Source organism: Schistocerca piceifrons, chromosome 2 (assembly GCF_021461385.2).
Source record: "Schistocerca piceifrons isolate TAMUIC-IGC-003096 chromosome 2, iqSchPice1.1, whole genome shotgun sequence".
Lineage (NCBI taxonomy): Eukaryota > Metazoa > Arthropoda > Insecta > Orthoptera > Acrididae > Schistocerca > Schistocerca piceifrons.
The window spans coordinates 529,949,365-530,093,543 of record NC_060139.1 but is presented as its reverse complement, the minus strand read 5'-3'; the positions used below and the strand labels follow the sequence as shown (position 1 = coordinate 530,093,543).

Below are 144,179 nucleotides of genomic sequence, written 5' to 3'. Positions count from 1 at the left end.
AAGTTAGGAAGGAGTTGCTTCAGAGACGGGGAGCTGGATGGAGCTGCGTCGCCCGACGCCCCCTGACACTGCCTAGCCAACGACAAGGTAATGAACGCATGCGATGCCGCATTTTTGAGCGCATAAGGCTTCACTCAGAGCTGCAGAAGTCTCATCTGTTACATCCCCTTTTTGCGTAACACTAGCGTCAACCGTCAATTGAAGCTCACAGTATTCACATTTGCTACATTAGTTAAAATCTGAAACGCGATGATTTTTCTGTTATATAATTATTGAGAATCCACATCAGCCACTGCAATTTACGACAAGTTAGATAAGTAATTAAAAATAATTGAGGGTCACTGTAGACCATTTTGATAATTTTGTCTTTTTTTAAACTTAGTTTAAAACTAGATTATAGATGTCATATGGCATAGGTCATCCTTCGATCCATTTTAGAACTTGGAAACCCATCCAGGGAATATTCGTTCACATTTTTGTTGAACACAGTTGGTTTTTATCGTCCTGTATTAAAACATTTCCTTTTATCGATAGTGCAATTTATAAACAATGTTTTATGAGTGGAATAAGATTTCCAAATGGTAAACTTAACTGATTTTTCGACGTTATTTTACCAGCTAACTAAAAATAGGGAAGCCTTGAACCCCTTCCACTAAATTTAGTTTGTATTAAGATTCTTTCCAGGGAGTGCAGTAGAGCTGACGCTGAAATCATTAAGTATTTGGTTATATCATCGCTAACCTCACTGAACTCTTCTGAACTCTACTTGTCATGTGTGGTCTGGCGTCTGCTTACCAGCAACAGGTCCCAGGTTCAAACTAGTCAATTGCCTAAAAAACACTCTCAGAGCGTCGTTGCGCGAAAGTGGTAGGGAGACATGACTTAGAACAACAGACACCATGCAGAATGTTAGAGAATGGCGACCCTGCCAGGATGGTAAAATACCATGATTGAAGGTCCACCAAATGCCTAACTAGGTGAGAAACATATCCTGTTGATAAATTTTCGTAAAAAAAATTTTTTTAAAGGCATCCATAGTTGAAAACAGTAGTTGCAGCGATAGATAGTAATAAAGTATTCAATAGATAGTGAGACGTTCTAGCAGATACAATAGCATAATTAAGTTACGAATTTTAAGATTGTTAGAATTAATTTTTCTCCTCAATGCAAGCGCACAGGTGGCGGATACATCGTTGACAAGTTGGTTCTGACCCAACAAGTAAGTGAATGGAGTGTCAGTCTTGGGTATAATTAGTGTCAAGTAGTGTGAACAAAAAGTTTAAGAAACGCGTGAGATCGTATGAGCGTATGTTGACTCGAAGTAGGGTGCGTGAATTGCCTTAAAAACAGAAAATAAGGGATTCGGAAAGATTAGCAATGGCAGATCGAGACCTTGACCGAATTGAGGTAGAGACCCAACATGAAGACGGACAGAGAATAGAGGATACTACAACAGAGGATGCAGTGTCGCGAGAAATGGGACAGATAACGCACCATGACGAGGATAATGTACGCCAAGGCACAGAAAACCTAAGTCAGCATACGACAGAGGCGCAGGAAAGTAGATAGACGATCGATGAGGATTCTAACTTGCGTCTTGAATACGTAGAAGCCATAGTACAAGTAATCAGAGCTCCCTCACTACAGAGTACAAGGAATGCGAGCAGAAACGTATCACCGCACAAATCAATGCAATGGGTTGCGAACCAACTCTTGGGCGAAAACACAGAGTGTAGGACGTCGGAAGAAAACGCCATAGGACCCACCAATTGGGCAGAATTATTACAACAAATTACGGAAACCAAGACAAGGCAAAATAAGGACATAGCGAACCAAATTCAATTTCAGAATGCAGAAAACACGAGACAAATGCGTGAGATTAAAGAGCAAAACAAAAAAATTCAGTTACACCTAAGTCATATTGAAGACGAGGCAAAAGGATCTCGAGAAGTGATTGGAAGCTTAATAACAGGTCACAATCAATTGACAACAGACATTGACAAGGTACAAGCGGACGTACAAACACTGCGTAATGACATTCAGGACGAGATCAAAACATTACGTAACAACACCCAGGGAGAAGTCAAGAAACTAGAGAAACAGATAATTAGAAATTACTAGACAAGCAGCAGGTACAGCGCGTGAAATTGTTGAAAACAGTGTGTTACACAAACGTATCACAAAAGCAGCGCTGAAAAGGTATGGTAACCGTATAGTCAAAATAGAAGCGCAAACGAAGCCACAATTTCAGAAATTGCGAACAGAGTTGTTGCAAACCATAGAAGAGCGTAGTGAACAAGATCGAACAAGCACTGAGTCTGCAACCACATCCGTATCTGTAACAGCACCGGAAAAACAAGCAATTAACGAAGATATCATGCATTTTCGATTCCAATCACAGGCAGAAAATAACATACGTGAAATCAGACAGCCTGCACCCCAACAAACACGTTTCGAAATTCTTGATGAACAAACAGCACCACAAGCACATGCAGAACCACAAATGTACGTGTCAAGACAGTTTGGATCGAGCAATGGATCGGCAAGGTTACCCAGACAAGATATCCAAGCAATACGTGACAATGGAAAGCCAGGTTGCGAAGAGTACAGTGCAATGCATTCAGCTACACGTTCACAACCGATGGAAGAAGATTATTGCGTACCACTCCAATGATACTACGCAAGGGTAATCGAAAGTTAAAGTGGATAATATCCAATGGATCTACCACAACCGGAAAGAATGAGGGGAGAAATGACCAGAAACAAAAGTGGCGAAGAATCGCGAATTTCGTATGGAACTATGACGAAGTACGACAACGATCATTTCCTCACAGTCAGAAAATTTCAACACTTTCGAGAAGGAAACTCATTACATCCACGAACTTTTATTCATCAATTCCGAGTAGGATTACCAGAACACTGGACGTTAGCACAAAAACTAGACTTTATATGTGCACACATGTCAGGAACAGTCGCACAAACCATGCAGAATGTTGCAGCGACATGCCGATCGTACGAAGATTTCAGAGAGAAGTTTCTCTCACGATATTGGTCCAGCGAAGCACAGAACAGAGTGAAGTACGAATTATTACGGAACCCATATTTTGAAAATTCAGGAGAGAAGAGTCCCGTGAAATGTTTCGAATTAATGGTAAAGAAAAATCAATGCTTACATGTACCATACAGTGACGGAGAGTTGATTAAATTATGCGCGATGAAGTTACCATTGAAATACCAGCAATCATTAGTAGGGCGCGGAGGCAATGACGTCGAAGCATTTGAAGGTATTCTAAGGGAACTAGAGTACATATTTTCGGAAGATGACGCCAGAAAACGACGAAGCGCACGTGAAAACGAAAGCAAAAAGCAGCGGAATCCACGAGACACTGTACGAAGAAACAATAATTACGAACCACGTGATAACTTCGCACCAAGAAACGACAGTAAACAATGAACCGGTTATGGATTTAGAAGAGAATATGGCAATAACTATAATTCACCCAGGAACGGCAACAACTATTACAGAGGGAATAACGACAACCGGAACGGGTACTGGAGAACCAATAGACCGACAAATTATCAACAAAGAAACCACTATCAACAAGTTGAACCAGAAAAGAGAATAGAGATAGAAGAGTTGGAGGTAAGACCACCAAACCCCGAAAAACGTTCGAATTGACAGCTAAGCGCCCATGCCAAAGAGAATGACGCACCAAACCAGGACAACTGCAGCACTTTGACAGAGAAGTAAAAGTTTTATCACGAGAAGAGAAGAAGAAAGAAACAAATCCGCAGGGACCAGATGAAAACGAAGACAGGAAAATAACAATATCGTGTTGGGACAAAGTTAATTGGGAGAATACTGACGAGGAAGATGAGTTACCAGAGGCATGCGCAATGAATGTAGGAAGAAAGGACGCAGTAATGAGTATTGCAGAGCTATTTGAGATGGAAACCAGGGAAAGCGAATTCAATGCGGATAATGTGCAGTTGACAGAAGTTGAAAATAAGTTACTAGTGGGCACACAACCCAACGTATATCATGAAGGAAGTTATGAAGCAATAATTAGAGCATTTGGATGCAATTATGTGGAAGTAGCGACGAAGAAGGAGAAGGTAGATGAAGATGAGGAAAAAGTAGAGGATGTTAAAGAAAGCGTAAATGAAGGAAGAAATAGAGAAGAGGAAATAAAAGAGAGAAAAGTAGCAGTCAAAGCTTATCCTACGGAAAGTTCGAATTCACAAGGGAAATTCCTGAAAAGACTCATGTATGATTCAGTGGAGGATTCGTTGATGCAAGAAGAAGAAGAACAGAACCAACCCTTTCAAATTCAACCAAATGTGAAGGCCATGGTAAAGCATATCCCAGTCAATATTGTAATTGATAGCGAAAGTGAACTGACTGCGACCTCAGAAAATTTATTCATGCAGTGTAATGCCAATCAGGAATTGCCAGTTCTGAAAACACCTAAGATTAAAGTAAGAGGTCCTATTAGAAACAATGCCGGGGAAGTTACGAGACAAACAGGTTAACTCTTTCGTGTCAAGGTCAAAAGATCGATGCCAAAATCGTGATTATACCTAAACTAACTGTAGATTTGATTATAGGTGCAGATTTTTTTAACGAGAAACGAGCGATAATAGATATGGGGAAAGGTAGCATAACATTCGTGTATTTCTCACTTCTCTTTGAGCAAAAGCTAAAATTAGAAGGAATACCAGTTACAAACAAACAATTAAGAATGATGCAAGATAAAGAGCATGAAGAATTAGAATGGTATGCACAATAAGGGAAATCGCCTCAACTCATGTTAGAAGTCCATAAAGAAATCGACGAAAAATTGCAAGAAGTTCAAGGTATTTCGGAACACAGTAAAAGAGAATTCGAGGGTATTTTACGAGAGAAAGCAGAGGTATTTTTACCTAAGACTGGCAGTATTAAACACTTTCAGAACAAGTTTGAAGATAAATTTTATTACTAGTAAATAATCAGCACAATATTTCAAGATTATGTTGCAGATGAGATCGTCAGGAGAAAGAAGAATGAAGAGTTAGGAAGGTGGGAAAAAGAAAGTACTTTCAATAAAACAAAAATAAAAATAACACCAATAGTACCATAGATTAAGGTGACGAGATAAAATGTAGACAGTCTAACAGCATGAAATACTAAAATGCTATACACCATGACACTACACAAAAACAAAACAAAAAAAAAAAACAATTTGAGGATTCTTGTAGAAGTTAAGGCTCAAAATTTCTTAGAATTGTAACATGGAAACGGCGCCGAAATTTGTAAAGCTTTCTAAGAAGGCTTAAAACAAAGTAGGTACTATACATTTGTTAGATGATTATAAGTAAAACATTTCGTAAGAACCATTGTAAAAACTCCGGCAAAGACCATATGCAACGACCCACAAGTTGAAACGAGAGAAGTATCAAGAAAGAAAAGGACGTAATTAGCAAGACACATTCATACAAGGCAGAATCATCGAGAGAAGGGAAAGGACAGCGTGACAAACAGAGGGCCCCTCTTGTAGCAGAAGTGGGCAGTAAATCTGTGAACCACAGGGTGGCAGAAACCTGCTGGGACAGAACATGGAATCACAGAGTGAGGGTCTTGGAATGCCCCAACTCAGCAGAGTGAGCAAAAAACGGCCTGACAAGAAGACCACTTGGGCAAGCCACACTGGCAAAAAAATATGTGTAAGAGTCACATTACTGCTAGTAAACAGCATGCTGATGCTCGAAACTGAAGAAAACTTCCACAAAGGAAAATGACATACCCAAACAATTTATCAAACTGTTACTAAGAGGAGAACTTCAAAGCGACTAGTAATCTATAAATATTTCCATATCCTGCCCAGAGAAGAATGAAGAATCAAGTAAGAAGCAGAGAAAAAGCAGGAAGAACAGAAGTTGAAGATTCGCAAGATAGAGGCCAAGAAAGAAGATGGTTGAAGAATAGACGACATACCTTCCCAAATCTCTGTCCTATTGTAAACTAGTCATCTGCGATGTATTAGAACGAAAAACGACCGCTTTCAGCGACACATAACGATGACTTTCACGCATACAAAGCCAGTAAACCACGAGATTCTGCACTCACAGCTCCATTCCATTATGGGACCTCCACAACAGCACCACACACTTGTAAAGCCGACAGGGAACAACGAACGAAGCTGTACATCAAATACTTACCCACATCCATGTCACTCAAGTTCACCACCTTAGTGCAAAAACATTCGTCAACCTCATGCTTCAACATTCATAGGATTGTGTGAATGTGTGAAATCTAATTATGTGATGTAGGAATTGTGCAAAAGAAACATGTGAAAAACTAAATAAGTTAAGCACACCAGACAGTTAATAAAGTACAAAATAACTGTTATCGACTATGGACCTAAGTAAAAAATACACTGTCGATAAAAATAAGTCATTAGTTCTGAAGTTGACAGTATATAAAGAACAAAATAAGGCATAATAACACTAAAGCTATATTCCACTTATTTTCTCCTCATAAAAATAAAAGAATAACTATATTTTACTTATTTTCTCCTTATAAAAACTAAGAATAAAAAATTATCTTGTTGGATGTTTTCCCCTTTTTAAAAATTTGTACCATTTGTTAGTATAATATCTCAATAATTCTGTACATATATTTCTTTGTCAAAGCAATTCTTGGAAATAATTCTTATTTGTTAGCGTAACAATGTTGAAATGAGTGTCTAGAAACAAAAACATTTTACTTGAACATGATATTTAGAAAATGTGTTAGGAATAGATTTTACTCAATTACTACAATTATAAAAAGAAATATTTCTAAGAAAATCGCTGTGAAAGACTCCTCACTTTCGATAACAAACTTCTTAGAAAACAAACTTCACACTTAAATAAAGAAAGAAAATAATTAAAAGTTAATAAAAATAATAATAATATAAAAATATTCTTCTCTTGTCTATACAACATATTTTTGAGAATAGTGTGGAAGAATATGAAAATATAAATTAGTAATGGAACAATAGGCAACAAAATTTAGATAAAGGAATAATTTTTGACTGACTTAGATGACGATTCAATCATGGCCTAACTTCAGTGCAAAAGTTAAGTTCGAACGGTGGCGATATTTAAAGTGTCAGGCAAATCCAACACCTTCCATGAAAACCATGACATGATAAGCAAATCCAGTAGTATGTCACATAGCTCCAAATAAGTCGTGACATTAAATTAACCAAAGTAATACTAGTAACGAGTGAGCCAATGGGATACCACAGACTAACGCAAAAATGCCTAAATGCGTGTCATACCTTCCCACCATGAGACACAGTTCTGAGGGGAGAACCGAGAATAGATGCCGAGAGCAGAACCGCGTTAAGCTAGAAGGCCCTACGTTAAGGAATGGACACCCACGTCGCCAGCTAACCGCTAGGACCTCCCCCCAACCGATGTCAAGAGCTGGAGCCTTCCAGAAGAACAGTATAGATCTTACGATAACACTAAAAGTACCACACCAGCTGCAAATTTTAGCGTGGCACTTTTTCGCGTCTCTGTTACGTTGCAAACGTTAAAAATGTTGACCCACCACTAAAAGTAACCGACAGGACCACCCCCAGCCCATGTTAAAAGATAGAGCTTTCCAGAAGAACAGTATAGATCTTACGGTAACACTAACAGGGCCACACCAGCTGCAAGTTTTAGCGTGACACTTTTCGCGTCTCTGTTACGTTGCAAACTTTAAAAACATTGCCTCACCACGAAAAGTATAACGTTTCTCATTGGATAGACAGAATTTTTGTAGGCGGAGCTTAAGGTTAACACTGAGACTCTGACTGGCCAGATGAAATCACAGCCAAATAGTTTTTTTTAAACCAACTTTGGTAAACTGTAGTTACGAGAAGTTAGGAAGGAGTTGCTTCGGAGACGGCGAGCTGGGTGGAGCTGCATCACCCCACGGCCCCTGACACTACCTAACCAACGACAAGGTAATGAACACATATGATGCCGCATTTTTGAGCGCATAAGGCTTGACTCAGAACTGCAGAAGTCTCATCTGTTACATCCCCTTTTTACGTAATACTAGAGTCGATCGTCAATTGAAGCTCATAGTATTCACATTTGCTACATAAGTTAAAATCTGAAACGCGATGATTTTTCTGTTATATAATTATTGAGAAGCCACATCAGCCACTGTAATTTACGACAAGTTAGATAAGTAATTAAAAATAATTGAGGGTCACTGTAGACCATTTTGATAGTTTTCTCTTTTGTGAAACTTAATTTAAACTTAGATTAGAGATGTGATATGTCATAGGTCATCCTTCAATCCATTGTAGAACTTGGAAACCCATTCAGGGAATATTCGTTCACATTTTTGTTGAACGCAGTTGGTTTTTATCATCCTGTATTAAAACATTTACTTTTATCAATAGTCCAATTTATAAACAATGTTTTGTGAGTGGAGAAGATTTCCAATGGTGAACTTAACTGCTTTTTCGACGTTATTTTACCAGCTAACTAAAAATAGGAAAGCCTTGAACCCCTTCCACTAAATTTAGATAGTATTAAGATTCTTTCCAGGGAGTGCAGTAGAGCTGACGCTGAAATCATTAAGTATTTGGTTATATCATCGCTAACCTCACTGAACTCTTCTGAACTCTACTTGTCATGTGTGGTCTGGCGACTCCTTAGCAGCAACAGGTCCCAGGTTCAAATTAGTCAATTCCCTAAAAAACACGCTCAGAGTGTCGTTGCGTGAAAGTGGTAGGGAGACATGACTTAGAACAACAGACACCACGCAGAATGTTAGACATACTGTACCAATTTCATGTGTGTGTGCGGTGTGTATGTTCTCATGAAGCTATTAAATTCCTTGATTCTCTGTCAGATCATTGAATATTTGTGTGACACTATTTTTAAAATCTTCCAACACCTGCTTTTGTTCTGTTTTAATGTTTGAAATATCTTGTGACAAATCGTTACATTTTGTGTTTAAGTTACTAAGCTGTTGTGTAAATCAAATGAATTTCGTGTTCATATCAAGTAATATAGAGTTCGCAATCTTTAATATTTGCTGTAACGGCGTATTGGTAGTACTATTATCGTTGCTATCAGCTGTACTTTGCTTGTTAGTATTCGAAATACTGGTAATCATTGTCCATCCTATGTTGTCTATATACATTGCTGTTTCACGTCCCTCGGCTTCGTTCAGCTGCGATATGGTGCTTCCGGAGATGCGTGAACAGTCTCATCGTTAGTCATCATGGTATCGTCACATTTTGTCTGTGCATCAGCGCTGTCATTTGTTACATCTGTGATACTTATCTCTGATTTATGTTGGTTTCCTGCTAAATGCATGGTGGGCATTTCGGTTTCATTCATCCGTTCATGGAAATCACTGCCATCTTGGCGGATTGCACCTTCTGTATTACGTCCAACAATGGGTAATTTTTGGTCAGCCATTTTGATCGTTCTAGCAGTTGCCAAATAAATAAAAAATGCACACTTTTGTAGCCAGAATTGTCACAATAAATAAAAAATCCCATTGGTCGATAAATTGGTCTTTTTAATCCTATGCCTCTCATTTTCATATATCATGGCTTTTCTTGCACTCATACCCATGCAATTATTATTATTTATTTTATGGTCTTCATTGGACCACTCTAGTCAAAAATACAAAGTTGTAAACAAGTTGTTACACAGGGATACAATTTGGCTCAACAATAGCTTAATATGATATCTAGGTATTATAATTATTAGCATCTATTCTTATATGAAAGGTGTTTCGCTCTTCTGTCTACCCAATATTTCTTCATTATTTGAGATATTTTCTTTCTTTCTTCATCTGAGACCACTCTTCCTGTACTCCTTTCATTGATTTACATTTGTAGGCTGGTTTGCGGGTCTTGCGGTATTCTGGTTTTCTCTGTCTTGTTTTTTAGGTCATCTACTGTAATTTGGAGTTCTTTTATATATTCTTACTTTCTGTGATCCATTTAATGTCGCTCTTGCTATTCCACAATTGTTGTGTTATTTTTTTACTTATTCTGTTTTCTGGAGTTCTCATCAGATGTCCAAAGAATGAGATGCATTTCTTCCTGATCGTGCTCATGACTGATTCTATTTTCTTATATACTGTTTTATTTGGTGCTATTCTCCAATGTCCATTTATTTTATACTGCTTATATAAACACGTCCTAATTATTCTTCTTGCTATTTTTAGTATTCTGTCAATTTCTGCTGTATTAGTTGTTTTGAAGATACTTTCAGCTGCGTACTTTATTTCTGGTTGTGTAACTGTTTTATAGTGTTTTATTTTTGCATCTATAGATAGGCTTGTTTTGTTGTATGTAAGTTTGCTAATGTAATTTGCATAGTTCAGGTTTTTTGTTCTATTCTGCCATGATGGCTTCTCATTTAGATTGTATGTTATTATTTCGCCTAAATATTTAAAATTATCAACAAGTTCGATTTCCTGTTCTCCTATTGTAATTTTGTTTGCAGGTGGTGGATCAGTTAGCTTAATCTCCGTTTTTTAAATGATATTCTAAGGCCTATTTTCTCTGCTATTTCTTGTAGCGATTTCACTTGTTGCCTGGCTTTTTGAACGGTGTTGGCTAGGAGAGGAAGATCATCAGCGAATCCCAAGCAGTTTAAGCTGATATCATCTTTTGCACTTCCAATTCTTATCATCTCTGGATTGTCATTGTACCATTCCCTTATTATGTATTCCAGAGCACAGCTGAACAGTAACAGTGATAGGCAGTCACCTTGTCTTAAGCCGTTTTTACGAGGAATGGTTCCGAAATTTCTCCTCTCATCTTTACTTTCCATTTGGTGTTGGTTAGAGTGAGTTGTATTATTTTAATTAGTTTTAGATGGAGTTCTAGATTTCTTAAAATTATTAAAACTGAAGGTCTTTGGAGACAGCCATGTACCTTCTTAAAATATACAAATGATATTGCCAGAGGTTTGTTCCGTTTCTTGTAGTATGCCATAATCAATTTCAAACTAATTATCTGCTCTGCACAGCTTCTCCATGGTCTGAAAACTCCCTGATATTCCGCTAACTCCTGTTGTAATTGCTGCTTGATTCTTTCATATAGGAACTTGGATAGAATTTTGTATGTGTAATCATGGAGAGAGATTCCTCTGTAGTTGTCTGGATTGCTCTTATCTCCCTTTTTGTGTAGTGGGTGTATGATAGCTGTGGGCCAATGTTCGTAGAATCGTTCTGTTACCCAAAGTTTTGTTAGAGCCATGTGTAAGGAGGTCTTGGCTTTGTCACTTGCGTATTTCTACATTTCAACTAAAACCTGATGTTCTCCACATGCCTTACAATTTTTTGTGCTTTAAGAAGTTTTCCTACTTCTTGGAAAGTTGGAGGGCCTAGTTTGTTAGGTTTGGTTTTTATTGGGCTATTAATGTTGATTTGTAAGCGTTCTTCGGGTTCCTCGCAATTCAGAAGTTTGTTAAGGGGCTCCGGAATGCCCCATACTTGCAATGTTAAAATAACGCTTATAAATTACATCTTTCCTCACAAAGTATTTGAGGTAGAAAGTTGAACTTTTTACAGATTATTTATTGGAATATGGGCTACAACTTAACATAGGGATTTTACAAAATTTTAGTTCAGTTATTAAAGATGATTTTTTCAATTGTAATGAAAATTCACAACATTTTTTGCAATTTTTTTATTTATATATTCAAAAATATACAGTTTTTTGGAAAAAGGCTGAGTTAAATTATGCAGAAGGTACTGTGTAACATTTACTGAAAGTTTGAAACAAATATGTTTGGAAGATCCTTAGAAAACATGTAATTAGTATGAGAAAATAAAAGTTTTGGGAATCGAGCGACAAAGATTGGATTAACTTTTTAGTGCATTCCAGGTCCATAGGATGGATTATCTTCATCCTCTGCAAACTCCTCCTCCAGCTTCTTCTTGTTCCTCCTCCTGTTTACTCTTGCTTGTATTTCTAGACTCTTTACAGCCCTGTCTGCAGCCCGAAGGCGTTCCTTGTCTAAAGCAAGCATCACTCGTTGTTGTGTTCGTAGATTTTGCCACCATTTTCTTCAGTTGCAGTTACTGCAACACTGTTCCAAAAGGTGGTCATGTATGAACTCTTATCACATTTCAGTTGTATTTCACTAGCAAGTCCTACGTGCTTTATTATGGAGAGTTCCAGACCAACTTCACTACAATGAATACATCTTACACAGTTTGAAAAAATTCCTTTGAGAACCGACATATCAAATATTTCATTCACATCCGATTCGCCCATAAAACATTCGTAGTTTTCACTCATTGAACCAAGCTTCTACTGTGAAGTATTTTCTTTCCCACTTTGACTGCTATGGGCAGGTGTACTTGAGAGGTTAGGTTCACTCACTTGGTTATCGTCTTTATTGTTTACAGTAATAAGACATACCTTTGGCTTTCCAACATTTCTCCATTTCTTAAAAGCCTTCAGAGTATTTCTAATAACTTTACTTTTACTCATTATTATACTTCAACAAAACAGAGAGGAATTAATTACGAATATTTTCGAGATAACGATAGGGTAAATAAACATGAAACAATCGACAATCACACCAGCGATATATATTGAACCATCACAGGTTAGCCACAACACATACTTTATCTCACATCACTAAAATGTACCTGATGAACACGGACGTTAATAATAACACCATTTGACAGCAGTTTAACAGCGCCACAGTGGGTCACGCCCATGTAGAACACATTTCAAAAAAAATTTAAAAATAGTTGTAGTCTTCGGAATTGAATAAACTATATATCTATTAAAAGGTAATAGTCTGCAGATTCAGAAAACGCAAAGAAGTAAAAATTGAACTCTTCAAGATTTTGAGCCTTTCCAGAGCACCTTAAATGCTTTTGCCATGATTTCTGCATTTTCCTTGTTACTGTGTGTCATTCTTCCATCTTCATCTTTCAGCATTAATGTAGGGGCCTCATATTGTTGTAGTTGTTTCCCAAATATTTTATAGTAGTTCCTGGAGTTGGTTTTATGATAATTACTTTCTATACAGTTTATAATATCTGTATGGAATCCTCTCTTGATTCTTCTAATATTTTGTGTGAATGTTTTTCTTTCATATGTTAGGATGATGGCATTCTCTTCACATTTATGTGTTTGAAACTTTAACCATGCTTGGTGTCTATCTTCATGGAATTTGTCACATTCTGATGTCCACCATGTATGCTTCCTTCATGGGTTCAAGGGAGCTAGATTCTCTGCTTCTTTTTTAAGATTAGGCACTAGTTGTTCTAGATCATCTGTTAATTTGATGGTTTGTGTTAATTGTTGGTATTTACTATTTTTAATTAGCTGATGTGGGTCAGGCGACCTTTTTATTTTATTAGTTTTTCCGGTCCTCTTCTTTAATGGAGTGAATTTGATTTTAATTTTAACTACATAATGGTCTGAACCTGTGTCTACTCCTCTCAGTACTTTAACGTTGTGGATTCCTTATGAAAATTATTGTCCATACAGACATGGGCTAGCTGCCACTCCCCCTTCCTCTGGTCTGGATGTTTCCTTGTTTTAAGCTTACTTGGCTTCCTCTTAAAGTAGTTGATTTGGATATAAGGTTGGGTTCTCTGCAGAGTTCTACAAGTCTTTGACCGTGTTTCATCGTAAATTTATGTGGACTCCATTTTCCAGTAATATCTTTATATATCCTTTCTTTTCCCAACTGAGCATTCAAATCTCCCAGTAAGATTTTTACATTCTTTTTATTTACTCTGTTCACAGTTTGTTCTAGAAGGTCCCAAAATTTATCTACCTCTCCCTTTTGATTTTGTTATACAATTTTTTCATGTTTTGGGGCATTAGCATTTATTATTGTATAGGTTTTATTCATTGTTTTAAAGCTTTGAGTCGCAATTCTACGTGATACTGCTTGGAAATGCGTTACTGAATCTACTATTTTTATGTTTACTAAAAACCCTGTTCCAAACTGGGGACATTGATTCATTGCCCTCAGTCCTGGTTTCCCATTATAAATTCTGTATCCTTGTGATTCGAATGGGTCCTCTGTGGTGTTTCTCGTTTCTTGGATCCCTTTTATTAAATTTTTTTGTTTATTTAGTTCATCTGTGAGCTCCTTGAGTTTTTCAGACTGAAGTGGTGAGTTTATGTTGCGTGTTGATATATAATTTATCTGCTCGTGTTTAATCTTCTTCTTGTGTTTAAGTGTGCATTTTGTTGGTTGCAAACACTCCGATTCGTTGCTGTCTGCTAGATGACTACCCACATAATCCGATGTAGCCTTTTCCTGCCTTTTTGAGCAGCACGGTGGAAATTTTTTTCCTAAAACACCTTTCCGTTTTTAACTTTCGAAGGTTGTCAACCTTAGTTAGAGCAAGCTCCGATTTACAACTACGGTTGTTAACTGCAGAGGGCGTGTTTGTTCCACGAGAGCTATTTTATTTCATTTCCCTATCCGCCACCTGGTACATGCCACGTAGGAGTATCATGTTTCCTCCTACTATGACAGCATAGCAAGTTCGTGGCATACCCTTGCAATAATAAAATAGACATAAATTAAATTTTTTAAACGGTAATGACAAAATTTCTGCGCATGTTCATTTAACATTTGCTAGAAAAAGTCTGTTCATGTTTAGATATGACTTCGTCCTGGAAAATTGGTCGCCAGTTGCGTTAGTCTGTTGGTCGCTTTTGGAATAACCGTGCTGGGGGGCAGACCAACAGCTAACGCAACTATTGGCATGAAGTTTACCTAATGAGAAATAATAACTACTTGCAGTACTTGAATTAAAGGATGGATTCTTGTTGAAACTAAATTTTTTCCATGAACAGTCTGCCTCACAACGTGGAAAAAAACAAAGTAACGTACAGATACTGAAGGTACAAAAATTTTTAGAATGTCTGATTTTGGGGCAAACTTGGTGCCTCGCAAAAAGTCAATTGTTTAAGTATTACACTATTAAGTTAAGCTGGAATCATTAATTTACCTGTAATCCTCTTTGGTTGAGGATCATACAGTCCGTCCACTAAATCTTAATGATCGCTATATACGTATTTTAAGATGTCTTGTAGGATGGAAGAAATTATTACCTTACAGTGTAAATCACAATATCATTTTAACTAAATTAGGGTATTATAGTGTAACAGGAAATGCTGCAAAATGGTTCAAATCTTATATCTCCGGCAGGAAAAAAGGGTGTTATTAGGGAAGAGACATGTATCAAGCTATCAGGCATCATCCAACTGGGAACTAATTACATATGGGGTCCCACAAGGTTCCATTTTGGGGCCCTTACTTTCCCTTGTGTATATCAACGACCTTTCATCAGTAACATTACCAGATGCCAAGTTTGTTTTGTTTGCCGATGATACAAACGCTACAATAAATAGCAAATGAAGCATAGTCTTAGAAAGATCAGCTAATAAAATATTTGTGGACATTAATCACTGGTTCCTAGCGAATTCTTTGTCACTCAACTTTGAAAAAACACACTACATGCAGTTCAGAACTTGTAAGGGGTGTCCCACTAGTATATGTCTAACATACGATGACAAGAAGATAGAAGAAGTGGACAGTGTTAAATTCTTGGGATTAGAGCTTGATAATAAATTCAACTGGGAGGAGCACACCACAGAACTGCTGAAGCATCTTAACAAATCTCTGTTTGCAATGCGAATTTTGTCAGACATAGGGGATATAAAAATGAAAAAGCTGGCATACTATGCTTACTTTCATACCATAATGTCATATAGGATTATTTTATGGGGTAATTCATCAAGCCAAGCTAAAGTTTTCCAGGTACAAAAACGTGCAGTGAGAGTTATATGTGGTGTGAGCTCAAGAACATCCTGCAGAAGCCTGTTTAGGGATCTAGGGATACAAACCACTGCTTCCCAATATATTTGTTCCTTAATGAAATTTGTCATTAAAAATGTATCACTTTTTCAAACCAGCAGCTTAATTCATGAAATCAATACTAGAAATAAGAATAATTTTCACAAGGTTTAAAGTCACTTACTCTTGTACAAAAAGGTGTGCATTATTCAGGAAAACACATTTTCAATAACTTCCCAGCAGCCATAAAAAGCTTAACAACCAATGAAATACAGTTTAAGAGAAGCCTAAAGGATTTATTGGTGGCCAACTCCTTCTACTCCATTGACGAATTTCTCAGTAAAACCAAGTGATTTGTGTATATATATCTATAAGTACAAACAACTTCTGCACAGTTTCAGTGCAGTAATGTGTTCATTGTAAATTTGTGTGTGTGTGTGTGTGTGTGTGTGTGTGTGTGTGTGTGTGTGTGTGTGTGTCAGTACAATCTAACTTCTGCACAATTTCAGTGCAGTAATGTGTTCATTGTAAATAAGTATTATAGTGGTTGTATTACATGTTTATTAACTTATAAGTAAAAAAAATTTTTTTTAATTCAGTGCATTTGTATTTGTAAAATGACTCTCATACAGTGTTCATTAAAAAATTACGATCATTCCAATTGGGACCTGTGGAATGGTACACTAGCTTATTTGTTTTTAGTTGCAAATATTTGTCATGTATTGTTGTTTTTCTGACATGTTCCACATCCTGGAGGACATCCTCACTGCGGATCAATTGGCATGAAAGTAAATCTAATCTAATCTAATCTTTTTATGATTGCAGGCAAAATTCATGCTTGTGAACGAATTTTTGTGTATTAAATAAAAATATTCTTGCGGCTATGAAAATTTTTAAAATGTATATTTACTTGAATTTACTACACATTTGTTGGTCAAGAATAAAAATTTCACGTCCTTTTTGTGTGAAATCTGAACCGTAAGTACTCTTAAACGAAATCGAAACATAAGTTCTTAAATAAATGGAAAATCTATGGAGATTGCTGTTCTGTTGCAAAGGTAATTTTAAAAGCCTATCATAGCCACCTTCTTTGGTAATGTAGAATTTTCTTATTAGTAATGAGAAAAACGAAACATTCATATCAGTTAATGATGAGAGAAATGGATAAAAAGTAAAAAGGTATCATATCACAAGCTAGTTGTTTAAGTGCTGCATAAACCCAATAGCAAACAGTGAAATAGTAAGTTTGAGTCTAGTAATAAAGGGCTGAATGATGAAATAACCTCAAAACTAGATAGTTAAACCTATAAAATTGCTACTAAGCATCGTGATTTGAAAGTCAAAGTTGTGAAACTGGTAATTAAATTGCTTCGTACTTTCAAAAGAGAAATTAGTGAAGTTCGCAAAGATTTCAAAGTTGGAGAAGAATTAATGGGAGGAAGATATTAAGAGATTAGAATGCGATTATATGAAATTATATAAGTATGTCGATATAATATATTCTGACAGAATGGAAGCAGTTGAGCTAAAAGTAGAAGAATAAAATACTACTATTACCAATATTGAAAATACAATAATTTCCGATACAGCATGTTGTTTCAGTTGAAGCCGCTTTCGTCGGATATCGTACGCTTTACGCTTTTATCCAGATCGATTACATGTTTGGATTGATTTTGAGGATGTTTTACCTGACGCATGGTAACAGCGAGAGAAAATCTCTTTCCTAAGAAGTCATTTGTCGGAAGATATTCTGCGACAGTCAGCTTACGAAATAAAAAAGCTCTTCCTTAATTTAAAACTGCATTTCTTAGTAAGCACTGGTCACACAACAAAGAACTCAATGTTTTATAATAGCTTTAGAGTGTTAATAGGTTTCTCCAGGTCATGAGTCAGTAAAGGATTTCTCTAGAACGTGGGTTTCAAGACTGTTGCATCTGACCGAAAAGATGGCATTAGAAAAGGATATCATGGTACTAGAAGAAAATCTGCCTTAGTTCTGGCAGAAAAGAATCATTTCCACATGTAGAGGTAATCAGGGTAGGTTCACTGAATATTTGGACCGAGTAGAAATTGTAGCTGCTGCTGAGGAGTAGGTGCAAAATAATAACAGGCTTTCTAACAATCACGTAACCAAGAGAAATAATGACAGTGGGAATGTGAATGTTAGAAGTTTGGAGGTACAGAATACAAGTTCTAATTATCATGTTCAAGGCCGTGATTCAAAAAGAGTGGCTAGACGGCCACCTTTCTTTTGCAATAACTATTATGACGAAAGTAGAAATGCTAATAATCCGCCGCTGAGACAAGACGGAGAGCCTAATACTATCCTATCTGGATCTGTATCGAATGAAGAGAACAGGCCGCGTGAGGGAAAATAGGTCCTGTCTATGACGAAACTGGAGCTCACCAGGCAGAAAGAGTAAATCAGCCAGTAACGACAACACAAATCATCGTCAGTCAGCACACGCAAACAGATAGCGGGGATGATGAAATAGGAACAGACAATACCAGTGATTCTCATTATATAGCTGACATCATTTAGAAAGCTTCAGCAAAATGGGTCAAGGAGGAGCGAGGAAACGCTAGAGATAACAGTAAGGAACCAGTAATATCACAAATTGAGTCCGCCTTGATGCAAAACACGGTGTTATTTGTTTATTTCTTTATTATCCCAAACTAGTTTCGGCGACAAATATCACCATCATCAGTGGGTTTTTTTAAAATCTAAAACATGCAGAAAATGGTATGGTTGCACAAACACAGTAGAACATTATTACATTTTTACAAATCGTCTTTTGAAACATAGTTTTATGTTGATACTTTTATACTACCTTATTTATTTAATGCTACTGGATGTTTTAAGCTATTATTGGCGCTGTTTGTGACATATTTTCTGTGCTCTTTTTTCTGTTGCCGTCTTTTCTCTTTGCGAACATCATGTCATCAGCAACCATGTGAGCGGCTGTTAGTAAACAAATACTCAAAGGTGAACTTCGTATGTCACCAGTATATACTGGTGGTTGTGGTAGTGTTGTGGAAACAAGTTATTTTGGTATGTATTTAGCTGTTGCTTAGCAATTCGTGTACTCACGTTCGTTGGATGGTGTGTGGCTGCTTTTAGACAGAAAAACAAAACTTTAGCACTTTTTTTCTGATCCAGAATATTACGCCATCTTGCTGTTAGCGTGTGTCGCGAGAGGAGTATCGCAAGTGGCGAGAAAGGCTATGAAAAACTGTAGCACGAATTACGACTTCTGTTCATTATTTATGTCTCTCTGTGTGATGGGAAAGTGGTTCTTTTGCGTTTGTGTGCTTTCTGTTCTGTGTCCTTGGTCAGTTATCTCAGAGCGGTAAAGAGTGTGTTGTTGCAGAGTGTCGTGTTTTCATTTATTACATTTTTCCCTTCGACTATAATCTTCTGTACGCTGTAATTTTCTTCTATTGTTAGTTGTCGGTATAGACTGTTGCAGTTTCTCGGAATGCGTAGATGGTTTTCAATATTAGTGGGGTTATGGTTTTTGTTCATTAGATGCTCTGCAAAAGTTGAATGTCTGCTCTCACTTCTTAGAGCTCTCATGTGCTCTGTGTACCACTTTCGAAAATTTCTTCTTGTTTGTCCTACGTAGTGGGCCTGAAAAAGTTACAACTGAGTTGATGTATTCCAGCGTTGCTGAATTTGTCTGAGGTTTTTCTGACTGGTCTTAGTCTTTTCTGAACTGTAGTGTTTGTTCTGAGTGTTATTAGGATCCCTTGCTTTTTTAATATGTTTCCTATTCTATGTGATACTTCGTTATTGTATGTAGTGTGTACCATATCTCTCTTTTTTCTGAAGTGGTGTGGTCTGTTGTGTTGTCTGTGTGTGCTGCGTGCTTCCGTTTTACATTGTCTTTGAATTTGTTTATGATGTCTGTTTTGTAGTCGTTTTCAACAGCAATTTGTTTGATTATGTTTAGTTCCTGGGTGTAGTTTCCTTGTTTAAGAGGTGTATGTTTATCCTGTGGAGAATGTGTGTGAAACTCAGTTTGTGATATTACTGTTTTTCTATGCAAACACGGACCAAATGGAGGAGTTCCAAGATAATATTATTGAAGGAAGCAACCAATTAATGTGTTTGAACCAGAAAAGGAAGAATGTGAGGTAGAGGCTTACATCTACGACAATGATACCAATCTACAGCCTAAAGTTTCGGCAGGAGAAATAGAATCGGTTTTACAAGATTATGAAGAGAAGGAGTTGATAGATAATGGGGGTAGAAACTATAATGAAGTCAAAGAACCTGTTTGCTGTATTGACTTATCACAAACTTTAAACGCTGACAATAGTGTTATAGACAGCATTGTTGTGCTGGGATGCAGTTGCTCAGAGTTAGAGAGTAGTTTACCTGATGTGCAGCAAACGAAAGTAGAGGGAGTCGTCAAACGCTTTGATGTAAAATTGGTGGACATGTTGGAAACAGCAGTTGAGAATGCAGAGGCGGATGACCCCATGAACATAAGTGTGAATGTACTTGAAACTGAATTAAATTACTTTAAGTGGAAACAGATTTAAAAGGGTTTATTAGAAGATGTTTGTGATTAGCCTGCTCACACTAGAATAATGCACCCTCTTATAAAAACGAACAAGGAGTAACAGTGCATTTTCTCCATGAAAGTGGTAGTGAAGCAAGCATTCTTTCATTTTGTTCCTAATAGGAGTGAATTACCTGTCATAAAAGGAAGTGGTTTAAGAATAAGTTTCTAGACCAGTACAACTTTAAGCATTGATATAAGTTGGTACAATAGATCATCGTTGTTTAATTGTTCTCAGTTTAAGTGTTGAGATATTAACAGGCAGAGGTATCTTAACAAAATACCAGGGAAGGACTGATTTTGATGAGAACCACTTACTATTATCATTATCTGATTCTCAGGTAATAAAAGATCGTTTCACAGAATTTATATAGGCCGTATTAATGAAGTATGGGATCTTCCTAATAGAGTATTGAGGAATAAGGGATACTTGAGGAGGATACTGAATAATGTGCTAGATGGTAATGCAAATGGTACCTATTTGCTAGTAGAGACAGAAGCCAAACCAACAGTCAACAAATGAAATTTCTGAATGCAGAAAGCAGAATTAAGTGAAGATAATACTTAATATTAACCATTCATCATAACGTATATATATATAAAGTAGTCCCATTTGGATTAAATATACTCCTGGTAAAGTTAGAGGTTGTGAATGCCGTTTCAGTGTAAAGCCTGGGCACGTATTTTTCAAGACATCTTATCAGGTACAAGTTTCAAGATAGCAAGCGGTGAAGAAAGAAATTCAACATATGTTGTTGGCATGGGGTGTCGTTGAACAAGCAGCTAGAGAACATAACAATCCTTTCGTTGATGTGTCTAAGGGTGACGGAAGTGTTAGATTAGTACTGGATGTGCGCTGGCTAAGTGAAACTGTAATAAGGGAGACTGGCTGCCCCGAAAATACATAGGAACTGATACTAAAATTCCGAGGATTTAGGTATCTTATATGAATGGAAAAAACTTGTTGATACTGGAACTTGCCCCTGACGAAAGAATCAGATAAATATACAGGCCTTTTGTGTGAAGGAGTGCCGTACTTATACAAAGTAGTCCCATTTGGATTAAATATTTGTGTGTCTACTATTGTAAGAGTGATGGCTCAAGAATTGGGACAGGAATTGTTAGATGATGTGATTATTTTGGTTTTACTTGCAGGACACCAGGAAAATGTCACAGATCTACTAAGGAGACTGCCAACACTACGCTTGTCTGTCCTCTTTTAGTATATTGCTTCGCGGTGTGGGATCCTTACCAGATCGGATTGATGGAGCACATGGAAAAAGTTCAAAGGAGTGCAGCACGCATTGTATAATCGCGAAGTAGTGGAGAGAGTGTCACTGATATGATACAGCATTTGGGGTGGACATAATTAAAACAAAGGCGTTTTCCGTTGCGTAGCAATCTTCTCAAGAAATTCCAATCACCAAATTTCTCCTTCGAGTAACAAAATATTTTGGTGACGCCGACCTACACAGGGAAAAACGTTCACCGTGATAAAACAAGGGAAATTGGAGCTCCTAGGGAAAAATAAATGTGTTCGATCTTTCCGCGTGATATACGAGATTGTAATAATAGAGAACTCTCAATGTGGTCCTATGAACACTCTCTCAGAGACTTAAATGTGATTTGTGGAGTATAAATGTAGATGTAGATGAGGATGTAGGTGATATACTTTTGGCAACTCGCACATGGGAAGAACCTATCAGTCTACCTACAGAAAATGGAAGTACGAAATTAAAGTTAGAAAAGACTGAGTGTGTAAGAGACAAAATAAAATTCTTTGGTCATTAAATTAGCTGGGGCAGTACATTACCTGATCTTTCCAAATTATCAGCTATTGAACCTTTTGAAGCTCCACGTAATAAAAAGTAGCTCGGGTCAGTCTTCGGTATATTCGGATTCTACCGCCGTTTTGTAAATGATCACTTGTTTCATACACCTTGTTTACACCACCTGTTGAAGAAGAATACTCCTTGGGCTTGGACGAAACAGTGAGAGCCCTCTTTTGAAGAATTAAGAAATTGTTTGATGAATAGTCCGCGTTTGCACCACCCAGATTTTTCGAATCCCTTTTGCAGGTTAGTTGACGCAAGTAGTTATAATACTGCAGTAGAAGATTTTCAGATGGAAAACAGAGGGTGCCGAAGAGAGACATAAAACAATTGCGCTTACGAGTCGTTCACTGAGCGTCATTATGGAATTTCTGAATTAGATGCACTGGCCTTCATATTTGGTACGCGGGCGTTTGAGCGTTATTTGTTACAACATAAGGCGAAAATCTGTGGTGATCACAAGCCACCTACGTTTTTAAAAAATTTGAGAACTGAGACATCCAAGACAGACCAGGTGGGCTTTGTACCTTCAGCACTTCGCAATTGAAGAAGAAGGAAAATCTGATAGCAGATGAGATATCAACAAGTGCTGGCTAACAAAGGGAATCAGAAATTGCGTTAGCAGATAGAAATGAAGTGAGCATGTTGGCCACACATGAGCTCAAGGAGGAAAGTGCCTTGAAGAAAGTGTGCAGAAACATAAGAAGGGAGCAAAATGAAGATTATCAACAAAGGTTAGTCAAAAACTGTTCAGGAGCTCCAATTATCAAAAAGTAGCGCAGTATTTTTGCCTGAACTAAGGAATTTTATCCCGAAGAAGGATGTTAGATGCAACAAATTAAAATTATATTTCCCTTCACACCATGTGGATCTGGTGACATATTACCTCCATATACGACATGGCCATTATGGGGCCAACAAATCCATTGCTAAATTAAGAGGGAAAGTCAATTTCCAAAACATGAATTGTATAGTAGCAGAAGCAACCTGTGCTGTTTGACAGAAGTTACATGCAGTAAATAGTACGGTGCAGGGACAATATGCACAATGAAGGACCAAGTGAACCTCTGGAATTACATCGACAACGATCCATATTGTGTGCTGTTAAAAACCAGACAGACTTCCGATTGCCTTCGATTGCCTTAATATATTCGTCCTCGGAAATATTCATGTGATAATATTGTTGCATGTGATAATATTGTAAATTACGCCGTCACGCAGTGCTGATGTAGGCGTAAAGATAAACACCAACCAGTACCGAATTCAATGATAATCTTATCCCCACACTCCACTATCAATAAAAGATAATTAGATATAACCTCGGAAACTAAACATAAAACTTGGTAATTTGAAAGAAAAAGAAAGAAAGCAAAACAATACTTGTAATGCAGAGAGTAGAATCACAATAGCGACAGCCTTACTTATCTGTTAAAAAAATTCTGTTAGCACATCGTATCGTGTTAAGAGGATTCACGTTGTTGTTCATCTCTGTTAATGATTGCATACGATTCCGTCAGTGTTGTGCATGCGTAGCTTCAACTCTCTGTCGTTCTTCGCCTCTACTCGCTTATTATATGATTACAAAACGAAAGTATGCTCAGTTTTAATTCCCATTTTATTTTATTTTTTCCTTTCTTTGGCTTAACGACTACACTCACCTATTACCAAGATTTTTTGTTTGACTGAGTGTTCGTGGGTTCATCAAGGCCCAAAGGAAATGGCAAGTGATAAATTGACAGTATAGTAATGAAGTAACATGAAACATTAATGGCAATTGTTCCAGCATATCGCATCATTCTAACTGCAGGCATAGTACATTCAAGGAATGAAAGGAAATTCAGACAGCGGTTGTATTGAATCCAGCGGCCCTCACTGCAAAAACTGAGGCATAAATTTCGATGTGCTGCAAATATAAAACTGAACTAAACTTGGTTGGGTGAAACTTACTCAGAGCGAGAAAGCCAAATGGTTAAGATATAATAGTCATATAATCATATTGACTTCAGTGGTACAAGGGAGGTTAATAATGTACTTTTCTCTCATTGAATAGCTGTCATTAATAACTGGAATGAAGAAGTTACTTTCTATTAATCGGTAAATCATGGCATCCAATGGAATTAACAGTTATTGTGCAAAATGCTTTTGCACGTGATAGGGCGGGGTGTACGAGGTTGTGCTAAAAACTATGCCTCTGAATTTGTTTATGTGTTCCCAATACAGGTCACAGTATTACACGTCGTGCATATTACTCTATCGATATTCTCGCTTCGATAACTAGTTGCAACCATCTGCCGACGAGGGCTACGTATTGTAGCGTGTAACATGGCCGTGTGTAACGTAACTATGACAGAGAAATAGCTTCCTGTGTCCATTCAAGAAACTGAAAATACCACCTCGAAGAGTTCTTGCACATAGGGAGCCACCTTCCCTTCATCATGACAACGACAGGGCACGCAGGAGCGCTACGATATTTGTATCAACCCGACGCCTTGTAAAGGATGTCGTAGATCATCTTCCATACGGTACCCACTTGGCCTCATCCACCCTTCATCTGATTCCAAAGCTGGAAGAAAACTTTCGAGGATTTCACATTGATAGTGATGAATCGGTAGAAGTAAGATTGTGGCCCCTTCAACAAAGTCAAATATTCTACTGCGACAGTATTAGCAAACTTTTGGGATAAACTCTTTCGTCGCCATGACTACTATGACAAGAAATAAACATATAGCCCTGAAGAATAACGTTGTAGAGAGCTGTTGTTGTTGTTATGGTCATCCATCCAGACTGATTTGATGCAGCTCTCCAGGCTGCTCTATCCTTGGCAAGCCTCTCTGAATAAATATTACAACCTACATCCTTCTGAATCTTATTATTGTATTACTCTCTTGGCCTCTCTGTACAATTTTTACCCTCCTCACTTCCACAACCCCCTACTCTCCCTCCTCTTAATACTAAACTGACGATCCTTTGTGCCTCAGAACGTGTCCTACCAGCCGATTCCTTCTTGTCGTCAAGTTGCACCACAATTTCCTCTTCTCACTATTTCTGGTCAGTACCTCCTCATTTGTTAGATGATCCATCCATCTAATGTTCAGCATTCTTCTGACGCACCGCATTTCGAAAGCTTCTGTTCTCTTCTTGTCTAAACTCGTTATCGTCCACGCTTCACTTCCGTATATGGCTACACTCCATACAAATACTTTCAGAAAGGACTTCCTGTGACTTAAATGTGTACTCGAAGTTGATAAATTTCTCTACTTCAGAAACGCTTTCCTCGTCATGGCCAGTCTACAGTTTATATCCTCCCTACCTCAACAATCATCAGTTATTTTGTTTCCTAAATAGCAGAATTCATTTACTACTTCAAGTGTCTCACTTCCTGGTCTAATTCCCTAAGCATCACCTGATTTAATTCGCCTACATTCCATTATCATTGTTTTTCTTTTGCTGACGTTCATGTAGAAAGATAATAAAATTTATTTTATTTAGAAAACTTTGAAAACCCTCACATATAAATATTCAGACGCATTATGTTTCAACAGGCCCTTGGTATTTAAGTTTCACTCAAGAAGGGCTAGTAACTCAGACGGTAAACGATCGCTTTTATTACATCGATAATGTCAACCCGCATCTTGGCGTGATATTTCTCAGTTCACTTTACATAATAACTTGAAATAAAACCATGTAGAACAGTGAGATATGACATCTTTTTCTCTGGATTATAAATGTTTCACGTATATCCCAGGCCACGTAAGGCCAAGCCATGGCGTCAGGCCTAAGTCATTGCTGTGGCCGCCGGTGTCCTCGGGGCAGTCAATGCACTACGACTGAAACAGAATATTTTGATTATACGAGGTCATCAGGATAATCGATGAAATGCATTTGATATTGTTAATAATGAGTCATTGTTTGACAGTATTTACGTGAAGCTACAGATAGAGATATATCTTCTGCAGCTTAAATGTAACAATTCAGTCATGAAACTACACTATTTTTGCGTCAGCGTACAAGTATTACAGAAACAATAGAAACATATAAAGAAGACGAATGCAATGTTTTCAAATACTAATCTTTACAGTAATGAAATTTAATGCATGTCGTGAAGTAATCAGGAACTGCGTTGGAGAAGAGGATGAGTTGATTCCGCCGGTTATTTCTGAGTAAAAGAAGTAAGTCGTGACGCTGTTGCAGTTTCTTGGCTCCTCTGGAAACGGTAGATGTCTTCAGTCAGCAGGCCAGAGATTTAATCTTCACTCACTCGCAGGCGAGTCAGTCCCTTCAAGGAGAGCCCACAGAGTTGCAATACACCTAGTTCCTGGGACAATCTGACAGGTATGGTTTACACTGACTCTTCGGTTTCACCACGTAAACTGCAACGAAAAGAAATACATTTTAATAATGATAGGAATTATGAAAATAACTCAGCAGTTTAATTTTACTGGTGATACGACAGCTGTAAGTCCTCGCCTTTTTTACAGAGCATGAATTTCAATATCAGTACTGTGACGAGATTATGTTATGGTCGTATATCAATGAGAATTTGATGTTCCGCCAGTAGGATTTCGGTGCTACATTTTACGAAGACATGCCTAATAGGCGGCGAAGTTGTTAAGAGTGCCGTAATAATGGCGCAACCATCGTAACTGGTGACAATCGTGCGGTGTTACCGGATTCATATCCTTACTGGCACGATAGCAAACAGTTGGGAGATGGACCATGCGAGTAAACATGACGTATGGCGCACATCGCAAGTTTGAGAATGTAACTAGAACCAAGCTCCTCTAGGAGGGTAACGCTCCTGGCTTGCGAAGAATTCAGTAAGTTACACGTGTGTCCTGTGACGTGACAAATGGCGATAACCTCGGGGATCTTAGGCTCCTTTCCTGGAAACTTATCTGGAGACCCCCGAGTTTGTGATTTGGGAGTGGTGAGCATTGCCGGTCCCCAGTAACCGTAAAACTTTGTCCTACGTGAGCAATCTTATGCGAATGTGGCCCGACAAGAGACCACTGTAACACTGGAACGATCCAACGTGAAGCGTTGCCTTGTGGTTACTCTGTCCTAAGTGTGCAGCGCCGCCGCCGTATTCCGCCGTCTACACGTTCGCCCAGACAGTACAGTTCGTTCAATTTGAATTAACGAAAGAGGTTTTAATTCCAAACACTTACTAAAAAAGCTGTCGATGATAAAGTTTTGAACCAAATATTATGTATTTGGAAAAATATATTTGTAGAGAATTTCTTCTTTACACGACACAACTTAAGTGTCAAAAATTACTATTCAAGACGTATGCCCAAATATTGCCTAAAATGTTTGAATATATCGTGGACACTGAAGACCAACTCTGCAATTGAATTTCACATATTTCATTGGACCCATTTCCGTTGAACAACAGCTGCTTGTGTAAGGCCTATATTATTTTCGCATTCCAGCAGTGATTAACAAGTAACAGACAGCAAAACCTAAAGCAGTATTCGTGGAGGTATGTACCATCTATGCATAAGCGGTACATATATCCACGAAATGAAAGTACCTAAGGGAAAGACGGAAAACAGAAAAAATTACGGTATTGTGTCCGAGTTATAGATCAAATCTTCGAGTGGAAATATCGCTAGGCCCATATCACATCCCTTCGAAACTGGTAGTCAAATACATGTGACTCGTGATCGAACACTAATTAACTTGGAAGGTGAACACGAAGTATGTGGCTACGAAATGTGAGCTAGCTGTCACTATAATCAGAAAACTTTGAGAGCTTTTCTGGTAGCAATGCGGGCCATCCCTAGCAATTCACTCTTGGGTGAAGCACATGCACCTCATAAGATATCTATTTTTTATGTTATTGGATGTGTTAATATTTCTAAATGAGAGTGATATATTCGAAGAATTGTGGTCAGAAGAACAGTTGCTAGACAACTGTATGTGTGTCTGCGGTGGCAGCACTGTGGGATTGTAGAACCTTCGACAGTCAGTAGTGGAAAGCTGCGGTGGGCAGCAGACGGGGTTCGTTGAGAATACAGTGTAATGCATGGACGCCCTTTTGGAATTATGTGAGATGCAGATTTATTACGAGGAGGAATAATGATCTCAGAATAGTGGTTGGATAAAATATGGACTTAGGAAATGGCTTTGAAATGAAAACATGAAATGACTTCATGAGTTAAGAAGTTACGTTTTATTTTTATTGACTTGTTGGTCCTCTTCACCTTTGTCGCAGTCGAGTTTTGATAATAATTCTGATGATGACCTTCTGAGTTAATTTACTGCACCATACCATGGAAGTTATTAGATTAAATGAAGTTTGATATTAGGGTCTGTATATTTTTTTATAAGTTCCTTGCTAACTGAAATTTCGGAACATAAACGTTGAGTCACGTGTTTCACTGGCATTCTTGAAAATTATTGGACCCAATTCCTTTGGAGCAACTAGTTTTTTTTTGTCTGCCAGTAGTTCATTTTTCAGGTGCAATTCGTAATACATGTTTGTTTCGTTTCTTTACGCAATGTAGATTCTGTCAGTTTGTTTTACAAGTGCTATACGTCAGCGCAGATATTTTTGTGCGTTTCGGATTACATTTCTATACAGGGAGATATTACAGTTTGCTTTGTTTTCTTTACATATTTGTGTATTTTCAAACAGTTCGCACTAATGAAGTCTACCGAGCGTGAAATTATTTGTTTTTTTATTTATTGGCATATGAATAACTTTGGTTTTCACTCACAGGATTCTATTCCATTTCATGCAAGTGATTTGTCTTTGAACTTGGTAGTACAATTAAGTTTCAGTTTTCATTCCCAGGTTTGTATTTACGACGACACACACAAGTAAACACTACCCACTAACAACCTCCAATCCAACTCCCCCGGTAATATCCCTGCACCAAATTTCTTCTCACAAGGATTCAAATGTCATCATACAGTGATGAACTGGACACTTCTGATTCACTGTAGTGCTTGCCCCTCTATTCCAAGCGAATTTAGATGCTCACAAGGGAACCTCCCCATCGCACCCCACTCAGATTTAGTTATAAGTTGGCACAGTTGATAGGGCTTGAAAAACTGGACACAGATCAATCGAGAAAACAGGAAGAAGTTGTGTGGAACTATGAAAAAAATAAGCAAAATATACAAACTGAGTAGTCCATGTGAAAGATAAGCAACATCAAGGACAATATCAGCTCAGCAGTGCCGTGTTCCCGTGGTTAGCGTGAGCAGCTGTGGAGCGAGAGGTCTTTGATTCAAGTATTCCTTCGAGTGAAAAGTTTAATTTTTTATTTTCAGTTTATGTCACAAACTGTTATGTTTTCATCACTTTTTGGGAGTGATTATCACATCCACAAGAAAACCTAAATAGGGCAAGGTAGAAGAATCTTTTTACCCATTCGCCAAGTGTACAAGTTAGGTGGGTCGACAACATATTCCTGTCGTGTGACGCACATGCCGTCACCAGTGTCGTATAAAATACATCACACGTGTTTTCCTGTGGAAGAGTCGGTTGACCTATGACCTTGCGATCAAATGTTTTCGGTTCCCATTGGAGAGGCACGTCCTTTCGTCTACTAATCGCACGGTTTTGCGGTGCACTTATTACAGTGAACAGAGACGTCAATAAACGAACGGACAGATCATAACTTTACGAAAATAAAGAAAATAACTTTTTCACTCGGGGGAAGACTTGAACCAAGGACCTCTCGCTCCACAGCTGCTGTCGCTAACCGCGGGACAACGGCACTGCTGAGCTTACACTTCCCTTGATGTTGCATATCTTGCGCATGACTACTCAGTTTGTATATTTTGTTTATTTTTCCATAGTTCCACACAACTTCTTCCTGTTTTCTCGATTGATCTGTGTTCAGTTTTTTAAGCCCTATCCACTGTGCCAACTTATTACTAAATCTGAGGGAGGTGCGATGGGGAGGTTCCCATGTCAGAAGATTTCAGGAATAACCATTAGAGCACGTAGGCTAAACACATTTAACGTTCCTTTCCCAATGAAACTGTGGAAGATGAACGTAATAACTGGGTATCTGTTCACAAAATATATCTACACTGACGGCTCCAAAAGCAGTGACTTTGTTGCAAGGAAGTACTGGGCTTCATGTTAGCAGAAGTCTGTTATATTCACAATTCCGGCAATGGCAAGTGATATGACCATGGAAGTTCTTAAGATACTAGAAGCATTCGTTCTGATTCAGGGTGACGGCTTCTTTATATTTCCGACTCAATGACTCTTTATCTCCTGTAACAGTACTTAAAAACTTTGAACCTGTTAACTCATAAGCCCCCCCCCCCCCCCAATGAACCTTGCCGTTGGTGGGGAGGCTTGCGTGCCTCAGCGATACAGCTAGCCGTACCGTAGGTGCAACCACAACGGAGGGGTATCTGTTGAGAGGCCAGACAAACGTATGGTTCCTGAAGAGGGGCAGCAGCCTTTTCAGTAGCTGCAGGGGCAACAGTCTGGATGATTGACTCATGTGGCCTTGTAACACTAACCAAAACGGCCTTGCTGTGCTGGCACTGCGAACGGCTGAAAGCAAGGGGAAACTACGGCCGTAATTTTTCCGGAGGGAATGCTGCTCTACTGTATGGATAAATGATGATGGCGTCCTCTTGGGTAAAATAGTCCCCCATTCGGATCTCCGCGGGGGGACTACTCAGGAGGACGTCGTTATCAGGAGGAAGAAAACTGGCGTTTTCCGGATCGGAGCGTGGAATGTCATATCGCTTAATCGGGCAGGTAGGTTAGAAAATTTAAAACGGGAGATTGATAGGTTAAAGTTAGATGTAGTAGGAATTAGTGAAGTTCGGTGGCAGGAGGAACAAGACTTTAGGTCAGGTGAATACAGGGTTATGAATACAAAATCAAATAGGGGTAATGCAGGAGTAGGTTTGATAATTTATAAAACAATAGAAATGCGGGTAAGCTACTACAAACATCACAGCGAACGCATTGTTGTGGCCAAGATCGACAAGAAACCCACGCCTACGATAGTAGTACATGTCTATATGCCAACTAACTCTGCAGATGATGAAGAAATTGAAGAAATGTATGATGAAATAAAAGAAATTATTCAGATAGTGAAGGGAGACGAAAATTTAATAGTCATGGTTGACTGGAATTCGGTAGTAGGACAAGGGAGAGAAGGAAACGTAGTAGGTGAATATGGATTGGGGGTAAGAAATGAGAGAGGAAGCCGCCTGGTGGAATTTTGCACGAGCACTACTTAATCATAGCTAACAATTGGTTCAAGAATCATAAAAGAAGGTTGTATACATGGAAGAAGCCTGGAGATACTAAAAGGTATCAGATAGATTATATAATGGTCAGACAGAGATTTAGGAACCAGATTTTTAATTGTAAGACATTTCCAGGGGCAGATGTGGACTCTGACCACAATCTATTGGTTATGAACTGTAGAGAAAAACTGAAGAAACTGCAAAAAGGTGGGAATTTAAGGAGATGGGACCTGGATAAACTGACTAAACCAGAGGTTGTAGAGAGTTTCAGGGAAAGCATAAGGGAACAATTGACAATAATGGGGGAAAGAAATACAGTAGAAGAAGAATGGGTAGCTCTGAGGGATGAAGTAGTGAAGCCAGCAGAGGATCAAGTAGGTAAAAAGATGAGGGCTAGTAGAAATCTTTGGATGACAGAAGAAATATTGAATTTAATTGATGAAAGGAGAATATATAAAAATACAGTAAACGAAGCAGGCAAAAAGGGATACAAACGTCTCAAAAATGAGATCGACGGGAAGTGCAAAATGGCTAAGCAGGCATGGCTAGAGGGCAAATGTAAGGATGTAGAGACTTATCTCACTTGGGGTAAGTTAGATACTGCCTAGAGGAAAATTAAAGAGACCTTAGGAGAAAAGAGAACCACTTGTATGAATATCAAGGGCTCAGATGGGAACCCAGTTCTAAGCAGTGAAGGGAAAGCAGAAAGGTGGAAGGAGTATATAGAGGGTCTATACAAGGGCGATGCACTTGAGGACAATGTTATAGAAATGGAAGAGGATGTAGATGAATATGGAATGGGAGATATGATACTGCCTGAAGAGTTTGATAGAGCACTAAAAGACCTAAGTCGAAACAAGGCCCCGGGAGTAGACAACATCCCATCAGAACTACTGAAAGCCTCGGGAGAGCCAGCCCTGACAAAACTTTACCATCTGGTGAGCAAAATGTATGAGACAGGCGAAATACCCTCACAACTTCAAGAAGAACATAATAATTCCAATCCCAAAGAAAGCAGGCGTTGCCAGATGTGAAACTTACCGAACTATCAGTTTAATAAGTCACGGCTGCAAATTACTAACGCGAATTCTTTACAGACGAATGGAAAAACTGGTAGAAGCCGACCTTGGGGAAGATCAGTTTGGATTCCGTAGAAATATGGGAACGCGTGAGGCAATACTGACCCTACGACTTATTTTAGAAGCTAGATTAAGAAAAGGCAAACCTACGTTTCTAGCATTTGTGGACTTAGAGAAAGCTTTTGACAATGTTGACTGGAATATTCTCTTTCAAATTCTGAAGGTGGCAGGGGTAAAATAAAGGGAGCGAAAGGCTATTTACAATTTGTACAGGAACCAGATGGCAGTTATAAGAGTCGAAGGGTATGAAAGGAAAGCAGTGGTTCTGAAGGGAGTGAGACAGGGTTGTAGCCTCTCCCCGATGTTGTTCAGTCTGTATATTGAGCAAGCAGTAAAGGAAACAAAAGAAAAATTCGGAGTAGGTATTAAAATCTATGGAGAAGAAATAAAAACTTTGAGGTTCGCCGATGACATTGTAATTCTGTCAGAGACAGCAAAGGACTTGGAAGAGCAGTTGAACGGAATGGACAGTGTTTTGAAAGGAGGATATAAGATGAACATCAACAAAAGCAAAACGAGGGTAATGGAATGTAGTCGAATTAAGTCGGGTGATGCTGAGGGAATTAGATTAGAAAATGTTACACTTAAAGTAGTAAAGGCGTTTTGCTATTTGGGGAGCAAAATAACTGATGACGGTCGGAGTAGAGAGGATATAAAATGTAGACTGGCAATTGGAAGGAAGGCGCTTCTGAAGAAGAGATATTTGTTAACATCGAGTATAGATTTAAGTGTCAGGAAGACGTTTCTGAAAGTATATGTATGGAGGTTAGCTATGTATGGAAGCGAAACATGGACGATAAATAGTTTGGACAAGAAGAGAATAGAAGCTTTCGAAATGTGGTGCTACAGAAGAATGCTGAAGATTAGATGGGTAGATCATATAACTAATGAGGTGGTATTGAATATAATTGGGAAGAAGAGATGTTTGTGGCACAACTTAACTAGAAGAAGGGATCGGCTGGTAGGACATGTTCTGAGGCATCAAGGGATCACCAATTTAGTATTGGAGGGCAGCGTGGAGGGTAAAAATCGTAGAGGGAGACCAAGGGATGAATGCACTAAGCAGATTCGGAGGGATGTAGGCTGCAGTACGTACTGGGTGAAAAAGAAGCTTGCACAGGATAGAGTAGCGTGGAGAGCTGCATCAAACCAGTTTCAGGACGGAAGAGCACAACAACAACAACCCATAAACAATTCGTATAAATGATTATCGAAGTGTTGGAATCGATGCGCTTTCGCTTGGCTGAAATAACACTGTGGGATCACTGGCAAAGAAGCTGTATGCCGCTTAACCAAGGAGACTGCGTGACGGGGTTTTGCACCTGGACTGGAATCTTCAACACGGATTACCGGCATCTCCTGCACAGTAGGTGTTGATTACATTCCGTCGTGAGCTTACTTCAAGTGAACGCCAGACTGTCGCCTAACCGCTGCCACTGATTCAACGCTGCCAGGTGATTCAACGGAACCCTTCTAAGCTACTGTACTTTTTGAAGTATAACAACAATTATGTACTTTTTGTCCAGTGCTCCTTCCATACTATTCTTATCTTTAAGCTCTCAAGTTCCATATTTGTATCTGATCACGAAGTGTCCTCAATACGTCCCAATTGTCTGTCCAGTGTTCTACGTGTGTAGCCGTGAGTGCATTACAACAGAACTTACTGAGATCGATAAGCAAATAAGCCGAAGTGCCGAAGTGTTTCGGCGTTGCAAGAAGCATCGCATTGAATATTTATACCGCTTACAAAGAAAGCAGCATCTGGTATGGTCTTGCTTATAAAAATAACTGCCTGATTCTGTCAGACGAGATTTCTCGTATCTGCAAACTTTTGAGCCTATAAGTTTCACTCGCTTTGTCTGTCACTAAAAAATGGTAGTAGTTGCTTCTCACTTACATATGTGCATTATGTTAAGGGGAAGCTACCGCACGACTACCAGATTCGTGACATCGGAGACACAAGACACATCATGAAGGGTAGATTCTTCTGCTCTGAGGGAATAGTGCCAACCCAAAGGGAGAATGGCGACCACCTACGGGAATGTAGATACTTACGGCAAAGGTAGTCACTTAGCAAATAGCAGATAAATGGTGATGCCTTATGTCCCCTGTGTGTCTGTGTGTGATTGACAAAAAACAATTCCTGAGCTGCAAGTCAAAATCCGACGCCTTTCATCGGTAGCTGAACCAGTGATATCGGGGTATGGGGATGGGGATCCCGGGGTTCACGAGGTGGGTGGGAGCCAACATCGCCAGTCACCATTTGTTGTAATATTTGTTTGTGCTTCAACCAGTATTATTGGTCTGCAGAAGGCACGTAGTATGTCGCAGAAGACAGAGATTTTCTCGTAATGGCGTGGCTTGTGCAGTAGGCACAACCTTAATTTTAAATAAAATAAGGATTCACGTTCTAAAGGTGTGGTACGTTCCTAATAGTCAGATGAATGCTGAGGCGAAAGAGTCGACCTCTGGAGATCTTGTAGCACGCCTCTTCTTCTGCACCAAATCGGGATTCTCTGATGGGTTTTATCGAACCAGCGGTACCCGTTGTAATGAAACTGTCTTCGCATCTGAATATAGCAGTTCTCCGTGCGTGTTGTGTCTGCCGGAAGGGATAAAAATACTCAAATGAAAGAGCGGAATTGGCATTTCTCATGGTCAAGTATCTCTGAGAGTTTACCATAACTTAAATGCGTTAAACGGCTAAGAAAGACACTCTTCTCGTCGACATAAAAATAGCGCACCAAGTACCAAATATAAGAAGAAGTACCAAAAATTGAGAACATCCAATACAGATCGACCTGCACTAAACTAAGCTCATGTTTATGTAAAACTCTGTTGGCATGACGAGATATAATGAACACAGACACAGAAAAAATGCAGAAAGATTGACTATAAGGCAGATTTATGCAGTGTAATGGTAGAAGTTGATGGAGATCTGAAGGAAACGGCCTCCGACCACAATAGGAAATGTGTCGCTGTGTGGTTGGGCGAATAGTTTTCCAGTAGATATTGCGCCATTAGACTGCCTCACACACACTCTCAGCTCCAAACATTGCCAGACACTCTCTTAAAAGTCGACTTGGTGTCTGTAGCACTTTGTCACTAGAAAGACATAGTCTCGTCGAAACCACAAAGACATCAATAGCGCATTTGAGCTCTTTAAAACAAGCATCATCACACTACCCATCGTGTCAATTTATACACCCACTGATATTCAGTTCAGAATATATTCGATATTAGCTGTATTATGTTGTTACATGACATGTACTAATCGAAATTTTCGCCATCTGTGTTGGCCTGTTGTTCAATTATATGCCCTCAGAATTATACGGGGTGATTTTTTCCACCATTTACAAACTCTAGGGATTGATCGATGAGAAGGTATGGAACAAAAAAAATCCAATGAATTTATCTTCGGAAATGCTTGGTTTCCATGCAAGAGACCATTTATTGAATCACACTTCGTTAAAGAGACTTGGGTCTAATACTCGCTGTACCACACAGTGGCAGTTACGGAATGCATGGTTTCCCCCGAGATTGCGCTTCAGTTCCTCATACGTCATGACCTAGCACCCTCTCCTGCCATAATAATTGGTAACTTTGTGTCCGATTCACTTCTGTTGCTGACTAACCTTGTAGTGGATGTGATACAGCGTTGTACACAATGGTCACGCATTCGAATCGAGAGCTTGCGGAGATGTTGTTTATTTACGGGAAGTTAAATGCCATTGGGTGCCGGGCGGCAAGGTTGTTTCAGGAGACCTATTCCTGCCGACAACAACCACAGTTATCAATGTTTGCAACTGTGTTTCGCCGTTTGTATGGGACAGGGACGTTTCAGGAGCCAGGAAGTCATGGAGGACGTACACAGAATTTCAGACATCAGACTTGGAGGAAAATGTGGAATGCAACACCCGCATCACTTCCAGGCAGTGGTTCCCCGAGTACAGGATAAGCCAGACGACCGTGTGGAACATTCTCCTTAACGACTGTTACTATCTTTATCGCTTTAAGCGTGTGCAATGCTTACAAGCGACAGACTTTCCACATCTGGAGCAGTTTAGTAACAGGTTTCTTCAACAGGCAACCAAGATTCCGGGATTCGTGTCATCCATCGTATTCACAGATGTAGTCAGCTTTGATACCTTCAAGTTTCACAACTCTCATCTGTCGGAAAGTATGCAGAACCCCCTTGGAATGGTGACAGCGAATCATCAGCATCGGTGCAGCCGGTGTGTGTGGGATGGGACATCTGGGGACCTCAGTTTATGACCATTCTTCCTTCTGCGTCGCCTAACATCCTGGAACTATGAGTGTTTCTTGCGGGTGATTTTGTCTCCCATGCTGGAAGAAGCGCCATTGATGATTCGAATGCTTATGTGGCTGCTACATGTTGGTGCTCCAGTTCTCTTTGCCGTTAACGTCCGGACGCATCTCAGTCGTATCTTCCCTGGTCTTTGGATCGGACGATGTGTTCCAGCTGCATGGCCTGCACGTTCACCGGATTTCAGCCAGTGTAATTTTTAGTTATTGGGCCATCTCAGAAGTATCGTTTATGCAGAGACCATTTCAGATGTGGGGACACTCGAACAGCGTATTCATGCTGCCTTTGACACTGTACAGTGCATCCTGGCAAATGTCAACATACGAGACCGAACACGCTACGGTGGGTACATCCATTAGTTGATGGCACATAGAAACCAGTTTCAGCACATACTGTTCATATGCCTGCATGGTACAGTGTGTATTACACCGCAGTCTCTGTAACAATGAATGTATGTTTTTTAGCATGGAAACCATTTCCGGACAAAAGTCCCTTAGACATTTTTGTTCCGTATCCACTCAGCGAGCAATCCCTAGAGTTCGCAAACGGTTGAAAAAAATCACCCAGTAGAAACACAGGATGAATCTGGTACCTTTATACATGAATGAGAATACCAAGTGTGAAGGTGACCAAAATGTTAATTCTTTTGAGACCGAGCAAAGATTTGTTGTGGTGTTTCCTTTCATTTCCACCTGCTCTAGAAGATTCTTATTTTATTAGAGTTTGAAGCATTATTTTCTTCAAATTGCGCCAGTGGTACTCTGTAAGATCGCTGTCGAAGTTAACCGACTTCAGCACTGTGCGAGATGCGATACACACTTCCGTTCATTAAACACCCACAATATTATTGCACCTGTAACTATGTGGATTCGGTCGGCTCATCTTGAGTTTTCATGGTGATATTTCGCGAGGACACGATGATCAACTTGACAGTATACGCATAGCTGACCTGAAAGCTTCGACAGAAGATGCGTTTTGCTCAGTCAACACCTTCCTTGTTGATTGCAGTGTCTAGCCTGCTTCAAACAGCGGCCACTGGAGGCCAAACGCAATAATATCGTGGTTCTGTAGTAACAAACTTACTACACATATTTGCTTTACCGCTTTTTGTACACATGTCCGTTTTTAGATTCATATTACCGCAACAACTACATCATGAAAGTGAAGACGATGTTAAGGCTCCACAAGTATTCGTACTTGTTTGGGTGCATGTTAATTCAATAGTATCTGTTTTACGACGCGTTTCCAGAAATGTTTTGGAATTATTTACGAACGTTGCTGGTATTCTTAAGGCTGCTTGAACAGTTGAATGCATGACACAATTTTTAAAGCGCATATACCTCAGCTAAAGCTTTCTTCTTAAGTTACGGGTGAATTTGAAAGCCATTAGAAGGATATACTTATTATTTTTTGCCTTTTATATAACTCTTAATCTCACGCTAGAATACAGATACAATTTCTGACGCAGTGTAAATCTTACCTAGTACTACAACTGCGGTACGACCTTCTCCTTTCTCGATATTTTGATCTGGCCTAAGTAACGCACTTTTACCAGATTCTTTTTTCAACCTTCACTGGCTCCTAGTGAAAACGAGAGACAAGCTCTTTTTTATAAACTCCTGAAATTTGGGATAATTTTTGCAATGCTTATACAGTTGCTTACTGTTACAGTGTATCATCGTCCGTAGGTAGCATAAATTTCTGTCTGATAGTAGATTGTAGATGTTTCTCACTAGACTTTGAATGAGTGCATGCATTAATTTCATGCCAAGATGATCTTTCCGACAAGGCGAAGTCCAGTACGTTCACATAGCATTGCCGAGTTTACCTAACTCACCGTCTCTACGTCGACGGGTCGCTAAATTGTAAACTTTTCTGCATGTAAATAAGCATCTCAGGGGTACTGTTTATATACACCAATCCCATTGTGGTCCTTCAACAGGGTACAACGGAACGTATTTCCTGACTATCGCTTCATACTTTTTAACGTACCATAGGTGTATGTACAATGCTGCCAACACATTCACTGTGAAAATTTACCACACGCTATGGACCACGACACTCGTGGCAATTTCCGTCGCCTGTTAAAACATCTCTTCGTAAAATGTTGAAACTTCGGCCCGTTGCGAATTTGATGTCGCCCTATACAACATAATCCTCATAAAAGAATTCAAGACTGTAGAAGAATAAAAAGTGCAGCAGAGTTAAGGGGAACGCAAATTACTGTAAAAAGCAGATTAAATATGAGCAATAGGTTGCTCTCTATAGTTATGGTGAAGAATCTTGAATAGAGGCAGTTTCGTGAAGTGGATAGTCCTGCATTAAGCACGGTGTGGTAGAGGTACCACTCTTCCCTTTTGTTTGATTTCACTAATATTTTATGTTCCTTGTGGAATGCTTCGGGATTTGTTTCACCAAACAATCTTTTATCTTCTCAATTTTGAACAGAAAACAGCTTTGCTTAAAGAAGCTTACGTTTAGGTAGCTGGTGGTAGCAAGAATACAGCTTCAACGAATTAGCATACAAGTAGAACTTGTTGTCTGCCTCGACACAAATGGTATCATCATCTTCCGTGTCTGACGATCTCGCCAAAGATGTTCTCACAGCCGGGATGTTGCCGGTGGTTAGTTTCCCACTCGAGATGGTGGTCGACTCTTCTGGTTGCCCAAGGACGTCCGCCACTGCTACCAGTGCTGTAAATATCGATGAACATAATTGCATACCGCTTTTTCGTCTAATGGCTAATAGAGCTATTCTATCATTTTGCACTGCAACACTACTCTAAGCTATTGTGACAGTACCAACTGCTAGAGTGACAGTACTGAGGCATAGAGCAACTCTACTGAGACGTAGCACGAATGCTGTCACTTGCTAACATATCTCCACTGTATGGTAATGATACTGATGTTGTCTGGTAGTGTGATTCTGAGACTGATATTCTTATGACTTATGTGAAAACCATGTGACTACAATCATGGAAAGTGCAGTAAGAGATACCGGATATTTGTGACATTTATGTACAAAACCTAAAGTCGTACTGTACCGCAACGCGAGAGCATGCACTCTTTGGTGCTAATACAACAGATAGGACGGAAGCAGCTAGCAAAAGGATTACAGATGCAGCGTAAATTAAGTGGTGAATAATACAATCACTGGAAAGATTTGTTTGGACTTCTTTGGCCCAGAGAACTGATGTCAAGCAGCTGGAAATGAGTGAAAGTACATGTAAGAATGTCTATTACCTCCTTCATCTCTAGTACATTCGTTCGTCTAATTCATTCATGGTGTAACTATGCCGCCTGCAGTTATTTTAACCTTGTGGTTGAACGTTTTGACTTGGCTGAAAGGCGACACTGGTGGAGGCGACAGAGCCAGCTTCGGTAGCCACATGGCTGCCGGCGAGCAATCGGCAAGTGACAGGATGTCGGAGGTTTACTTCCACGCGTGGAAGGGGTGAAGGCCGGCCGATATGGCCTAGCGGTTCTAGGCGCTTCTGTCTGGAACATCGTGACCGCTACAGTCGCAGGTTTGAATCCTGCCACGGGCGTGGATGTGTGTGATGTTCTTAGGTTATTTAGGTTTAAGTAGTTCTACGTTCTAGGGGAATGATGACGTCAGATGATAAGTCCCACAGTGCTCAGAGCCATTTTGAAGGGGTGAGCTGCGCGCTAAATTATGCAGAATGCCATAGCTATTATCACGAACAGCAACACCTCTATGTATCTTTCTTGTATTGAATTTTGATGTATTGGATATCTTTATCTCTGTGAACGTGCCAGATCACTATACTCTCCCACAACATTATTGCAGGATGACATACTTCGTATCTTAACTTCGGTAAACAGGTGTCATATATATACACATATATATATATATATATATATATATATATATATATATATATATATATATATATATATATATAAGATAGAACTGGATTTCTAGTTAACATCTAATTTATTTGCCATAGTTAATTAAACATTAAATGTGGCCTATTTGAAAGATCTCTCACATGGAAGTGATAGATTAAATGTAATACTCCATACCAGCACTAAACAGAAAGCAGAAAGGTGCTTTTATTCAACAGGCTACCTTCATTTTTAGCAAGTTTATGAACCATTCCTTGAACATTTGTCGTATGTGCATGTTGTAATGGTTCTTTATTTACGTGACCAATACGGCACTCCAACCCCAGTTCTAGATACCAGTAATATCGTACTACTTTCCTGCTAAGTAACACACATATGTTTGTGACAATATTCACATTTGGTTTTATTAATGTATAGGTACTCCGATGTATCGATATGTTACAGTGATATGGTTCTTGTGTGTATTCATTTCTGTCTCATAATCTTTGACTTATTTGTAACCGTTTTGGCGCGAATGCGCACAGAGCAGTCCTTGTTTCACTTTGCAGAAATTAAGTTGTTATTTCGCTTTGTAAAACAACAGTCAAGTCTTGTGTTTGGTTTAAGTGGAAATCAAATATATGAAGATTGATACAAAACTGTTTTCTTGATGATGTGACAATTAAGAAGAAGTATATGTGAATTTACAAGAAGTTAAAAAAAGTATGGATCGTGAACACCAAGTCAAAAATTATTTGTTCCATACCAATGTTCTGATTTATGATTGTTTGATCATTATGAATTTCCTGAAAAACGCATTTTAGATATTGCTGAAATACAGATCTGGATCTTCTAGCAGTCAAAGTGGAGTCACCCTAGAATCAACAGGACGAGCCATAATAACCTCAGAAATCTACATGGGAATCCATTCAAGATAAGTGCTAAAATTAATGACATTTTTACTGTGACTTCATCATTTCCATTCTGACGATACCATCCACAGTTAATAACTTTGTTGTTGCCCGATAAAGCGAATATATGCTGGGTGAGCAACATTATTAATCTGATTTGTAACCTACTTTGCAATTGGTGGTATTGTTAGAATGTGCACAATTTTCAGACTTTATATAATTACGTGTAAAGTACCGAGAATTTGGACGTTTGAAAATGTATATCGTATGAGGGGAAAGAAAAGTGAGAGCACTTTTATTTGACAGAGATATTGAATTTACAACTTGTATACATTTTCTTTTGTTGTTGCATAAGTTCGTAAAATTTTTGTATTATATTTTGCTATTCCGGTTGGTATGGGTTTATTTATGGAGTGTAACTTTTATTTGAAGTTCACTGTCGCCATTTTAATGTACACTTTGTCTTTTTGTCGTTTGTAGTGAGTGGGGCAGTGGACACTAGAAAATGAAGTGCCAAGTGGACGAATCTGAACATTCCAACAAATTCTTTTATATGGATTCAATGAAAGGATGACAGAAGCAGAGGCAGCCAGAAACACTTGCGCCGGTAATGGAGATAATGCCGTTGCTCATAGCAAGAAAACGACTTCCGTTTTAAGGATGATCATTTTGAGATTAGTGACTCTACACGTTATGGAGGAGCTTTGCGGTTTGAAGAAGGTTCTTTAAAGGCATTATGCCACAAATAAACATGTTAGTGTATCCCAAAACTGGTAAATGTGATAAAAGATCTTAAAGCATAAAACTGATGTGCTGTACATTCTTTATGCAGTACAAATGCTACGAAAATAAAATTAATTGTGCATAATTGGTCTTGTTAACCATCCCACATCTCTCACAGCTGTACTATGTAAGAAGAGATCAGGTGCAGAATTTGTTTCAGGGAGAAAGGTAGGAGGTTCTGACATTACAGATGACACCATCATTTCACCAGTCGTTATCTTGTCCACGAGATTTGATTGCGAAAACAAGAGGCAACATCATCTGACCAGCTACGTATCTTAGACGTACTGTAATCTTGTTGACCACGACGGTTAGTTCCACCGGACTTGGAATGTGAATAAGTTCGTCATATTGTATCTACAAGGTTAAGTGATGGTGTCATAGTGATATCCATACTGGACGCTACATATCTGAGGAAACCAAAAGGATAACTGCTCTTTAACTCCATTATCATAAAATTATCATATCTACTTACGATTCATGAATTCTGATACGTTAAACTCTGTAATGAACTGTTATTATCTATGATCTGGGGAATATTTTGTTTTTAATTACGGTTTAATTACCGTAGCGTTGTTATTAATTTTTGCCTGGAATTGTCTGCTATTTTGTTACACGAGCTTAGAGTGAGTGCATGGTAATCCTATTTTCTTTGCCCTTTCGTTCTTGTGGATTTATATAAAGCACTCGGTTGTGTACATTCTCACAAATATTTAAACTTATCAACTCTTTTGATGTTTCCGTGTTTTGTTTGTATTTATTTTTCTATGTTGTGTTCAACCTTTTCGTTTTCTCATATGATTTTAGTTATCAGGTTTTATCTGTAAGTTTGTGAAATGTTTCTATGATTATCTTTGCATCTGTTTTCTCGATGCATCTGTTTTCTCGAAGCTCGCTATGAATCCTAGTTTGCTTCTTATAGGTATATAAGAACTATTTAGCGAGGCTGTACATTGGCAGTTGCTTGGTTCTCACTCTCAAACCATTGAATCATTTCATACAGACAACAAGAACACCTTTCGTCAACTTTCTATGAACTACCATTGTTCGCGAGCGAAGGAAATGAAAAAATCTTTTTGGAACACTCCCGACACTCCAAGCTGTTTTCCGTTCCAAACTTTACGTCGCCAATAGTTTCTCACGCGGATTAATACATAAGAGATTATGTAAATGGAGGTAAGACAGAAAGTTTTCCGTGAATGAAAGTTTATAAATTCTGCCAATACTTACCAGCAACAAGCAACAGAGCTGCCTTCATTTGTACTCGACAAAAACTACTACTGCTCTTTGCGTTATATTATCATTTATATATGTTTAGACACCCGATGGCATCATCGAATATTTCCGTTAAGTTCTCTTCGGATTTTCCGTTCCGTGAACTGTGGTTGCAGCAACTAGCAGCAGATTGACTTTCCTTGTACTTCAAAGGACCTGTTATCGTTAGCTCTGTCCTACTTATTATTAACGACGTTGATCATATGGGCCTGTTATTAAGTGGATTACTCCTACTACCTTTCTTGAATATTGGTGTGACCTGAGCAACTTTCCAGTCCTTGGGTACGGATCATTCGTAGCTACTGCATCACCATACTCTGAAAGGACCCTAACTGGTATACAGTCCGGAGTATGCACTTCTTCTTTTTCATTTTCTCGTTCATTACAGTATTGTGGATGAGCCATGCATTTAATGACGCCATATCGAAAATGTTGTAGAAGAAAGCATAGGGCATCTCCTACATGCAATAATTGTAGCGAATTTATGGGTTACTTGATGAAACACGTTCACCCGATACTTTTTTGCAGTGTAGAATGCTATGGTTCCAGGTTTCTTACTTCATTCCTTGCTCTTTGCTACTTCAGTATGCAGTATACTCAGAAGGCTGAGATTTCCATTCTTCTTTACTTGGTAGACAGTCATTGTGCTGTCTGCGTGGCCACAATGGCGCATGATGGAGGTGGAACGTATTTCAGCATCAGACATCCTTACATCATCCGGCTTTTCACGACTGATCTTGTTCATTGTACCACTTAACAAAGTTGTCCTTTCCTTTCAGTTTCTTGTAAACTGGAAGAGACGTAAAGAAGAAGAATGTCGTTATATTTCTTCTTTGATTTAGAAATGGCTCCATCAGAAGGCAGAGAGATGTCCCCTCCAAGCTATTCCTTCTCACTGCGTGCGTCCTCTTCGCTAACGTGTGGGAAAGCATTAAGTGTATACTTCGTCATTACATCGACAACCAACCACAATCTGAGACCATATACGTGTGGTTTGTTGGACATGAACTGAGTCAACCTGTATCTTCTATTGCCTGGTAAAAGTTGCATGCCAATGGTCACATTTTCTCCAGGGCAGTAAGAGTGATTACCAGTTTCAATCAACTATCCAAAAAATAAGATACAAGAAAGAATATATATACTCCCCGGCATTTATCTCGGATTTATTTCTTAATCAAAACGGAGAAATCTGAGAATCTGCTGAAATCTGCCCCTTGGCATAATGTCCTCGATAAAAGTACTCCCCCAAGATTGCAACCAGAGATCATCCACAGACATAACTTTTATATAAATGAGGCCCCGAGCTCATATTATGGCTGTCAGCTTCTCCAGTTTCTCTGGCAGCACAGTCCATTCATTGTTCCTTAGTACTTTTCGAGCATTTGATTCCATGTATTTCTTCATTAGACGTAGCGATCCTTCATCAAAAATAAGACGGAAGACATTCGTTGGCAGGCGTAAGCAGTTGGGCCTCCTCTCTCCTTCAGAACGTTCACAGCGGGCCTTCTTTGAGAAGCTGAAAAACTGGCGATCTCCAACACAGTTCCATCCCAAGCAACCATCTGTATAGACGCTTGCTACTGTGCCTGGTGTGGTGAAAGATGTGACGACTGACATAGATCAACATATGAATCCTCTTCCACTAACCGCTCCTCGATCACAGTGCATTGACTGTAACTTGTCTCAGATACATGATCATCATCTTCATCAATGACGTCAGTTACCTACTCAACTTCTGAATCCTCTAACAGAAATAACTCTCCTTCATCAGAAAGATCACGCTGACGATACATGTTGGAAACTGTGTTTTGCAGACAAAGACTATCCCCTGAATGACACAATATAAAATACAGAAGATTAGAATTTACGTGTACCAAGTTGCTCTGGGTGACCGCTGACTGTTGCTGCTTCATTGTTGGATAATTCACATATATTCTGAAGAGAATTTGCAGTGGGGTCAAATTGACTTCTTCCGCTGTTCTATGTATATCGAATGAAATGTTAAAAAAAATTGTAAATTACATCATCGTGAAGAGGAGAAAAATTTGGGAAGAGTCATATGATTTCTCTCATAAAGTAAATAAAACTAGATATGACAGTGATGGAAAATTTATAACAGGGGTCATTTTGCCCACTTCTGCCATTCTAGTGTTAACTCACTGTCTCAAGAAAGGAGTGAACAGGATAGCAAAGTGGTCAATGTAGAATCCTCTTCTAAAGATAAGATCAGTTTAAGGTAAATCGAGAGAAATTACGCAAGAGGTAGAAGATCTTAGTAAGACATTTGATGTAACTAACTGGGTACATAAAACTGAAGGTGATAATTCACCAAAATATCTTAATGCATACAGAATCCATAACATCTCTAATAAAGTGCAAATACACTCAATAATTATACACTCCTGGAAATGGAAAAAAGAACACATTGACACCGGTGAGTCAGACCCACCATACTTGCTCCAGACACTGCGAGAGGGCTGTACAAGCAATGATCACACGCACGGCACAGCGGACACACCAGGAACCGCGGTGTTGGCCGTCGAATGGCGCTAGCTGCGCAGCATTTGTGCACCGCCGCCGTCAGTGTCAGCCAGTTTGCCGTGGCATACGGAGCTCCATCGCAGTCTTTAACACTGGTAGCATGCCGCGACAGCGTGGACGTGAACCGTATGTGCAGTTGACGGACTTTGAGCGAGGGCGTATAGTGAGCATGCGGGAGGCTGGGTGGACGTACCGCCGATTTGCTCAACACGTGGGGCCTGAGGTCTCCACAGTACATCGGTGTTGTCGCCAGTGGTCGGCGGAAGGTGCACGTGCCCGTCGACCTGGGACCGGACCGCAGGGACGCACGGATGCACGCCAAGACCGTAGGATCCTACGTAGTGCCGTAGGGGACCGCACCGCCACTTCCCAACAAATTAGGGACACTGTTGGTCCTGGGGTATCGGCGAGGACCATTCGCAACCGTCTCCATGAAGCTGGGCTACGGTCCCGCACACTGTTAGGCCGTCTTCCGCTCACGCCCCAACATCGTGCAGCCCGCCTCCAGTTGTGTCGCGACAGGCGTGAATGGAGGGACGAATGGAGACGTGTCGTCATCAGCGATGAGAGTCGCTTCTGCCTTGGTGCCAATGATGGTCGTATGCGTGTTAGGCGCCGTGCATGTGAGCGCCACATTCAGGACTGCATACGACCGAGGCACACAGGGCCGACACCCGGCATCATGGTGTGGGGAGCGATCTCCTACACTGGCCGTACACAACTGGTGATCGTCGAGGAGACACTGAATAGTGCACGGTACATCCAAACCGTCATCGAACCCATCGTTCTACCATTCCTAGACCGGCAAGGGAACTTGCTGTTCCAACAGGACAATGCACGTCCGCATGTATCCCGTGCCACCCAACGTGCTCTAGAAGGTGTACGTCAACTACCCTGGCCAGCAAGATCTCCGGATCTGTCCCCCATTGAGCATGTTTGGGATTGGATGAAGCGTCGTCTCACGCGGTCTGCACGTCCAGCACGAACGCTGGTCCAACTGAGGCGCCAGGTGGAAATGGCATGGCAAGCCGTTCCACAGGACTACATCTAGCATCTCTACGATCGTCTCCATGGTAGAATAGCAGCCTGCATTGCTGCGAAAGGTATATATACACTGTACTAGTGCCGACATTGTGCATGCTCTGTTGCCTGTGTCTGTGTGCCTGTGGTTCTGTCAGTGTGATCATGTGATGTATCTGACCCCAGAAATGTGTCAATAAAGTTTCCCCTTCCTGGGACAATGAATTCACGGTGTTCTTATTTCAATTTCCAGGAGTGTAGTTCGACAAAACGTACCAGCCAGCTTCCTCCTGACCAAGGAAGCAATACAGCCATGCGTTTCCATATCCATCATGAGGTGAATATTCGGGGGTGGATTGAATTTATGTGTTCTGAAATTTCGTTGAAATTCTCACTACCTTGAGGGTAAACAACAAAAGAAACCTGCTTCTTTTTAGACTTGTAAATGATACGTTTGTTGTTCGACCTCATGGAAGTGAGAGTTTCAACGACTTTTTAGAGAACATGAATTCAATCCACCCGAATATTCGTCTCACAATCGAGATGGGAAAAGATGGCTGTCTTCCCTTCCTTGATATCTTGGTCAGGATGAAGTTGGGTGGTACGTTGGGACATGTTGTTGATAGGAAGTCTACTCACACCGACTTCTATCTGCAGACTGATAGTTATCACAATCAGGCTCAAGGTGAAGGGATACATCTTACTTTGGTTCGTAGGACCCACGTTACCTCGGACTCTGACAACCTGTGGGGTGAGGTAGCCCATCTCGAAATCGCCTTTCATCAGAGTGGTTATAGTGAAAGATCAGACCTGCGTTGCGCTATCGGCCAATTGTGCACCGCTTGACTGGTGATAAAATTGAGGAAGTACGAACGTTTATGGCCTTTTTGTCTTAAGCAGTGACCATTTCTAAGAGGCCTGGCCGTGTTTTGCGGAGATATGATGTGACGTGTGTTTTCCTACCGTAATTTAAGGTCAGTGTACTTTTACTTTCCGTAAAGCATGATCTGTTAAAGTAAGGTGTCTCTCGTATTACTGCAGTTGTGGCATTTCGTATATTGGCCAGACTATTGGCTCTGTGAAGGCCAAGACAGAATTTATACTCATCACCCGATGATTATTTCACTATCGATAACTTCTGACATTGGCCATATTTAGTCAGTGTTGATAGCGTGTGTGTTATTTTTACGGACTTTCTGTGAAAATCGAGCTATTGAATTCGCTTCAACAGCGCTTACTTGTTGCAGCTTTGCCTAGAAAATGCCACCGTGTGCACCTGTCGAAATATTGGCGGTTGGCCACGGTGTCACTCGCTTGTATTTCTGTAAGTTATTTGAAGGCTGGGAAACAATAAGGTCTGATACTGAACCATTTGACGATAGGATAAGATATAAAAACGCAGCAAATGAAACAGATGAAAGGGAACACAGATGCTTATAAAATTATGTTGTCCGTGTTAGAAAGAATGTGAGATGTAGACCGGCCATGGCAAGGGAAGTGTTTTCGGAGGAGAGAAATATGTTACCATCAATTATAGATAAAATGTAGGACTCCTTATCTGAAAGTATTTGTTCAGAGTGTAGCCGTGCATGGAAGTGAAATGCGAACAATAAACAGTTTTGACTAGAAGAGGAGAAGGCCTTTGAAATGTGGTGCAAGAGAATAATGCTGAAGATTAGATTGTTATATCATGTAACTAATGGGAAGACACTGAACAGCACTTTGGAGAAACGAAAATTGTGGACTCAACCTGGCTAGAAGAATGGATCCGTTAGTAGAAAACATTATGAGATATCAGTATCGGAGGGAAGAGGTAGTGAGGGTGGGGTGTGGGGGGGGGGGGAGGGGGGGGGGTGCGGGAAGGGTAAAAGTTGTGGAGCGAGATCTATTGATGAATACATTAAGAAGTTTCAGAAGGATGTAAATTGCAATAGTTACTCGGAGGTGAAGAATCTGACACAGGGAAGAGTACCTTGGAGAGATGATTCAAAGCTTAACATAAACAACAACAACAACTTCCACTGAGCAACACACTTGCTTTGTAGGAGTTTGCAATTTACAGTTATAGTTATTACAGACTTTCCATCGGCAAATTAATTAATGAATATACAGGGTGACGAATAAATGCTAGCATGCGAGTCTTTAATCAAAAATTTATCTATCAAATAAAATCGGGTTCATTTGGAAAACACATGCGTGAAAACGAGGAGCTGTGAACACTGTCACATCGTGTACAGAATCGGAATGTAAAGAGAAGCGTGTGTCACCATACATAAAAGTGCCAGGCGTTGTAACTGATTGAGTAGACTGCTGAAACATCAAACCTACACCCACCATAGAGCGATTGTTCGAATCCTCGTCAGGTTCCTTTCTCATTGTTTGGGTGCCCGTTCCCTAGCTCTCGTCATTTATCAGCAGGGCATCATTTCATCACAGGACAGTGGCCCATAACATGACAGTGACCTATGACTTTAAAGTCGGATCCATTAACCTGCATGTAAGTGCCTACTAAGAGCATAGTGGACAACCAGAACTGCTGCTGTCAAGTTTATATCGGGGAGCTTACCGATGGAATGTACAAAAGACTAATACCTCAATATGTTTCTAATGCTGAGTGTTTCCGATCAACGGGCTACCGCTGTTGCTCGTCCATATGCTACACAGTACCCTCAAAGACGTCATATTGGTGGGAATGGTTTTCGTCACCTGAAGTACAGCCTTCCGGGAATCGGGTAACCTTCGGCCACAAGTAATGCACAGCGGTCATCCAAGAACAAAAACCAACTCCACAAACAGAACATGGAATTCCTGAAACCATTCACCAAATACGTCAACAAAGGCAGTTCCAGGTATATGAAAGATGGGTTTTTGAAGTGATGCACAGTTATCTGTTTCTGTATCATAACACGCAAATTCAGCATCAGTGGCCGCAAGACGGACATGGACGAGTACAGTTATGTGAATGGATTTTGCACCAAGTTGAAGATGATGAACATTATAAAAGTAACATGCGAAGAACTGACGAATCTACTTTACATGTGGAGCTATTTTCAACCCACGACAAATATTATTGATTGGAACACAACCCACATGTTACCTGTCAATGTGACATTTTAAACCCCCGCCCTCGCTGAAGGGTTGTAATATGTCTGAACGACCGAGATGTATGGTTTGGGAGAGAGGGCTGACGTACGCTGAAGCGTGGAGAGAAACACCGCCAAGTGTTTCTTTGACTTCATTGCATCAAAGTCTTCCAATGATACCAGTGATGGCATCACTTAGCGTGCGCGCGTGGATCACCCACCAATGCCAATGGCGCAAGCTACTGCATAGGCATCCAGTCACACAGTGTTGCAGACGTAGCGCTCCTACTCACGCCAAGGCTAAGGGGCCGCCGCGAGTGTTCGCTGCCTAGTCAGTCTGGGACGTGCCTAGCTGCTCACTCAAGCGCAACTTGTGGATCCCACGTACAGCGCCGAAGGGAAACAGCAGGCCGCCATCGTCGTAGAAAGCTTTAGCCGCCAGGGCATCTTCGTGAGTGACTGCAGACTGCTTTGCATAGGTCGGCAGTTGGCGCCTCCGCCCCGCTTCTGCGAATGGCAGCTTGGAGTCCGCCGGACGACGTCACCCAAAGAGCGGAGGCTAACAGTACTCTTGCTCGTCGCGCCGGTGCAGCTCCAAGGTGCGGCTCGCCGCGCCAAAGATATTGCGCGTCCGCTGCGGAGGTTGGTAGAAGTTTCAGGGGGCGGTTGGTCGCCGAACTGCATCACCAGAAGGTCCTCGGGGTTGGCCTGCAATTTAAACAGTTGTCATTCTGTCGGATTCTAAACATGCACATATTAGCGACACGACTACTCCCCAGTTGAGACTTTGGGCTCACTTATACGCCTTTTACCGACACCTCTGATTTATTTCCGCTGGAAGGGACAAGTGGAGTGCTCTTTAATAATTTCCATGTCAGGTTCCCTCAGCCCTCTTCGGTCCCTGCGCGCAGGTCATTCTTCGCTCTTGTATCTGCAATTCATCGGTTCTTCACAGCACATCCGTTCCCTGTGCTGCTCTGATTTCATCACACTTGTTTACAGATCCGCCGTGCCGTGCCTTCCCTACGTCGTAAACCTGCGTCTCAGAATCGTTTGCTAAATATCGACGTCGCCGTGCCGCCATGCGATGTGACAGCTTAACTGCTACTGTCCGCGAAATTTACAAGAATTCTCAATAATTATGCCTGCACGTGGCCCGTATTCGTGGCGCAGCAGCATAAATCTACGGGCTCGAATCGTGGGAGAAGTGATTTTTACCTCTTACAAATTTCTGAACAATTTTCATGTGCCCTTTTGTCGTTAGTTCCTCTGCAACATATTCCATGACGAGGTTGAAAAGTTTCTCTTGGTGTAGAGTGACAGCTACTGTTTCAGCATGATGGTGCGCTGCTACATTTTGGAATAGAAGCATCCGGCCATGGATTTTCGATGTCCTGGAATCCACAATCCTCGGACATTATCCACTACACTTTTATTTTGTTTTTGCGGGGACACTTAAAGGAATAAGTTGACGCAGACGCGTTTCGTGTTGTCCAGCAAAGTATGATCCAGTTAGTGGGAAATGTTTGCAAATACAAGGTAGTTTAACAGCTTTCCTAAAGCGGAATTTGCTCGTATGTCTACATACCGGCACTGGGGAGATAAGCCTGGACAATAAATGTGTGAAGGGAATTACAGTGTGTAACCCAATGTGCAATTTAGTGAGCCCTGCATATTTTGTTTTTTGTGCCTCATTAGATACAGAAGATGTTATTGTGTACACCATTTTTTTCAGTTGACTTTCCTTGTGTCAAGGACGAAGCAAAGCAGTCGTTATGGCTGCAAGAAGTTTATGTGACGTCATAGTGTTTAACTAAAGACAGAAACAAATACACTTCATATCACAACTGGGGGTGTAAACCGGATACTGTTTGATGATTTAACAGAAAAACAATGTTTGGCGCAGACGCATCTTGAACATCATTGAGTGTGAATCTCCGATTCCCACGGCATTTTCTCGTCACACTCGATTAATGAAACAGCTCCAGCACAGCGCAGAGTTAGTGCTGCTTGTTCTTAGCCATGCGCCATGCATTAACAGCATTATCAGAGCCTCATTTTCTAAATCGCATTCCTTCTGAGTCGCACTAAGATAAGGTACAGTCATACTCAAAAGTATCCGGACGACCTGAATTGCATTTTGCCTGATTCGCATGCAACCGGCATAACGCATGTGTCTAGCAGGTCCTCTAATCGCTCCTTGGTATAGTCATTTGACTATTGAAAATGGTTCCAACAAGTCACCACTAGAAAACACCGCTCTGTATTGCAGTAACTTATGATGTAAAGTAATACCACGGTGATACAAATATCAGGGAATACCTTATCACAGATAAGACGGTCCTTAAGCCTTGTAAGCTCACATTTATTACAATAAATGAGATACCTGAAATGTTACCACTCTCATTATTACGACAGTTAGGTAATGAACGTAGTAAGTTCGTTGTATTCATGATTTCCTCTTCAAAGTAACATACAGTACTTACTATTTAACGCAAAATGATATTGAAAATTTAAATTATCCACGAGCAGCTAGTTGAGAATATGTATGAACTTCAAATGACACGACGAACCGTCTCGTTCTGCATATGGATTCAAACCCAGGTCAGGCAGACTAAGCAAAGATTTCGTGACTGACGCAAACTAACAGTCATTTCTTGATTAGGCATACAGAGAGTGAAATACCTCGATTTTAGACAGTTTCAGTAAGCATATATCAACTTTAAATTACATAACACAAACATTTTTAACGGACGCGAATTCCTCCCCAGCATCTCTTGTCCCTGTTAACGAACTACGAGAGATGTTAAATATTGCTTCTTCACAAGTAACTTGCTTGAAATGCCATGAGGTAAAGCTTTGTGTTGGACAGGGATTCGAACCCAGAACCTAATCGGCATGATATCGAAACACAACCAACTGTGACATATCGGATTTCCTTGCCAGTAGCTAGATGTTTTAACTGAAATGACGAGAAGAAACATTAATTGTTTCCTTCCCAGGACTCCAACCCGGAACCTATCGCTGTTATATTCTAGATAAAACGAACGTTAAATATAGGTTTGTTGCACCAGCAGCGACATGTGAGCATGTTTGAACTAGAAATAATATGACGAAGAGTTCAGTGCTTACTGGGAATAGAGCCCCACACATATCGTTGTTGACTAACACAAAGAGACGTCAGCTACCGAATTTTTCTCCACCAGCAGCTCGGAATAACGTCTTCAACTTACAGTGATCTCGCAAATAGTTCTGTGTCCCACTTGGAGTCAAAAACGTCAGATATCGTTAGTGTCGACAACGAATGAAAAAACATTAAAAATCAAAATTATTATCCACCAGCAGATAGGTGTTCTCATGCTAGAGCTTGATAATACATAATGAAATCTTTTGTGCCGGGCCAGGATTCGAACCCATTCACACGTAATATGTGGAGTTGTTGAGGAATCTGCAGTTTTGAACAAACAACAAATTGTAGCCAAGCTGTAGTGCCACGGAGGGATCAAATTCCGCGTTAAGGGCGGTCTGAGTTGCATTCTCAGTTCAGAACCAATTTTATCGACATATAGAATCTCAGATAAAAGAAGGAATAAGTGCCCTGTGACTGTACATAGCGTTTGCTTCGTCACTAGAAATAAATAACTAGTATAAGAATGGTTACTGGTGATAGAGTTTCTACATGTCGCCACTCCAGACTTTATTGTGGTTCAGCCTAACGTCTACTTGTCAGAGAAGGAATATCATCTTTAATGTGAATTTCAGACCACACTGCCATTATATGTTCTTCACTTGGTGTAGGCAGAAGAGAATGGAATCTTTCTCTCCGTATCCAAAAGTCATAGACAGAAATGGGAATTGAACCCAGACCATAGGTATAAGAACCTACGATCAGTCCAACAGACCACCAAACACTCTTTTCTTTCACTCATTTTTTCTATTTTAACGACGTTGCGCCACTCTGGATGAGAATTCTGACACACAGGCTCCCTGTAGTAAATCGCAGCATGTTCAGTAAATTCATTTTCTTGGTTGACCGAATCACCATGAACTAGCTGCCTCGGCTACCCAGTGCATACATTCGACTCTATTTTGTAATCACCGAAATAAAATCACATAACTGCCACCTACACAGAACTGCCAACAGTGTAGGATGCAGAAATTGAAATAGGAAGTGTTCCTTTCCACTTGAGCTATTCTAATGCGCTATCTGTTTGTAAGAAACGTCGTACAGCGCAAAAGAAACGCTGTAACTGTTTCTCTCACTGTCAGAAGTCTAGACCCAGCCATTTGCATTATCTCGCAGCGCTGTGGTATGCAGAAGTTCTGAAGGACTTGTTGTTCAGCTGTTGGAGCTACGTGTCAGCTAGTAGCGTAATGGTAAGTGTCGTGCACCATAGCTAAGATGTCGCGAGTTCGAATACGTTTACTACAAAACTTTTTTTAAACCCAATTCTGCTGTCTGCTGAAGTTACCAATCTAACAGAACTATGGACATAATTCCCTTCACTTCTCAACCCAAAATAGTCGCACGTGGAAAAAGGGCTAACTTCTGTGACAGTTTGTTCTTTTCAGGTTTAATAGACAGCCAGGCAGCAGTTGCATCTCGAAGCTTTTGTATTATGTATGGGGAGAGCTCATCGTGCCCAAATACGTCAGAAAAGTATTTTCTACATTAGCTGTCGTGTGGTAGTGGCATTTTGTTCTTCTTCAAACATTGTTTGACAGATTTAACTCAGAATAAGTTTTCTACATGCATGTAATCAATAAACTGCATGTGCAGCGTCAGACTGTTATAGATAACATCAGAGAATTCGCATATATCGTTGATGATTAATTTCGCTCTCATGTTTACTATTGTTTCAACAATACTAAAGGAAACTTTACGAAAACTGTGCACTGTATTATAAGAAATGAAATAAAACTACCCACGATAACCTTACGACGAAAGTCTGTTTTAATAAAACTTCGTATCTGTACACAAGCATGCCTCTATCGACACGAATTAGTAAAATACTACTCACTTAGATTTTGATTGGGTCTGTGTTTAATTTGTATGCTGTGTCATACTCAAGAGGTGGGCAAATGTGGCATTTCATAAATATAGTTATGTATTTCTAGAAACCCAAAATTTGCTTGTCAGCAGCGGAAAGAGGCGTTACCTGTTGTGCAGCATTGTTAGTTTTTCACCGTTGCACTATGAGCCGAAAGCATTTTATTGCGATTTACTTATTGATGTTTGATCTGACTGCTTGTAGCTCTTCCACAGAAGGGGTAAAATCGTTGAAGTCACTGAGATTGGAACTGCGAACCGTAACAGACCTCTTTCACACGTCAGCACGTTATCGCACAGCTGGCGAACACGTTATTGTGTGAGTTTCCTCTTACGAGGCCAATATTGGCTAGAACTCACAAACCGCTATTTAAAGAACGAGATTAGTTGCGATTTCCACCTGCAACGACTTTCCTGGGCTGAAAACCGTAAGCTTACAATCTTTTGTTACACCTCAAGCGATAATAACTGAGATTATTCAATGGAATTGACAGGTAAAATCAAGTGAACTTTGAGGCTTAATTCCGTGCACACGAGGAAGTAACTCGTCGATCACAGAGTTGCCAAACATACGTTGCCTTGTTGCCAAATCTCAGTTACAGTACCAGCAGGAAGAAGACGAACCGATGTGATCCTGTAGCGGGCTGGGAAGTGACCATAGCTGGTGTCTCCAAGTCGCAGCTGCTACAGCCTGGAATGCGTAATGCGACTGATTCGCATTTCTGTAACTGGGTTTAGGGACTGGAGCGTAGTTACTGTAGTTACTAAAAATACTCAGAATTGACATAAAACTAAGCATCATAAATCAGTAACTCTCATAGTTGTTTTTATATTTCTTTCGCAAGTGTACTCAAAACTAAGAAACTCATTCACAGGCGTTTTCGTGCCTCGTCGATAGTCGAGCACAACAAACAAATAAAAAAAAAATGTGTGTGTGTGTGACAGAGAGAGAGAGAGAGAGAGGGAGAGAGGGAGAGAGAGAGAGAGAGAGAGAGAGAGAGAGAGAGAGAGGGAGAGAGGGAGAGAGGGAGAGAAATAAAAAAGAATGAGAGAGAGAGAGAGAGTGTGTAAAAAATTGTTGTAAAGAAATTGAATCATGATATGTAAAGAAATCTTTCATTCAAATTACACGTTCCACATCATTACGAAATGTCGTATTCATGATCTATGGAACAAGAATTAATCTAATCTAATCTAATCACGTCATATTGATGACTAGCCATGAAGAGTCATGAATTACCGAGATATTTGCCATTACCAGTAACCAAATCTAAACTTGGAAATAAAAGACGACAATTTTTGTAATAAACCGAGACCCCTATCAAGACTCTTTCGTCCCTGTTAACTAACCACGAAAGGTGTCTGATATACCTCCATTCTGAAGTAACAAAGTGTGCATGCATTTAAAGATGAAGTGCAAGATGTGAAGTTCTGTGACGGAGGTACGAACCCAACACGTAGTCGGATTGTTAACTAAGAAAAACCAAATGTTACGTATCTGTTTTTCTTCCGAGCTGCTAGATGTTTGAGTAAAAAAAAAGGATACAAAGTTCTGCGCCTAAGCGACAATCGAACTGCACACCTACGGTGCATCCACGAATATAGCTTACATATCAGTTGCTTACTCACCAACAATAAGATGTGTGCATGTCTGACCAGAAATAACGACACCTATTTCGATTGTTGGCAACACATGAACAGACATTAAAAATGCACGTTCATTTTCACTAGCAGGTGGGTGTGCACTTGATAGGGCTTGAAATGAAATTATGAATATTTTTGTACTGAATGCTTTGGAGGAGACCTTGAGAAGATTGCAGTCTTGGGAAAAGGAACGAAATGAGTGAACTATACTGTTCTGAGAGATTCGGATCCTCGAAAGAGGATATACGAATTCGAATCACAGTCCAGCACCAAATTTTTCAACGTCTCTAGTTCCATCAAGTATAAGTAAAGTAAGAGACCCGTTCCTTTAAATGGGTATCGGTTCATCAAATAGTAGACATGGAAACCATATGACTACAATGAGGAAAGTTGCAGTATGAGAAGACCGGATATTTGTGTCATTTATGCAGAATATCTGAAAAAGTACAGTACCGCAACACGAAAGCATGCATCCTTTGGTGAAAATACAACAGATAGGACGGAAATTACTTTTCCTAATTAGCTAGGAAAAGAATTATAGATGTAGAGCAAATGAAGTTGTGAATAATAAAATCAGTTGCCAGATGTGGTTACTCTTGTTTAGTTCAGAGAACTGTTGTCACTTAAAGTTATTTTAACTTGGGAGCCGAACGTTATGACTTGGCCGACGCTGGTGCATGCGGGTGAGCCACCTTCAGTAGCCACATGGCTGACGGCGAGCAAGCAGGTAGTCACAGGATGAATAAAACGTTCTCGGTTTTCAAGCTGCGTCAATTCGAATAAAATCCTCGGGTTTTCGATGACCATCGTCGTCAGGAGTTCACTGATTGCCCGTGCTGTTTTTTTTTTCTTTATTGTGATTTCATTACCCTGCCCCATAGGGGCAGGAGAGGGCTGTCAGCAGCACAATCCGCTGCACTTCAGCCGAGTGACACTACAACTAAAACAAGAATAAAATCATACATACATTAGGAGATAAAAAAGGGAAACATAAAACAGAGTAAGGGGAGAAAATAGAGCTAAAATATACACTGACATGGAGACGTTCATGGGGGACAGTTAAAAAAGTCAACAGAAAGTTAAAAAAACACAGTTGGTGATTCTCAAACACAAAGAAGACACTGAATGCACAGGCACAGGTTAAAAGTCGGCCACAGTAGTAAAAACACTCCGGAACAACACACTTAAAACCCACTTGGAGCACACACGACGAAGAATAAAACTGCCAGGTGGGACCTGCCGAGGGAAAGGTCAGAGAGGATGGAAAAGGAGGGGAGATGATGGGGCAGCTGGGGAAGCGGCGGGATGAAGAGAGGAGGGGCAACAGTGGGTTCACGAAGAGGCAGGAGACACGTGGGACGGGAGAGGAAGAGGGAAGACAGGGCAGGAGGGAGCGCAGAGACACTGAAAGGAGGCACAAGAGATGGAGGGGGAGTAGGAGGGGGAAGCCGCTCAGGAGGAGGGAGGGAGAGGAGAGCCCGTGCTGTTATGGTTTCTCGCTTATATAGGCATGATGACATGTGCAGCAGCCAATCAGTTAGAACCAATGTGGCGCAAGCGCGTAAGGCGACCCGGACAGCTAGTGGAGCTATTGCCGTGGCAGCACCGGTGACGTCAGGTGGCGCCAGGGGCAGGCGATGGTGGAGATGGTCATCGAAAGCTCGAGGATTTTTTTCGAATTGACGCAGTTTGAAAACCAAGAACTTTTTATTCATGCATGTCGTCGCAAAGACTCGGAGGGCACATAGTCACAGGATATCAGTGGTTTCCCACCAGCAGTGGAAGGGATGAAGTAAGCGCTATATAATGCGGAAGACAAGAGCTATTATCAGTAAAATGACTAGCTCTATGTACCTTGTATGTATTGTATTGTAAAGATTTACATATTTTTATTTGCGTAAACGTGCCAGATCCGCACTTACACAGAACATGCCTGTTGCATGACATTCTTCATACCTTACCTCTGGTAAAATGGTGACATATATATAACATAGAACAGGATTTCTAGTTAACTTCCAATTTATTTTTAGTATTAATTAAATATTAAATGTGTCCTATACGGAAGACTACTCACTTGAAAGTGGTAATTTAAATGTAAATTCCATAACAGCATTGAACAGAAAGCAGAGAGGCGCTTTTGTTGAACAGGCTACTTTTAATTTTACTGTATGTTTATGAACGATTAGTTGATCGTTTATCATGTGCCCTTATGCACAAATGTTGTGTTTTATGTAATGATGTGTAAAGGATTGTATCTTTGATTTGTAGTTCACTATTGCCATTAGAATTTACATACTACCATCCTGTTGCTTGGAGGTAGTGATTGGGGTTGTAGACGCTAGAAACTGGAATCCCAAGTGCATAAATCCCAACATTCCACCACAATCTTTTATTTGAGTTAAGTAAAGGTGAGAACCAAAGGGAGCAGTGAAAAGCACTTGCGCCGGTTATGGGGATAATACCACTGATCATGGCAAGAAAATGACTTTTGTTTCAAGGAGGAATGTTTTTACTTTAGTGACTCCCCACGTTCGTAAGGCCTTTGGGGTTTGATGACGGTCGTTTAAAGGCATTAGGCCAAAATTACGCACGTCAATGTACCTGAAAACTGGCAAATGCGATGAATGACCTTAAGTTTAAAACTAGTGTACTGTACTTGCTTTATGCAGTGCAAGTGCTATGCAAATAAAATGAATTGCACAGTGTTCGTGCATAAATGGTCTTGTAAATCAGCCCACATCTCTCAGAACTGTATTAAGTAAGAGTACATCAGATACAGGATTTGTTTCAGGCAGAGGGTAAGTTGTTGTGACATCACATATGACAAAATCATTTTACCAGTCGCCATTTTTGAATGTGAAATCAAGATGCAGCTTCGTTTGACCAACTACGCTGCTTAGACCTACTGTGATTTTGTTGACTTTGACAGTTAGTTCCACTGTGCTCGCGATGTCAATGATTTCGTCTTATTACATCTACAGTTAGGTAATGATGTCGTAGTGTTGGCCATCCTGGACGCTATATATCTGAGGGAACCAGGAGGATAACTACTCTTGAATTTCATTTACTACATAGGGGCAGGAAAGGGGAATGCAATCATAGGATCGTAAATTATCCGATAAGAATCAAATAATTCTTGACTCCAGCCGCAGCCCGGTTTGTCTCAAAGAAGAGGGTGAGAAGGTCATTAAGCATCTAGTGATCAGGTGACAAGTAATCAAGGGGGGCTCACAAATAATCCCTGTCTTCTGGGTGACAGTTGGTGGAGAGGGTCTGAAAGTGGGATAGAACTGGTACTGTTTCACAATTAACATGTAATTATTAGTAATTATCTTTAAATTATCACAGCTACTCATTATTATGTGAATTCTGATATGTAGAACTCTATAGTGAACTATAACTATTTATGAACTGAGGAATATTTTGTGTTTAGTAGATGACAGGGGACTATATTTGTCACTGACCATCGCCCTTTAATAAATGTGTTGGAAACTGCTAACTCTAAAATACAGAATCACGCAAACTTCGCTGCATTTGATAATTTTTGTAACTTGTTTTGATGCTTAAGCAATATTTATAGGATAACCATGTGAGTTATTAATCTGACCACTTGCCCGCATCTCGTGGTCGTGCGGTAGCGTTCTCGCTTCCCACGCCCGGGTTCCCGGGTTCGATTCCCGGCGGGGTCAGGGATTTTCTCTGCCTCGTGATGGCTGGGTGTTGTCTGATGTCGTTAGGTTAGTTGGGTTTAAGTAGTTCTACGTTCTGGGGGACTGATGACCATAGATGTTACGTCCCATAGTGCTCAGAGCCATTTGAACCATTTTGAATCTGACCACTTCCCGTGTATCCATTTTCAATCCAAGGTGCTATTTCTTAAACAAAGTGAATTTTTTTATGTCGAAAGAATATTGTCTACAGGTATTCTTTGGTACAAACAACTAACTCCTCAGCTTACAATAAGAGATTACTACTCACATTACCTGCTTATCGTCGTTATGTTCCATATCAACAGCTCAGTCATTCCATTGGTTTGGCATTCCTCGTCTCTCCCGAACTTGTGTTACCCACTTTGTTTTGCGAACTTGCAAAATCCACCATCCTTTGTAATCTATTTCGCATTATTTTCATCTGCAAGTGTGTCTACAAATCTTCCCCTCGATTGCACACTATAACACCGAGTAGGCTTCTCATGGGTAAGTAAGAACAAGTCAGCGAAACTTTATGTTTGTATTTGCTTGGGCCTTACTCTCAAAAAATTGAAACTTTTCCTATAGGCAACACGAACACCTTTCGTCAAGTATCCATGAAATAACATTGTTCGTGAGCAAACGAAATGAAAAAAATCTTGCTAGAACGCTCTCGACACTCTAAGCTGTCTTCCATTCCGAGCTTAACGTCGCCAATTGCGGAAATTGACTATTCTAGTTCAACAGTAGAAATTGATCTTCACGAGGATTAATACATGAGAAATTAAGTAAAATGGGGCTAAGAAAAATTTCGTTTATCGTGAATGAAAGTTTCTAAATTCTGTCAAAACTTACCAGCATCAAACAACAGAGCAGTCTTCATTATACTCGAGAAGAACTATAACTCCTCTCTACGTTATATTTTCATTTGTATATGTTTAAACGCCCGATGACATCATCGACTGTTATCGCAAGATTCCTCCTGATTTTCCGTTCCATGAACTGTGGCTGCAGTAATTAGCAGCAGATTGACTTTCCTTGTACTTGAAAGAATCTGTTATCGTTCGCTATGTCACACTTATTATCAACATAACAACTGCAGCATTCAATAAAACTGGTTACCATAATGCGTGTTTTGTTTGCTTCTTTCTTCCTTTCCTTTTTTTTTGCGTTGTGTGTCACTGTAGTACAGGCGAGGAAACGAAACCACCCGTGTTCGCGGAAATTAACAGCCACGGCTCAGCAACACAATTGAGTTGATATTTCATACCCGTCTTAGGGGCAGTACTTGTCAAATTCGCAATGAGAAGGGACATTTCTACTAAAGAGAGTTTCGGGAAACTGCTAATAATACTTTTGAACATTAGTACAACTCAACTTAGGCACAGGCTCGAAAGGAGAATTCCTTTTCCGTCAAAAAAACCTACCTTTTAATGCAGTAAGGTTTAAATCCTGAAGAAAGGAGGTGAACAGAAGTCACTGATCGTTTACACCATTCGCCTTGCAGTCTAAAGAGGTTTCCATTTGGAAGAGGTAAATCTTGTGCCTAGGGGATTGTATACCTAGGAGCTACAGTCAAGGTACCGATCTTAGAATCACATGAAAAAATGAACTCTAGAGACTACCTAAGAAATTTGCACCATCTTCTGAATTTTTAATTACTATTAGCGTAAGGTGGTGTTTTGTGTGGCATTTTTAATTATTTCGTCTTCTACACGTTTAAGTCGTGTATGATATATTAAAACTATTTGAAATATATGGTTAATTATTTGGTTACATAAAATCATTGCAAGTTACACACATACACGGTGGTCCATTGATAGAGACCTGGCCATATATCTCACGAAATAAGCATCAAACGAAAAAACTACGAAGAACGAAACTCGTCTAGCTTGAAGGAGGAAACCAGGTGGCGCTATTGTTGGCCCGCTAGATGGCGCTGCCATATGTCAAACGGATATCAACTGCGTTTTTTTAAATAGGAACCCCCATTTTTTATTACATGTTCGTGTAGTACGTAAAGAAATATGAATAATTTAGTTGGACCACTTTTTGTTTCGCTTTGTGATAGATGTCACTGTAATAGTCACAAACGTATAACTACATGGTATCACGTAACATTCCGCCCGTGTGGACGGTATTTGCTTCGTGATACTCGTGCGTTACCCGTGTTAAAATGGACCATTTACCAATTGCGGTAAAGGTCGATATCGTGTAGATGTATGGCTATTGTGACCAAAATGCCCAACGGGCGTGTGCTATGTACGCTGCTCGGTATCCAGGACGACATCATCCAAGTGTACGGACCGTTCGCCGGATAGTTACGTTATTTAAGGAAACAGGAAGTGTTCAGCCAGATGTGAAACGTGAACCACGACCTGCAACAGATGATGGTGCCCAAGTAGGTGTTTTAGCTGCTGTCGCGGCTAATCCGCACATCAGTGGCAGACAAATTGCGCGAGAATCGGGAATCTCAAAAACGTCGTTCTTTTCACGTCTTTCGTTTGACGCTTATTTCGTTATATATTTGACCCGGTCGCGATCAATGGACCACCCTGTATATTGGAGGGAGGTGGTAGTGTGTATTGCTCGGGTGGGGGGGGGGGGGGGAATAAGGGAAAAGGTTGTGGAGGGAGACCTATAGATGAGTACATTAAGCAGTTTGAGAAGGATGTAAGTAGCAGTAGTTACTCTAAGGTGAAGAGGCTGACGCTGGTTTGAGTGGCTCGGAGCACTTCTTCAGACTATAGCCTCAACAACAACTACTCCCACTGAGCAACTGTCATTCTTTGTACCAATTTGTAAAGTGCAAGTACTGTTATTACATACTCTCTATGTTTAACTTCGATAATCGCTATACAGGGTGACGAACGAATGTTAGCATGCGAATCTTTAACCAGATTTCAATCAAAAATTTGTCTATCAAAATAAGATCGGCCGCATTTAGGAAACACATGTGTGAAAACGAGGAGCTGTCGACACTGTCACATCATGTAGGGCATCGGAATGTAAATAGCACTGTGTATCACTCCAATAACCGTGAAAGGCGTAGTAGGTCACGGAGTGGTCTGCTGAAACATCAAACCTACCCCCACCATTGAGCCATTGTTCGAATCCTGGTCAGGTTTCTTTTTCATTGTTTGGATGCCCGTTCGCTATCTCTCGTCGCTTATAGGCGGGACATAATTTCAACACAAGATAGTGGCCAATAGGATGACAGTGGCCTATGACATTTGGGTGGGATCCATTAAACTGCATTTATGAGTCTTCAAACCGCATAGTGGACAACCATAGACGCTACTGTCAAGTCTATGTAGGACAAATTCCCGAGGGAGTGCACAAACGAAGAATATCTCAATACCTTTTTGATCCCGAGTATTTCCGATCAGGAAGCTGCTGCTGTTGGTCGTGTATGTGTCACACTGTGCCCCCACAGTCGTCATCTTAAAGAGAATACCAGAATGAGATTGTCACTCTGCAGCGGAGTGTGCTCTGATACAAAACTTCCTGGCAGTTTAAACCAGGTGCTGGACCGAGACTCCAACTCGGGACCTTTGCCTTGCGCGAGTGAGTGCTCTACCCAAGCACCCATTCTCTCAGGTTTACTTCTGCCATTTCCTCGTCTCCTACCTTCCAAACTTTGCAGAAGCTCTCCTGCGAATCTTCCAGAACTAGCACTCCTGAAAGAGAGGACATTGCGGAGACATGGCTTAGGCACAGCCTGGAGGGTATTTACAGAATGAGATTTTCGCTCTGTAGCGGACTGTGTGCTGATATGAAACTTCCCGGCAGATTAAAACCGTGTGCCGTGTGGGGCATGACTCGTGCTTGGGTAGAGCACTTGCCCGTGAAAGGCAAAGGTCCCAAGCTCGAGTCTCGATCAGGCACACAGTTTTAATCTGCCAGGAAGTTTTTAAAGAGAATGATTTTCGTCAACTGAAGCACAGCTTTCTGCTATATGGGTAATCTTCGTTCACAAGTAATGCACACCTGTTGTCCAAGTATAAAACACACTGTTTTGTGATGCACAAAGGTCTGTTTCTGTATCATAGCACGCTAATTCAGCACCAGTGGCTAGAAGACCGAAAGGGACGAGTATAGGTTTGAGAGTGTATTTTACACTAAATGGAAGATAACTTTGGATGGGCTGAGTGATCCATCTTCTATTGTGAAGTTACTTTCAATCGACAACAATCATTATTGATTGGAAAACAACCCACATATAACCTGTGAACTAGACACTTTCTAACCTCCCGCTTTCCGCACTCAGGGGCTGTAATATGTCCGAACGATCTGAGAGGTATGGTTCGGAGGAGCGGGGTGACTAACTCTGAAGCATGCACAGAAACACCGACAAGAGTTTCACTGACTTTATTGAATCGAAGGTACACAGCAGGCCTTCCTGTGGTCCCAGTGGTGGCGCCTCATGGAGTGAGTGCGTGGATCACCCACAAATGCCAATGGTGAAACCTGCTGCATGGGGGTCCAGTCACCCAGCGTTTTAGACGTAGCGCTCCAACTCAAGTCACGGCTAAGGGGCAGCCGCCTGTGTTGGCTGCAGAGGTACCCTGGGACGTGGCTGGCTGCTCCCTAAAGGGCAATTTGTGGATCCCACGTACAGTACCGTAAGGAAACAGCTGGCCGCCATTGTTGTAGTATTCTTTAGCAGCCAACACGTCTTGGTAAGTGAGCGCAGACTACTCTGCAACCGGGATGTCGCTAGTTGGCGCCTCCGCCTTGCCTCTGCGAATGGCAACTTGCCATCGGCCGGACGATGCCGCGCCGGTGCATCTTCAGGGTGCGGCCCACCCGGCCACACTTGTTGCGTGTCCTTGCTGCGGGCCGGTTTGCCGGCGTAATCCATCGCCCAAAGGTCGTCCAGGTTGGCCTCCAACTTAAATAACCGTCCTTCTCTGGCGTTCTAAACATGGACATAATAGAGACACGACGGCTTCCAACTTTCGCTTCCGGGCTCGCTTATTTATACGTCTTTTACCTACAAAAATGGCTCTGAGCCCTATGGGACTTAACTTCTAAGGTTATCAGTCCCCTAGAACTTAGAACGACTCAAATCTAACCAGCCTAAGGACATCACACACATCCATGCCCGCGGCAGAATTCGGACCTGCGACCGTTTTTCCTACACCTTTGACGTATTTCCTCTGGAGGGGGCTAGTAGAGTGATGTTTAATTAATACAACGTCAGCTTCCCTCAGCCCTCTTCGGCCTCTACACACAGATTTTTAGGCGCTCCTCTATCTGCAGTGTATCGGAACTTCAAAGCCCGTCAGTTCCCTGAGCTACTCTGTTTTCACCACTGCACATGGCTTGTGTTCGTGACGCAGGAACATAAATCCACAGGCTAGAATCGTGGGAGAATTACCTATTGCTAGACAATTTGCATGTGCCCTTGCATCGTTAGTTCCTTTGCAACAAATTCCATGATGCGTTTGAAAAGTTTCTCTTGGTGCTCAGCGACAGCTACGGTTTCCGCATGATGGTGCACTGCCACTCTTTGGAATAGAATCGTTTCCAGGGAACTGAGTTGGTCATAGATAACAGGTGTTGTCACCATCCAGCTCAGGGTGAAGGAGTACTTCGCACCTTGGTTCACAGGGCCCACGTTATCTCAGACCCTGAAAGTTTGGAAGCTGAACTATCACATCTCAAGGTCACCTTTCGTCAGAGTGGTTATAGTGCGAGGCAGATCAAAAGTGCGTTGCGCTATAAGCCTTCTGTGCAACGGGTGAGTGACGATAGCAACGAAGTGCCACCTAAGTCTACGGCCTTTTTGCCTATCGTATTCCTTGCAGTTGTGGGATGTCATATATTGGTCAGACAATCAGGACTGTGGAGGACCGGTGTATTGAACATAAGCGTCACACACCCTTACAACAGCCGAGCAAATCCGCTATTGCAGAACATTGCCTTGACACCTGTCATCCTATGGAATACAACAACACGGAGATTCTGGCTTGCACGTCCAGCTATTGGGACAGTGTTATTAAGGAAGCTGTTGAAATCAAACTATCAAACAACCTTATAAGCAGAGATGGTGGATTTTGTTTAAATGCTACTGGGAATCCGGCTCTGTCTCTCATCAAAAATCAGAGGGACAGAATTAGTGCTACTTCACCTGTTGATTAATAGTCACATACGATATTTCTGATGTTGGTTATCTTTGGTTCTGTTCACACTTGTTCTGTGTGTGGTAACTTCCTTGTTTCTCCTCTGTTAACCGAGGTATAAAATTTCCTTGCACATTGCTTCCTCCTTGGATTTGCGACTTGAGAATGGCAGGGTGTGCTCCTGTCAAAATATCGGCGGTGGTCGACGACGTCACCCGGCAGCAAACACTTAAGTTAATTGAACAGGTTATAGATTATTTTCATTTCGCGAATGGCCATTGTGGAGCAAAAAAGTGCTCGGAAAAGATGCTGGAGTGCTTGGCTTTTAATAACTTAATGAGAAGGGTGGCAATGAGGATACAGTCGTGTCATTTATGTCAGAAGCTGAAGGTGACAAATGTCATAAACAGGGGTACAATGCAGACTATTAAACCAAACGATGTGTTGGATATAGCAGCGGTGGACATTTTGGCCTGTTGCCAAAAACCACAGGAAATTTTGCGTATATCTCTGTGGTGGTCGAACTTTTCTCGAAATTTATGAAATTGTACCCACTGAGAAAAGCGACGGCAAGAGCTGTATACAATTTGATGATTTTGTATTATTTCCCAAAGTTAGGAAAGCCGAAGCGTCTGTTGCCAGACAACGGCGCTCAGATTTGTTCAAAATTATGGGAAGAAGGTATGGAGTGTAACTAGGTATATGTGGCGCATATAGCCGCATATCAACCGTCCAGTAATCCGGCGGAATGGTATATGCGCGAAATTTGGAGGATTATGTAGAACATACTGCCATTAGAATCACCGAGCATGAGGAAAATACATTTCAGATTTTGAAGAAATCATGAACTCGCTGAAACAAGAGAGTACAGCATGTACTCCAGACGATAATCTAAAGCAAAAGGCACACCAAGAGTTTGGTAGGAAAATTATTAGCGTCCCCACATGGCAAGGAAATGGCTGCGGATGAAAAGAAAGACACATTGAGAAACAAAATGGCTAAGCAAGCTGAGAGCAGGATTCGTCGGCATGACGAAAAATAGAAACTTCCAAAACCTGTCGTTGGTGACTTGGTTCTCGTGAAAGCTTACGAGAAGTCAAGCGAAATTGAGCACGAAATATAGAAATTTAAATTTGTTTATAACGGGCCATACCGAATAGTAAACATACCGCATACCAGTGCGTACTATTTTGAATACCCAGTGTCAAAAAATGGTTTTGGGATTAGATAAATTCTAGACTTAAAGAAGTATGAACCACGGGTTCAACCGACAGATAATCAGACTTAAACGCTGTCTGAAAAAACCTAAATGAGTAAAGTAAAATAAGAATATAGTACCTGTTAAAGCATGACATTGATAATAATGTATAAATATATATAGATGAGATTGTAACATAGTTTTCTAAGTTACAGGGAAACCGAAATGTAAATATAGGTAGGAAGGCCTGTGGTTCTAGAAAGCCGTGAAATTCAAGTGACGGTGAAAACGGGGTGAGCAAGGACTCACCGGGGAAATGAAAGTGGTGGGGAGTGACAAATGGTGCACTAATAGCTCCACAAACGTAAGCAACGAAATGAGCAAGTGACGCTCTTGGGCGCATTGCCCTTATCTCTATTGTTTCCTTTCGTGTGACGTAGAGACTTTCTCTGTTTTCAGGAGAATTTTGTTCTTTAACTGTGTATTTGGTATACTGTATGTGTTAATGTTTTGGGATAATCTTATAAGAGTAATACAGAAAAATCTATAATATGAAAAAAAGCAACTAAAGAGTAATGTGTAATTTAACGAAATGTGGACCAAATATTCAAAGATAAGAGGAGGAGATGGAATAGTAGTTTATGTAATTATTGATGTAATCTAGATTTTTGATTTTTGATGAGATGTTATATTGATGGAAGGTATAACAAAAATTTTGATCATAGAGGAAATGAGTTTTACCAAAGAAACATTCCGTTAAGCTCATCCCTTCAGGAAGATTTAACGAAATGTGGGGAATACGTGATGCCACCGTTAAAAATTAAATAATTTTTTAAATATTTTTTTACTTTGCTTTAGGGTACTTGTATGTTGAAAGATCGATATGAAGTGTTACAGAAAGACGTAAAAGGAGTCAGCAAATAAATGTGTAAAATTGTTATGTTTGTATGCAAAGCTCTTTGACATATAATAATTACTTCATTCCCAATTGTTAATTAACGATAAGGAAAATGTTATTGCCATTCAATGAAAAAATTTTAGTGACTGTAACCACCTCAGGGCAAATTTTCGTGTTTAATATGTTAATCAATGTACAGAATAGGATGAGGGGAAGTACAGAGGGTTTTACGTGACCAGTTGTGGAGGTGACCTAGGTGAGAGGAGCGTTAAGGGAAAAGACGATGGAGAGAAAGGCTGTTGCGTGGGAGCCTTCACCGCATTTGCATCGGGCTGTAATAGGTCCGCTAAGGTGAGGCTTATTTGGTGCTAAAGTTGTGAAAAAGTGCAACCAAATATTCGGATGGCAGCGGCTTTTATGCCTCAAAGTCGTCTAGAGTATGTATCAAATTGGAAAGCAAGATTATCGGACTAATTTTATAAGGGAATTCGGCCGACCCTCCGACGAGTAAAGATGGCTGCTGCTTGTGACGTGGCTATCAATAAGGAAGTCCATCACTGGGGACGTGAAGAGCCGACCGAAATTGTTGTACCAACAGTACTATGAGCCCTCCAGCACACAACTCAAGGCAAGCACTAATTTTACAGACTCGTTTGTTTGATCTCAGAACATGTAAGGGGTTACAGTTAACTTACTTTTAAACGAAAAAATAGAAGATGTGCAAACTTATTCTTCGAAATCATACAATACAGGCTTTCACGGCCGGTATTGTCTTCACTTAAAACTTCCGGGATGATAGGCCGTGGTCAAAGTATAAAACTCTCCGCTGACGTTTCGTCTCCGACTGCGGGAGACATCCTCGGAGTTACAGCGGCGAACTGCGAAGAGAACTCGAGGAAGTGCTGATTATATAGGCAGTACAGATGGCGCCACTGTCGATTACGTGGCGTCGGCTATGAGATTGTCTCTGGTAATGCCAACATTCACGATTGGAAGTAATCGATCGTCAAGATTGCGGTGCAACGCTGACATCCAAATTTTAACCAGTTTAACACCTTCGTCTTTCCTGTCAAAATTATTACGCTGTTTATCAATCTCTATAGCCTCTCTATACATGCGTGCATAATAACGCGAGGTTTTTTATATGACGCTCGTACGCTGAATTTTATTTCATGATCAACTTCCTAGTAAACATGTTCCGCTACGGCCGATTTATCTGTGGCGGCAATTCCTCTTACGTTCAACAAGACGGGTATTCACACTTCTCTTTGTGGTACCGGTATAAACCTGTCCACAACTACAAGGGATTTTATATACCCCCGGTGTAGCCAAAAGCTGTCGTGCATCTTTTGCCGATCTTAAATATTCTTTTATTTTCCTGGTGGGTCTGTAAATAGTTTGCACCCCATACTTGCTTAAAACTTTCCCAACGCGATCTGTGACCTTACTAATGAACGGAAGAAAAACTTTGCCCTTGGGCGACTATTGTTCGTCGTTGCTCCTGATTCTCTGCCTAGAGCGAAGTGCTCGACCTATATCCTTGCTAGAATAGCCATTCTTCACGAAAGTTGACCGTATATGCTCAATCTCATCTTTTAAATAAACAGCTTCGCAAATTTGGTACGCTCTGTCTACCAAGATTTTCATTACACCTCTTCTTTGTCTAGTGTGGTGGTTTGAATCTTTATGCAGATAACGATCAGTATGTGCGACCTTTCTATACACCTTATGGCCCAACGTTCCGTCCCGTCGTTTAATTACAGACACATCCAGGAAATTCAATTGCCCCTTCCTTTCCGTCTCCATAGCAAATTGGATTTTCGAATTAGTGCTATTTAAATGTGTCAGGAAGGCATCCAGCTCCTCTGCCCCGTGTGTCCGTACTACGAACGTGTCATCGACACAGCGATAGCATCTGGCTGGTCTCTTACTGGCAGTCTACAACTCTCGTTCTTCAAAAGTCTCCACAAATAAGTTTACCACAGCAGGACTAAGACGAACTGCCCATAGCCACCCCGTCAATCAGTTCATAAAAGTTATTATTGTATTGAAAATAGGTTGTGGTGAGTCAGTGTCGGAATAATGCCACAATATCGGTAGGAAAAATATTCGCTATTTATAAGTTAGTTTCGCTTACCAGAATCATGTTAAATAACGACACAATATCGAAACTGACGACGATATCATCCGGGCCCACACTCGATCCCTCTTCTTGTCAATGAAATGAGCTGAATTTTTAATATGACTATCCGTCCTACCAACATAAGGTTGCAGCAATTAGGCAGGGTGCCTAGCTAAATCAAAGTGTTGGTCCGCCTGTAGCGCTGACAATTGGCCTCAACGGAATCTCAGGTTCATGCACTTTGGGTAAGCAATAAAGTCTAGGTTGGTACGCTTCTGTTTAACAAAGCAGCTTCTTATCCTCGGAGGCGAATGAAGACGCTATCACCTGTCGATTAGTCATTCTTAAAATCTTGAAACATGGACGAAAAATAGTTTGGACAAGTAGAGAGTAGAAGCTTTTGATTAGATGGGTAGGTCACATAACTAATGAGGAAGTATTGAATAGGATTGGGGAGAAGAGAAGTCTGTGGCACAACTTGACTAGAAGAAGGGATCGGTTGGTAGGACATGTTCTGAGGCATCAAGGGATCACCAATTTGGTTCTGGAGGGCAGCGTGGAGGGTAAAAATCGTAGAGTGAGACCAAGAGATGAATACACTAAGCAGATTCGGAAGGATGTATGTTGCAGTATGTACTGGGAGATGAGGAGGCTTGCACAGGATAGACTACCGTGGAGAGCTGCATCAAACCAGTCTCAGAACTGAAGACCACAACAACAACAAAATCTTGATAGTCGGATCCTTTTGGAATTTCTTGATTTATCAAATGGCTCTGAGCACTATGGGACTTGACATCTGTGGTCATCAGTCCCATAGAACTTAGAACTTCTTAAGCCTAACCAACCTAAGGACATCGCACACATCCATGCCCGAGGCAGGATTCGAGCCTGCGACCGTAGCAGTCGCGCGGTTCCGGACTGCTCGCCTAGAGCCGCTAGAGAGCCGCTGTCCCATAGAACTTAGAGCTTCTTAAGCCGAACTAACCTAAGGGCATCGCACGCATCCATGCCCGAGGCAGGATTGGAGCCTGCGACCGTAGCAGTCGCGCGGTTCCGGACTGCTCGCCTAGAGCCGATGGAGAGCCGCTGTCCCATAGAACTTAGAGCTTCTTAAGCCTAACTAACCTAAGGGCATCGCACGCATCCACGCCCGAGGCAGGGTTGGAGCCTGCGACCGTAGCAGTCGCGCGGTTCTGGACTACGCGCCTAGAGCCGCTGGAGGGCCGCTAGACTACCGCGGCCGGCCTTGCTTTGTCAATGATAGTGCACACTGTTCTGAATTACTGTGTCATTTAATACCCTTAACTGCATTAACAACAATAATGTTTTTATCTGCATTTATATCCATCAACGCCTTCCTTTGTGCCTGCGAGAAATTACTGTTGGTGGCTTACATGTACGTAAAATTCTAGCCGTTTCCATCCTAACTTCGTCAGCAGACTTCTGTGGAAGCTGATGAATACCTGCCTCAATATTTGCTACAATATCCTCTGTGGGTACGTTTTGGGGCGTCACAGCAAAATTGCCTCCTTTCGCTAGTACACAAATTTCAACTTTTGACAAATCTTTATCAGGCAGATTATTCTTCGAAAATTTCTGCCCAAAGACATCACCAGTCCTCTTTGCTGGTCATGTTTGTTGTGTAATGACGGTTTGAAAGTTAAATTGCTTGTTTGTTTAATAATTGAGTAAAAGGTACAATAAATAAATTCATTATTATTATGAACTGCTTCATAGTAGAAAGAGGGGGACTTTCAAGCGAAGAAATTGCTTTGGTTGATAACACCATATTTAAATGTGGTCGCTTTGTTCAACAAAATAAACTACATTCCATTGAATAACATTAATTTTGCTACAAATTTAAATTTGCTTTGCCTGCTAATTCAAAATTAGAGTAATAACTTTTTCAAAAGTAAAGATAGCTCGAGTTTGCTTCCATGTTGTTGCGAAGTGAATTCAAATAAAAAAAATTACAGCCACTCAAAGGCAGTGTCATCACTAAAAGTAAATAAAGGAAAAGCGTTAAAAGATTTCAAAATTGCTCCATCAGAGCTGACGACCGAAAATAAAATTTTAGGAATAGTTTTTCTTACAGTGGGCCTAACTAAGGTAAGGTTTCGAGTCTGCTGTGGTGTACTACTGCAGTGTGGATGGATCTTCTAGCAGGTAGGTCAGACATTGTACAATCCTGTGTTCCGCAACGAATTTGCACAGCGAGCCCCTTCATCCACATTGTGCTTTGGCTAGAAGCCCACGTTCAATGACAGCCTTGCGGTGTAACGTCCATTAGGTTACACCGGTCATACGTTTTGTTGAACATAGAAGGTTTATAAACAGTAAGTGTAGTATCATTTTACAGTGTAAAGTTTAAGTTAGCGGGGGTGAGCTAATGGCTGTTTGTGGCTTGAGAAAAGCAGCGGAACGCGGCCACAGAGACACGGATAAGTTTTTTTGTGCCAGTGTCCATAGGTGTCAGAGGAGGTGTGGTCGCTTCCCGCTTCCTAAGGGCGTTCGCTTTCGTCGGGACGGCTTGCGCTGGAGTTTCACTTATCAGCAATCAACAAACGTTATTATGTGCACTGAAAATGTATTTATTTAAACAAAATTAGTAGAAAGAAAGACATAAGGAAAGACGCACGTAGTTAACAGTTTGTTTCTTCCAACTACGTTTCGTAAAGACAGTACGATACCGCGCCATGTCGTACGAGAATTATTTAATACTACGAATCGGTCACACTTGGCATCGGCGGGTTCGGTCACATGACGACGGCCATCTTAGTGTTGGCGCTAGTACTGACAGTGTGTGTGTTATCTTGACTGACTTTCAGCGAAAGCCAAACTATTACATTCGTTTCCATTGCGCTTACTTATTGCAGTTTTGTCTTGAAAGTGGCAAGGTGTGCTTCTGCAGAAATATTAGAGGTTGTCAACGATGTCTCCCGCCTGTATTTCTGTAAGTATTTAGAAGATTGTATACGCCGGGATACACTCGGTCTGATACTGCTTTCATTTGACGAATGGAGAAGATACAAAAATTGCAGGGAATGAAACAGGCGAAAGGGAACGCAGATGTCTATGGTGGCCGAGTTAGAATGGATGTAAAATATAAACTGGCAATGGCAAGACAGGTGTCTTCGAACGAGAGAAATATGTTAACACCGAATATAAATTAAAGTGTAGGACATATTACCTTGAAGTATTTGTTGGGACTGTAGTCGTGTATGGAAGTGAAACATGGACAATAAACAGTTTCGATAAGCAGTTAACAGAAACCTTTAAAATGAGGTGCAACAGAATAATCCTAAAGATTAGATTGCTACATGACGTAATTAATAAGAAGACACTGAACAGAAATTCGGGGAAAAGGAAATTGTGGGCTGAATCTGACTAGATAAAGGGATCAGTTAAAGCCACACATTCTGAGACATAAAGAGACTTGGAGAGCTCCTTCCAACCATAACGTAAACAACAACAAATCCCACTGAGCAACACACTTGTTTTGTAGACGTTTGTAATTTCAGTAATTGTTAATACATACTCTTGTCGGCTAACTTCCTTAATCAATATACAGGGTGATGAAAAAATGCCAGCATGGGAATTTTTAACCAGAGCCGAATCAAAAATTTATCTCTCAAATTAAGATCAGGTGCGTTTAGGAAACACTTATTGGGTGAAAACGAGGGCATCGGAATATACAGATTACTGTGTGTCATCCGACATAACCGTGCCAGGCCTTGCAGGTCATTGAGTGGTCCGATGACACATCAAACCTACAGCCTCATGCAGCCGTTGTTCAAATCCTCGTCAGGTTTCTTTCTCATTTTTTGGATTCACGATCCCTAGCTCTTGCCGTTAGCATGTTGGGAATCATTTCAACACAGGACAATGGCCTATAAAGTGATCGTGACATATGGCATAAGAGCTGGATCCATTAACCTGAGTGTATGAGTCTACTGATTGCATAGTAGGCAACCACGGCCACTCCTGTCAAGTTTATATACGGCAGCTTCCCGATGAGACGGACAAAGATAAATATCTTAATATGTTTTGGATGCTGAGTGTTTCCGATCAATGGGCTGCTCGTACATATGCTACACAGTACCACAGAAGACGCCATCTTGATGGGAATGGTTTTCCTCACCTGAAGCACAGTCTTCTGGGAAACCGGTAAACTTCGTATACAAGTAATGCACAAAAGTCGACCAAGGACAAAACCTAATACACAAACAGATAACGCAATTCCTTAAATCATTCTACTACATCACCAAAAGCAGTTTCAGATATGTGAAAAACTAGTTTTTGAAGGGATGTACAATGATCTGTTTCTGTATCATAGCAAGCTAATTCAGCACGATGGACCGACAGCCCGAAATGGAAGAGTATAGCTATGTGACTGTGTTCTGCACCAAGTAAAGATACTGAACATTTTAAAAGTAACGTGGGATACACTGACGAAACTACCTTCACTCATGAAGCTATTTTCAACTCACATCAATCATTATTGATTGAAACACAACTTGCATGTAACCTGTAAACGTGACATTTCACAACCGCCATGTAACGCTCAAGGGTTGCAATAAGTCGGAAAGGCAGGGAGGTATTGTTTGGCGGAGAGGGGTGACATTCGCGCAAGCGTGCAGAGAAAAACCGGCAACTCTTTCGTTGAGTTTCCAGCACCAAAGTTAAACAGCAGGCCTCCCGCTGATCCCAGTGATGGCGCCATGTTGCGTCCATGCGTGGATCAGCACCAATACCAGTGGTGGAACCTGCTGCAACGGCGTCCGCCAACCTGCTGTTGCAGACATAGCGCTCCTGCTCACCTCACGGCTAAGTGGTCGCCGCGCCTTCTGGCTGCATAGGTAGCCCGGGACGTGGGTGGCTGCTAGCTCAAACGCAACTTGTGGACCCCCCTTACAGCGCCGAAGGGAAAACACCTTTCAGCCATTGTTGTAGTTAGCCTTAGCAGCCAGGGCATATTCGTGAGTGACCGCAGACTGCTCTTCACCCGGGGGGTCGGTAGTTGGTGCCTCCGACCCGCCCCAGCCAATAGCAGCCTGCAGTCCGCCAGACGATGTCACCCACAGAGCGGAGGAGGCCATCTCGCTGCTCGCGAAGGTGCAGCTTCAGCCCGCCCCGCCACAGCTATAGCGCGTCCGTGCAGCAGAGGTTGGTAGTAGTTACAGCGGTCCGGTTGGCCGACGGGATTCATCACCAGAATGTCGTCTAGGTTTTCGTGCAATTTGATCAATCGTTATTCACTCGCCTTCATGCTACACCCCTGACGTATTTCCTCTGGAGGAAACAAGTTCAAAAAATGGTTCAAATGGCTCTGAGCACTATGGTACTTAACATCTGAGGTCATTAGTCCCCTAGAACTTAGAACTAGTTAAACCTAACTAACCTAAGGACATCACAAACATCCATGCCCGAGGCAGGATTCGAACCTGCGACCGTAGCGGCCTTGCGGTTCCAGACTGCAGCGCCTTTAACCGCACGGCCACTTCGGCCGGCAGGAAACAAGTGGAGCGCTCTTTAATAGCGCCCTCTTCGGTCACTATATACAGTTCATTGGCTGCACTTCTATCTGCAATATATCGGTTATTCACAGCATGTCAGTTCCCTGTGCAGCCCTGATTTCATCACACTTGTGTACAGTGCCCGCCGTGCCTTGCCTTCACTCCTATGTGCGGCGTCGTAAACCTACGTGACCGAATCGTTTGCTAAATATCAACGTCACCCGCGAAAGGAATATGATGTGACATTCTGCTAGCAACTATTACCTTCCAGCCAAAGGTGCGAGAAATTTGGAAGAATTCAGAAAATACCACCCAGTACATGGCTTGTGTTCGTGGCGCAACAACATAAATCTACAGGCTAGAATCATGAAAGAAGTGATTTGATCCCTTACCTATTACTGGACAATTTTCATGTGCCCTTGCATCGTTCGTTCCTTTGCAATACATTACATGATGCGTTTGAAAAGTTTCTCTTGGTATTCAGTAACACTTTAGGTTTCGGAACGATGGTACACTGCCACACTTTGGAATAGAAGCATCTCCAAGCAAATGAATCGGTCATGGATTTTCGATGTTCTCGACTCTACAATCTCCCGACATTAATCCCCTGGAGCCTAATTTGGTGTGTGAGTGGGGGGGGGGGGGGGAGGGAAACTTGACAAAAGTTGATGCAGACGTGTTGTGTACGTTTCGGCAACGTATGATAGTTGCGAAATTTGCAAATGCAAGGTAGTTGAATGCCATTCCGAAAGTGAAATTTGCTCGTGTGTCTACGTACCAGCACTGTGAAGATAAGCTTGGACGATGGATGTCTAGAACCGAATTATAATGTGTAACGTAATGTGCGATTTAGTGTCCCCTACGTATTGCGTCTTTTGTACCTCATTCGATACCGACGATGTTTTTGTGTGCACTATTATTTTCAACTGTTTTTAATTAAATCATGGACAGAGTAAAACAGACGTTTTATACGTAAGAAGTTTATGTTATGTCTTAATGTTTAAATAAAGACAGATAGAAAAAGATAACATACCACAATTGGAGGTGTCAACTAGATACTGTTTGAAGCTTTAACTGAAAAAGAATGTTTGGAGCAAACTCAACTTGAACATCATTCAGTCTGAGTCTCCGATTTCCACGGCATTTTCTCGTCTCACCGAGCTAGTGGGAGAGCTCCACGTCAGCCCAGAATTAGTGCTACTTGTTCTTAGCCCCGCTGCATGTAGTAACAGCGTTACCAGAGCCTCATTTTCTGAAAAGCATTTCTGTTAACCAGTGAGTCGGACTAAGGTTAGGTAGATACACATTTGTCTTGAACTGGGATGAGCAATCAAATGTCTACCGTGACATGCGGCATTTTTTCTTAATCGTGTGCGCTGTTGTGTACCCCTATCAAGCAAATTACGTGTATTATGGCCATTTGGGATTTACTTTTAATTTTAGTACTGAGCAGAATTAATTTATGATTAATGTATGGTTTCCTTAATCTAAGCCGGCCGCGGTGGCCGTGCGGTTCTGGCGCTGCAGTCCGGAGCCGCAAGGCTGCTACGGTCGCAGGTTCGAATCCTGCCTCGGGCATGAGTGTGTGTGATGTCCTTAGGTTAGTTAGGTTTAAGTAGTTCTAGGTTCTAGGGGACTTATGACCTAAGATGTTGAGTCCCATAGTGCTCAGAGCCATTTGAACCATTTGAACCTTAATCTAACTGATAACGATTTTCTTACCTGTCTCGGTTTAGCTTTCTGTTTATTGGTATAACACTATTTTGTAGCATTTGTTTTGCATCATGCTTTTTTTTATATCTGATGTTACCCAAGAAAAAATGAAAGAAAGTATTCATAAGACGGGATGTATGCCTCCGAGTTTTTCATTGTATTAACAATGCACGTTACCCTCTTACGCGTCGTGCATATTACTCGGTCGACTCTCACGATTCCATAACGCAATTGCAACCCTCTGTCGATCGAGGGCTACGTACTGTAGCGGTGTGTTACGTAACTGTGACAGACCCCGAGATACTGCTTGTTGTATTCTTTAAATAAACTGAAAAGACGAATCGAAGAGTTCTTGCACACATGGAGCTACCTTTCCTTCATCATGGCAACGACACAGCATGTACTTGCGACATGTGTAACAACCCGACACCTTGTATACGAGGTAACAGATCATCTACCATACACCCCGACTATGCGCCATCCTCCCGTCATCTTTTTCCAACACTCGATGAAGACTTTTAGAGGGTTTCACTTTGATAGTGATGAAGCGGAGCAAGTAGAAGTAATGTTGTGGCCCCTTCAACAAGGTCAAACATTCTACAGTGGGGGTATCAAGAATCTGTTCTCTGGTTTGGATAAAGATAGTGACTGGAAGAATGAGGATGTAGAGTGTTAATAAGGTTTATTTTATTAAAAAAGCTTTATAAGTTTTCACATATAACAATTCGGAGGCATTACTTTTCGGCACGCACCTTTACTTACGCTTCAATCGACAAGATCTAGTAATTGAGACGGTACACGGTCACTTTTACTACTTCGATAATGCGAACACGCATCTTGTCGTGATATTTCAAATAGCTTGCAATAAATTTATATAGAACCGTGAGATATGACACCATTTCCTCTGGATTACAAATTTTTCACTTCTTTCCAAGGCCAGGTAGGGCCCAGCCGAGGCGTCAATCGTAAGTCTTTGCTGTGGCCGCCGGTGTCCTCGTGGCAGTCAGTGTGTTAAGGTTGGAAGTGGACATTGGGAATGTAGGAGGTCAGCGCGGATAACGTATGAAATGCATTTGATGTTATTAATAACACTCCGTAGTTTGTCAGTATTAACGTGAACCTGTAGGTTGAGAAATATCTTGTACCGTTTAATATAACAGTTGACGTCATTAAACTACACTTTTATTGCGTCGGCATACAACTGTTATAGAAACAACAGAAACATAAAAAGAACACAAATGCAATGTTTTTAATACTAATCTTTGCAGTAATTATATTTACGGCATGTCGTGAAGTAATCAGAAACTGACACAGAATTGGATGTATAGATTCGACCGGTTATTTTTAAGTATATGAGTCAAGTTCTGACACTCTTCCAGTTTCTTGGCTCCTCTGGAAACAGCAGATGTCTTCAGTCAGCAGTCCAGCTATTTATTCTCCACTCCCACGCAGACGATTCAATCTGTGCCAACGTATATGCAATACTTCTAGTTCCTGGGACAATCTGACAGGTATGGTTTGCACTGACTCTTTGGTTTCACCACGTAAACTGCAACGAAGAGAAATGCGCTTTTCTAAAGGTAGGAAGTACAAAAATAACATAGCAGTAAATTTTACTAGTGATAAGACAACGGTAAGGCTTCACCTTTTTCACATAGTGCGAATTTCACTATCAGCGTTGTGACAAGATTATGTTATGTTCGTGTATCAGAGATAATGTGGGGTCACACGGTGTGCTATGTTACAGGGTTCCTATCCTTACTGGTACTATAGCAGAAAGTTGGAAGATTGACGACGCGAATAAACCTGACTTATAGCGTATTTCGAAAGTTTAAGGATGTCACTAGAACCACGTTCCTCTAGGAGGGTAATGCTCCCGGCGTGCGAAGCATTCAGTAAGCAACACATGTACCCTGTGACGAGGCAAATGACAATAATCTGAGGGACCTCGGTTTCATTAGCTTGGAACTGATCTGGCGATCCCTGAGTTTGTAATTTGGGAATGGTCAGCATCTCTGGTCCCCAGTGACCGCAAAACTTTGTCGTACGTGAGACCATCTAAACAGTAGAACGATCCAATGTGACTGGATGAAATGCGTTTACTCTGTCCTTCGTGTACAGGTCAGCAACGGAATTCCGCCGTCCGAACGTTCCCCCAACCCATAACGAACACCCTTTTGTAGCAAAAAGAAATAGAAAAATCAGTCATCTTGACAGTGATGACAGCCACTGACAACAAAATTTACACTCTTAACTGTTTAATAAACAACAGTGTTACGTAAATACTAATGCTTATCATAAAGAACGGACTGAATGAAAGAATACCATATGATACGAAACAGAATAATTCAAGAAATTATTATTTACGAAGGTTAAACCCCAGACCATAAATTGACCAAAAATAACATTTTTCTTAGAAGAGGGTTGTAGCCCCATCGAGCTGTAAGTTTGCGGTGACTACACTGTAACTCGGCAATGGAGATGTTAACGTCATTTCTCTCTTGCACTCTTGCAATAGTAGTACGCATGTTAAGCGCTACTAGGTTATTTTAAAGACGATCTGAATTTTAAAAGTTTTACGGTTGGAATTATTAGTCAGAAGTCGGACTGTAGTAAAATCATCTTTACCGTTTAGACAGATAACGGGATAGTTGATTGCTGATTTGTGATGGGACTTAGCCCTCGTGATACTTAATAGTCACGGACATCAAAGGACACAGATACAGACTCATCGCTGACATACATTCAATTATTAGACTTGAATAGACAACATATAAACGCAATCACAAAGAATTTACAATTGCGCCGTGCTGTCAGAAGCTATCGTCAAAGTCAGAACTGCGGATGCTAAACGCAATCACCCTGTAGAAACACTGAATGAATTAGGTACCTTTCTCCATCACTCAGAATGCCATGTTTGGAGAGCGCAAGGTCACTAAATGTTAATTGTTTTGAGGAGACCAAAAGTTTGTAGTGGTGAGATCTTCAGTTTTCCCCAACTCTAGAAGATACACATTTTGTTAGAGTTTGAAAAATTATTCTCTTGAAATTGTGCCAGTGTTTCTTTGCACGATCCCTGTGAAATTATGGACCTCAGCTTAGTGCGAGATGCGAGGCCACCTTCTGTTTATTAATCGTCCGCTAATTTGTTGCACCTGGGGCTGGGGCATTTCGGTCGGCTCATCATGAGTTTCAATCGTGATATTTTGCTAGAACACGACGAGCAATTTCACAGTATAAGCACAGCTCTTCTGAAAGCTTCGATAGATGTTGCATTTTCCTTAACCACTGTTCTTGGTGAGTGCAATGTATCAGCCTGCTTACAGCAGTGGCCACGAAAAGCCAAGCTAAATAATGTCGTGGTTGTATAGTAACAAACTTACTATACATGTAGATTTTGCCACTTGTTTTCTAGACTTTTGCATTTAAAGATTCATTATTTAACTTTCATGTACTCTTGTGCTATCCAACAGGCGTGCAGGCACAACTTCTAACGTAGTGGAAATCTTAACCAGTTATACGACAACCCCACATCTTCGTCTTTCGCGATATTTTGGTCTGGCCTAAGTAACGTGCTTTTATCAGGTTCTTTTTTCAACCTTCATTGACTCCTAACTAAAATATGTGGCATGTTTCTATTTACCATATGAATTCCCGATGTTTGGGAAAGTTTTTGCAATGGTTGTACGGTTGATTGCTAATACAGTGTGTCATCGCCTATAAGTAGCATATATTTCGGTCCGATATTACATTGTAGATGTTTCACTAAGACAATGAATGAGTCTGTGCCCTAATTTAATGCCAACATGATGTTTCCGAAAAGATGTAGTCCAGTACGTTCATTTATCATTGCCCTGTTCACCTAATTCTTCGTCACTATGTCAACGCGTCGTTAAATTTTAACTTCTTTAAAATTGCAAGCCTGTTTCTACTTGCTCCTAAGGGTATGACGGGTATTGTTTATACACATTAATCCAGTTGTCGGCCTTCTACAGGGTATGAAGAGAAGTGTACGTTGCCTATTGGTTTATAGTGTTAAGCTTAGTAATGGTGTGTGTACTTCACTGCCAACACATGCACTGTGAAAATTAACCACACGCTACGGACCACGGCACTCGTGGCAACTTCCGCCGCCTGTTAAAATATTTTTCGTAAAATGTTGAAACTATGGCCCATTGCGTACTTCATGTCACGTTTTACGACATAATCCTCCTACAAGAATTCAAGGGTGTGTAGTGAAAAACATGCAGCATATTTAAGGGGCAAGAAAATTACTATAAAAGGTGGACTAAATATGTGCAGCAAATTGCTCTGAATGGTTTTGGTGGAGAATCATGAAGAGTTGCAATTTCGTAATTTCGGCGAGGCAAGGGTAGCCACTGTTAATTGATGTTTTTATTTCACTCATATTTTCACTTTCTCCATAGAAACCTACGCGAATTTTTATGCTAAAAAAAACTGGTTTTATCTTGTCAATTTTGAACAGAAAACAGTTTTGTTCAAAGTAACTTACCTTTCGGTAATTGGTTGTAGCAAGAATACAGCTTCAATGAATTAGCATACAAGTAGAACTTGTTGTCTGCTGCGACACAAATGGTATCACCGTCATCTTCCGTGTAGGACGACCTCCCCAGAAATATATTCTCAGCCGTGATATTTCCCGTGCTTAGATTCTCATTCCCGATGTTGGCGGTGGTCGACTCTTCTGGTTGTCCGTGGACCTCCGCCACTGCTACCAGTGCTGTAAAAGTCAGTGACCGTAATTAAAGATCTTTATTTTGTCTAATGGCTGCTAGTGCAAATCTCCCACTTAGCACTGCATCGCTACTGTATGCTATATATGTGTTACTTGAACAGTCCACTGGTAGCAGAAAATAAAAAACAACGAATCAACAGCGCCATGCACGATATGCTCATGTCGGACAGGTGTTCCAATTTACAATTACAGTGGTCTTTCAAGTTCTTGTTGGATTGTTATTATCTCATAATTAAATTGACAATATTAGTTCTTTCCTCATATTTGGGAAGGTTTGCCTTTTTAGTAAGGCTCTGCCACACTAAAAGCTAGCCAGATATTTGGCTGATTAAGTTAGGTTCTTCATCGGTTTTGACATCAGACAGCCCGCTCCGACGTTAGTAGTAAAGAATAAAAAGGTAATGCGGAAGCTGGAAGCCTTCCTCGTTACGATCATGTAGCTGGGGTTTCACTGAAAAGCACACATATCTCCAAGTGGACGGCTCTGTAAAGTCTTTTGCTCCTCATCAAGATAATGAACGTAACCTATTAAAATATTGTCCCTGTTCCGTCCTCTGAAAATCACGTGATAGAGAAGATTAATATGTACCATTAGTATTTGTTTGTTTTTCTGTTACATTCAAATTAAATTTAGAGGCAAAGAAGTGACAGCCTTGCATGGAACGTCTCCCATAACTTCTTGTGATGTTCCGCATATTGTACGACAGGAGACATCAGAGTCATTTCACTATCTACGTTAAGTCCAAGATACTAGTACATACACGGTTCCGTCACAGTAATGTGACCATCGCCTTTGTTCGACATCAACGCGAGATAACCACTCAACGAAGATATGGTGTAGCATTATCAGTGGAGGCTATATAAAGATCATCAGGGAGCCGCGGGGGACAGTGCAATCATTGTCATAATGCGGAAACGAAGCTATTTATCTGACGTCCAAAACGGTATGATTATTGCCTTTCTGGTAAAGAGTAGATGTACGCCTCAGTTTGTTAACTGTTCAAGTGTCACCCTGCTTAAAGTGATTTGTGCATGGTAAAACTGCACTATCGAAAACTGACAGCATGACCAGTGGGGCAGCATTGACCATAGATGACAGAAGTGAAAGACAGCTGCGGAGATGTGTACGGATGAACAGACATGCAACAGTTGAGGGAAAGGCGCCCCAGATGAACAACGGGGCTACCGGCAATGTCTGCTCAACGATTATCCCGCGAAAGTCGCTGTTTTCCGCTGTCCACAGTAGGTTCCAGATTCATTCGCTCACGTCGACTGCTGTTCACCGGCGACGAAGGCTTCAATTTTCACTCCAATATCCGAACCGGACCTGCTTTGAGCAGGGTATGAGGCGAGTGGCGGGTAGGGCGTGAAACGTCTCAAGGCAAACATCCTGCAATGAGTGAGGGAGCGTTAAGGTCTGAGGAATGTATTCGTGTCGGTGATTCTTCATAAAGGAAGCCATAATCGATCTAAACTCCTATACGTTTGTGCTTGAGGAGCGTGTCCACCCCTCCATGCAGTTAAATGTTCTTCGGTACGATGACATCTACCAAGAAGACAATGCATCCTCTCACTGTTGGATCTGTAGTTTGCTCTTAACATGACTGGATATGTTTCCTTCTGTTCTTTGAGATCTCAATATGGTAACTTTAGGGCTCTTGTACTTCTCTTTATACTCTGTGATCAAGAAATGTGTTTCCAGTAATTGCAGTTTTATTTTATTATGCAACTGTTTTGTTGGATACTTGTTGTCAGTTTCACTACGTAGTTTTCTGTAAAGAATATAAGAGTTTTTTCACTGCACTCGCTTTCTTCAGCAGCGTCAATTATGTGGTCTCTATTTGGCTTTCTAATTTTTACATGGTTCTCCACCAGTTTTTGTTTTGTTTATGCTACTTATTGTTTAACATTGTCTTTTATTTGCCTGTTCGTAGTTATGTTCACTTCTCTTTAATCACTTTGTTCGTAGTTTGTTTAGTTAGTGACTTGTAGCGCATTTTTCGTTGCTGTTCATTATTGCACTACTAATTACGTTTGTAAGACCCTCTCATAGTTTTTACAGAAACATTTGAAATGTAACGCATGAGAAAATTTTTCAGCCAGCACACCGAAACATTACATAGAGGCAACGAAGAACGTGACATCATACGTTACAGTTCAAAGTGCACAAACAAACTTTGTGAATTGACTCAGTCTCTGTATTTTGAACGCGGTAAGAAATGCGTAATAAGATATTCCAAAAATATTATCCTTGAATAGCTGAAATTATGTTCTATGATTTACATTTGCTGGCTTTTTAATTGCGGTGAGGACTAAACAGACGACCGCAATTGAAAAATCGTTGAGTTACACACACGCAGACAAATGATCGAAAATTTATGTTGCTTCCAACAACACTAAGGGGAAATAAAATTGCGAAAACTATAGACAGGAAAACGTAACTGGTGCAGTAACTGTTTTTGTTACATAAATAAAGCTGGCGTCCTCTTTTCACCATTCCTACATGAGGTGTTGCGTGCGCATTCCAGTATGTGTCACAGCTTATCGTCATGGTTCTTTACTTCTCAAGTGTAAAAGGATTCCAAAACCAGTCACTAACTCTCAAAATACATATAGCTATTAAATAGTAGAGCAATGTGATTAAACCTGGTGCCACAGGCAGGATTTGTGTGAGACTGTTCTGGGCAATTTCTCTGACAAATGCCATATGCTCATTTTAATTCATATCTGACAAGTACCTCTAGCATTTTAGTTACAGAAGCCACTCTCTTACATCTAACAGACTCAGAGTTCCCGTATCAGTTGCTATGAAAGAGCAGCTCAGTGATCATAGGGAAGTTACAAATTGAACGTCTTTTAGTGTCAATAGAATGTTACTGGATATAGGAAAGAATTCCCCCTCAGAAGAAATATCAGGAATTTAACTACAGTATATTGCAGCTGTCAAGATCGAATATTCAGCTCCATTAGTGACGAGGGTGTGAAACACAAAATGGTCAACTCTACGAGTATTTGCAAACTGCATTTTAGACCTGTATGTGCCCAGCAAGTTTTTAGTGAAATGCAAAGACCCGTCACAGTTCTAGTGATACGTTACTAAGTTTCTGTCAAAACATTAAGAGCTTCAATACACGTTTCAAGACGTCTTAGCCCTGTTAAAAGCGAAACCTGAAAGCAGCTATGATATTTAAATTAATCACTCAATAGCCGATATGACCAAAAATCTTAACGTATATGGGTACAATATACACATCTACTTCACTTATTAAGTCACTCTTTGACCGTACTGACACCCTCTCGACAAATCTAGGAGAGAAGGTCGAAGTACTGATTTCGCTTTTCCGAATCTGATTCACCACAGAATTAGGTTTCGTTGAATTGTATCAAAAGACCCAGCTAGTAGACATTGGCGTAACTTATCGAACAAGTAGAAACTAATACCGCTCAGTAGTGGAAATGTATCTGGATCTAAGAAGATGTCTTCAAGGTCCTTTTACACAACTTTCTGCCGTTCCAGCAGAAGTAATCAGTAGGTCGAAAGAGCGACAAAGCATGCCGAGCGACTCGAAAAAAGCACACATAATTGGATGCCTAACTCGTTGTACTTACAGAATAGATGAACCCCCATTTTATACCCACGGTTGATGACCGTTCTGGTGGACGGAAGTCCCCTCCATAAGAAACCATACTGATTCAGCAAACACTAGTCTTGTGATACTCATCAACTAGGAATCACACTATGGGCAATGTCGCCCACATCGAAGCCTCGTTCCTTGAAATATTCCGAACAATATTCGATACAGTTCCGAAATGTCATTTAGTGGACAACGTACGAGAATACCGGATATCGGACCTGATTTATGATTTTATTCGGTAACTCACTGCAGAAATAGTACAACACAACAGTCTTAATGGAACCAAAGTGATAGTCGGAAAGATATTTTCAAAGGTACGGCAGCGAGCTGTGATATGGCTATAAATGTTCACAAATTACACAATATAAAAGAAGTATCCAATAGTTTGGGAGGTGGCAGGTTAGACGAAAACATAAGCAAAATGTCCCGAAGACACGAGGTCCAAGATACATTCTTTTAGAGCTACTTGTACTTGGTGATACTGTAAACCGCCTTCACAGTTCATTTCAAGTGCAGCATATACGTTAATTCTAAGAAAACAGTTATGTATTTTGAACAGTTTATTAAAAACATTTACGTTGTCGTTTTTTCTCTGAAATCGCCAGAACATTGATGCCTGCTGTTTCACAAAGAAAATACCAAACTCCATTTTGATCCCCTCCTTTACAGATGGCTCACAAATGCAGGTCTTATGTAATAGCTTGTAAAACTACGACACCGTGCAGCACGTGTTTTCCAGCTATTTGGTTTCATAAATTTAAAACCATTTTTGGAACTGTATGTACTCGTGAAGTTAATCATAAATGATATTTTATGAGACTGTAATATATGCTGAAAGAATAAATAACAAATAATTATGTCAAGACGTTGTAGTAAGTAGTCTGGAAATGACAGGGATGTTATATTTGTATGACATGGGTCATACTTTTCATGTAACAATAATATCGTTGGCGTAAGAACGCACGGAGGGATGAGTTGCGAACAATCTGCGTTGTGGGTCAGACATGTGATTAGGGGCAGAAATGACGAAGTGTGCTGGAATTGATGTTATAATAAGGGGGAAGCTAAGATATAAGTGAGGGAGCACGTGTATGTGCGTAGTACCTGATCGCAAGAAGGTTTTTAGAGTTAATGAAAAAAGCAGTGTGGCCCAAGTTTATCCAAGTTCATCGCTAATCAAACGAGCCTACTGTCTGTACTGAATTTCATAAATAGCATTACAGCGTACTGCAAGCAACTAATCGCAAAGTAAGATACATCCAGTAGTTTTATAGTTGTGTTATACGCATGCCAGTATAATAGAAGCTTTCTTGGTTCAAAAAATAGCTCTGAGCACTATGGGACTCAACATCTGAGGTCATCAGTCCCCTAGAACTTAGAACTGCTTAATCCTTACTAACCTAAGGACATCACACACATCCATGCCCAAGGCAGGATACGAACCTGCGACCGTAGCGGTCGCGCGGTTCCGGCCTGAAGTGCCTAGAACCGCTCGGCCATCCCGGCCGGCAGCTTCCTTGGGACATTAGATTGGTGTAGTCAAACCACCAACGTAGTCCTGTCCTCTCATCATAACTTCGGAGAAGGTCATAAAGGAAAAATATAGATAATAGAGATACGTTAAATTGAGAACTAATTTTCAATCAAGTAGTCATTGTTATAGAAAGCTGTAGTAAGTATGGTTCTTCATATGGTGCAGCACTGCTATGCTAACACAGACAATCAGTTGAAACAAAAAGTGATATAAGTGCAATACATGTTTGAGTGACAAAACTATACTAGCTATCTTGAAGCAAAAGTAATTTTATGATTTTATGTTGTGTTCTGTAAATAACATATCTCTACATAACATTAGTACTGGCAGTAGGTTGTTGACTTGAGGGAAAGTTTCTACGGCACTATTCGAATAATATCTGCTAAGGATAAGGAATTAATTACTTCAGGTCACGACTAAAGATATTTTCAAAGACACAGCTTTATCGTTATTTGCTTGACGCAATATAGTACCTATGAAGTGATACTAGCCGCAATTAAAGCTTTTATTAAAATTATTTCATCACAGATTAACGTCTTTAGTGTTCATTTTACTCGTGTTTTTTTTTTTTTTTTTTTTTTTTTTTTACATCCAAGATCGCGCAAGCGCATTTCGTTTATTTACCGCATTACCTTTGTTGAAGTATTTGCGTGAATTCAGTGTAATTAGCTATTTACCAAATGCAGCTTTCAATCGTTTTGGAGATGGATAACATTTTATTCAGATCTCTAAATTCATTCATACAACTTTGTGATACATAATCACGGTTTCCTACAGTAAGGCCGCCACTCGTAGCGTTTCTTTTTTTTACATTTATAAAGATTTGTACACTGCAAATACTCGTACAATAACGATTGGGTTGTAACTGTCTAAATAGTATCGGTAAGCATCGATCTCCATATTAGACGCTTTGTTTCTATTTATTGTGCAACAGTTTTATGCACAGGAGAGTATATGTGAGTATAACGTTACGATACAATAAGAATAGGATGTGGTCCAAGTGGTTTAACAGTTGCTTACTGCACTCTGCTGATGATTCGATATAGCAAACAGCTTACACTGGACGAGATAAGCTTCACAATAGCGAAGATTAACAAGTGCTCGTTCGAAATAAGATATGCATTTTAAAGTCTCCTGGATTGTATTTCATTTTTTTTTTCGGCCGATCAACCATCTATCTATACATGGAAATAGCTTTGGCACGGATTAATACATGAGAAATTATGTAAAATTGGGTTAAGAAAAAAATGTTTATCGTGAATGACAGATAATAAATTCTACCAATACTTACCAGCAACAAGCAACAAAGCAGCCTTCATTGTACTCGACAAAAACAACTACTGCTCTCTGCGTTATATTTTCATTTATATATGTTTAGATACCCGATGGTATCATCGAATGTTATCGTTAAGTTCCCTCCTCATTTTCCGTTCCGTGAACTCTGGTTGCAGCAACTAGCAGCAGATTGACTTTCCTTGTACTTGAAAGGACCTGTGATCGTTCGCTGTGTCATACGTATTATCAGCATTACAACTACAGCATTCAATAAAACTGGTTACCATACTTTAGGCACAGACTGGAAAGGAATATTTTTTTCTCTCAATAAAGCCTATCTTTTAATGTCGTACGGCTCGAATGCTGATGAAAGGAGGTGAACAAATGTCAGTGACGTTTATATCATTCACCGTCCGGTGTAAAGAGCATTCTCTTGTGCATAGAGGAACTTTAGTACTTAGATACTACAGTCTAGTTCCCAATCTTAGAATCATACGAGGGAGTGTACTCCAGAGACTACGTAAGCTGTTTCCACCATCTTCTAAATTTTTTTATTATTCTTAGACGTAATGTTTTGTTTTTTGCAGCATTTGTAATTTTATGGAGACCTACACCTCTACGTCCTGTATAATACATTAAATCTATTTGAAATATGTGGTTAATTCTTTAGCTACAGACTGTTATCCAAAGTTATACATCTAACTTACCGTGGATTAAATTTGGGACCGCCATATCGTATGGGCACGTAGATTTCCCCTCCTTAAAAAATCGTTTTGCGTGTAAAGCAGTCAAATTAAAGGCTAGACGAGCATTGTTTGTTAGGATTGAGTCTATCAACACAATTCGAAACGGAAATGGCATATATCTGTTATAACTCCAGAGAAAGGGCACTTAACGACTCTCAGGAAAGACATCCTACATAAAGTACTGACGATTTTGTGATACTGCGTTGGTCGTGCGCCATAGTAAGTAATAATTTAACACAAGACAATGTTGTGATTTGGAAAATGGGAAAAAGCTTCAATTCAGCAGAGTAAACTTTGTAATGCAGAAAAAGACTGGAGCACATAAAAAGTGGATAAGAAATAAGGAAATATTTTAAAGATAAAATACCCAGCTGCTTAGAAGCGAAGATGTGTAGATTGTTTCGAATTACAACCTTGTCCCCCACCCTTCTGTTAGAGGGAAAGTCACACAAGGAACGACTTAGAGAGAAAGAGCCGATGTTTCACACATCACTAACAGCTCCACACACGGAACAATATTATTATTTACTTAACATGATAAGTGTTTAATTGTTTAAGGTTTTAGTGTAAATGGCATATCAGTTATGTATGTGGCAAATTCTGCCACGTCGAAGTTAATTATGTCACATTATCCATAGAAAAATGAAGTGAAATAATTTTCTTTTTGATGCCTTTAACCTCGCATTTTGGAAAAACGGACAAAATGTCTGGTGGGATACTGCAATCACTGGTTATACAATGTTACTTATAATCCGTCATGATTGCAAAAATGTTTATTCACGTAGCTGGTTACTGTCCCTCTAGAACCATCTTCAAATATGCAAATTTCGGTTACAGGAGTAACCCGTCGTCACACAGCAACATTCACATGCTGCATCCAGCTGAAAATTCCGGTATGATCTCGAGGGCTCTGGACAGTCTGTCGCACCACACTGGCGCTTCTCTTCTGGACTTTCCTCGTACTGTGTAACAAATGAGTGGACAGATGTGTCAACAAAGATGAATTCTCTGAAAACGTCTGTAGTGGTCTTATTATTTACTGTTGGTACTGCAAATGACAGACACTCCCTTTCCTACAGAGCACACGTACTTCTATTCCTGCAGCCCCTGCAGAACATGAACAGGAAGTCACGAACGTAGACTTCCTTTGATTACATCCCTATTAACAGTATAGTATCCATTTTGTTGATGAGCTTTTAACTGCTTCATCTTCGCCTTGTTGGCAACCAAAGTGACGGGCTACTTTTGTACTTTTTACAAACAAGGGACAGCTTTGACAATGAACTTTCGGAACCGGGCAAAACCATGAATAAAGTATCACCCGATCATAGAAAAACCAGTGGTCTGTATAAATTCCATTCAAAACGTTGCATTCTACCACAAGCAGCATTTTAATAGAGAGAAATAAAGTAACAAGATGTAATTGAAAGGTGAATAGGGAACTTTAAGAATATTAATATGTAATTCAGTGACGTCAGTGTAGCATGCACTTTCAGTCAAAAGTGCAAAAATACTCTGCCTAAAGTAATCATATAGCTCAAAACACACATATCCTACACACCTGATAGTGCTTATACGAATTCTCAATCTGCAGATAAGGAAGTGGTTAAAACAATCCAGACGAGAACAAAGTCAGCACCTCATTAGATCCACGTTTCTATATCCACAATCACTTCCATATTTTATCAGTCCAACAAACAACGGGACATTAATTACATTTTTTAATGATATTGTGAGTATGTCAGTGTCATTACAGGCCTTCCACCAAGTATAGTGCAAAATATGCATATACTCAGTTGCCAAAACTTGATTGTACATCCCAGAGTGAAGTGTATAATGACAAACTTATGTGAATCTTCTCTTGTGTTTTGGAACATTGAAGTCTTACATAATCAGCAATCCTTGTGATGTAGAGTTTATATGGGCGAAAGACGTAACCACCAAGAGATGGTAATGTTTTGTGGCTTTTAGTGGAATATCTTCAGCAAATATCTTTGCTTGGAAAATTTGCACTTAGACGAGTACGATGCGTATACCGTCATCATAAATTACGCAGCAACACGTTCTTTTCACTTGCTGCGTGTTCGCCAAGGAATGAAGTAAGATATCGTTTCATGTTGATCTTTCGTCATTGTTCTACTTGTGCTTGCCTCCGCATGAATGTTTCGTGGCAGGTTGATTCAAGTTCCTTTGAAATATTTGTCGCAATAGTGTCTTTTGACCCTTGAAAACAGTAAGTAAGGTTTTGCAGCTGCAGGAACAGAAGTACGTGTGCTCTGTAGGAAACAGCGTGTCTGTCATTTGCAGTACCAACAGTAAATAACAAGACCTCTACAGACGTTTTCAGAGAATTCATCTTTGTTGACACATCTGTCCACTCATTTGTTACAGAGTACGAGGAAGTTCCAGAAGAGACGCGCCAGTGTGGTGCGACAGACTGTCCAGAGCCCTCGAGATCATACCGGAATTTTCAGCTGGACGCAGCATGTGAATGTTGCTGTGTGAGGACGGGTTACTCCCGTAACCGAAATTTGCATATCTGAAGATGATTCTAGAGGGACAGAAACCAGCTACGTGAATAAACATTTTTGCAATCATGACGGATTATAGGTAACATTGTATAACCAGTGATTGCAGTATCCCACCAGACATTTTGTCCGATTTTCCAAAATGCGAGGTTAAAGGCATCAAAAAGAAAATTACTTCACTTCATTTTTCTAAGGAGAATGTGACATAAATAACTTCCACGTGGCAGAATGTACTACATACATAACTGATGTGCCATTTACACTAAAATCTAAAGCAATTAAACACTTATCATGTTAAGTACGTATGTGTTCCGTGTGTGGAGCTGTTAGTGATGTGTCAAGCATCGGCTCTTTCTCTCTAAGTCGTTCCTTGTGTGACTTTCCCTCAAACAGAAGGGTGGGGGAAAAGGTTGTAATTCGAAACAATTTACACATCTTCGCTTCTAGCCAGCTGAATATTTGATCTTTAAAATATTTCCTGATTTCTTATCCACTTTTTATGTGCTCCAGTCTTTTTCTGCATCACAAAGTTTATTCTACTGAATTGAAGCTTTTTCCCATTTTCCAAGTCACAACATTGTCTTGCGTTAAATTATTACTTACTATGGCGCACGACCAACGCAGTATCACAAAACCGTCGATACTTCATGTACAATGTCTTTCCTAAGAGTCGATAAGTGTCCTTTCTCTGGAGTTATAACAGATATATGCCATTTCCGTTTCGAATTGTGTTGCTAGACTCAATCCCAACAAACAATGCTCGTCTAGCCTTTCATTTGACTGCTAGTGTCTACAGATGGCGTCGATTTCTTGCTCTTTACTCGCAAATAGATTTTTTAAGGAGGGGAATTTTACGTGCCCATACGATATAGCGCTCCCAAATTTAATCCACGGTAAGTTAGATGTATAACTTTGGATAACAGTCTGTAGCTAAAGAATTAACCACATATTTCAAATAGATTTAATGTATTATAAAGGACATAGAGGTGTAGGTCTCGAAACAATTACAAGTGCTGCAAAAAGCAAAACATTACGTCTAAGAATAATAAAAAAAATTATAAGATGTAGGAAACTGCTTATGTTGTCTCTAGAGTACACTCCCTCGTATGATTCTAAGATTGGTAACTAGACTGTAGTATCTAAGTACTAAACTTCCTCTATGCACAGGAGTTTCCTCTTTATACCGGACGGTGAATGATATAAACGTCACTGACATTTGTTCACCTCCTTTCATCAGCATTCGAACCGTACGACATTAAAAGATAGGCTTTATTGAGAGAAAAAAATATTCCTTTCCAGTTTGTGCCTAATGTATGGTAACCAGTTTTATTAAATGCTGTAGTTGTAATGCTGATAATACGTATGACACAGCGAACGATCACAGATGCTTTCAAGTACAAGGAAAGTCAATCTGCTGCTAGTTGCTGCAACCAGAGTTCACGGAACGGAAAATGAGGAGGGAACTTAACGATAACATTCGATGATGCCATCGAGTATCTAAACATATATAAATGAAAATATAACGCAGAGAGCAGTAGTAGTTTTTGTCGAGTACAATGAAGCCTGCTTTGTTGCTTGTTGCTGGTAAGTATTGGCAGAATTTATTATGTGTCATTCACGATAAACATTTTTTTCTTAACCCAATTTTACATAATTTCTCATGTATTAATCCGTGCGAAAAGGTATTTCCATGTATAGAAAGATGGTTGATTGGCCGAAAAGAAAAAGTGAAATGCATTCCATGACTCTTTGAAATGCACATCTTATTTCGAACGGGCACTTCTTAATCTTTACTATTGTGAAGCTTATCTCGTCCAGTGCAAGCTGTTTGCTATATCGAATCATCAGCAGAGTGCAGTAAGCAACTGTTAAACCACTTGGACCACATCCTATTCTTATTGTATCGTAACGTTATTCTCACATATACTCTCCTGTGCATAAAACTGTTGCACAATAAGTAGAAACAAAGCATCTAATATGGAGATCGATGCTTACCGATACTATTTAGACAGTTACAACCCAATCGTCATTGCTCGAGTATTTGCTGTGTACAAAACTTTATAAATGTAAAAAAAAGAAACGCTACGAGTGGTTGTCTTAACGTAGGAAACCGTGATTATGTATCACAAAGTTGTATGAATGAATTTAGAAATCAGAATAAAATGTTATACATCTCCAAAACGATTGAAAGCTCCATTTGGTAAATAGCTAATTACACTGAATTCACGCAAATACTTTAACAAAGGTAATGCGGTAAATAAACAAAATGCGCTTGCGCGATCTTCGATGTTAAAAAAAAAAAAACACGCGTAAAATGAACACTAAAGACGTTAATCTGTGATGATATAATTTTAATAAAAATTTTAATTGCGACTAGCAACACTTTTAGATACTATATTGCGTCACGCAAATAACGATAAAGCTGTGTCTGAAAATATCTTTAGTCGTGGCCGGAAGTAATTAATTCCTGATCCTTAGCTGATACTATTCGAATAGTGCCGTAGAAACTTTCCCTCAAGTCAACAACCTACTGCCAGTACTAATGTTATGTAGAGATAGGTTATTTACAGAACACAACATAAAATCATAAAATTACTTTTGCTTCTAGATAGCTAGTATAGTTTTGTCACTCAAACATGAATTGCACTTATATCACTTTTTGTTTCAACTGATTGTCTGTGTTAGCATAGCAATTAGTTCACATACACGTGCTCCTTCACCTATATCTTAGCTTCCCCCTTATTATAACATCAATTCCAGCACAATTCGTCATTTCTGCCCAAAGCCACATGTCTGTACCACAACGCAGATTGTTCGCAACTCATCCCTCCGTGCGTTCTTCCACCAACGATATTATTGTTACATGAAATGTATGACCCGTGTCATACAAATATAACATCCCTGTCATTTCCAGACTACTTACTACAACGACTTGACATAATTATTTTTTATTTATTCTTTCAGCATATATTACAGGCTCATAAAATATCATTTATGATTAATTTCACAAGTACATACAGTTCCAAAAATGGTTTTAAATTTATGAAACCAAATAGCTGGAAAACACGTGCTGCACGGTGTCGTAGTTTTACAAGCTATTACATAAGACCTGCATTTGTGAGCCATCTGTAAAGGAGGGGATCAAAATGGAGTTTGGTATTTTCTTTGTGAAACAGCAGGCATCAATGTTCTGGTGATTTCAGAAAAAAACGACAACGGAAATGTTTTTTATAAACTGTTCAAAATACATAACTGTTTTATTAGAATTAACGTATATGCTGCACTTGAAATGAACTGTGAAGACGGTTTAGAGTATCACCAAGTACACGTAGCTCTAAAAGTATGTATCTTAGACTTCATGTCTTCGGGACATTTTGCTTATGTTTTCGTCTAACCTGCCACCTCCCAAACTATTGCATACTCCTTTTACACTGTGTAAAGTGTGAACAGTTATAGTCATATCATAGCTTGCTGTCGTACCTTTGAAAATATCTTTCCGACTATCACTTTGGTTCCATTAAGACTGTTGTGTTGTACTATTTCTGCAGTGAGTTACCGAATAAAATCATAAATCAGGTCCGATATCCGGTATTCTCGTACGTTGTCCTCTAAATGACATTTCGGAACTGTATCGAATATTGATCGGAATATTTCAAGGAACGAGGCTTCGATGTGGGCGACATTGCCCATAGTGTGATTCCTTGTTGATGAGTATCACAAGACTAGTGTTTGCTGAATCAGTATGGTTTCTTATGGAGGGGACTTCCGTCCACCAAATCGGTCATCAACCGTGGGTATAAAAGGGGTTCATCTATTCTGCAACTACAACGAGATAGGCATCCAATCATGTGTGCTTTTTTCGAGTCGCTCGGCATGCTTTGTCGCTCTTTCGACCTACGGATAACTTCTGCTGGAACGGGAGAAAGTTGTGTATAGGACCTTAAAGACATGTTCTTAGATCCAGATACATTTCCACTACTGAGCGGTATTAGTTTCTGCCCCCAGGGGCTTAGCATTCATTTGCTGAGTACGGGCTTGGCGACCCCGGGGTCCTGAGGTGGGGACTGATCAGCGCAGCCAGTCTCCTGTCACCGTAACCCCGGACATGCTTCAGCGACCACCGTATGGCGCGGTGGTGGAATGTTGTGTGCTGCAGGGAATGGTAATCTTGGCTTGATCTCCTGGATTGCGAGGAAGGCCAGCCTCTATAAGAACCCCTCAAACTTACGGTGTGCTCCGCGCCTATAAAGTGTATGGCTGTTGGGGTGGGACAGTCGCAAGCGGGCAACCTCTGGGGCACCTGCCGCACCCCAGTTGTATAAGGCTTACTCAGGCACGCGGGGCTCTGTCTGCGCGGACCTTTAGTTCCCTAGCTGCTCGTGGGACTGCAATGGACCCTTCGACCTCTACATTTTCCCCTACGCTTGGATTGGGTGGGCCACTGGTAGGAAAACACACCCCATCGAAAATGCGACTTCGAGCTACGAGCCCTCCAGCGCCTGGTGTTGCTAGAGATTTATCAGACTGTCGTAACAGAGCACATGCTGATAATCAGAATGTGTTTTTGATTTGAAACGGAAGGAGGGTCGCTTTGAGAGCGTTTCTCCCTTTTACATCCACAAGGGTCTTGAGGGAATTGCAGGAACACTGAAATTTGTGAAGCGACTGTGCAATGGGACTCTGTTAGTTGAGACTTCTAGTTACCGTCAAGTCGCTTCTCTTCGGAAAGCAACCTGTCTCGGAGAGTACGCTATCGAGACCGAGCTCCACTCCACTTTGAATTATAGTAAGGGTGTTGTGACATGTAGGGACTTGGTGGATATCCCCACAGACGAGTTAAAATCTGAGTGGACGAAGGTATAGTTGACGTGCAGCATATTATGAAACGAGTCGATGGGGACCTCATCAAATCCGACTCGTTTATTCTCACGTTCAGTTGCCCGAGACTCCCAGGGCACGTTAAAGCGGGGTTCTTACGTTTGCCAGTACTGCCATATTTCCCTAACCCAATGCGCTGTTTTAATGTCAGCGCTTTGGGCGTACTACGTTGGGGTGCAATGGGTTGGCCACTTGTGGTAAAAGTGGTCAGCCTGCCCATGAAGGGGGCGATTGTTCATCGCCTGTGAAGTGCGTGAATTGCTCTGGGAGTCACACTGTCTGGAGCCAAGTCTGGCCCATCTATCTCGAAGAACGGAAGATACAGGAGTTTAAAACATCTAAGCGCATCCCCTATGGTGAGGCTAAGAAGCTCTTTAAGGCCTTGCTACATCATTCGCTTCTGCTCTGAAAAAACCGGTACAAATGGCCACTGTTGCTACGCAAACGGAGGCTGCTAGTGTTAGCACTAATACCTTCATTTGCCAGTGCACTTGTGCTGCTGCGGTTGTTTTGCAACCTGCAGCTCTCCCCGCAACGTCGGACAAGGCCGTGGTTGCTGACATTGGGGTACTTCCTGCCTCTCCCCATATGGAGGCTTCTGCCCCGGCAAGTACAGCTCCAGCTATTGACAAGGCTCTGCATTCAAAGCCCCCCAAGACAAAGACGCCGAAGGTGAAGGTTTTGCCACCTCAAGAGACTAGTCAGGGTCGGTCAGATGACGAGACCATCGTACTGTCTGACAACTCCCGTGAGTCGTCATTGGAGCTGATGGACATTGGTGTCGACCGGGGGCGATCTTCTCGCCCCAGGAATAAATCTCTGGCCCGTACGGGCTCTCTTCCAAAGCACAGAGGCAGGGTGAAAGTTCAGCCACCCTGATCACTGGCTCCCATATTAGATTGGAACCTGAATGGGTTCAGGACGCATGTGGCCGAATTACAACTCCTTGTACGAGAGTGCCCTTTGTGCTTATGTCTCCAAGAGACACATTTTCGGGCCACTGACGCTCCTCCTTTATGGGGCTATACCGTGTATCGAAAAGATGATCTGATGGGGGAAAGAGCAAAGGGTGGTGTTGAGGTTTTTGTCCGTGGCATGCCCCCCTGATCTGAGCTCCCTCTCGTTACAGACTTGCAAACGGTCGCAGTTGACCTTCTTGTGGGTCGGGGGCTCACAGTCTGTTCAGTTTACTTACCACCCCAGGATGCGATAGACTCTGCGGCTCTCACAGACCTTATTAGCCAACTCCCCCGCCCATTTCTTCTTCTGGGGGACTTCAATGCTCATAATGTCTTATGGGGCTCTCCGACTACTTGCCCCAGGGGTCGCATTCTGGAAAGCCTCATGATGTCTGAAGAACTGTGCATCCTCAACTCTGGTGCTCCCACTCATTTCTGTACTGCTTCCGGGTCATCATTGGCTACTGACCTTTCCTTTTTCTCTCCAGCACTCACGGATTCTGCTCTGTGGGAGGTTGCTGCTGACCTCCATTCTAGTGACCACTTCCCCCTTTGGATTCGCCTCCTGTATGAGGCTGTGGCATTACCAGTGCCGCCCTGGTGGCACCTCTGCAGAGCTGACTGGACACTTTTCAGCCAACTGGCTGTTTTGGAACACCGTGCCAGCGTCCACGAATGGGTAGACCATGTTACAGCCGTGATCTCCCATGCTGCTGAATTGTCAATCCCACGGTCATCCGGTCATCCCGAGAGGCGTCCTGTCCCTTGGTGGACCACTCAGTACCGTTCAGCTATCCGAGCCCGCCGTGCAGCTCTGCGCCGCTTCAAGTACCGTCCTTCAGCTGACAATCTTGCGGCCTTTCGGGTGGCAAGGGCAAAAGGCGGCGAGTGATTAAAGAGAGCAAACGACGGTCATGGCAATCGTTCTTGAACTCCATCTCCCGCTCCACTAGTTCTACGAAAGTATGGGAAGCCATCAGGAGGATTTCCGGGAAACTCAGCCAACTACCTGTCACGGCATTGCTGCATCAAGGATGTCTCCTCACGGCGCCGAGAGACGTTGCCCAGACACTGGCCATGCATTTTGCGGAATCTACCGCCACTATCAACTGTGATCCAGATTTCTGCCGCTACCGCACTGCCATCGAGAGGGGTCACTTGGACTTCCGGTCTCCAAATTCTGAACCCTACAACTGCCCTTCACAATGTGGGAACTGAATTCGGCGCTGTCTGTGGCTCATGATTTTGCGCCTGGTCATGATCAAATCCGGTACAGCATGCTGCAGCACTTGTTGCTGTCATCCAAGGAAGTTCTCCTGAATTGTTTTAATATGATATGGTTATCCGGCATGTACCCTGACTCGTGGAAGGAGGCGCTTTTGATTCCCCTCCTCAATCTGGGGAAGGACCGAACGCATCCCAGTAGCTATCGAAGTATTGCTTTGACGAGCTGTGTCGGGAAGACGTTGGTACGCATAGTCAACCGTCGCCTGGTTTGGCTCCTCGAGACCAGGCAGCTCCTTAGGCCCTCTCAGTGTGGCTTTCGGAGATGTCGCTCCACTATAGACAACTTGACCCTGCTTGAGGCGGCCATACAGCAGGCCTTGCTACGTAACCAGCATGGTCTGGGTGTATTCTTTGACATTAATAAGGCGTATGACACTACTTGGCGCCGCCTTATCCTCAATCAACTCCATGAGTGGGGCTTTCGTGGCTGTCTCCCCATCTTCATTCGGTCCTTTCTTTCCCACCGCCTCTTTCGATATCGGGTTGGTAATGCGCTATCTGATTTGTACGTGCAGGAGAATGGTGTGCCTCAGGGAAGCGTTTTAAGTGTCATCGTCTTTGCCGTCGCCATTAACAGTATCACGTCCACTATCCGGAGTCCTGCCCAGTGCTCCTTGTTTGTGGACGATTTTGCTGTTTTCTGTTCTTCCTCCAGTCTTGTCACTGCTAGTCGGCAGTTGCAGCTTACGATAAAGCGCTTAGAGGCATGGACTGCGAAGACAGGTTTTACCTTTTCTGCAGAGAAATGTGTGTGTGTTCATTTTAATCGTTCTCGACGTCTTTTTACCTCCCCTGAATTGCGTCTGAGGGACACCGTTCTTCCTTTTAGAGACACTGTGAGGTTCCTGGGCCTCACTTTTGATTCCAAGTTGTCGTGGTTGCCTCACCTTAACGACCTAAGGTGCGGGCCCTGAAGGCACTGAATATTTTGAAGCGTCTGAGCAATCGGTCCTGGGGAGCAGATCGGGCGTAGCTGCTGCAGTTTTATAGGGCTTTCGTCCGATCGCGTCTTGACTATGGTTGCACCGTGTATGGGTCAGCAAGGCCTTCGTATCTGAAGATTCTTGACGCATTACACCATGAGGGTATCCGGCTGGCCACTGGTGCCTTCCGTACCAGTCCCATACCCAGCCTGTGCGCTGAGGCAGGAGAACCGCCGCTCGCCATCCGGCGGAAACTCCTCATGGTGCGACGGTTGTGTCAATTCCTTGCCTGTCCTGCCTCCCCTGCGTAACCTACCGTTGCCCGACCGCCAATGGAACGTCTCTTTTCCAGTTGTCCCAGGGCAACAAGACCATTTGGGATTCGTGCCAAGAATTTGCTTGAGTCCCTTGGTGTGGAGCGTGTGACCCCCCAACGACGAGGTTTTACTCGCCTGCCTCCCTGGTTGCTCCAGAGGCCCAGCGTCCTTTTAGACTTGTGGAAGTACCGGAGGAGCTGCACTCCTACGTTTGTTTTTACCTCCTTATTTTCCGATAGTTTACACCAGCATCACGACCATGTACCAGTATTTACGGATGGCTCTAAACAGGGGGACTCTGTTGGTTCCCTGATCGAGTCGTCAAGTTACGGCTTCCTGCGGCGTTTACCATCTTTGATGCCGAATTCTTTGCGATCTTGCGGGCATTGGAGCAGATGAGATGTGTTCCCAGCCTTATGTTCCTCAACTGTTCTGACTCACTGAGTGCACTTCAGACCATGCAACACTTGTACCCAGCGGATACAGTCGCCCAGAACATCCATGATGCCCTACTCCACCTGCAACGGCAGGGGGAGGAGGTTTCTTTCTGCTGGGTGCCGGGGCACGTGGGTATTAGGGGAAACTAACTGGCGGATGTGGCTGCCAAAGATGCATGTTCCCTCCCTCACGTTGTTGAATGTGCCGTCCCCCTCCATGCTGTTACCTCCCTCCTGCGTTTTCGTGTTATGCGTCAATGGGAAGAGGATTGGCTGGCAGTCGGTGACAATAAGCTGCGTCTGGTCAAGGCCACCACGCGGCCATGGCGTACGTCCTACCAGTCATTCAGGCGGGATGAGGTTCTCCTCACTCGCCTCCGAATCGGGCACAGTCTCTTAACACACGGTTTTTTACTCCGGCGGGAGGACCCCCCAATCTGCAGTGCTCGTGGGGTCCAGATTACTGTCCACCACATTTTACTTGACTGTCTTTTATTCTCTGACCAGGGGTTTCATTGCCACCGGATTTGCCCTCTATTTTGCAAGACGACGCAACGACTGTGGTTAAAGTCTTAAGGTTTTGTGTCCTGTCCAGTTTGTTGCCTCGGATTTTGGGAAGGGGGTTTTAATGTGATGCTGGGTGATTGGCTCACCAAGGTTTTAGGTAAGAGGTCCGCCGGTCACGAATACCTCCTTGTTTCCCTTCGGTTTCTGTCCTCCTTTCGTTGTGTTCCCTTTCCTTTTTTAGTGCGTTTCTTCTCCTCTTGTTTTGCCACTGTACGTGAGGATTTGGAACTGCATCAGGTTTGTGTGTTTTAGCCGTTCTCCTTGTTCGCTGTCCGTCTTAGTCCCTTCACTGCATGTGTTCCTGTTTTTATGCGTTTGGGCGCTGATGACCACGCTGTTTAGCCCCCGTAAACCACAGACACACACACACGGTATTAGTTTCTACTTGTTCGATCAGTTACGTCAATGTCTACTAGCTGGGTCTTTTGAGACAATTCAACGAAACCCAATTCTGTGGTGAATCAGATTCGGAAAAGCGAAATCAGTACTTCGTCCTTTTCTCCTAGATTTGTCGAGAGGGTGTCAGTACGGTCAAAGAGTGACTTAATAAGTGAAGATGTCTATGTTGTACCAATACATGTTAAGTTTTTTGGTCAGATCGGCTAGTGAGTGATTAACTTAAATATCATAGCTGCTTTCAGGTTTTGCTTTTAACAAGGCTCCGAAATCTTTAAACGAGTATTGAAGCTCTTAATGTTTTGACAGAAACTTAGTAACGTATCACTAGAACTGTGACGGGTCTTTGCATTTCACTGAAAACTTGCTGGGCTCATACAGGTCTAAAACGCAGTTTGCAAATACTCGTAGAGTTGACCATTTTGTGTTTCACACCCTCGTCACTAATGGAGCTGAATATTCGATCTTGACAGCTGCAATACACTGTAGTCAAATTCCTGATATTTCTTCTGAGGGGGAATTCTTTCCTATATCCAGTAACATTCTATTGACACTAAAAGACGTTCAATTTGTAACTTCCCTATGATCACTGAGCTTCTCTTTCATAACAACTGATACGGGAACTCTGAGTCTGTTAGATGTAAGAGAGTGGCTTCTGTAACTAAAATGTTAGAGGTACTTGTCAGATATGAATTAAAATGAGCGTATGGCATTTGTCAGAGAAATTGCCCAGAACAGTCTCACACAAATCCTGCCTGTGGCACCAGGTTTAATCACATTGCTCTACTATTTAATAGCTATATGTATTTTGAGAGTTAGTGACTGGTTTTGGAATCCTTTTACACTTGAGAAGTAAAGAACCATGACGCTAAGCTGTGATACATACTGGAATGCGCATGCAACACCTCTTGTAGGAATGGTGAAAAGAGGACGCCAGCTTTATTTAAGCAACAAAAAAAGTTACTGCACCAGTTACGTTTTCCTGACAATTGTTTTCGCTATTTTATTTGACCTTAGTGTTGTTGGAAGCAACATAAGTTTTCGATCATTTGTCTGCGTGTGTGTAATTCAACGATTTTTTCCCATGCGGTCGTCTGTTTAGTCCTCACTGCAATTAAAAAACCAGAAAATATAAATCATAGAACATAATTTCAGCTATTCAAGGATAATATTTTTGGAATACCTTATTACGCATTCCTTACAGCGTTCAAAATACAGAGATTGAGTCAATTCACAATGTTTGTTTGTGCACTTTGAACTGTAACGTATGATGGCACGTTCTTCGTTGCCTCTATGAAATGTTTCGGTGTGCTGGCTGAAAAATTTTCTCATGCGTTAGATTTCAAATAATTCTGTAAAAACTATAAGAGGGTCTTACAAACGTAAGACGTACTGCAATAATGAACAGCAACGAAAAATGCGCTACAAGTCTCTAACTAAACAAACTACTAACAAAGGGAATAAAGAAAGGTAAAGATAAGTACGGACAGGCACATAAAAAACAATGTTAAACAATAAGTAGCATAAAGAAAACAAAAACTGCTGGAGAATCATGTAAGTATTAGAAAGCCAAATAGAGGCCACATAATAAACGCTACTGAAGAAAGCGAATGCAGTGAAAAAACTCTTATATTCTTTACAGAAAACTACGTAGTGAAACTGACAACAAGTATCCAACACAACAGTTGCATAATAAAGAAAAACTGCAATTACTGGAAACACATTACTAGATCACAGAGTATAAAGAGAAGTACAAGAGCCCTATAGTTACCATATTGAGATCTCATTCCAAAGAACAGAAGGAAACATGTCCAGTCGTATTAAGAGCAAACTACAGATCCAACAGCGAGAGGATGCATTGTCTTCTTGGCAGATGCCATCGTGCCTAAGAACATTAAACAGTATGGAGGGGTGGACACGGTCCTCAAGCACAAACGCATAGTAGTTTAGATCGATTATGCCTTCCATTATGGAGAATCACCCACACGAATACATTCCTCAGACCATAACGCTCCCTCACTCATCGCAGATTGTCTGCCTTGAGACGTTTCACGCCCTACCCGCCACCCGCCTTGTACCCGATCGAGCATGAAAAGTCTTTCGCCTAAAACGGCCGCTCAAAGCAGGTCCGGTTCAGGTATTGGAGTGAAAATTGAAGCCTTCGTCGCCGGTGAACAGCAGTCGACGTGAGCGTATGAATGTGGTACCTACTGTGAACAGCGGACTTTCGCGGGATAATCGTTGAACAGATACTGCTGGTAGCCCTGTGGTTCATCTGGGGCGTCTTTCCCTCAACTGTTGCATGCCTGTTCATCCGTACACATCTCCGCAACTGTCTTTCACTTCTGTCATCTATGATCAATGCTGCCCCACTGGTCATGCTGTCAGTTTTCGATAGTGCAGTTTTACCATGCACAGTTCACTTTAAGCAGGGTGACACTTGAACAGTTTACAAACTGAGGCGTGCATCCACTCTTTGCCAGAAAGGCAATAATCGTTCCGTTTTGGACGTCAGATAAATAGCTTCGTTTCCGCATTATGACAACGATTGCACTCCCTGATGATCTTTATATAGCCTCCACTGATAATGCTACACCCTACCTTTGATGAGTGGTTATCTCGCGTTGATGTCGAACAAAGGCGGTGGTCACATTACTGTGACGGAACCGTGTATGTACTAGTGTCTTGGACTTGACGTAGATAGTGAAATGACTCTGATGTCTCCTGTCGTACAATATGCGGATTATCACAAGAAGTTACGGGAGACGTTCCATGCAAGGCTGTCACTTCTTTGCCTCTAAATTTAGTTTGAATGTAACAGAAAAACAAACAAATACTAATGGTACCTATTAATCTTCTCTATCACGTGATTTTCAGAGGACGGAACAGGGACAATATTTTAATAGGTTACGTTCATTATCTTGGTGAGGAGCAAAAGACTTTACAGAGCCGTCCACTTGGAGATATGTGTGCTTTTCAGTGAAACCCCAGCTACATGATCGTAACGAGAAAGGCTTCCAGCTTCTGCAATTCCTTTTTATTCTTTACTACTAAGGGTAGAGCGGGCTGTCTGATGTCAAAACCAATCAAGAACATAATTTTATCAGGCAAATATCTGGCTAGCTTTTAGTGAGGCAGAGACTTACTAAAAAGGCTAACCTTCCCAAATATAAGTGAGGAAAGATCTAATATTGTCAATTTAATTATGAGATAATCGCAATCCACCAAGAACTTGAAAGACCACTGTAATTGTATATTGGAATACTTGTCCGACATGAGCATATCGTGCATGGCGCTGTTGATTCGTTGTTTTTTATTTTCTGCTACCAGCGGACTGTTCAAGTAACACATATATAGCATACTGAAGCGATGCAGTGCTAAGTGGGAGGGTTGCACTAGCAGCCATTAGACGAAATAAAGATCTTTAATTACGGTCACTGACCTTTACAGCACTGGTAGCAGTGGCGGAGGTCCACGGACAACCAGAAGAGTCGACCACCGCCAACATCGGGAATGAGAATCTAAGCACCGGAAATATCACGGCTGAGAATATATTTCTGGGGAGGTCGTCCTACACGGAAGATGACGGTGATACCATTTGTGTCGCAGCAGACAACAAGTTCTACTTGTATGCTAATTCGTTGAAGCTGTATTCTTGCTACAACCAACTACCGAAAGGTAAGTTACTCTGAAGAAAACTGTTTTCTGTTCATAATTGACAAGATAAAACCAGTTTGTTCAGCATAAAATTTCGCGAATGGTCTCACAGCGAAAGTGAAAATATGAGTGAAATCAAATCATCACGGAACAGTGGCTACCCTTGCCTCACCGAAATTACGAAATTGCAACTCTTCATGATTCTCCTCCAAAACAATTCAGAGCAATTTGCTGCGCATATTTAGTCCACCTTTTATAGTAATTTTCTTGCCCCTTAAAACTAAACACCCTTGAATTCCTTTAGGAGGATTATGTCGTGTAACGTGACATGAAGTACGCAATGGGCCATAGTTTCAACATTTTACGAAAAGATATGTTAACAGGCGACGGAAGTTGCTACGAGTGCCGTGGTCCGTAGTGTGTGGTTAATTTTCACAGTGCATGTGTTGGCAGTGAAGTACACACACCTATACTAAGCTTAACACTATAAACCGATAGGCAACGTACACTTTTCTTCATACGCTGTAGAAGGCCGACAACTGGATTAGTGTGTATAAACAATACCCGCCATACGCTGAGGAGCAAGTAGAAATAGGCTTGCAAGTTTAAAGAAGTTAAATATTAAACGACGCGGTGACATAGAGACGAAGAATTAGGTGAACTGGGCAATGATAAGTGAACGTACTGGACTACATCTTATCGGAAACATAATGTTGGCATTAAATTAGGGCACAGACTCATTCATTGTTTTAGTGAGACACCTACAATGTAATATCGGACCGAAATATATGCTACTTATAGGCGATGACACACTGTACTAGCAATCAACCGTATAAACATTGCAAAAAATTTCCCAAATATCGGGCATTTATATGGCAAATAGCAGCATGCCACATATGTTAATTAGGAGTCAGTGAAGGTTGAAAAAAGAACCTGATAAAAGCACGTTACTTAGGCCAGACTAAAATGTCGCGAAAGAAGAAGATGTGGGGTTGTCGTATTACTGGTTAAGTTTTCCACTGCGTTGGAAGTTGTGCCTGCACGCGTGTTGGTTAGCACAAGAGTACATGAAAGTTAAATAATGAAACTTTAGATGAAAATGTCTAGAAAACAAGCGGCAAAAACTACATGTATAGTAAGTTTGTTACTATACAACCACGACATTATTTAGCTTGGCTTTTCGTGGCCACTGCTGTAAGCAGGCTGATACATTGCAGTCATCAAGAACAGTGGTTAAGAAAAACGCACCATCTATCGAAGCTTTCAGAAAAGCTGTGCTTATACTGTGAAATTGCTCGTCGTGTTCTAGCAAAATATCACGATTAAAACTCATGATGTGCCGACCGAAATGCCCCAGCCCCAGGTGCAATAAAATAGTGGACGATTAATAAACAGAAGGTGGCCTCGCATCTCGCACAAAGCTGAGGTCCATAACTTCACAGGGATCATGCAAAGAAACACTGGCACAATTTCAAGAGAATAATTCTTCAAACTCTAACAAAATGTGTATCTTCTAGAGTTGGGGAAAACTGAAGATCTCACCACTACAAACTTTTGGTCTCTCTCAAAACAATTAACATTTTGGTGACCTTGCGCTCTCCAAACTTGGCATTCTGAGTGATGGAGAAAGGTACCTAATTCATTCAGTGTTTCTAAAGGGTGATTCCGTCGTTTAGCATCCGCAGTTCTGACTTTGACGATAGCTTCTGACAGTACGGCGCAATTGTAAATTCTTTGTGATTGCGTTTAGCTGTTGTCTATTCAAGTCTAATAATTGAATGTATGTCAGCGATGAGTCTCTATCTGTGTCCTTTGATGTTCGTGACTATTAAGTATCACGAGGGCTAAGTCCCATCACAAATCAGCAATCAACTATCCCGTTATCTGTCTAAACGGTAAAGATGATTTTACTACAGTCCGACTTCTGACTAATAATTCCAACCGTAAAACTTTTAAAATTCAGATCGTCTTTAAAATAACCTAGCAGCGCTTAACATGCGTACTACTATTGCAAGAGTACAAGAGAGAAATGAAGTTAACATCTCCATTGCCGAGTTACATTGTAGTCACCGCAAACTTACAGCTCAATGGGGCTACAACCCTCTTCTAGGAAAAATGTTATCTTTGGTCAATTTATGGTCTGGGGTTTAACCTTTGTAAATAATAATTTCTTGAATTCTTTCTGTTTCGTATCATATGGTATTCTTTCATCCAGTCCTTTCTATATGATAAGCTTTAGTACTTACATAACACAGTTGTTAATTAAACAGTAAAGAGTGTAAATTTTGTTGTCAGTAGCTGTCGTCACTGTCAATATGACTGATTTTTCTATTTCTTTACGCAACAAAAGGGTGTTCGTTATGGTTTGGGAGAACGTTTGGACGGCGGAATACTGTTGCTGACCTGTACATGAAGGACAGAGTAAACGCATTTCATCCAGTCACGTTGGGTCGTTCTACTGTTAAGATGGTCTCACGTACGACAAAGTTTTACGGTTACTGGGGACCGGCGGCGCTGACCATTCCCTAAACACAAACTCAGGGATCGCCAGATCAGTTCCCAGCGAACGAAACCGAGGTCCCTCAGGTTATCGTCATTTGCCTCGTTACAGGGTACATGTGTTGCCTACTGAATGCTTCGCACGTCAGGAGCATTACCCTCCTAGAGAAACGTGGTTCTAGTGATATCCGTAAACTTTCCAAATACGCTATAAGTCAGGTTTATTCGCGTCGCCAATCTTCCAACTGTCTGCTATAGTACCAGTAGGAATAGGAACACTGTAACATAGCACACTGTGTGACCCCACATTATCTCTGATACACGACCGTAACATAATCTTGTCACAATGCTGACAGTGAAATTCGTGCTATGTAAAATAGGTGAAGACTTACCGTTGTCTTATCACTAGTAAAATTAAACTGCTACGTTATTTTTGTACTTCCTATCATTACTAATGCGCATTTCTCTTCATTTCAGTTTACGTCGTGAAACCAAAGAGTCAATGCAAACCATACCTGTCAGATTGTCCCAGGAACTAGGTGTATTGCAAATCAGTTGGCTCAGATTGAATCGTCTGCGAGGGAGTGGAGAATAAATAGCTGGACTGCTGACTGAAGACATCTGCTGTTTCCAGAGGAGCCAAGAAACTGGAAGAGTGTCAGAACTTGACTCATATACTTAAAAATAACCGGTCGAATCTACACATCCTATTCTGTGTCAGATTACTTCACGACATGCAGTAAATATCATTACTGTAAAGATTAGTATTAAAAACATTGCATTTGTATTCTTTTTATGTTTCTGTTGTTTCCATAATAGTTGTATGCCGACGCAATAAAAGTGTAGTTTCATGACGTCAACTGTTATATTAAACGGTACAAGATATTACTCTACCTACAGGTTCACGTAAATACTGACAAACTACGGAGTGTTATTAATAACATCAAATGCATTTCATACGTTATCCGCGCTGACCTCCTATATTCCCAATGTCCACTTCCAACCTTAACACACTGACTGCCACGAGGACACCGGCGGCCACCGCAAAGTCTCACGACTTACGCCACTGCTAAGCCTTACCTAGCCTGGGAAATAAGTGAAAAATTTGTAATCCAGAGGAAATGGTGCCGTATCTCACTTTTCTATATAAATTTATTGCAAGCAATTTGAAATATCGCTCCAAGATGCGTGTTCGTATTGTCGAAGTAGTAAAAGCGACCGTGAACCGTCTCAATTACTAAATCTTGTGATGTGGATCTTAAGCACAAGTACGTGCTCAAAAGTAATGACTCCGAAGTTTTATATATGAAAACTTATAAAGCTTTTTAAGTATAATAAACTTTATTAACACTCTATCCTCATTCTTCCTGTCACTATGTTTATCCAAACAAGGCAACAGTTTCTTGATACCCCCACTGTAGAATGTTTGACTTTGTTGAAGGGGCCACAACATTACTTCTACTTGCTCCGCTTCATCACTATCAAAGTGAAACCCTCTAAAAGTTTTCATCGAGTTTTGGAAAAAGATGACGGGCGGATGGGGCATAGTCGGGTGTATGGAAGATGATCTGTTACCTCGTATACAAGGTGTCGGGTTGTTACACATGTCGCAAGTACATGCTGTGTCGTTGCCATGATGAAGGAAAGGTAGCTCCATGTGTGCAAGAACTCTTCGATTCGTCTTTTCAGTTTCTTGAAGGAATACAACAAGCAGTATCTCGGGGTCTGTCACAGTTACGTAACACACCGCCATGTCACACGCTACAGTACGTAGCCCTCGATCGGCAGAGGGTTGCAATTGCGTTATGGAATCGTGAGAGTCGACCGAGTAATATGCACGACGCGTAATAGGGTAACCTGCATTGTTAACAGAATGAAAAACTCGGAGGCATACATCCCGTCTTATCAATACTTTCTTTCATTTTTTCGTGGGTAACATCAGAGATAAAAAAAAGAATGATGGAAAACGAATTCTACAAAATAGTGTTATACCAATAAACAGAAAGATAAACCGAGACAGGTAAGAAAATCGTTATCAGTTAGATTAAGGAAACCATACATTAATCATAAATTTATTCTTCTCAGTACTAAAATTAAATGTAAATCCCAAATGGCCACAAAACACATAATTTGCTTGATAGGAGTAGACAACAGCGCCCACGATTAAGAAAAAATGCCGCACGTCATGGTAGACATTTGATTGCTCATCCCAGTTCAAGATAAAAGTGTGTCTACCTAACCTTAGTCCGACTCACTGGTTAACAGAAACGCTTTTCAGAAAATGAGGCTCTGGTAATGCTGTCACTGCATGCAGCGGGGCTAAGAACAAGTAGCACTAATTCTGGGCTGACGTGGAGCTCTCCCATTAGCTCGGTGAGACGAGAAAATGCCCTGGGATTCGGAGACTCAGACTCGATGATGTTCAAGTTGAGTTTGCTCCAAACGTTCATTTTCAGTTAAAGCATCAAACAGTATCCAGTTGACTCCAATTGTGGTATGTTATCTTTTTCTATCTGTCTTTATTTAAACATTAAGACATAACATAAACTTCTTACATATTAAACATATCTTTCACTCTGTCCATGAGTTAATTAAAAACAGTTAAAAATAATAGTGCACACAATAACATCGTCGGTATCCAATGAGATACAAAAGACGCAATACGTAGGGGACACTTAATTTCACATTACGTTACACATTATAATTCCATTCTAGACATCCAACGTCCAAGCTTATCTTCCCAGTGCTCGTACGTAAACACACGAACAAATTTCACTTTCGGAAAGGCGTTCAACTACCTTGCATTTGCAAATTTCGCAACTAACTGTATCATACGTTGCTGGAACCTACACAATACGTCTGCATCAACTTTTGTCAAGTTTCCCTCCCCCCTCCACTCACACACCAAATTAGGCTCCAGTGGATTAATGTCGGGAGATTGTAGAGTCGAGAACATCGAAAATCCATGACCGATTCATTTGCTCGGAGATGCTTTTGTTCCAAAGTGTGGCAGTGTACCATCGTTCCGAAACCTAAAGTGTTACTGAATACCAAGAGAAACTTTTCAAACGCATCAAATAATGTATTGCAAAGGAACGAAAGTTGCAAGGGCATTAGTCTGCTGCATCACGTAGCTAATTAGAAGGCACTGAACAGATTTTCGGAGAAAAGAAATTTGTGATCCGAACCTGACTAGATAAAGGGATCAGTTAAATCGACACCTTCTGAGACATAAAGAGGATTGGATAATTCCTACAAAGAGTAACGTAAACAACAACAACTCCCACTGAGCAACACTCTTGTTTTGTAGCCGTTTGCGATTTCAGTAATTGTTATTACGTAGTCTTGTTGGCTAACGTTCTTAATCAATACACAGGTCGACAAATAAATGCCAGCATGCGAATCTTTAACCAGATTCCAATCAAAAATTTATCTCTCTAAACAATATTGAGTGCTTTAGAAAACACATATCGTGTAAATACGAGGAGATATCAACAATGTCACATTTTTGTAGGGCATTGGAATGTAAAGAGGACTGTGTCATCCCACATAACCTTGCCGGGTCTAGCAGGTCACTGAGTGGTCCGATGAAACATCAAACCTACACGCCCATAGAGCCGTTGATCAAATCCTCGTCAGGTTTCTTTTACATTTTTTGGCTTCCCCTTCCCTAGCTCTCGTAGTTTGTAAGTTGTGCATCATTTCAACACAGGACAATGACCTATAAAATGATAGTGGCCTATGGCGTGATAGTGGGAACCATTAACCTGGGTGTATGTGTCTACTGACTGCAGAGTGGACAACCATGGCTATTCCTGTCAAGTTTATGTAGGACAGCTTCCCGATGAAACGCACAAAAGATAAATATCTTAATATGTTTTTGATGCTGAGTGTTTCCGATCAAAAGGCTGGTGTTGCACGAGAATATGCTACATAGTGCCACAGAAGACGCCATGTTGATGAGAGTGGTTATCGTCACCTGAAGCACAGCCTTCTGGGAAACGGGTAAACTTCGTATACAAGTAACACACAGTGGTCGTCCAAGGACAAAACCTACTCCTACAGATAACGCAATCTTTGAATTCATGCTACTACATCACCAACAGCGTGAAAAATTGGTTTTTGAAGTGATGCACAATGACCTGTTTCTGTATCACAGCAAACTAATTCAGCACCAGTGGACAGAAGACCGAAATGAAAGATTATAGTTATTTGAATGGATTCAGCACCAAGTGAAATATATTGGCCATTTTAAAAGTAACGTGGGATGGACTGACGAATATAGCTTCACTCGTGAATTTATTTTCAACTCACAACATTCATTACTTATTGGAACACAACGTCCATGTGAACATCACACTTCACAGCCCCCCAGTAGCGCTCAGGGGTTGTAATAAGTCGGAACGACAGAGAGGTATGGTTCGGTAAAGAGGGGTGGCTTACGCGTAAGAATGCAGAAAAAAACCGGCAAGTGTTTCGTGGACTTTAATGCAGAGAAGATAAACAGCAGCCCTCCAACTGATTGCAGTGATGGCGCCACGTGGCGTCCATCCATGGATCAGCGCCAATACAAGCGGTGGAACCTGCTGCATCGGCGTCCAACCACCCACCGTTGCATAAGTAGCACTCCTACTCTCATGACGGCTAAGGTGTCGCCGCGGTAAATCAACTTGCGTGTATGTGCATAGGTAGCCTGGGACGTGGCTGTCTGCTCCCTCAAGCACAGATTGTTAACCCCCCGTACAGCGCCCAAGGGGAAATAACTAGCCGCCATCGTTGTAGTAAGCCTTAGCAGCCAGGGCATATTCGTGAGAGACCGCAGATTGCTATTCATCCGGGAGGTCGCTAGTTGGGGCCTCCGACCCGCCCCAGCGAATAGCAGCTTGCAGTCGGGCGGACGACGTCACCCACAGAGCTGAGGCTAGCGGCCATCTCGCTCCTCGCGTCGGTGCAGCTCCAAGGTGCGGCCCCTGCCCGCCACAGATAATGCGCGTCTGTGCAGCGGGTCGGTTGTCCGTCGAAAGTCATCCCACAATGTCGTCCAGGTTCGCGTGCAATTTAAACAATCGTTATTCACTCGGATTATAAACATGGACATAGTGGCGGTACAACTACCCCCCATTTGAGCCTGCGGGCTACACCCCTGACGTATTTCCTCTGGAAGAGACAAGTGGAGTGCTCTTTGATTTTTACAACTTCAGGTTCCCTCAGCCCTCTTTGGTCCCTACACACAGTTCATCTGCAATGTATCGGTTCATCACAGCAGGTCAGTTACCTATGCTGCCCTGACTTCATGACACTTGTATACAGTGCCCGCCGTGCCTTGCATTCCCTCCCAAGTGCTACGTCGTATACATGCGTCCTAGAGCAGCTTGCTAAATATCAACGTCACCCGCGAAAGCCATCCGATATGACACTCGGTTCCTTAACTACTACCTTCCAACCATTGCTGCATGCAATTTAGAAAAGTTATCCCTAAACCACGCATGCACATGGCTTGTGTTCGTGACGCAGCAACATAAATCTAGAGGCTAGAATGGTCAGAGAAGTGCTGTTGATTCCTTACCTATTACTGGACAATTTGCATGTGCCTTGCGTCGTTAGTTCCTTTGCAATAAATTCCACGATGCATTTTAAAGGTTTCTCTTTGTGTTCAGTTACGCATTAGCTTTCGGAACGAAGATACACTGCCACACTTTGGAATACAAGCACTTCCAGGGAAATGAATCGGTCATGGATTTTCGATGTTCTGGACTCCACAATCTCCGGACATTAATCCACTGGAGTCTGATTTGGTGTATGAGTGTCTGACTGGAGGGGGGAGGTAAACTTAACAAAAGTTGATGCAGACGTGTTGTGAAGGGTCCAGCAACGTATGATCCCGCTAGATGCGAAGTCTTTGCAAATACAAGGTAGTTGAATACCTTTCCCAAAAATGAAATTTGTTTGATTGTCTACGTTCCAGCACTGTGAAGACACGCCTGGGCGATGGATGTCTAGAATGGAATTATAATGTGTAACATAATGTGCAATTTAGTGTCCCCTACGTATTCCTGTTTTTGGACCTCATTGGACCCACGATGTTATTGTGTGCACTATTATTTTCAAAGGTTTTTAATTATCTCATGGACAGAGCAAAGCAGACGTTTTAAATGTAAGAGGTTAGGTTAGGTTAGTGTTGTTTAACGTCCCGTCGACAACGAGGTCATTAGAGACGGAGCGTGAGCTCGGGTTAGGGAAGGATGGGGAAGGAAATCGGCCGTGCCCTTTGTAAGGAACCATCCCGGCCTTTGCCTGAAACGATTTAGGGAAATCACGGAAAACCTAAATCAGGATGGCTGGAGACGGGATTGAAACGTCGTCCTGCCGAATGCGAGTCCAGTGTGCTAACCACTGCGCCACATCGCTAGGTATATATGTAAGAAGTGTATGTTATGTCTAAGTAAAGACAGAAAGATAAACACAACAACCCCAATTGGAGCTGTCAACTGGATACTGTTTGATGATTTAACACAAAAAGAACGTTTGGCGCAAACTGAACTTGAATATCATAGAGTCTGAGCCCCGATTCTCACGGCATTTTCTCGTCTCACTGAGCTAATGGGAGAGCTCCACCTCAGCGCAGAGTGCTACTTGTTCTTAGCCTCGCTGCATGCAGTAACAGCATTACTAGAGCCTCATTTTCTGAATAGCATTTCTGTTAACCAGTGAGTCGCCCAAGGTTAAGTAGATACACTTTTGTATTGAACTGGGTTGAGCAATGAAATGCCGACCGTGGCGTACAGCAATTTTTCGTCATTGTGTTTGCTGTTGGCTACTGATACCAAGCAAATTATGTTTTTAGTGGCCATTTGGGATTTAATTTTAATTTTAGTACTGAACAGAATAAATGATAATGTATGGTTTCCTTAATTTAACTGATAACTATTTTCTTACCTGCCTAGATATATCTTTCTTTTTATTGATATAACACTGTTTTGTAGCATTCCTTTTGCATCATGTTTTTTTTCTTGGATATCTGATGTTATCCAAGAAAAAAAGAAAGCAAATATTGATAAGACGAAATGTGTGCCTCTGAGTTTTTCATCGTGTTAACAATGCAGGTTACCCTATTACGCGTCATGCATATTACTCGATCGACTTTCACAATTCCATAACTCAGCTGCAACCCTCTGCCGAACGAGGGCTACGTACTGTATCGTGTGACACAGCTCGCGAAACAGCTTGTTGTTTTCCTTCACGAAACTGGAAAGACGAATCGAAGAGTTCTTGCACAGATGGAGCTGCCTTTCCTTCATCATGACAACTATAGAGCATGCACAAGCGCAGCGACATGTGTAACAACCCGACACCTTGTACACGAGGCCACAGGGCATTTTCCATACACCCCGTCTAGGCCTCATCTGCCCGTCATCTGGTTCCAAATCTCGAAGAAAACTTTTATAGGGTTTCACTTTGGCAGTGATGAAACGGTGCAAGTAGAAGTAATGTAGTGGCCCCTTCAACTAAGTCAAACATATTACAGCGACGGTAACAAGAAACTGTTCTCTCGTTTGGAAAAACGTTGTCGCACGACGAATAAGGGTATAGAATGTTAGTAAAGTTTATTTTATTTAAAAAGCTTTATAAGTTTTCACATATAAGACTTCGGAGTCATTAGTTTTGAGCACGCACTTATGCTTAAGCTACAATCGAGAAAATCTAGTAATCGAGGCGGTACACGGTCACTTTCACTACATCGATAATTTGAACCCGCATCTTGGCGTGATATTTCAAGGTTTTCTTTGCATAATAGCTTGCAATAAGTCCAGGTAGAACCGTGAGATATGACACTATTTCCTCTAAATTACAAATGTTTCACGTATTTTCCGGGCCATGTAAGTCTTTGCTGTGGCCGCCGGTGTCCTCGTGGCAGTGTGTTAAGTTTGGAACTGGATATTGGGATTATAGAAGGTCAGAGTGAATAATGGATGAAATGCATTGATGTTATTAATAATAAGCCTTTGTTTTTCAGTATTTACGTGAACCTGTAGATAGAGAAATATCTTGTGCTTTTTAAATATAACAGTTGACGTTATGAAACTACATTTATATTGCGTCAGCATACAACTATTAACGAAACAACACAAAGATGAAAAGAATACAAATGCGATGTTTTAATAATAATCTTTACAGCAATGAAATATACAGCATGTCGTAAAGTAATCAGAAAGTTCTGACGCTCTTGCAGTTTCTTGGCTCTTCTGTAAACAGCAGATGTCTTCAGTGAGCAGGCCAGCCATTTTTGTCTTCACTCCCTCGCAGACGATTCAAGCTGAGCCAACGGACTTGCAATACTCCTAGTTCCTGGGACAATCTGACAGGTATGGTTTGCACTGACTCTTTGGTTTCACCACGTAAACTGCAAGGAATAGAAATATGTTTTAATAGAGGTAGGAAGTATAAAAATAACATACCAGTTTAAATTTACTAGTGATAAAACAACTGAAACTCTTCGCCTTTTACAAACAGCATGAATCTCATTCCTAGCATTGTGACAACATTATGTTATGGTCGTGCATCAGAGATAATGTGGGGTTCCGCCAGTATTTATTTCCGTCCTACATTTTACGAAGACATGCTTAATAGGCGGGGAATTTTATTATAACTGCCGTAATTATGCCGCAACCGTCGTAACTGCTGCCAAGTGTGCTGTGTCACTGGGCTCCTATCATTATTGGTACTATAGCAGACCGTTGGAAGATTGAAAACGCGAGTAAACCTAACTTATAGCGTATTTCGAAAGTTGAGGATGTCACTAGAACCAAGTTCCTCTAGGGGGGTAACCTCCGGGCGTGTGAAGCATTCAGTAAGCAACACATGTATCCTGTGACGTGCCAGATGACTTTAACCTCAGGGACCTCGGTTTCGTTTGGTGGGATCTCATCTGGCGATCCCTGAGTTTGTGATTTGGGAATGGTCAGAACTGCCCGTCTCCAGTAACCGTAAAATTAGTCTTCTTAACAGCGATGACAGCTACTGCAACAAAATTTACACTCTTGTCAGTTTGTTTAACAAGAATGTTATGTAAGTACTTATGCTTATCATAAAGAAAGGACTGAATTAATGAATTCTATATGATACTAAACAGAAACTTTAAGGAAAGAATTCAAGAAATTATTATTTACGAAGTTAAAATCCAGACTATAAACTGACCAAAGATAAGATTTATCCTAGGAGAAAGCTGTAGCCACATCAAGCTGTCAGTTAGGTGTGTAAACAATGTAATTCGGCAATGGAAATGTTAATTTCACTTCTCTCTTGAACTGTTGCAATAGTAGTATGCATGTTTACGGTTGGAAGTATTAGTCAGACGTCGGACTGAAGTAAAATCATGTTTACCGTTTGGGCAGATAACGGGATAGTTGATTGCTGATTTGTGATGGGACTTAGCCTCAATGATACTTAATAGTCACGAACATCAAAGGACACAGAATGAGACTGATACCGACATAAACTCAATTATTCGACTTGAGTAGGCAACAGACAAACGCAATCACGGAAAACTTAGAATTGAGCCGTGTTGTCAGAAGCTATCGTCAAAGTCAGAATTGCCGATGCTAACAGACCCAGTTCTCTGAATGAAAAATCGGTGAGTGTGTTCAGTGTAGGGACAGATGATTATGAAGAACAATATATTTTAATCCAACATTAATTCTTCGAGTAGCGTACATCATTTAATGGATATTTGAAGTGTGTTTTTGGCAATGACTGATACTTCGGATATCATAAAAGTGAGAAGTGATTTAGTGGCATTTTAACTGTAAACAGCAATAAGTTTACACGGAAGCACGACTCATTCTTAATATTGCTCAACGGTATGTTATCTCTATAATTACATCGTGTATGGGTGCTGATGACCACGCTGTTTAGCGCCCGGAATCCTCAAACCACACACCCATCGTGTAGTTGTTGAATACGTGACCTAGCGTCGCCTTCTCGACGGAATGACAATTAACAACGCAATTTCCTCGCAAAAATCATGATGTGACATCGGCTTCGGTGATGGATTGGTGATTCATGGCATTATATTTTCATCGTTTGAATACCCATTCTCAAACCGGGCATAGCTACTACAGTCAGCACTTTCGCATGAACTGGAAGTCTGTCGCGAATACCCAAAGGACCATGTCGTGAACGAGCTACACCGTCCCACGTCATCTCGGCTGGGAAAACCATCACCATCGAGTCGAGACAAAGCGAGACGTCACAGAGTACAGTTCATTCGCTGTGAACTAACGAAAGAGATTTTGAATTCAAAACACTTACTGAGAATACATTCTCGATGACAAAGTACTATGTATTTGGAAAAAATTATTTGTAGTGAATTTCGTCTTTGTACGAAACCTCTGAAGTGTCAAACCTTGCTGCTCAAGATGTATGTCCGAATATTGCCTGTTATGTTTGATAGTATCACGGCCGCTGTAAGACCTAGTCACCAATCGAATATCACTTATTTCTTACAAAACATTCATGTAATTCTTTTTTTTTTGGGGGGGGGGGGTGGGGGGGGAGGGGCATTTCGTGTTCCATTGTTGTATTTAATCACGAATGGTACTTGTTCCATGCCCTCAATACGTTGCAACTGTCTGTCCAGTGTTCTATGTGTTTAGCTGTGAGTGCTTTACGATGGAGGTTACTGAGATCAATAAGAAAATGAACTTGTGTTATTTGCATCGTACTGAAGATCAATCCCTCTTGGAGGTAAAGCATCATCGGCTAGGATCTTGCTTATGAACATAAATTTCTCCTATCAGTCGAGAGTTCTCATATTGTTGTCCGCATACTACTGATCAAATATTTTTACTCGCATTGCATCTCGCTAAAATGGTAGTAGTTTTTCCCTCAGCTACGTAGCTGCAGAACGTTAAGGGGACGCTGGCGCATGACACCCAGATTCGTGACATCAATAGACATATCTTCTACTCTGAAGGAATAGTGTCAACCGTAATGGAGAATGGTGACCACCTAGGGGAATGGTAGCTACTTTCAGCAAAGGTAGTCAGTTAGCAGTTAGTGATTGACGAAAAACAAGAGACTGGGAAGAGTTAAACTTTTTTGTAAAATCATGCGTCAGACGACAGTTAATGACGAGATGAGTGTGAACAAATACATGTGTGGGGTGAGATGTTATGAGAAAAATTAAATGACGAGACAGTACAGAGGGAAATTTAATGAAAAACTTGTTACAATTTTTGGAAAAATTGGTTACTAAACACGTGAGTGCTTAATGAGTATTATTAACAATTGACAGTTGAAATACAGAGGTGTTTGTTTCTTTGCTTCTCTCTCTCTTTGTATGTGTGTGTGTGTGTGTGTGTGTGTGTGTGTGTGTGCGTGTGTGTGTGTGTTCGTTTTGATGTTCAATCATATTTGGTTTAAAGTAATTATGTGTGTCGAAAATAAGCCCATGTGTTTGTCACGGTATATGTCCATTCTCTTCCTTTGGTCCAAGTGAAAACCCGATTCCTTTCACCGTCAGGGGGTTCACGAGGTGGGTGCTAGCCAAGATCGCCAGTCATCAGTTGCTGTAACTTCAGTGTGTGCTTAAACCAGTATTACTGGGCTACCAGTGAGGCATATTGTATGACACACAAGTCGGCGGGGTAAGCTCAACCATAATTTTAAACAAAATAAGGGAAAACATGTCAATTCTTACACGATGCTAATAGATGAGTGCTGAAGTGAAGCAGTCGACCTCTGGAAAACCAGCAGTACGCCAGTTCTACAGCAGCAAATCGGGATTGCCTCTTGGTGCATTTTATCGAACCAGCGGTTCCCATGATAATAAAACTGTCTTCGTTTCTGAAAATAGCAGTTTTCTCTGCTTTTTGTGTATGCGGGAAGGGAAAAAAATACTCAAACGAAAGAGCGGAGGCAGACAGTTCTCCCGTTTAAGCATCTCTGAGAGAATAAAGCAGGAAACATTAGACAATTTTTGTAGTAATATAAGATTCGTTTGATAACGAGTCAGTGTTCTATATATCTAAAGGTCTTAATAGCTCTGATGGTACACTTAAATGCGTTAAACGAGTATGAAATACACTCTTTACGTCTACATGAAAATAACACACCAAGTATGAAACATATGAAGAAGTATGAAAAATTGAGGACGTCGAATACAAGTCGACCTGCACTAAACTAAATACATGATTCATGTTAAAATGTGGTGGCATGGTGTAATATAACGAACATACACAGAGAAAAATTGCAGAAAGAATGACTATAAGGCGGGACATAAGTTCCTGGAGTTGAAGAGAAAACAGCCTGAGACCGCACTAATTAATGCGTAGCTGCGTGTTTTTTGATAGTCAGTTCTCCAGTAGATGTTGCGCCAATAGAAGGCCTCACATACCCTCCTAGCTGCTAAATTGACAGCCATTCTCTTAAAAGCCACCTCCGTTTTCGTAGTACTCAGTCACTAAAAAGACGTCGTCTCCTTAAAGCCACAAAGACATGGTTCTGAAGGCTACTAACAGCGCATTTGGGCTCTTTAAAACAGATGTCATCACTTCGCCTGAAGGTGATGGAGACTCATCCCATCGAAACGTTGCTATGGGACGACGAAGCTACTCGGCTGACAACTCGTGAAGACTTCATATATAGATGTCATCACACTCCTCATCCTATCAATTTATGCACCGACTGGTATTCAGGGAGACCAGCTGTATCATGCTGTTACATGACATGTACTAAACGAAAGTCTTTGGATCTCCGTTAGCCTATTGTTCAATTACACGTGTTCGGAATTATAATGAGTGATTTTTTCCATCGTGTATAAACTCTAAGGATTCATCGAATAGAAGATTAGGGAACAGAAAATTCCAATGAATTTATTTTCGGATATGCATGGTTTCCAAGCTAGAGCCCTTTTATTGAATCGTACACTGTTGCAGAGACTGCGATCTAGTAATAGCTGTACCACGCAGCCACAGTTACCATATGCATGGTTTCCTCCTAAAGGGCGGTACTGTTCTTCATACGTCATGAGATAGCACCCTCTCATGCAACAGTAATTAGTAATTTTGTGTCCGATTCACTTCCACCTTATAGTGGACGTGATACGGCGTTGTACACAATGGTTCCGTATTCGAATCGAGAGCATGCGGACATGGTATTTACTTACGGAGAGGCAAATGGCAACGGGCGGCGGGCAACGACGTTGTATCAGGGGACCTATTCCTGCCGACAACAATCACAGAAATCTATGTTTGCAAAGGGTGTTTCGCCGTTAGTGTGACACACATTCGTTTCAGGTAGCAGGAAATCAAGAAGGACGTACCCGAAATTTTCGAACATCAGACTTTTAGGAAAATGTGATTAATACTGTGGAAGGCGACCGCTGTGTCAGTACCAGGCAGTGTCCCCCCCCCCCCCCCCCCCTTCCTCCTCCAGCACTGTAAACGATAAGCCATACGACCTTGTGGAACACTATCCATAACAACTATTACAATCCTGATCACTTACGGCGTGTGCACGGCTTACAAGCTACAAACTTTCCACATCGGTGGCAGTTTAGTAATTGGTTCCTTCAGCAGGCCACAACGACTGCGGGATTTGTGTCATCCATCCAATTCATAGATGAGGCCACTTTCACGGCGAGTGGTATCTTCAACTTTCAAAACAATCATCTGTCGGACAGTATACATAACCTTCATGGAATGGTGATAGCGAATCGTCACCATCGATTCAGCTGGGATGTGTTTGCTGGGATAACTGGCGACCGTATTTTTGGACCAGTCTTCCTTCCATATCACCTAATAGGCCGTAACTCTCGAAGGATCTTGTGGATGACTTTCCACCCGTGCTGGAAGATGAGCCTTTGATGATTCAAAGCGTTATGTGGTTCCCACATGATGGTGTTTCAGCTCACTTAACTGTTAACATCCGGACGCGTCTCAGTCGTGTGTTCCCTGGTCGATGGGTCGATCGAGGAGTTCCAGCTGCAGGCCCTGCTCGTTGATTGGATTACAACCTGTGCGATTTCGGGTTATCGGACCATCTCAAAAGTATAATGCATACACAGCCCATTCCAGACATGGAGACACTGGACCAGCGTATTCATGCTGCCTTTGACACTGTTCGGATGCGACCTGGCCGATGACAACTTGTGAGACAGAACATGCTACGGCGCGTACATGCATGCGTTGATGGCACATGTAAACAATGTTCAGCACATACTGTAACAGTGGCCGCCTGGTACAGCGCGTATTAGTTCGCATTCTCTGTAACAACGTATAATTGAAAAACGATCATTTGGAAGGAAACAACGGAAAGCACTTCCGGACAAAAGTTCTCTAGACCTTATTTGTTCGTCATCGTCACATAGATCCAACACGTTGGAAAATATCACCCTGTAGAAACACTGAATGAATCCGGTACCGTTATCCATCACTCAGGATGAAGAGTGTGGAGAGCGTAAGATGACCAAATTGTTAATTGTTTTGAGAGAGACCAAAAGTTTGTAGAGGTGAGACCTTTCATTTTCCACAACTCTAGAAGATCCATATTTTGTTAGAGTTTGAAAAATCATTGTCTTGAAATTGCGCCAATGTTACTCTGCACGATCTCTGTGAAGTTATGGACTTCAGCTTTGTGCGAGATGCGAAGCAACCTTCTGTTTATTAATCGTCCGCAATAGTATTGCACCTGGGACTGGGGTGTTTCGATCGGTTCAACGTGAGTTTTAATCGTGATATTTTGCTAGGACACGATGAATAATTTCACAGTATAAGTACAGCTCTCCTGAAAGCTTCGATAGAAGGTGCATTATCCTTAACCACTGTTCTTGATGACTGCAATGTATCAGCCTGCTTACAACAGTGGCCACGAATGGCCAAGCTAAAAAATGTCGTGGTTGTATAGTAACAAACTTACTATACATTTAGAATTTCCCGCTTGTTTTCTGGACATTTCCGTCTACAAATTCATTAATTAATTTTCATGTAACCGCTACTCTCGTGGTAACCAACACGAATGCAGGCACAATTTCTAACTCAGTGGAAATCTTAAGTAGTACTACGACAACGCCACTTCCCTATCCTTTTTTCGAGATACGTTGGTGTGGCCTAAGTAACGAGCTTTTACCTGGTTCTTGTTTCAGCCTTTACTGACTCCTAATTGAAATGTGATGTATGCTGCTATTTATAAATGCCTGAAATTTCGGACATTTTTTGCAATGGTTATTCGGTTAATAACTAGTACATTTGTCGTCGTCCATAAGTAACATATTTCGATGTGATATTACATTGTAGATGTGTAATTAGCTGAATAAGTGTGTGGCCTAATTTAATGCTAGCATGATGTTTCCGATAAGATGTAATCCAGAACGTTCACTTATCATTGCCCAATTCACCTAATTCTTCGTCACTACGTCAACGCGTCGCTAAATTTTAAACTTTTCTAAACTTAGAAGCCTATTTCTACTTGTTCCTGAGCGTATTGCGGATATTGTTTATGCACACTAACCCACTTTTCGGCCTTCTACAGAAAACGATGAAAAGTGTACGTTGCCTATCGATTTATAGTGTTTAACTTAGTATATGTGTGTACAACGCTGCCAATACATTCACTGTGAAAATTAACTACACGCTATGGACCGCGGCACTTGTGGCAGCTTACGTCACCTGTTCAAATATCTTTCCGTAAAATTTTGAAATTGTAGCCCATTTCGAACTTGATGTCGTGTTACATGACATAATCCCCGTAAAATAATTCAAAGGTGTGTAGAAGTTAAAAACATGCAGCAGTCTTACCGGGAAAGAAAGTTAGTGTAAAAGGTAGACTAAATATGCGCAGCCAATTGCTCTGAATGGTTTTGGTGCAGAATCATGAAAAGTTGCAATTTCGTAATTTCGGTGAGGTAAGGGTAGTCACTGATCCTTGATAATTAGGTTTCATTCATGTGTTCACATTAACGGAAGAATCGTTGGCAAAATATAATGCAAAACAGTCTGATGTTATCTTGTCAAAAATGCACAGAAAATAGTGGTATTTGAATTAACTTACCTTTCGGTAGCTGGTTGTAGCAAGAATACAGCTTCAGCGAATTAGCATACAAGTAGAACTTGTTGTCTGCTGCGACACAAATGGTATCGTCGTCATCTTCCGTGTGAGACGACCTCCCCAGAAATCTACTCTCAGCCGTGATATTGCCGATGCTTAGTTCCTCATTTCCGATGCTGGCGGTGGTCGACTCTTCTGGTTGTCCGTGGACCCCCGCCAGTGCTAGCAGTGCTGTAAAAATCGATGAACGTAATTACAGATCGCTATTTCGTCTAATGGCTGTTAGTGCAGCTCTCCCACTTACGACTTCGACACTACTGTATGCTGTATGTGCACCGTCTGCTAGCGTAACAATACTGAGGTATAGTGAAACTCTACTGACCCTTACCACGAACTCTTCCACGTGCTAACATATCTCCACCGTTTGGAAATGATACTGATTTTCTCTCATAGTGTGAGTCTGAGTTTGACAGTCTGTTCGACGTACTGAAACCCATGTGACTACATTCAGTGAAGCTACAGTAAGAGAATACCGGATATTTGTGACATTTATGAAGAATATATGAAGACGTACTGCATCGCGATACGAGAGCATGCGCACTTGGGTGAAAATGCAACAGGTAGGACGGAAATTTCACCACTAATTTGTAATTATTACTAATTATCACTAAATTATAATATCTACTCATGTTTACGTGAATTCTGATACGTTGAACTCTATAGTGAACTGTAATTATTTACGAACTGGGGAATATTTTGTGTTTAACGATGACAGGGGACGTTTTTACTGACTGTCCCAGCTTAATAAATAAATTGGAAATTTCTAACACTAAAATACACAATCACGCAAACTTTATTGCATTTGATAATCTTTGTTACTTCGTTTCATTCTCAAGCAATAATCGTAGGATGACCATGTGAGTTATTTCACTGTCCGAAAAAATATCAGTTTATTGTAAAATTAGCATCTTGACGTTTGCTACATCAATTCTTCAGGACAATAACATTTTTTACCACTTTTAAATACTTATGTTAATGCGGATTGTATTTGCTTACATTCGCTTTACTCGGTGATGCTTCGCTAAAATTTGGGCAAAGATAATTTTTCGCCGTGGTAAGAAAGCAGGCATGTACCGCTCGACCCTACAATATCAGCCCAGTAATCCAAAGAGCGCTCAAATGTGGTAAGTGCCTAACATCATCCCATGGATTATTTGAACTACATAAGAGTAGTACCAATACATCGCAGCATATACGTCAGGCTAATCGTTAGTAACTTCAACCATCATACGATAATTGCGTTTGGCACAGGAGACACGTGGCCTAGGAAAAATCTGGCAGTTGAAATCCGTTCGACGAAAGCAGAATACTCTTGCCACTCCAGCTGGGAGCAACAATGGCGTAAGTGCAGCACTACGATTGCCCCGAGTAATTTATCCCTTGTACTGAGTGTACCCTACTAAAATTACATACTTTCATTGAATAATGCTAAATGCTCTCCTGGCTATAAGCTAAATGCTGTAACTGGAAATCGCTACCCATAAGGTTGGTAATGGAATCCAATCTGTCCGCCTAACACCCCACACGGTAATTGGCTATGATGTATATAACAGAAAGATTGGTCATTTCTTGAACAGTCCGCTCGTCCCAGAAAATAAAAAAGAAAGAATCAACAGTGACATAGACGCTACGTTCATGTCGGACAAGTTCTCGCAGTTAATTTCTAGCTCCAATATACAAATGCAGTTGTCTTTCAAGGTCTTGTTGGATTGTTATTATCTCACAATTAAATTGACAATATTAGTACTTTCCTCACTTATGTTTGGAAATGTTTCCCTTTCTAGTAAGGTTCTGCCCCACTAAAAGTTAGCCAGATATTTGACTGAAAAAGCTGGGCTCTTCATTGGTTCTGACATCAAACAGCCCGCATATTGTACGATGGAGGCATCAGAGATCTTTCACTATCTACGTTAAGTCCAAGATACTAGTACATACACGGATCCTTCACAGAAATGTGACCACCGCCTTTGTTCGGCATCAGCACGAGATAACCACTCAATGACTGTAGGGTGCAACATTAACAATGGAAGCTGTATAAAGCGCGTCAGAGAGCCGCGGGGGACAGTAGAATCGTTGTCATAAAGCAAAAACGAAGCTATTTATCTGACGTCCAAACGGGTATGATTATTGCCTTTCGGACCAAGGGTGGATGCACGCCTCACTTTGTTCACGTGTCGGCCTGCTGAAAGTGTACTGTGCATGGCAAAACTGCACGATCCAAAATCGACGCCATGACCAGTGGGGCAGCATGGCCCATAGATGACATGTGTGAAAGACAGCTGCGCAGATGTGTACAGATGAAGAGGCATGCAACAGTTGAGGAAAAGACGCCCCAGGTGAACCAAGGGGTTACCAACAGTGTCTGCTCAACAATCACTAAGCGAAGATTGCTGTTTACCGGCGTCCTCAGCAGGTCCCAGATTCGAACGCTCACGTTGACTGCTGTTCATCGGCGACGAAGTCTTCAATTTTCACCCCAATACCAGAACTGGACCTGATTTGAGTGGCCGTTTTAGGCGAAAAACGTTTTATGCTCGATCGGGTATAAGGCGGGTGGCGTGTACGGTGTGAAACGTCTCAATGAAAAGAACCTGCAATGGCTGAGGGAGTGCTATGGTCTGGGAATGAATTCGTGTCGGTGATTCTTCATAATAGATGTCATAATTGATCTAAACTAGTATGCGTTTGTGCTTTGGGACCCTTCCATAGAGTTTAATGTTCTTCGGCACAATGGTATCTACCAAGAAGACAATGCATCCTCTCGCTGTTGGATCAGTAGTTTGCTCTTAACATGACTGGATATGTTTCCGTCTGTTCTTTGGAATGAGATCTCAATGTGTGTTTCCAGTAATTGCAGTTTGGTTTTATTATGCAATTGGTTTGTTGGATACTTGTTGCCAGTTTCACTACGTAGTTATCTGTAAAGAATATAAGAGTTTTTTCATTGTACTCGCTTTCTTCCATAGCGTTTATTATGTGGCCCCTATTTTTTGCTTTGTAATTGTTACATGATTCTCCATCTGTTTTATTTGTTCATGTTACGTATTGTTTAACATTGTTTTTTATTTGCATGCTCGTACTTATCTTTTACCTTCCTTTAATCCCTTTGATAGTCGTTTGTATAGTTAGTGACTTGTAGCGCATTTTAGGTTGCTGTTCATTATTGCAGTACGTCTTACGTTTGTAAGCCCCTCTTATAGTTTTTAATGAAACGTTTGAAATGTGACGCTTGAGAAAATTTATCTATCAGTACACCTAACATTTCATAGAGGCAACGAAGACCGTGACATCTTATGTTACAATTCAATATACACAAACAAACACTGTGAATGAAGTGTTAAGCACGAGTCAGGCTCTATATTGTGGAGGCGGAATGATATGCGTAAGAAGATATTCCAAAAATATTTTCCTAGAATAGCAGAACATACATCGCAAGATTTATATTTTCCGGTTTCTTAGTTGCAATGAGGACATAAACAGGGGACCACATGGGAAAAATCGTTGAATAACACACACGCACGCAAATGATCTAAAACTTTTGTTGCTTCCTACAACACAGAAGAGTGAAAAAATGCGTAAACTATTGTCCTAAGTTAGCAAAACGTAATTAATGCAGTATCTTTTTTGTTCCATAAATAAAGCTGCAGTCCTCTTTTCACCATTCCTACAAGAGGTGTTGTGTGCGCATTGCAGTATGTATCACATCTTAGCCTTATGCTTCTTTACTTCTCGAGTGTAAAAGGATTGCAACACCAGTCACTAACTTTCAAAATGCATATAGCTATTAAATGAAAGAGCTATTCGATTAAAAATGGTGCCATAGGCTGGTTTTGTATGAGACCGTTCTGGACTATATTTCTGACAAATTCCATAAGCTCATTTCATTCCATTTCTGACAAGTACCTCCAGCATTTTAGTTACAGAAGCGACTAATAGGGAAATCTCTTACATGATCTGCGAACAGACCCAAAGTTCACGAATCATTTATTATCATTGGGCTGATACAAATTCAACGGTTTCTGGTGTCAAAAGAATGTTAATGGAGATATGAAAGCATTCGAGCTCAGCGGAAATATCAGCAATTTAGCTGCAGTGTATTTTAGCTGTCAAGATCGAATGTTCAGCTCCTTTGATGATGGGGGTGTGATGCACAAAATGGTCAATTCTACGAGTATTTGCAAACGGCATCTTAGACCTGTATGTGCCGAAAAAGGTTCCATAGAAATGCAAAGGCCCGCCACAGTTAGAGTGATACGTTACTGAGATTCTGTCAAAACAATAAGAGCTTCATACACGTTTAAAAGGCTTCGGAGCCTTGTTAAAAGCAAAACCCGGAAGCAGCCATGACATTTAAATTAAACAGTCACTAACCGATCTGACAAAAAATCTTAACATGTATTGGTACAGTATATACATCTACTTCACTTATTAAGTCACTCTTTGACCGTACTGTCGCCCTCGCCACAAATCAAGGAGAGGAGGTCGAAGTACTGACTTCGCTTTTGTGAAACTGATTCACCACAGAATTAGGTTTCGTTGAATTGTCTCAAAAGACCCACCTAGTCGACATTGACGTACTTGATCGAGCAATATAAACTAATATCACTCAGTAGTGGAAAGGTATCTGGATGTGAGAAAATGTCTTCAAGATCCTATACACAACTTTATCCCCTTCCAGCAGAAGTTAATCGTAGGTCGAAAGAGCGGTAAAGCATTCCAAGCGACTCGAAAAAAGCAGACATGATTGAATGCCTAACTCGTTGTCGTTGCAGAACCCCTTTTATACCCACGGATAATGATCGTTTTGGAGGAAGGAAGTGTCCTCCGTAAGAAACCAGATTGGTTCAGCAAACTAAAGTCTTATGGTACTCATCAACTCGGAATCACAGTATGGGCAATGTCGCCCACATCTAAGCCTCGCCGGCCGAAGTGGCCGTGCGGTTAAAGGCGCTGCAGTCTGGAACCGCAACACCGCTACGGTCGCAGGTTCGAATCCTGCCTCGGGCATGGATGTTTGTGATGTCCTTAGGTTAGTTAGGTTTAAGTAGTTCTAAGTTCTAGGGGACTGATGACCTCAGATGTTAAGTACCTTAGTGCTCAGAGCCATTTTAACCATTTTGAATTCCGGATATTGGACCTGATTTATGATTTTATTCGGTAATTCACTGCAGAAATAATTCAACTGAACTCTTTTAATGGGTCAAAAGTGATAGTTGGAAAGAAGCTGTGATATGTCTATAATTGTTCACAATATACACAGTGTAGAAGATGTATTCCATAGTCTGGGAGGTGGTAGTTTGGATGAAAACACATGCAAAATATCCGGAAGACATGAGCTCCAAGATCCATACTTTCAGAGCTATGTGTACTTGGTGATGCTGTAAACCGTATTCACAGTTCATTGCAAGTGCAGCGGATACCTTAATTCTAACAGAACCGGTGCGTATTTTGAACAGCTTACAAAAAACATTGTCGTTTTTTCCCTGTAATTGCCAGATAAATGAAGCCTGCTGTTTCACAAGGAAAACACCAAACTCCATTTTGATAACAAATGCAGGCCGTATGTAATAGCTTGTAAAACTACGACTCAGTGCCACACGTATTTTCCAGATACTTAATTTCATAAGTTTAAAACAATTTTTGAAACTGTATGTACTTGTCAATTCCATCGTAAATGAGATTGTAGTATATGCTGGAAGAATAAATAACAAATAATTATGTCAAGTTGTAGTAAATACTCTGACAATGTCATGGATGTTATATTTGTAAGAAACATGACATACATTTCATGTCACGATAATATCGTAGGCGTAAGAATGCGCGGAGGGGTGCGTTTCGTACAATGTGCGTTGTTGTACAGACGTGTGTCTTGGAGCAGAAATGACAAATTGAGCGGGAAATGGTGTTATAATAAGTGGGACGGTAAGACATAAGTGAGGGAGCACGTGGTTGTGCGTAGCACATGTCCAAGAAAGTATTTAGCGTTAACGAAAAAACCAGTATGGGTCAAGTTTATTCAAGCTTATCGGTAATCAAAAAGAGGCTACTGTCTATACTGAATATCATAATAAGCATTACATCGTACTGCAAGCAACTCATCGCAAAGTAAGATTTATATAATAGTTTTATAATAGTGGTATACGCGTGCCAGTGTAATAGTAGCTTTCTTGGAAAACTGGAATAGTCTTGTCAAACCAATCTTTACTGACCCAACCCGTTAACCATCAACGTAATCGTATCCTCTCATCATAACTTCCGAAAAAGTCTCAAGTGAAGAATATGGTTAAAAGAAAAAAGGATCCGTTAAACTGAACACTCATTTTCAATCAAGAGGTTATTGTAATAGAAAGCTGTAGTAGCTACGGTTCTTTATATCGTGCAGCACTGCTATGCTAACGCAGCAATCCGTTGAAACGAAAAGTGATATAAGTGCAATACACGTTTCAGTGACAAACGTAAACTGGCTATCTTGTAGCCAAATTAATTTTTCTGATTTTATGGTGTGTTCTGTAAATGATATATCTCTACACAACATTAGTATTGGTAAGAGGTTTTTGCCCTGAAGGAAAGATTCTACGGCACTATTCGAATAGTATCAGATAAAGAATTAATTACTTCTGGTCACGACTAAATATTTTCTAAGAGACAGCATTATCGTGATTTGTGTGACGCATTACAGTTTCTATGCAGTGTTGCTAGTCGCAGTTAAATTTTTTATTAAAAATATTTGATCACTAATTAACATCTTCAGTGTTTATTTTACTCGTGTTTTTTACATCTAACTTTGCGCAGTAGCATTCTGTTTATTTACCGCATTACCTTTGTTGTCCAGCTTTTGCGTGAATTCAGTGTCATTAGCTATTTACCAAATGTAGCTTTTAATCGTTTTGGAGATGGGAAACCTTTTATTCTGATTTCTAAATTCATCCAGACAACTTCTTACAGGAAGGCTGCCGCTCGTTGCCAACCTTTTTTTTTACATTTCTATCGTTGTTGTACACTGCAAAACACTAGTGTAGTAGTGATCGGTTTGTAACTGTCTAAGTTCTGTCGGTAAACATCGATCTTCGTATTAGATGCTTTGTTCCTATTGACTGTGCAGTTTTATACTCGGGAGAGTATCTGTGAGTAATATGTTATGATACAACAAGAATGTAATGTGGTCCCACTGGTTTTCTCAGTTGCTTACTGCACTCTGTTGATGATTCGATTCGCAAACAGCTTACAGTAGACGAGATAAGCTTCATAATTGCGAAGATTAAGAAGTGTTCATTCGAAATAAGCAATGCATTTTAAAGTCTACTGGACTCCTTTTTTTTGTTTTTTTTTTTTTTTGTTTCGACCATTACAATCATCTTTCAGTGCATGAAATACTTTTTTTTAACACCCTCTACGTAAATGATCCTTTGGTACCGACGGAAATTCCATAAGATATTTCGCGGACGACATTGATGTCTGTAGCGAGGTTGTTACGTTAAAAGACTGCAGGGAAATGGAAATTTGCAGGGGTTCGATTGTTGAACCTGAAGCTAATTAAGACTAAAGCACTGCGCATAAACACGTGAAAAAACCCACAAAACTTCATTTACACTGTTGGCGAAAATTCACTAAAACCAGGAAATACCTAGGAGTAATTGCCCGAAGTGACCTAAAGTGGAACGACCACATAAAACTGGCTGCAGAAAAAGCAGTTGCGAGTGTGAGAATTATTGGAAACTTCTTAATGAAATGAAATTCATCCACGAAAGAGATGATTCTCAAAGCACATTGTCTGTAGGTTGCTGTGTCCGTCTCGTCCGTCTTGAATCGATAGGACTGAAATGGCAGAGAAGACGAAGAATGATTCTTTTGTTTAGTGAGTTCGAGGGCTTTACGAATATGCTGAACAAGCTCAATCTCCTCATCGTCAAACTGATATTCCACGACTCTAACAAGATTACTATGGGTGTACCTATAAGATTAATAAGGCTGTACCTACAATATATATATTTGTAATTGCTTGAGTCTTACTCTCAAACCATTCATACTTTTCATATAGGCAACACAAATACCTTTCGTCAACTATCTATGAACTACCATTGTTCGCGAGCAAAGGATATGAAAAAATCGCCCTAGAACACTCCCGACCCTCTAAGGTGTTTTCCATTCCGAAATTTACGTCGCCAATTGCGGCAATAAACTGTACATCCTCGATTGTACAAATAGCTTTTCAAACGGACTAATACATGAGAAATTATGTAAAATGGATGTAAGAAAAAATTTTTTATCGTGAATGAAAGTTTATAAATTCTGTCGATACTTACCAGCAACAAGCAACAGAGAAGCCTTCATTGTACTCGACAGGACTATAACAGATGTCTGCGTTATATTTTCATTTATATATGTTTAGACACCCGATGGCATCACCGAATGTTATCGTCAAGTTCCCTTCTGATTTTCCGTTCCGTGAACTCTGGTTGCAGCAACTAGCAGCAGATTGACTTTCCTTGTACTTGAAAGGACGTCTTATCGTTCGCAGTGTCTAATTATAATCAACATTACAACTACAGCATTTAATAACACTTTTTACCATTCTGGGTCATTTGGTTTGCCACTTTTTTCCTTTCCTTCTTTTTGCGTTGTGTGTCACTTTAGTAGAGGCGAGGAAACGAAACGACAGTGTCTACGGAAATTAACTGCCACGGCAGTTTGGCAGTTTGGCAGTTTGGCAATACTTGTCAAATCCGCAATGCGAAGACACATATCCTACATACCTGACAGTGCTTATTCTAATCGACATTCTGCAGAAGCTGGAGTGGTTAAAACAATACGGACGAGAACAAAGACAACACCTCAATAAATCCACGTTTCTATGTTCGATATCACTTACGTATTCAATCAGTCCAATAACAAACGTGAGATTAATTACATTTTTAAATGGTGATGTGGGTATGTCAGTGTCAAACAGGCCTTTCACCAAGTTTAGTGCAAAATATGCATATACCCTGTTGCAGAAAGTTGATTGTACATAACAGAGCGAAGTGTATAATGATAAACTTATGTGAATCTTCGCTTGTATTTTGGAGTATTGAAGTCTTACATAATCAGCAATCCTTCTGATGTAGAGCTTATTTTGGCGAAAGATGTAACCACCAAGAGATGGTAGTGTTTTGTGGATTGTAGTGGAATATCTTCAGCATAACATCTTTGCTTGGACAAATTGCACCTCGACGAGGACGATGCATATACCCTCACCATCAATTATGCAACAACACGTTCTTTTCACCTGCTGTGTGTTCGCAAAGGACTAAAGTTAGAAATCGTTTCATGCTGATCTTTGGGTCTTGTTCTAGATTTGCTTGCCTCCGCATGAATGTTTCGTGGACAGGTTGTTTCAAGTTCCTTCGAAACATATGGGGCAACAGTTACTTTTGTGACTTCAAAACAGATGTACAACTAGTTTACTAATCAGTCTGTCATTGATAATACCACATCAATTGTGTATCTGTGGGTAGAGCATGACAGTGTTGAGGGTGAAGACATTTCGTAGTGGAATTGGCTCTGGTCACTGTTCCAAATATTTTCTCTCTCCACACTCTGCTCACTCATAAACACGTTCACTTCATCCACATACTGTTGTGTCATCTGACGTATACTATTAAGGGCTTGTTTCTATTTCTGTGTGACAAATATAGTAACATGCGATATTTAGCTTTAAGACTGTCGATAAAGGAATTCGAAGCTTTGAAATTGTCCAAGTCATCCATTTTATACCCTTCTAGTGCCCAGATCTGCAGATGCCAACAGTGAACAGTAGATCCACACGACCTCCCTCTATCTAATTGTGATACCACATGCTCAATCAGAGCTTGTACTGTTTTCTTTCAAATGATCTCCTGCTGCCTTTCACTAGACGCTCAATTTACAATTAATCGGTAATTTGATTTACTTTTAATGTCCTTATAGTGTCTCACTAGTATGCTACAGGAATTGAAGCCAAGACTGCCACAGCCTTCATCAGTGTTTTCTAGTCGGCTGTCGTCAGTATCTTCCAGTACACTGGATTTCGACGGTTTGCATGTAGATAGGTCGTACTCACTTTGACTGGACTGTTGCTGCTGCCCTAGAGATGAACGTCGTGTACTGATTGGACAATCACCTTCAGCTTCAGGTTATGCCTGTTCTTCCAAATCAGTATCCCTATCTTCATACTTTAACGTTTAACATCTTTAAATCACACCCAGTAGATCTATACAGGTGTGGAACCGTTAAATTCCTAAGCTTTCCCTGATTCTTTTAGATTTAATCAATTCTAGTGACTCTCGCAGGGTACCCTCGTAAGCAAGGAAACGACCTCAAAACTAACCATGATTTGTCAGAAGTTTAACGAGAAGACCACTGAACATTTTAGGCTTGTCTTGATTTCCACGTATTTTCCTTTTAATGAAGAATACTACGAACAAACGGAGGGAGTCGCCATGGGTAGCCCACTGTCACCGGTGGTAGCGAATTTGTACATGGAGAACTTCGAGGAGGAAGCCCTGTCGTCATCCTAATGGAAACCTACTTGCTTTTTCCCTTGCGTGGACGACACGTTCGTGATCTGGCCACATGGTATGGATAAACTCCTTGACTTCCTTACACATCTAAACTCCTTACACCCCAACATCAAATTCACTATGGAGACTGAAACGGAGGGTATATTACCTTTCCTTGACGTCTGGGTCAAGAGAAGGGCTAACGGCACCCTAGGTCATGGAATGTTTCGGAAGGCAACGCACACTGATCTTTATTTGCATGCAGACAGCTGCCACCACGCTTCACAGAGGAATGGGGTACTTAAAGCTCTAGTACATAGGGCGCGCACTATCTCTGACGCAGAGAGTCTACCCCAGGAATTGGAACATCTGAGAACTGTATTTCGAAAAAGCGTGTACTCAGAGTGGCAGATTCAACGTGCTCTCCGCCCAACCACTACAGCAAAACCTGTGGAGATGGAAGAAATCACGAGGGAGGAGGTAGGCACTGCGTTTATTCCATATACAGGCGCACTCTCGGGGAAAATCACCCGCATTTTGAAGAAACACCGGGTCAGATATGTGTTTTGTCCTCGGAATAAGACTCGTGCACCGGTGGGGAGCGCCAAAGATGACCTATCACGCTATGGAGTATGAACGCACGAGTTTTCTGGTACAGACGTCGAGATACTCGGACAGCGTTGTTAGACAGGCCATCGAAATTCGCGCCAATGATGACCTCATAAACCGTGATTGTGGCTATAATCTTAGCAAGGCTTAGGAAACAACGATTGGTTTAATCAAGAATAAATCGAGCAAACGTGTAGTTGTGACGACTACGGCGGACAGAGCCATCACACCGACGTCATCTCAGACGCCGTCGCAATCTGTTCCACCGCGTGACCGTGGCGCGGGGCGCGGACGGCGGAGGGAGTGCGCCACGGGCGGAGGGAATTTAAATCGGCCGCCGCCGCAACCGAACCCAGCTGCCCTGAGCAGCCATAGCGTACGGATGTCCGTATCGGCACGTTCACAGGAGCTAAGTCCGTCAGTTCACCTGATGATGGCGACGTGTATGATCGCAAAAATATTTTTCCCGTTGGACACTGTAGACCCTTGGATATTTTGATCACTTATTGTTCTTTCAAGGCATTATATGCAACTGCCATGTGCATTATGTAAAAAAGTGAAATACAGGAAGACGTAACAGATGTGTTATGTTACGAACTTATGACTGGAGCAACCTTGCATGCTACATCCAGATCTAAATTTTCTTCTCCCAGCGAAAATCTCTCGCAAATGGAACGCATTCCTAAATCTTTCGCATGCTCGTAGAATGGCTTGTAGTGGTTTACCGTTCTTCTATTTGCATCTTTCCCTGTCGTGCGACGTATTTGGGTCGATGGGCTCCAGTAGCACCTCCAGAATTTCTGAATCTATCAAACCTAGGAACCAAGCACACTTACGTCGGCATTCTCTAACTACCTGCATAATGGATTTGACAAATGAAAATATTGTCTTATTAATTTTTCCATTTCCGCTGTTATTATGAAACATACATCGCTCACGTATGAGACGGAACACCTAATTGAAGTATCGCAACGCACCTTGAAAAAGTTAATGGGACCCCCTCATACTTGAGCGATGTATGTTTCACAATAACAGCCGAACAGCTGAGACTAATAAGACAAGATTTTCACTTGTCAGGCTTGATACGCAAATAGTTAGACAACGGCGATCCTAATCCAACAAATCTGAGGTTAAGATGTAAATGTTCGCTGTAGATAAAAGCTACACAGTGATGTTACGTCACCATCAATTTTTGTTTCTGGCGACATGATAGATTTACTATGTGTAAACAAACAATGTTTGTTAGTCATGTTTTCGATCAGTGGATATTTGTGTTAGTTATCAATTGATTTTGTCTTGTATTGTGTGTTCTTGTGAGTGTAGTTGTGTGTGACACTTGGTAAATTTTTGAGTCACTGCAGACTAGATTTACAGCTTGAAGTGCATCGTTCATCAAATATGGGAGTTCCAAAGATTGTGTTTTTCTTTTAAAGTACATTGGAAAATTAGAATACATTGTTTAAATAGTTGCAGTACAGAAAACTTTCTTGTTCTATGGTGTTAGAGGTGTTTCTACCTGCCAAATATGCATTGTTGCTATAAGGATTGTGTCAATTGGAGAAGGCCACTTTATTCATACAGAGTTCTATTTGAGAGCAGTCTTTTTCGATGTCTGATTGCACACCACCGAGAACTATTCCATAGTTGCACTGTCGCTGGCTCCAGAAGCCAGGAATCACATATATTGATAGGTTAACTTAATCTCTGTTAAAAATTTTAAATGAAAGAGACATTCTGCTGAGCTTACTACCCGACAGCCACATCCTGCCCTCCACTCACCAAACACGTTACAAGTCATATAGTAAGTTGACAGACCCTCTGTCACTGGAGAATACAAAGAAGTATCGAGATGCAAAGATTAAATGTAGGAGGCAGAGACCTTATCAGTAATCACACAAAATCCTGTCTCGTGAATAGAAAGGACAAAAACTGGCAAACATTATATACTGGTCCATTTGAAATAGGTAATGTTCAAAATGTTGGTGCTTCCTTGCTAGTATATCCTTGATAACCAAGATTAAAGGCTATAAACACCCCACTACTTAATGAGCAACTTCTAAAATGTTTTTGAATGTTGGTGTCCACATAATGATGTATGTATGAATTTAGTTTCCACCTTTTGTAGATGAAAGTCCATGTAACTCGACATTTTAAATTTAGTAGCAAGCACATGTGTACTTTGTACAAGTGTATGTATAAGTAGAATAGTGCGTGAACATATGCATTATTAACCAGTTGCCATATTGTGGCATAATCTGTAATGAGCTGTAAATACTTGGGGTAGTTGTCCTTTTATGTCACTAATTGAACTGTGTACATGTTGTTTAAACGTGACCTTGGAATGGTTCCAGTCAAAAGGAGTCACCACACTTATTACGATGTTTATACCATTGTGACAGCAGATGAACAGTTCCTGCTTCGTAAAATGTGGTCGGCCGCTGACGGGTTCACAAGCGCATTGGCAACATCACCTCCTTGACCGGCAGCAACAGACGTCCACACATGTCTATCTTCAGGTCACCAAAGAAGTGAAAACCACGCAGAGAGAGGTTCTGGCTGAACGGAGCATGTTGCAGTGTTTCTCAACCGAATTGTTGTAGATCAGGCTTAGTCCGAATGGCAGTGTGGGGGCTTGCGGTACCGTGCAAGAAGAACATTCGGACCGACTGCCCGAGGTCAAATGGGAAATCCATGACTAGAAACATCCCACACCTTGTGATATCATACCAACATTATACTTGCCTCCAAGAGTCTTTCCTGGGAGCAATGGAGGCTGCAGCTTTATGCATAAGACATAATTAGTGGAGTGATGTACCAGTTGTAGAAAAAGACCTTTTGCGGTAAATATGGCAAGAAAATGCGGTCTCTCAATGTGACTGGCTCATGCATTCGAAGGCTGTGCCCTAAACCACCACTTATCTTCCACCAACACTTTTGGAAAGGTGCATTATACTCACCTAACATTCTGGAATAAGTTTCTTTAAATAGAAGCTATCGCCAACTTCATTCGAAGTTCATAATTACAAGCGTAACTGAAAACGAATGCTAAACGGAAAGACAAACAACGCTCTTCGGGCACTCAAGCGAGGTAATGGCCCCGTCTAAACAAATCAAATGTGCAGTCATGATACAATGACGTGCTGTTGGATGCGGACAATTATATTTCATTTTCATGCACAATTCAGTAAATTGTTAAGGAAATTTAGGGGTTAGTCATGGGACACGGACATGTTGCCTCGTGCGGTCATTTAAATCTTATTTCTGTGCACTAAAAATGAGTCTAAAACAGTTTCAGAATACATAACATGTAATCGGTTTATTGGGTCGCAAGATAAATTTCGTAAATACGACAATAACTTGCGAATTGGTAAAACGAAGAGAATAATGTTTGTGACTTGTAGATTATACCATCCCGCAAAAGCAAATACGAGTAGCATTCCTGTAAAAGAAGTGAACGAACTACTTAATCACATGACACCAGCTCCTCGATTATGGTTGATAACAGTCTCAGGACAACTAATCAGCGACCTGCGACAGTATTAGAAGTCTGTATGTTGGTTAAATCATTAGAGCTCTAGAGAAAGCAGTTAGGTACCTCACGCGTAATTCGCTCTCTGAGTGAATGGGATAGTTAGCATATCATCTTCAGTATCACCGAGGAAGTTAAGGGGATCAAACTTGAGGACAATGATTAATATACATTTACAAGGGCAAAAACATTTCCCGGAGGATATACATATATTATTTCTGAGGGTAAGGGAAACTAAAGATTAATCTGAAATACTTAATTCCCTAACCAGTGATTTCAGGGAAGTTCAGAAGTAGCCAAAAATGAGTGCAACGATCATGTTGAGACAACTATGGATGGTAAGAGCAGAAAAGATGATTTAATGGAAATTATGAGAATAAAAATGTGGAATATGTCGCTCCTGATGAGAGTAGCGCAGTCGATTAAAATGGAAACGCCGTAGACAGCGTATCTGACCTGCACCTTTCAAATGAAGCGACAGAAGACTGAATAAAAATATGATATTGCGCCAGATGAGATTTCGCCAAATGAAACCAATAGTGCGAAATATAAAGTTGTAGTGAAGCTAAACTAAAATTTTTCACCAGAAACAAAAGTGTTGGGCGGGAATTTCACTAAATATCATAGTAAAGTGAACGGTGGCATAAGTGAAGAAGCTGACACTTGTGACGGCGTGAACAGCTGTAATGAACAACGAGAAGCGAATGCATGGTACAGTGAACAGTCAGTTCATGAAATTAGTGAACCTAATTATAAGCTAAGTGAGTTATTTAACATACGTCATGCCATAGTACACGGAAGTTAATAATGCCAGTGAAGTAGAAAGTAATGCGAATAAAACTAGTAGTGCAAATAATAGACTTCAGTTCTCGTGTATTTACTCTGTGCCTGACGGGCAGAATAAGATTAGCAACGAAACAGTGCATGTTGAATCAGACAATGAACGTAAAACTAATGCAGTTTAAACTATTATTGAGACCCTATACTATCAGGATAGTCGTACTGTTGATACAAAATGTGCAGTCAATGATCTGTGTATTGAGAGTAGCTTTGTGAAATGAAATAGCGAAAGCAGCTGAGGAGCTAATAGGTAAAACGACAAAGTCTATTAGAAACACTTGCACAACACAGGACATACTGGATTTACTGGAATACAGCCGGGTGACGTCGTCGAAAAACGACAATATTTCGAAAGGAGCACAACCTGCCGTTTTCAGTCCAAAACTGCAGCAAGTAAACGCTAAGCAACTTAACGTAATGCCTTGACTTTCACAGAAACGTCATAATGATAACACACACACATACAAACAAAAGCGTAGAGACACTGTAATCACTAGGGCTATCTCGTACAAACCAAAAGTTACCGACGTCAGAAGTTATCTATAGCGATTATTAAAAACCAACGGTGAGAAGCGTAAGCTCTGTCACGTTGTTTTATGAAAAGTTACAGAGCCGGATTCCATACAAAATTTAAACAAAAATCAGCATGCCTATTGATGATGTGTCTTGATACTTCAATTTCAACAGCTTCCTTAAGAACATACAACAGCTGGAAGTGCATTCCAGAATCTTCGTACTGTTACGCTTCATAGGATAACAGTTCCCAAGACAAAGTTCTCCAATGGCGGGTTTGCTCTCCTCTTGTAAGCGTGTGCGACTTATGCTCAGTACGCTGGCCCTCAATTGTCCTCATCGACTTACCAATACAAGATGACTTCAACTACATGGAATACGGAAGACACCCGCCTTACGCAAACCATGATCATCCTCTGCAGATACTAAACGCACACTGGTTTAAGATGGCGATCCAATGACGAACTTCACACCAGATCTCCGCAAAATACGACCAATACTGTTAGAAATGTTTCCTACGTAAGGCAAAAATGCCGTTGACTTTGGTACTAACTCGGTGTCATAACTCACCTGATGCATAGTTGGCCGAAAACGCAATGCACGTTTGATATGTCTTACACTACAACCATTCTGACAAAAGGTGACCTCGAGATGCGTTAACTCAGCTGACATACTCTCAGAGTCTGGGATACAAGAGCCCTATGAACCAAGGTAAGAAGTGTCGCCTACATCTACAGATACAAGTCAACGCTAGTCGGCTGCCTACCTTCAGCATGACCCATCGCACCACCCACTTTACTTGTGACTAACACATCAAGTAAGGGTACAAAGCCACCGTTTCCCATCTCCATCATGAGCGGAATATTCGGGTGGATTGAATTCATGCTCTCTAGAACATCGCTGAAATTTCTCACTACCATGACGGTTAACAACAAAGAAAACCTGCCTTTCTTTTCAGACATTTAGACGACATTTTTGTAATTTGACCTCGTGGAAGTGAAAATTTCAGCAACTTTTTAGAGCACTTCAATTCACTCAACCCGATTATTCGCCCTATGATGTTTATGGAGAAGGATGGCGGTCTTCTCTTTCTTGAGGTGTTAGTCAGAGGAAGGTGGATGGTACGTTGGGTCATTCTGATGATAGGAAGCGTACTAGCTTTGTCTTGTATCTGTTGGCTGACAGCTGTCACCATCTGCCTCAACCAGAAGGGATACTTCACACCTTGATTCACTGGACCCATGCCATCACAGACACGAGAGTTTTTCAGCTGAGCTAATCAATCTCGAAATCACTCTTCGTCAGGTTGGTTACAGTGAAAGACAGATCAGACCTGCATAGCGCTCTTGGCCATGTGCGCTCCCGGTGATTGGTGATAATACCGAGGTAGCACCAAATTATATGGCCTTTTTGACCTACATTGGGACCATTTCTATGTGTATTGGTCGTAGTTTGCGGAGATATAATGTGACACGAGTTTTTCGACAGTCATCTAAGGTCAGTGTACTTTCGGTTTCCGTAAAGGATCATCTGGGTGGGGAGCATGACGCTTGCTCTCCTTGCATTTGTGGCATATTGGTGAGACAATCAGGTCTGTGGAGGCCTGGACAGAGTTCTTGCTTAACACCTGGTGATTATTATTTCACTATCGATAACTTCTGTGATGTCACCGTTAAAAATTACATATTTTTCTGAAATACCTCTTAACATTGTTTTAGCGTACTGGTACGCTGAAATATCGATATTAGATTTTACAGAGAGATGTAAGGGGAGTCAGCAAATGAATGTGTAAAAGAGTTATGTTTGTATGCAAAGCTCTTTGATGTAAATGTATTGATAAATAACGATAAGGAAAATGTTACTGCCACTTAATGAAAAAATTCGAATGACTGTAACCACCTTAGGGCAAAATTTCATGGTTAACATAATAAACAAATGTATAGAATAAGATGAGGGGAAGTACAAAGGGTTTTACGTGACCAATTGTGGAGGTGACTTTGGCGAAAGGAGCGCCAAGTGAGAAGACGATGGAAAGAAAGGCAGTTGCGTGGGAGCCTTCACAGCGTGTGTATCGGGCTGCGATAGGTCCGCTAAGGTGAGGCTTATTTGGTGCTAAAGTTGTGAAAAAGTGCAACCAAATATTCGGATGGCAGCGGCTTTTATGCTCCAAAGTCGTCTAGAGTATGTAGCAAATTGGAAAGCAAGATTATCCGAATAATTTTATAAGGGAATTCGGCCGACCCTCCGAAGAGTAAAGATGGCTGCTGCTTGTGACGTGGCTATCAATAAGGAAGTCCATCACTGGGGACGTGAAGAGCCGACCGAAATTGTTGTACCAACGGTACTATGAGCCCTCCAGCACGCAACTCAAGGCAAGCAGTAATTCTATAGACTTGTTTCTTTGATCGCAGAACGTGTGTGGGGTTACAGTGAACTACCTTTGAAGCGAAAAAATAGAAGTTGTATAATATTTGAGTAAACGGTACGATAAGTAAATTCATTATTATTATGAACTGCTTCATAGTAGAAAGAGGGGGAATTTCAAGCGAAGAAATTGCTTTGGTTGATAACACCATCTTTAAATGTGGTCGTTTTGTTCAACAAGATAAACTACATTCCGTTGAATAACATTAATTTTGCTACAAATTTAAATTTGCTTTGCCTGCTAATTCAAAATTAGAGTAACAAGTTTTTCAAAAGTAAAGATAGCTGCCACTTGCTCAGTCCGAGTTTGCTTCCATGTTGTTGCGAAGTAAATTCAAATAAAAAAAAATTTCAGCCATTCAAAGGCAGTATCGGCACTAAAAGTAAATAAAGGAAAAACGTTAAAAGTTTTCAAAATTGCTCAATCAGAGATGGCGACCGAAAATAAAATTTTAGGAATAGTTTTTCTTACAGTGGGCCTAACTAAGGTAAGGTTTCGAGTCTGCTGTGGTGTACTACTGCAGTGTGGATGGATCTTCTAGCAGGTAGGGCAGACATTGCACAATCCTGTGTTCCGCAACGAATTTGCACAGCGAGCCCCTTCATCCACATTGTGCTTTGGGTAGAAGCCCACGTTCAATGACAGCCTTGGGGTGTAACGTCCATTAGTTTACACCGGTCATACGTTTTGTTGAACATAGAAGGTTTATAAACAATAAGTGTCATAACATTTTACAGTGTAAGGTTTAAGTTAGCGGGGCTGAGTTAATGGCTGTATTGTGGCTTGAGAAATGTAGCGGAACATGGCCACAGAGACACGGTTAAGTTTTTTGTGCTAGTGTCCATAGGTGTCAGAGGAGGTGTGGTCACTGCCCGCTTCCTA

At 41.0% G+C, this 144,179-nt stretch overlaps 3 protein-coding genes across 4 annotated transcripts; 1 reads left to right on the top strand and 2 right to left on the bottom strand.

The window, feature by feature from the left end:
- Positions 1-26,351: 26,351 nt before the first annotated feature.
- Positions 26,352-133,199, bottom strand: LOC124776943. Of its 2 annotated transcripts, none has more exons than XM_047252166.1 (3): positions 133,168-133,199; positions 124,808-125,035; positions 26,352-26,613 (listed from the first exon to the last, which is right to left on the bottom strand). In XM_047252166.1, the coding sequence occupies exons 1-3, from the start codon at positions 133,193-133,195 to the stop codon at positions 26,552-26,554; spliced, it is 318 nt and encodes a 105-aa protein (XP_047108122.1). In that variant the 5' UTR covers positions 133,196-133,199; the 3' UTR covers positions 26,352-26,551. The 2 variants fall into 2 exon arrangements, with proteins under 2 accessions (XP_047108122.1, XP_047108121.1); XM_047252165.1 differs by lacking the exon at positions 26,352-26,613 and adding an exon at positions 116,893-117,161.
- Positions 79,532-89,636, bottom strand: LOC124776946. The gene is made up of 3 exons (XM_047252168.1): positions 89,583-89,636; positions 82,880-83,107; positions 79,532-79,915 (listed from the first exon to the last, which is right to left on the bottom strand). Exons 1-3 carry the CDS (start codon positions 89,608-89,610, stop codon positions 79,854-79,856), a joined length of 318 nt encoding a protein of 105 aa, XP_047108124.1. The 5' UTR covers positions 89,611-89,636; the 3' UTR covers positions 79,532-79,853.
- On the top strand, positions 94,373-109,615 carry LOC124776945. The gene is made up of 3 exons (XM_047252167.1): positions 94,373-94,424; positions 106,055-106,282; positions 109,238-109,615. Exons 1-3 carry the CDS (start codon positions 94,397-94,399, stop codon positions 109,297-109,299), a joined length of 318 nt encoding a protein of 105 aa, XP_047108123.1. The 5' UTR covers positions 94,373-94,396; the 3' UTR covers positions 109,300-109,615.
- Positions 133,200-144,179: the final 10,980 nt, after the last annotated feature.

Excerpts from the sequence above, each read along its gene's own strand:
- LOC124776943 (XM_047252166.1), bottom strand. The coding sequence starts at position 133,195 with ATGAAGGCTTCTCTGTTGCTTGTTGCTG. Across the intron at positions 125,036-133,167 it reads TTCTCTGTTGCTTGTTGCTG|CACTGCTAGCACTGGCGGGG; the intron begins GTAAGTATCGAC and ends CGATTTTTACAG. Across the intron at positions 26,614-124,807 it reads CTACAACCAGCTACCGAAAG|TTTACGTGGTGAAACCGAAG; the intron begins GTAAGTTAATTC and ends TTTTCGTTGCAG.
- LOC124776945 (XM_047252167.1), top strand. The coding sequence starts at position 94,397 with ATGAAGCCTGCTTTGTTGCTTGTTGCTG. Across the intron at positions 94,425-106,054 it reads TGCTTTGTTGCTTGTTGCTG|CACTGGTAGCAGTGGCGGAG; the intron begins GTAAGTATTGGC and ends TGACCTTTACAG. Across the intron at positions 106,283-109,237 it reads CTACAACCAACTACCGAAAG|TTTACGTCGTGAAACCAAAG; the intron begins GTAAGTTACTCT and ends TCTTCATTTCAG.
- LOC124776946 (XM_047252168.1), bottom strand. The coding sequence starts at position 89,610 with ATGAAGGCTGCTTTGTTGCTTGTTGCTG. Across the intron at positions 83,108-89,582 it reads TGCTTTGTTGCTTGTTGCTG|CACTGGTAGCAGTGGCGGAG; the intron begins GTAAGTATTGGT and ends TGACTTTTACAG. Across the intron at positions 79,916-82,879 it reads CTACAACCAATTACCGAAAG|TTTACGTGGTGAAACCAAAG; the intron begins GTAAGTTACTTT and ends TCTTCGTTGCAG.